This window comes from Natrix helvetica, assembly GCF_964273705.1.
Source record: "Natrix helvetica genome assembly, chromosome: W".
Taxonomy (NCBI): domain Eukaryota; kingdom Metazoa; phylum Chordata; class Lepidosauria; order Squamata; family Natricidae; genus Natrix; species Natrix helvetica.
In genome coordinates, this window is record NC_138555.1 from 82813130 (window position 1) to 82953146 (window position 140017).

At 46.7% G+C, this 140017-nt stretch overlaps 8 protein-coding genes across 10 annotated transcripts in view; 5 read left to right on the top strand and 3 right to left on the bottom strand.

Moving 5' to 3' along the window:
* The window catches only part of NRL (neural retina leucine zipper), a 12743-nt gene extending 12720 nt beyond the window's left edge, over window positions 1-23 (bottom strand). Inside the window, exon 1 of the mRNA XM_081968979.1 lies at window positions 1-23. This exon is cut by the window's left edge and continues 162 nt beyond it. The gene's annotated coding sequence lies outside the window, so the exon portion shown is untranslated.
* Window positions 24-31401: 31378 nt separating this feature from the next.
* PCK2 (phosphoenolpyruvate carboxykinase 2, mitochondrial) lies at window positions 31402-54173 on the top strand. Its single transcript, XM_081969496.1, has 10 exons — window positions 31402-31518; window positions 39981-40226; window positions 40377-40561; window positions 42109-42312; window positions 44744-44931; window positions 48430-48592; window positions 48894-49112; window positions 50868-51005; window positions 51117-51212; window positions 52860-54173. Exons 1-10 carry the CDS (start codon window positions 31490-31492, stop codon window positions 53312-53314), a joined length of 1923 nt encoding a protein of 640 aa, XP_081825622.1. The 5' UTR covers window positions 31402-31489; the 3' UTR covers window positions 53315-54173.
* A 6703-nt stretch (window positions 54174-60876) lies between these two features.
* On the top strand, window positions 60877-83853 carry DCAF11 (DDB1 and CUL4 associated factor 11). Its single transcript, XM_081969497.1, has 15 exons — window positions 60877-61011; window positions 61626-61820; window positions 66271-66398; window positions 67177-67298; window positions 69627-69691; window positions 69827-69927; window positions 71445-71591; window positions 71980-72034; window positions 72130-72198; window positions 73774-73831; window positions 74926-75111; window positions 76803-76956; window positions 78053-78205; window positions 79321-79427; window positions 82178-83853. The coding sequence occupies exons 2-15, from the start codon at window positions 61672-61674 to the stop codon at window positions 82304-82306; spliced, it is 1623 nt and encodes a 540-aa protein (XP_081825623.1). The 5' UTR covers window positions 60877-61011; window positions 61626-61671; the 3' UTR covers window positions 82307-83853.
* Window positions 83854-83993: 140 nt separating this feature from the next.
* On the top strand, window positions 83994-88031 carry LOC309400811 (fat storage-inducing transmembrane protein 1-like). The gene is made up of 2 exons (XM_081969498.1): window positions 83994-85714; window positions 87356-88031. Exons 1-2 carry the CDS (start codon window positions 85470-85472, stop codon window positions 87972-87974), a joined length of 864 nt encoding a protein of 287 aa, XP_081825624.1. The 5' UTR covers window positions 83994-85469; the 3' UTR covers window positions 87975-88031.
* A 2185-nt stretch (window positions 88032-90216) lies between these two features.
* Window positions 90217-111997, top strand: LOC309400412 (proteasome activator complex subunit 1-like). Its single transcript, XM_081968895.1, has 11 exons — window positions 90217-90574; window positions 92050-92082; window positions 94018-94080; window positions 95667-95768; window positions 98789-98873; window positions 103124-103221; window positions 103333-103401; window positions 105689-105756; window positions 110228-110282; window positions 110387-110473; window positions 111811-111997. Exons 1-11 carry the CDS (start codon window positions 90251-90253, stop codon window positions 111889-111891), a joined length of 1065 nt encoding a protein of 354 aa, XP_081825021.1. The 5' UTR covers window positions 90217-90250; the 3' UTR covers window positions 111892-111997.
* A 4-nt stretch (window positions 111998-112001) lies between these two features.
* LOC309400416 (ER membrane protein complex subunit 9-like) lies at window positions 112002-119823 on the bottom strand. Its single transcript, XM_081968899.1, has 7 exons — window positions 119754-119823; window positions 117795-117869; window positions 117135-117345; window positions 115217-115293; window positions 115044-115113; window positions 114148-114242; window positions 112002-112963 (listed from the first exon to the last, which is right to left on the bottom strand). Exons 3-7 carry the CDS (start codon window positions 117342-117344, stop codon window positions 112783-112785), a joined length of 633 nt encoding a protein of 210 aa, XP_081825025.1. The 5' UTR covers window position 117345; window positions 117795-117869; window positions 119754-119823; the 3' UTR covers window positions 112002-112782.
* Window positions 119824-119919: 96 nt separating this feature from the next.
* The window catches only part of LOC309400400 (E3 ubiquitin-protein ligase RNF31-like), a 56755-nt gene continuing 36657 nt past the window's right edge, over window positions 119920-140017 (top strand). For 2 of the 3 annotated variants that reach the window (XM_081968872.1, XM_081968873.1), the window contains exons 1-2: window positions 119920-120162; window positions 138574-138758. In XM_081968872.1, the coding sequence (XP_081824998.1) occupies window positions 120093-120162; window positions 138574-138758 (255 nt within the window). In that variant the 5' untranslated portion in view covers window positions 119920-120092. Of the gene's footprint in view, window positions 120163-133064; window positions 133349-138573; window positions 138759-140017 lie in introns of those variants that run through there. The other variant, XM_081968874.1, reaches the window with a different exon arrangement.
* LOC309400415 (proteasome activator complex subunit 2-like) lies at window positions 122654-131781 on the bottom strand. Its single transcript, XM_081968898.1, has 11 exons — window positions 131625-131781; window positions 129220-129252; window positions 128716-128778; window positions 128533-128619; window positions 128397-128424; window positions 127217-127314; window positions 126993-127061; window positions 126802-126869; window positions 125791-125845; window positions 123946-124032; window positions 122654-122974 (listed from the first exon to the last, which is right to left on the bottom strand). The coding sequence occupies exons 1-11, from the start codon at window positions 131676-131678 to the stop codon at window positions 122894-122896; spliced, it is 723 nt and encodes a 240-aa protein (XP_081825024.1). The 5' UTR covers window positions 131679-131781; the 3' UTR covers window positions 122654-122893.

Below are 140017 nucleotides of genomic sequence, written 5' to 3' on the forward strand. Positions count from 1 at the left end.
ACACCTGGGTCGTAAATCGAGGACTACCCTTGGGTCTGTAAAAAAATAATCATAATTCAAAAAAATCACTGGTTAAGCAAGAGTGCAAGAGCGCCGCGAATGCAACGCTCAACCTGTTGAATTTCAGCCTGATGCTCCTAAAGCCAGCAATGGGGGGGGGGGGGGGATACAATTGATTTGGTTGGATTTTAATCAGCAGAGGCCGAATAAATCCAATTTTCCAAGCTTTCTCCCCCTCCGTCCTGCCCCGGGTTGCAATTGGTAGGAGAGAGAGAGAGAGAGAGGGGCCAGGCTGAAATCCAATGTGGCAAGCGGATCGTTCAACAGGTCAAGCCAATGCCAACAACGCCGCTCCAAGGCTAATTAAATCCCAAAGAGTGTCTGAAATGATCATTTTAGCAGGAATTTTCCTATTAAGCCGCGAATTGGCCTGCCGGTACTTAAAAAAGCCCTCTGATTTAGCAGCTTTCAACCAGATGTCTTTATTAAATAAAATCCCGGCTCTATTAATCCCTTTAAATTATACTCTCCGCTTAATTGGCCCAGCTTTCTTTCCTCCCCCCCCCAACGCCTCCCGACCTCAATGACCCATATTTTAACTTCATTTTAATCCTAATCTGGAGGTCTAAAACTGCATTTAATGGATTCCCGGCTCAGCCGTGGCCTGGAGCGTTGCTAAATCTTGATCCCGGCAAATAAACAGACGGATTAGCGAGGTGGGGAAGACTTTTTAATGGGATCCGGGGAGAGTGGGGGGGCAGCAGACGTCCGGGGGGGGTGAGTGGGGGGGTTTCTCTCCCTCTGGATCCTTGGCAGGGGGAGTGGGCTGTGGGGGGGGGGCAAGACCTTTTAAAAGCCTGCTGGTCAGCCCCGCTTCGGGTTCAACGTTCCTCGCAGACGTTTCGGGACCCAGCTAGGGAATGTTATCAGGGCGTAGAAGAGAGGGGGGTTTGGGAGGGAGGAGGAGGAGGAGAGCTGTGGGGTCCTGGGTGCTCTTTGCGCTTGGTGGGTTTCTTGCAGACGTTTCGTGACCCAACTAGGTAGTATCATCAGTGCTAGAAGGGAGTGGGGTTTGTGGAGTAGAGGAGGAGGGGAGGAGGAGGAAGAGCAAAAGGTGGAGGAGAAGGGAAGGAGGAGGAGGGAGAGAGGAGGGGGAGGACTGCGGGGTCCTTGGTGCTCTCTCCGCTTGTTTCATGACCCAACTATGTTACATTATCTGTGTTAGAAGGGTGTGGAAGAGGAGGAGGAAGAGGAGGAGGAGGAGGAGGAGGGATGGAGAAGGAGAAGAAATTGAGGAGAAGAGATGGAGAAGGAGGAAGATTATGGGGTCCTTGGTGATCTCTGAACTGGGGGGTTTTCTTGCAGATGTTTAATGACCCAACTATGGAACATTATCAGTGTTATAAGGGGGAGGAGGAGGAGGAGGAGGAGGAGGAGGAGGAGGAGGAGGAGGAGGAGGAGGAGGAGGAGGAGGATGGAGAAGGAGAAGAGATGGAGAAGGAGGAAGATTATGGGGTCCTTGATGATCTCTGAACTTAGTGGTTTTCTTGCAGACGTTTCACGACCCAACTATGGAACATTATCAGTGTTAGAAAGGAGAGGAGGAGGAAGAGGAGGAGGAGGAAGAGGAGAACAATGACTGTGGGGCCCTTGGTCCTCTCTGTGCTTGGTTTTCTTGCAGACGTTTCATGACCCAACTATGGAACATTATCAGAAGAGAGGAGGAGGAGGAAGAGGACTGTGGGGCCCTTTCATTAGCCAACTAGGCAACATCCTCAACGAACTGATGACGTTACCTAGTTTGCTGACGAAACGTCTGCAAGAAAACCACCGAGCAGCACCAAGGGTTTCCCGTAGACGAGGATTCTCCAACTCGGAGCTGTTTAAGAACTTCAACCACCGAGGCTCGCGTGACACCCCGCGCCCCTAAAAACTATGATTTAAGCGAGGGGCCTAGCAAGAACTGAATGCCGGGCTTAATCACTGGATTTCCATCGTTTTTAACACGCACGCACACCCCGGGATCAAACTTTCTGCCCTGCAAAAGGGGTGGCAAAAGGAGAAACAGTCCAAATTTAGGCAAGGCTTCAATTTGGGCCTTGGGTTGAAAAACGGGGTGGGGGGGGTTGGCGCTCAGGGGTGGTATTCACTTACTTTCCCTACCAGTTCGCAAATGTGAGCGCACGGCCTTCCTCGTGCGCTTTGGCCGCGCGTGGGGCTTGCACGCATGCGCGCGACTCAGAGCTGGCATTCAGCCGGTTCGGATCAGTTTCTGGCCGAACCAGTAGCGGAAATCGCGGACTCAATTTCGTCCTGTTTTACAGACTGTTGGTTTTTCCCGAGCAAAGCGCAGGCGGCGAAGGCCATTTGCGTAGGGAACGTGAGTAAAAACTACGCCCGGTGCAGCTTGGAAACGTAGCTAAGTAGGACGTCACAGGGGCAGGTGGACACAGGTCACGATTTCGACTACCGGTTGAACTGATCCGAACCGATCCGAACCGGCTGAATACCAGCTGCACCGAAGGGGAACAAAATGGCTGTTTTTCAGCCTCAGTTTCCCCAAAGAGAAATGTGGGAGTTTGTATCCCGAGTGCCCACGATTGGGAGAATTCGAACGGGATTCCCCCATTACCGCCGTACGGGCGTTCCTTTGCTTACAAACCGTTTCACTGAGCGACCGTTACAACGGGCGGCCTAACATAATGTGCCTCGCAGGACCGTTTCCCCACAGTTACGACCGTCAAAAGTGACGGGATCGAAAATCCGGACGCTTGGCCACTGCCTCCTATTTACGACGGTGGGGGGGGGCTGGGGGGTCACGCGATCCCCCTTTTGCGACCGTCAGATCAGATCGGGCGGCTCACTTAACGACGGGAGGGATTCGCTCAACAGCCATGGCGAGGGAGGTGGCCAAATCGGGCGAAGCCGCATCGAACAACCGTCTCGCTTAGCAACGAGCGATGGGGTCGTAAATCGAGGAGTAGCTACATCACCCATCTGGATATTTAGTCGTTTATAAAGCAGGCGGCACTGTTCGTTGTTTGCTTTTCACCTGCCCCGGGGACTTTTGTCGGCTCGGATTCTCCCCGTAGAAGGCCTGTTGGGGGTAATCCGGGGGGGGGTGTGTGGCTGCTTGGGACCCCCACCCGCAGGGGCACAAAAGGAGGGCCCTGAATCCTTCTGGCATCCTTAACCGTTCGTTTGAACGGGACGATTGGGAGAACCATCCAGAAAGCCATGTTTCTGCCTGTCGGCGGCTGTCACTCACAACCCGTCACCATCCAGGGAAGTGCTGGAAACAGACCGGACCGCGTGAGAATTGAAAAGCTCGAAACAGAGCAAAGAGGGGAATTATCCAGAAAGCGACTGTACGGTGGTTGTTGTTGTTTTTTTTTTAAAGAGGATGGATGGATGGATGGAACTGGACTACAAAATCCAGCATCCCCCCCCCAAGGCAGCCAAGCCTCCAAGGGGTTTGGGATGGCTAGGAAAAAGTTACTTTGGGGGGGGGGGGGGAATAAAAGCCAGATTGCAATTGATTTAATCAGCCAGATTCTTAACAGAGGAATTCTATTTTCACAGTTTGCTTAGCGCTTCCGCGGAGGGCGAGGCGAACGCGACACTTTTCGGGTGTTAATGGACCCAAGTGCGCAACAACTTCGCAAAACGCTTCGTCAAAAAGCGAACTCGTGTTTTTATCTTTTTTTTTTTCTTCTTCTTCTTTTCCTCGGCAGATTGAAACCTGGAATGGTGGCGGATTTCAGCTCCAAAGGAGGTGAGATCGGAGCCTTTTGTTTTCCCTTCGGAGAATGATTTTTATTCACCCAAGTGAAATTTCTGAAATTTTTTTCAGGATTAATCAAAGAGAGAAGCAACCTGGAATTAGGGAGAAATTACCCGACAGTCAGAACAATGAACCAGTGGAACGACTTGCCACCAGAAATTGTGAAGGCTCCAACGCTGGAAGTTTTTAAGAAGATGCTGGATAACCATTGGTCGGTAGTATGAATAGTCCTCTACATATGATCACCATTGAGTCCAAAATATACGTCGCTAAGTGAGCTGCGCTTCCTTTTACAACCTTTCTGGCCACAAGGTGTTACGTGACATCCCCCCACATTGTCGTTAAGTGAATCTGGCTTCCCCACTGCTCAGAAGGGGCTCACATGACACACACAGACACCTGGGACACTGCAACCGTCATAAATGCGAGTCAGGAGCCAAGCGTCCGAATTTTCGTGACCACGGGGGATGCCAGGACAGTCGTCAGTGTGAAACAAACGGTCCTCGGTCCCTTTTCTCGGTGCCGTCGAAAACTTTGAACGGTCGCTAAATGAAGCTGTCGGAAGTTGAGGACTTCCCATGTAGGGTGTCCTGCTTCAGGAGCGGGTTGGCCTAGCGGATCTTCCCTGCGGCTACTTTTCACGGCTTAAGGTGAAGGTAAAAGTTTCCCCCGCGCGTATGTCCTAGTCGTTCCTGACTCTAGGAGGCGGTGCTCATCTCCGTTTCAAAGCCGAAGAGCCAGCGCTGCCTGAAGACGTCTCTGTGGCCATGTGGCCGGCGTGACTCAACGCCAAAGGTGCACGGAACGCTGTTCCCTTCCCACCAAAGGTGGTTCCTGTTTTTCTACTCGCATTTTTTACGTGCTTTCGAACTGCTAGGTTGGCAGAAGCTGGGACGAGTAACGGGAGCTCCCTCGGTTATGCGGCGCTAGGGATTCGAACCGCTGAACTGCCGACCTTTCTGATCGACAAGCTCAGCATCTTAGCCACTAAGCAGGAGGATAGAAGGATTTATATCCCTACAAGTCCTCTGGTCATTAGTCCTCTCTCTGAGAGTCATTGAGGCCACTCAGAGGTTGATCACTCCATTACGCGGCACTCGGGATTCGAACCACCAAACTGCCTGGAAACTGACCCCAAAACAGCCTGCAAAACAGCCTGGAAACAGCTCAAAAACAGCCTGAAACAGCCCATAAAAAAGCCAGAAAACAGCCCAAACAACAGCCCAAAAACATCCTGGAAATGCCCCCCCAAATCAGCTGGAAACCACCCAAAAAAATGGCCCCAAAAACAAGCCAAATATGGTCTGGAAACGGTGCAAAAACAGCCTGGAAACAACCCAAAAAAACAGCCAGAAAACGGACCAAAAACGGCCTGAAAACACCCCAAAAAACACCCCAAAAATGGCCTGGAAAATGGCCTCAAAACAGCCTGAAAACAGCTGGGAAACGGCCTGAAAACAGCCCAAAAAACAGCTGGAAAAAGACCCCAAAACGGCCTGGAAAATGGCATAAAACCGGCCTGTTTTTTTGCCGTTTTGTTTTGGTGGTTTTTTTTTTTTTTTTTTTTTTGCCATTTTCTGGAGCTCCGGTGCCAGCAAAGCCCAGCTTGCTGGCGCATAAAAACACCCCCAAATCGGCCTGTTTTTTACTGTTTTTCAGGCCGTTTTCAGGTTATTTTGTAGCCTTCCGGCACCCGCAAAGACCAGCTGGCCAGAAACCAGAAGAGCAGCTGGCCGATGGTGCATTTGCCCACCGAGAGGGTTCTGCATGCCACCTCTGGCACACCTACCCTTCTATATAGGGTCTCCTGTATAGGGTCTCCTGCGTGAGAGCGGGGTTGGACTAGAAGACCTCTGAGGCCCCTTCCAGCTCTGTTCTGATTGACTGAGTCTCAACATCCCTGTAGAATTTCCAATCTCTGTCCTGGAATCAATTAAAATTTGTCCAGGAGGAGGAGGAGGAGGGGAAAAACACAGAAAGAGAAAGAAGGGTAGGAGTGGAGGGAGAGAAGGAGATAAGAAAGCAATTAAAAGGAAGGACTCCTGATCTCTTAGGGCGAGGAGACTAATTTGATTATTTTTTTCCCCCCTTTTTATAAGGTCTCCGTGTTTACTCAGAAGTCCCAAAGAGTTGAACCAAGGCGCAAAGCTTTGGGTCAAAGTTTCTTCCAGCCGGGGTTTTTATTATTATTTTATTTTCCTTGTTTCAAGATCACGGCCAGCCAATCCTTGATCTCCACCCAGTGAAAGCTGGAAGGTGGTGGAGGAATCGAGCGAGGGGGTGGGTGGGTGTTTGTGCAAATGGACCTTACTATCCTGCTGGCAGCAAGAGATTTTTTTTTTAAATGCGGCGGGGGGGGGGGGGAATATCAATCAGAATAGAGCTGGAAGGGACCTTGGAGGTCATCTAGTCCAACCCCCTCCCAAGCAGGGGACCCTACACCGTTTATTAGCAGAGTAACAGAATAACGGAGTTGCAAAGGACCTCGTGGTCATCTAGACCAACCCCCCCCCCACCCAAGCAGGAGGCCCTACACCCGTGATGGCGTACCTATGGCATGGGTGCCAGAGGTGGCATGCAGAGCCCCCTCTGTGGGCACAGATGCTCCGTCGCCAACTGCTCTTCTGGTTTAAAAAACAGGCCGTTTTTCAGGCCGCTTTCAAGCCCTTTTTTGGGTCGTTTTCAGGTTGTTTTGGGGGCTGTTTTCAGCCCCCTGGAAAACTGCTGTGTCCTTGACTTGCTACCTGTCCTAAGTCCTTGATTTAAGACCGGCCGCAAGTCCTCGACTTACGATTGACAGCCGGCAACAGCTCAGCCGTGCCTGATTGGCTAAGGCGGGGCTGGCTAAGCACGGGCTGTTGCCATTGGTCGCCCTGCTTGACAGCTCCGGTAGACATAGCTGTCACGCAGGGCGAGGTGCTGAATCTTGTATATCTGTTGTCCGGTTCTGTTAAAATAAACGCTGTTCTAATTACTTCAGCCGTCCCGCGTCTAATCCATCAGTCCAGGATTTAATAAAAAAGGCCTGAAAAATGGCTTGAAAACAGCCCCAAAATGGCCTGAAAACAGCCCAAAAAAGGCCTGAAAAACAACCTGAAAATGGCCTGAAAAAGGTCTGAAAAACAGGCTGAAAGCCGCCTGAAAACCAGTCTGAAAACTGCCCCCAAAGCAGCCCAAAAATAGCCTGAAAACAGCCTGATAAAGGCCTGAAAAACAACATGAAAACAGCCCAAAAAACAGCCAGAAAACAGCCCAAACAATGGCCTGAAAAAGCTTCAAAATAAGGCCTGAAAAACAACCCGAAAACAGCCTGAAAAAGGTCTTAAAAACAGGCTGAAAACCGACCAAAAACAAGTCTGAAAACTGCCTCCAAAACAGGCCCAAAACAGCCTGAAAACAGCCCATAAACAGCCTGGAAACAGCCCCAAAATGACTTGAAAAACAACCTGAAAACAGCTCCAAAACCAGCCAGAAAACAGCCCCCCAAAAGGCCTGGAAAACAACCTGAAAATGGCCTGGAAAAGATCTGGAAAACAACTTGAAAACAGCTCAAAAACAGTCAGAAAACAGCCCAAAAATGGCATGAAAACAGCCCAAAAAACCATCTAAAAACAGCCTGAAAATGGCCTGAAAAGAGCCAGAAAATGGCCTGAAAAACAACCTGAAGACAGCTCAAAAACAGTCAGAAAACAGCCCAAAAATGGCCTGAAAATCTGAAAACAGCCCAAAAACCAGCCAGAAAACAGCCCCCAAAAGGCCTGGAAAAGGTCTGAAAAACAGCCTGAAAACAGCCCCAAAATGGCCTGAAAACAGCCTGACAAAGGCTTGAAAGCACCCCCAATATGGCCTGAAAACAGCCTGAAAAAGGCCTGGAAAACAACCTGAAAACAGCCCAGAAATGGCCTGGAAAACAACCTAAAAACGGCACGAAAAAAGTCTGAAAAACAGGCTGAAAACTGCCCCCCAAACAGGCCAAAAACAGCCTGAAAATGGCCCCAAAGGGCCTGAAAAACAACCTGAAAACAGCCCAAAAAACAGCCTGAAAACGCCCCCCGAAACAGCCAATAAACCACCATGCACGCACTGGCCAGACGGCCTTCCGGTTTCTGGCACTGCGGCCCGTGTGCATGCACACGCATGGACGCCCGTTCCAGTTTGGGCACTCGGTGCCAAAAAGGCTTGCCCTCACGGAACTACGGCTTTCCCATTTCACCTGCAAAGCTCCCAACCAACCACTAGATGGCTTGAGGAAAATGGAGGGAAACGCTCTTTGCCGACATCTAGTGGCCATCTCGAGGTCTGCAAGTCCCAGATCCGATGAAGTTATGCCCAGTTGGACTGGGGTGGCATGGCTTGGTTCCCAGGTCTCCTTCTTAGCTCCTGGTCCTTCTCCATTAGAAGGGAGTGGGGTTGGTGGAGTAGAGGAGAAGCAGAAGGGGAGGAGGAAGAAGAGGAGGAGGTAGGAGAAGGAGGAGGGTGCCAGTATGGTCCTTGGTGCTCTCTGAGCTCGGTTATTTTCTTCCAGACGTTTCATGACCGAAATAGGAACCATCATCAGTGCTAGAAGGGGGGAGGAGGAGGACTGTGGGATCCTTGGTGCTCTCTGAATCTGATTACTTTCTTGCAGACGTTTCGTGACCCAGCTAGGTAACATTATCAGTGCTCGAAAGGAGTGTGGGAGGAGGAGGAGGATTGTGGGGTCCTTGGTGCTCCCTGAGCTCGGTGGTTTCCTTGCAGATGTTTCGTGACCTAATGAGGGAAGATCATCAGTGCTCGTTAGGTTCCTCACTTTTTAGACCGCTTCAGGAGACTGGAGCATCCACACAAACTCCAGATCCCATGTCTCCCCCCCATCCCCCTCCTCCGCATCCCATCATCCTGGGCCCTGGGACACCCCTGATCTTGACACCTCTAAACCCCGCAAGACTCTTTTTTCGCAGATCCAGCCGTTAAATGACAAGAGTGAAATTGTTACCTCCGGGGATTTGGGCCCATCCCCCAAGGGAAATTGAATTCATCCTTCTGTTAGACACATGGATAGGATATAGAATATAGAATATAGAATATAGAACATAGAACATAGAACATAGAATATAGAATATAGAATATAGAATATAGACTATTGGAATGGAATGGAATGGAATGGAATGGAATGGAATAGAATAGAATAGAATAGAATAGAATAGAATAGAGTAGAGTAGAGTAGAGTAGAGTAGAATAGAATAGAAAAGAATATAGGAATATAGGAATATAGGAATATAGGAATATAGGAATATAGGAATAGAATAGAATATAGGAATAGAATATAGGAATAGAATAGAATAGAATATAGGAATATAGGAATAGAATAGAATATAGGAATAGAATAGAATAGAGGAATACAGGAATATAGGAATAGAATAGAATAAAATATAGGAATATAGGAATAGAATAGAATATAGGAATAGAATAGAATAGAATAGAATATAGGAATATAGGAATATAGGAATATAGGAATAGAATAGAATAGAATATAGGAATACAGGAATACAGGAATACAGGAATACAGGAATACAGGAATACAGGAATAGAATAGAATAGAATAGAATAGAATAGAATAGAATAGAATAGAATAGAGGAATATAGGAATAGAATTGAATATAGGAATACAGGAATACAGGAATACAGGAATAGAATAGAATAGAATAGAATAGAGGAATATAGGAATAGAATAGAATAGAATATAGGAACACAGGAATACAGGAATACAGGAATACAGGAATACAGGAATAGAATAGAATAGAATAGAATAGAATAGAATAGAATAGAATAGAATAAAATAGAATAGAATAGAATAGAATTCTTTATTGGCCAAGTGTGATTGGACACACAAGGAATTTGTCTTTGGTGCCTAAGCTCTTAGTGTGCATAAAAGGACAAGATACATTCGTCCATAATCATTAGGTACAACACTTAATGATAATCCTAGGATACAAATAAACAATCAATATCCATATCCATCGTAAGGATACAAGCAGCGAAGTCCCAGTGTGATGGGTGATGGGAACGATGAGAAGACTAGTAGTAATAGCAATGCAGCCTCAGTGAATGGTTTGACAGTGGGGAGGGGATTATTTGTTTAGCAGAGTGATGGCGCTCGGGGGGGGGGGGGAAACTGTCTTTGTGTCTCAGTTGTCTTGGTGTGCAGTGCTCTATAGCGTCGTTTTGAGGGTAGGAGTTGAAACAATTGATGTCCAGGGTTCGAGGGGTCTGTAAGTATTTTCACGGCCCTCTGTTTGACTTGTGCAGCGTCCAGGTCCTCGACGGAAGGCAGGTTGGCCGTAATTGTTTTTTCTTTCTTTCTGCAATTCTGATTCTCCTCTGAAGTCCCTGCCTGTCTTGTTGGATTGCAGAGCCAAACCAGACAGTTACGGAGGGGAAGATGAACAGACTCCATCGTTCCTCGGTAGAATCTCACTAAATGTCTCTCTCTTTTACCCCCCCCCTCTCTCCACACCCCTTAATCTGTTTGTTTGTGCCAGGGATCAGAAACGGGGTGGGGTGGGGCCGTCAGGAGAGAGAGAAGAGGGAGCAAATCGGCTTGGGTTCAAAGCTCATTAAAAGTGTCACTTGCCACAAGATTAGGCAGAAGACAGAATGGATTTAGGCACCTGGCGGCTGGGTGTTAATTTTGGGCGGGGTCCCGAGGAGCGGAGGGTGGGGTGGGGTGTCCCCAGTCCCAGAGACAGAGAGCTAGGATCTCTGCCCCTGGCCATCTGGTCAAGGATGGGGTGGGGGTGTCATTTCGCACCCCCCCTTTTTTTTCCCCTACCCCTGATGCTTTCTTCCAGGTGACCATTACGCTTTAATCGGCTTATAACCGGCTCAGATATTTTTATGGCCCATTTATCAGGTGTCGTTCCACCTCTGCTCCTTCTTGGCACCTGAAAAGCAGGCAGGGGGGGGAGCGGGGAGAGGGGCAGGGAGGGGGGAGGAGGAAGCCACGCGGATTTGCCGAGTTGCAGACTCTCCCAGCCGGGGTCTGTCTATCTCTCGATGGGTTAGGTGGCCTTAATTTGGGGGTAGGAATGCCAAAATGAAACGCTGCCTAGCCTGGTGAAATAAACAGGGAGATTGAAAAGATAGGGATTGAGAGAGCCCAAACAGGGCTGCGATATTCTCGATGGCCACTAGAGGGCAGCAAGGAGGCACAAAGGGGTATTGTTGCCCCCTACTGGACATGTAAGGGAATTGCAGGTCACTTGAGGAACGGAGGCCCAGATACGCTGCGGCAATGTTTCTTAGCCTGAGGCCCTTTAAGATGGGAGGACTTCAACTCCCAGAAGATGGGAGGACTTCGGCTCCACAGAAGATGGGAGGACTTCGGCTCCCGGAAGATGGGAGGACTTCGGCTCCCGGAAGATGGGAGGACTTCAGCTCCCGGAAGATGGGAGGACTTCGGCTCCCGGAAGATGGGAGGACTTCCCAGAATTCCCCAGCCAGCATGGGAGGTAGCGACCTCGGCCACTTAAGATGGTAGATGTCAACTCCCAGAATTCCTCAGCCAGCATTGCAGCCTGGTGGCTAAGAAACCTTCCCCATTGGCCAGATCAAGAGTAGAAGGTGGGATTTGACGCCCGTAGCCAATCAGCGTTTGAGAAAAACATTCTATATTGACAAGAATTGCTTGACCCGTCGAGGTCTGGAAGTTGTCTGGGTTTAAATATTTTCATGCCTAAGGCTTGATTAAGGGGAAAAAATTAATTATTATTATTAATTCATGATTAAGGGAAGCAAACCACAAGCAAGGTTTATGTTGGATGCATTCACACAACATCCTTAACCAGGTCTGTTAAAGAACTAGGGACCTACATTAACCTAACATAACAAAACGTAACGAAACGTAAAAAAAACATAACACAACACAACATAAAACAGGGGTCCCCAACTTTTCGGACCTCAGGGACCACTAAATTCATAATTTTAAATCCCGCAGGCCACTATACAATACAATACAATAGTAGAGTTGGAAGGGACCTTGGAGGTCTTCTAGTCCAACCCCCTGCCTAGGCAGGAAACCCTATACTAATATGAAACCCTCACTAATATGATCTGCCTAATGACTGGCTGGGTGGGCGTGGCTAGGTGGTCATGTGTGACTGGGTGGGTGTGGCCAATTTCATGTCACTCACGTCGAGGGGCACCTCACCGGTCTCTATTGGCCCCTCCACTCCGCTCCTCACCTGCCCGCCCGGGCTCCTTAGGTCCCCAACCGGAAGCCGTTACTGGAGCTAAGCAGCCCCCAGGAGAAAGAGTTGGCAAAACAGCTCAGTTCAAATTGGATCTGACCAAGAAGGAGGCTCAGCAGAAGCACCTCACTGAGGACTAGGAGCATGGGCTTTCCAAGCAGAAGGAAGACCTGCGGGAGTGCAAGGCCAGGTGCCGGCGCCTGGAGGCACAGCGGGCTGAGATGGTCAGCCAGTTCCAGGCCAGGATGCAGTCCCACTGGAACGAGGCCCTCCGGCTCTTCGCCATCAGCGGCTCTTCCCTCCAGCCTTTCCCCCACCAGAAGGCCGAAGCAGACCCCAAATTGGAATTGCTGCCCCTCTCCGACCCTCACAAAAAGACCCCGAAGGGGGAGACTCTCTGCAGCAACATTGCACGTATCCAGCCCAGGGGATGTAGTTTGAGGACTCTTGATTTAGTGCAATATTAAAAAATGCAAATAATTCTTCTGTGGATCACCAAAACTTTCCTTGCATCCATGGAGAATTCTAGTCCCACCTTAGGCAGGAAAGCTGGCTGGGTGACTTTGGGCCAATCACCAGGAGACGGTGAATTCTAGTCCCACTTTAGGCAGGAAAGCTGGCTGGGTGACTTTGGGCCAATCACCAGGAGACGGAGAATTCTAGTCCCACCTTAGGCAGGAAAGCTGGCTGGGTGACTTTGGGCCAATCACCAGGAGACGAGAATTCTAGTCCCACCTTAGGCAGGAAAGCTGATTGGGTGACTTTAGCCCAATCACCAGGAGACGGTGAATTCTAGTCCCCACCTTAGGCAGGAAAGCTGGCTGGGTGACTTTGGGCCAATCACCAAGAGACGGAGAATTCTAGTCCCACCTTAGGCAGGAAAGCTGGCTGGGTGACTTTGGGCCAATCACCAGGAGACGGAGAATTCTAGTCCCACCTTAGGCAGGAAAGCTGGCTGGGTGACTTTGGGCCAATCACCAGGAGACGCTGAATTCTAGTCCCACCTTAGGCAGGAAAGCTGGTTGGGTGACTTTGGGCCAATCACCAGGAGACGGAGAATTCTAGTCCCACCTTAGGCAGGAAAGCTGGCTGGGTGACTTTGGGCCAATCACCAGGCGACGGAGAATTCTAGTCCCACCTTAGGCAGGAAAGCTGGCTGGGTGACTTTGGGCCAATCACCAGGAGACGCTGAATTCTAGTCCCACCTTAGGCAGGAAAGCTGGTTGGGTGACTTTGGGCCAATCACCAGGAGACGGAGAATTCTAGTCCCACCTTAGGCAGGAAAGCTGGCTGGGTGACTTTGGGCCAATCACCAGGCGACGGAGAATTCTAGTCCCACCTTAGGCAGGAAAGCTAGTTGGGTGACTTTGGGCCAATCACCAGGAGACGGAGAATTCTAGTCCCACCTTAGGCAGGAAAGCTGGTTGGGTGACTTTGGGCCAATCACCAGGAGACGGTGAATTCTAATCCCACTTTAGGCAGGAAAGTTGGTTGGATGACTTTGGGCCAATCACCAGGAGAAGGTGAATTCTAGTCCCGCCTTAGGCAGGAAAGCTGGCTGGGTGACTTTGTGCCAATCACCAGGAGACGGAGAATTCTAGTCCCGCCTTAGGCAAGAAAGCCGACTGAGTGACTTTGTGCCAATCACCAGGAGACGGTGAGTTCTAGTCCCACCTTAGACATGAAAACTGGGTGACTTTGGACCAGTCCCTCTATCTCACAGGGTTGTTGTCATGGGGAAAATAGGAAAATGCATCGAATATATTCCCCGCCTTGTGTTCATATCAAAATTATTCGGGTGTGTTACAAATAAATAAAATAATTGAATCATTAAAGAGGCCCAGAAAATAAACGTTGAGGTTTTGTATTTGACGGGCTCAGGATTTTCCATCCAACAACTTCAATCCTCGGCACTGATTTCCATTGAAGTCATAAAAATAGAGTGGGGTCCCCACTCTAAGAGATTATTAAAAGGGTGAGATAATCTCAATTATTACATTTTTTTTCCAATGTTCTCAGTTGTTTCTATTTTAGTGTCCGGGCAGAGAAGCATGACACAGGCCCTAACCAAAATATATTTATATATTTTTTTTCCTGTTTGGTGAAGAAAGCAGTTTCAATTCTCCGAGAGAGGAACCAACGTGCCGAAAACAGCTTGCCTCCAGACCGAAAAGTGACTCAGCACCCTGTCAAATGCTTTCTTCTCTGACTCAGCATAAAGTGGCTTGGGACACATCGGCTGTGTCGCAACGCGGGTTTTAAACCGGAGGAACCATCCGGAGCTCTCCGTTGGTTTGGGGGTCATAGGGGAGGGCAATGTAGGGGTTCGATTCAACCGGTTAAAGGCGAACCAATTGTTCCGATTTTGCCCCGTTCGGAGAACCAGTAAATCGCACCACTGGCTGGCCCTGCCCCTTCCTGCAAGTTCCCGCCCAGTCCACTCCTTATCTCGCCCGCCACGCCATTGCTAACCTGATTTCGCCTGCCAAAACATTGCCGCCTGACTTCGCCCCCTATTGTTGCCTGATTTCGCCCACCAACGGACCGAGGAGAGGGGAACGTGCACCCTTGATCAACCCCAAAAGTTCCAGATGTTCCAGATATTCATTGGAAGCTGAAAGGGAAATAAGTGCAGCTATAATTCAAACGAAGTTCAGACTGTCTGTCAGGTTTCCTAAAAATCCCCTAATTGATTCATGAGTATCGAGCCAAGTTTCAATGCAAAACTAGTCATTTATCAGGAGCACCGTTAGGCAAGGCCTTTTTGCAGACAAATCTGAGTTTTGTTTGAATTATAGCTGAACTTTACCCCTGTTCCTTCCCTCCCCTCAGTCTGTGTCATAAATCACATTCCCCAATGAGGTGCACCCCTCCGGAGCCTACTGTAGTAATCTGAGATCTGACTCTAGCCGAGAGCATGCGAGAGTATGCGTGGAATGCGCTCTTCCGCCCCTTCCTTCACCATGACAATTTTAGGAGTGGAGATCCTGAGAATGAGAAAGCGTGTTGGTTTTTTTAGTCAATTTCAACAGGGGGGGGGGGAGGAATTGACAATTGCAATGTAATTGACCAACTAGGAATTGACACGCACAAACCTGTCTTTGCTTATTGAGATATTTTGCCCCTTGATAAAATGATTTAGCCTCTATCCAGGGGTAGGATCCTACCGGTTTAACAACCGGTTCAATGATCGTGCGTGTGATCAGTTTTGAGGAAAACCTACCTTCCGCATTACTGCTGAGGAGAAAAACAGCTGAGGCGCAGCAATCCGCTCTCCTGCGCGACTCAGCTGAGAGGGTATAGGTCAGTAAAACGTAAGGCGGGTGGGCGGGCCGAGCTGATCGTTGGAGCGAACCAGTTTGCTCCCAGCTGATCGTCGAAGCAACCAGTTCAGCCGAACTTGTCCGAACTGGTAGAATCCCACCCCTTCCCCTATCACAGCTAATATCTGCCCTGAATTTTCAATGTTAGCATCCTTGGAAGAAGTCGCCAATCGCTGTTGTGCGATTTCCCACCATTGAAATGGATCGAGCTGTGGTGGTGCAGTGGTCAGAGTGCAGTCCTGAAGGCTACTTCTGCTGACTGCCAGCTGACTGCAATTTGGCAGTTCGAATCTCACCAGGCTCAAAGTTGACTCAGCCTTCCATCCTTCCGAGGTGGGTAAAGCGAGGACCCCAAATTGTTGGGGGCAACAGGCTGACTCTATAAACCGCTTAGAGAGGGCTGTAAAGCACTGTGAAGCAGTATATATATGTCTGTGTGTGTGTGTGTGTGTGTGTGTGTGTGTGTGTGTGTGTGTTGTATTTGTGCTGATAAATAAATAAAGGGAGACTAGTATAGATCTATTTCAAGCTATTTAGCTCTCATCAGCTAGCCATACCCTTACTGGGATTTGAACCTGGACTGTGTTACATATTAGGCAGATTTGTTAGCCACTAAGCCACAGGCTCTCCTCCTTATCAGCTGAGCCAGGGAAATAGGTATGTATTTGTGTTACATATTTGGGCATACCAGGGGTTGTAACACAAATACATACATACATATGCATATGCATATGCATATGCATATACATATACATATACATATACATATACATATACATATACATATACATACATACATACATACATATACATACATGTGTGTGTATTTGTGTTACAACCCCTGGTATGCCCAAATACTCCTGGCTAATATGTAATACAGCCCAGGTTCAAATCCCAGTAATGGTATGGCTAGCTGATGAGAGCTAAATAGCTTGAAATAGATCTATACTAGTCTCCCTTTATTTATTTATCAGCACAAATACAACATATATATATATATATATATAGTTGGGATTCAGCTGGTTCGGACTGGATCAGTCCGACAGAGGCATAGAATCAAAATCGCGTGACATATTAGTAACTCTTTGTAAAGCCTTAGTAAAACCACACCCAGAATCCAGTTTTGGTCCCCACGTTACAAAAAAGATGTTGACACTTTGGAAAAAGTGCAAAGAAGAGCAACTAAGAGGATCAAAAGGCCTGGAGACTAAAAACGTATGAAGAACGGTGGCAAGATTTGGGGTTAGCCCATCTAGATAAAAGAAGAATTAGGGGGGACATGATAGCAGTCTTCTAGTTATTTGAGGGGCTGCCAGAAAGAGGAGGGGGGTGAACTTATTTTCCAAAGCCCCCTAAAGCAGTAACAAGAAGCAATGGATGGAAACTAATCAAAGAGCGTAGCAATGTGGAATTAAGGAGAAATTCCCTGACAGTGAGGGCAATTAACCTATGGAACAGCTTGCCACCAGAAGTTGTGAGAGCTCCATCACTGGAGGTTTTGAAGACGAGACCATTTGTCTGAAATGGTGTAGATTGATTGATTCCTTGGAGCAGTGCTCCTTAACCTTAGCAAACTTGAAGATGGGTGGACTTCAACTCCCAGAATTTCCAAACCAGTCATGCTAGCTGAGGAATTTTGGGAGTTGAAGTCCAGACATCTTAAAGCTACTAAAGTTGCTGACAGCCATGTTGGCTGGAGATTTCTGGGGGTTGAAGTCCACCCAGCTGAACATTTCTAAGATTGCTAACAGCTTGTTGGTTGAGGAATTCTGGGAATTGAAGTCCACCCGTCTTAACATTACTAAGGTTGCAAACCCCTATTTGGCTGAGGAATTCTGGGAGTTGAACTCCACCCATCTTCAATTTACTAACTCCCATTTTGGCTTAGGAATTCTGGGACTTGAAGTCCATCTATCTTCAAATTATTAAGGTTACTAGGAGCCATGTTGGCTGAGGAATTCTGGGAGCAGAAGTCCATCTTATTACAGTTACCAAGGTTGCTAAGAGCCATGTATGCTGAGGAATTCTGGGAGCTGAAGTCCATCTTATTACAGTTACCAAGGTTACTAGGAGCCATGTAGGCTGAGGAATTCTGGGAGCTGAAGTCCATCTTATTACAGTTACTAAGGTTGCTAATAGCCATGTTGGCTGAGGAATTCTGGGAGTTGAAGTCCACCCGTCTTAACATTACTAAAGTTTGAAAAGCGCCGGTCCAGCCAGTAACTCTTCTTCCCGCCTCCCAGGGTTATACGCTTCCTCAGGGGAAGCCCTTAGCCCATGCTCAGAGGCTCTGCGTACAATGGAGTTCACCCTACTCAAGACTCCACGCTGGACCTTGTTGATATATATTACATTTTTTTGCTGATGAATGAATGGGGGGAGACTAGCATAGATCTATTTCAAGCTATTTAGCTCTCATTAGCTAGCCATACCCTTACTGGGATTTGAACTTGGGCTATATATATATATATATTATATGTTGGGCAGCCCGGACGGGTGTTTGCCACCCGTAGGCACTTTTCAGAAGTCTGTGGTTCACCATCTGTTTTGCAGGAGGAGGCAGCTGGCCTTCGGAAGGGGGGGGGGGGAGTGAGGGTGTCCAGTCAGCTCAGCTGACCGACTCGTGATGTCTCCTCCAGAGACTCGGTTGACCTCACTGGATAAGGGAAGACATCGGAGGCTTGCACAACAACTCAGCAAGCCGAAATGAGGAACTTCCATAGCAGGGAGAAAGCAAATGCAAGGCCAGGGCTTGGGGAAGGGGGGGGGGGTTTGAGTAGGATTCGAACGGGTGGCCTCAAGGCCAAGGTCAATCCTCTCTACACACCTGTGTTGTTGTTTTTAAGAATCTGCATGGACAGATTCTTAAAAACAGAGGGTATACGTTCACTCTAACAAAGAGAAGGACTTAGGGGTGACATGATAGCAGTCTTCCAGAATGTGAGGAGCTGCCCCCCAAGAAGAGGTAGTCAAGCTATTCTTCCAAGGACAAGAAGCCACGGGTGGAAACTAATCAAGGAGAGAAGCAACCTAGAACGAAGGAGAAATTTCCTGACAGGGAGAAGGATTAACCAGTGGAACAACTTGCCACCAGAAGTTGTGGGTGCTTCATCATTGGAGACTTTTTAAGAAGAGACTGGACATAATAAAATACAATACAATAGTAGAGTCAGAAGGGACCTTGGAGGTCTTCTAGTCCAACCCCCTGCCTAGGCAGGAAACCATGCACCACTTCAGACAAATGGTTATCCAACATCTTCTTAAAGACTTCCAGTGTTGGAGCATTCACAACTTCTGGAGGCAAGTAGTTCCACTGATTCATTGTTCTGTCAGGAAATTTCTCCTCAGTTCTAAGTTGCTTCTCTCCTTGATTAGTTTCCACCCATTGCTTCTTGTTCTACCCACATGTGCCTTGGAGAATAGCTTGACTCCCTCTTCTTTGGGGCAACCCCTGAGATAAGGGAGTCAAACTATTTTCCAAACATCCATTGGTCTGAAATGATATAGGATCTTGTGAACAGGGGGTTGGACTAGAAGATCTCTGGAGTCCCTTCCAAATCTCTTTTTTTTCCCCTGTCAACTTCTCACTTCATTCTTTCCTCATTTAAAAAAAATAATCCACGAAATAAAGTTTTGAAAGGCCTGGAGACTCAATTTAAAGACAAGAGCTAATTTAAAGACCCCGGAGACTTAAACGGAGGAAGGAATTGGGGACGGCCAATCTAGAATAAAGAAGGACCAGTGGGGACATGATAGCAGCATTTGCAATATTTGAGGGGCTACCCCAAAGAAGGGGGGGGTTTCCATCTATTCTCCGAAGCAACTGAAGGTAGGACAAGAAGAAGCAACGGAGGGAAACTCATCAAGGAGTGAAGCAACCTAGAAAATTGCAAGACAGTCTATTTCTCTCAACTTTGGCCACTTTTAAGACGAGTGGACTTCAACTCCCAGAATTCCCCAGCCAAGCATGGGCCGGCTAGGGAATTCTGGGAGTTGAAGTCCACCCATCTTAATTGGCTGAGGTCGCTCTCTCCCATGCTGGCTGGGGAATTCTGGGAGTTTTAAGTCCACCCGCCTTAAAAGCGGCCACGGTTGAGGAAACACTGGATCAAATCCTCCATCACTCCAGATTTCAGACGACGCGAGGGGGGGGAGGAATAAGAATTAAATAATAGGCATATTTCATGGTATATTTTTAAATAAACGGAAAAGGCGAGAGCAGTTTGACCAACGAGGCTGAAATTGAAGGAGGAAGTTTGGTTTGGTATCCATGCCTTCTGGTCTTGGATAAATTGCATTTAGATGTCTCCTCTGAGCAGGGGTTGGGCTGGATGACCTCAAGGGTCCCTGCCCCTTTCAGTTTACCCTCTAACCAAAGATGTGTTGTTTTTTTTCCAGAGAGTCCTTTCACAGCCTTCTAGACTTCAGGGAGGTAAAGGAATACGTCTACGTCATTTAAAAAAAAAATCTAATTTTTTAAAAACCTGCTGCCTAGCAAATTTGCACCTGGTTGGATAAAGTCATGTTCTGCAGAAGAATTTTTTTTAAAAAATAAAATAAAATAAAGTAAAATAATTGCACAAAGACGCAGTTGGGATTTGGGGGTTACAGCTGAGCATTCAAATGGAGCCCGGTAACATTGGCACGAGCGAGGCCCGCTTTCTTGAGTGTGTTGACGTGCTCAAAAGGCGACGCAAAGCATCACATTCTCTCTCTATCATCTGTGGGTTGGGCTGGATGACCTCAAGGGGGAAGCCGGGACTTGTGAACTAAGGAACCTCGTCGGCGTGTGTTGTTGAGTCAGATGCAATTCTCAGGAAATCTCTCCCCCCACAACCACCACCACACACTGCATGGAATCAATGTCTCCTTGGAGAGCTCAGCCCTCTAAAGGAAATAAAAGAAAAAATACTTTATTTTATGTATTTATTTCATTTGTCAAACACCTACTGGATAAGAGGTACAAGTGGAAACGTGGGCAGGAAGAAGGAATGAGGACAAGCAAACCGAGGCAGCAGGGGGAGAAACTCAGAAGAATCAAAGCGATTGTGCAAAGTGCTTGAGGCCTTCCGTCAGGGGTTTTCACGCTCAGCAGCTTTCAGACGGGTGGACTTCAACTCCCAGAATTCCCCCCAGCTGGCATGGGGGTGGGGTGGGGCTTTTTTTAGCAACTTCGGCAACTTTTAAAACGTAGAATCGTTGGGTTAGAAGGGACCTTGGAGGTCTTCTAGTCCAACCCCCTGCCTAGGCAGGAAACCCTCTACCGTTCCAGACAAATAGCTATCCAACATCTTCTTAAAGACTTCCAGTGTTGGGGCATTCACAACTTCTGGAGGCAACTTCTGTTCCACTGATGAATTGTTCTCACTGTCAGGAAATTTCTCCTCAGTTCTAAGTTGCTTCTCTCCTTGATTAGTTTCCACCCATTGCTTCTTGTTCTACCCTCAGGTGCCTTGGAGAATAGTTTGACTCCCTCTTCTTTGTGGCAACCCCTGAGATATTGGAAGACTGCTATCATGTCTCCCCTAGTCCTTCTTTCTCTTAAGCTAAACATACCCAGTTCTTGCAACCGTTCTTTCTATGTTTTACCCTCCAGTCCCTTAATCCTCTTTGTTGCTCTTCTCTGCACTCTTTCTAGAGTCTCCACATCTTTTCTACATCGTGGCGACCAAAACTGGATGCAAATATTCCAAGTGTGGCCTTACCAAGGCATTATAAAGTGGTATTAACCCTTCACGTGATCTTGATTCTATCCCTCTGTTGATGCAGCCTAGAACAGTGTTGGCTTTTTTGGCAGCTGCTGCACACGCCTGGCTCCTATTTAAATGGTTGTCCATTAGGATTCCAAGATCCCTTTCACAGTTACTACTATTGAGCGAGGTTCACACCTTGTTGGAAGAAATCTCCATCTGGGCTCAGCTCCAAGTGGAGAGAAAGACACCGGAAACATGGAGGCTGATTGGAAAGATGGTTTAATTGAGGGGCAGGACCACATGGGTTTTGAGGTCCTGGTGCAGCTGACTACATGGAGTGGAGAGAGAGGGGGAGGTATTTATACCCTCTCTTGGAGCCTTGCCCTTGAGCCTCCTGTTCCTGTGGCAAGGACATGTATTCTATTGGTTGTTGGACTCCCGGGAGGCTATGTGTGGGTCATCGCTAATCTGAATTAAGTTTAATTGAAGGCAGGGCTCTCTGAGATGATGTCATGAGGAGGCTTGGCCATTTCCATTGTGTCTTAATTGGCTTTCCTGGTTTGGCTCTGGACTGAGGGCTGATCCTACCATTCTATCTAATTCTGCTTTTGTTCAAAATATCCTGTCTTGAATGGATGACCAGATCTGCATTTCTAAAAGCTGGCCTCAGCTACGTAGCTGCTCAGGGGCAGGAAGCTGAAGCTCTGGGTTTCTGTCTCCCTTTTATATTTCTCTTTTAGAATAGAATAAAATAGAAAATATGAATGGAATGGAATAGAATAGAATAGGATAGGATAGGATAGGATATATGAATGGAATAGAATGGAATAGAATAGAAAATATGAATGGAATAGAATGGAATAGAATAGAATAGTATATAAAATAGAATATAAAATATGAATGGAATGCAATGGAATAGAATAGAATAGAAAATATGAATGGAATTGAATAGAATAGTATAGAATAAAATAGAATATAAAATATGAATGGAATGCAATGGAACTGAATGGAATAGAATAGAAAATATTAATGGAATGGAATGGAATAGAATAGAATAGTATAGAATAAAATAGAATAGAAAATATGAATGGAATGGAATAGAATAGAAAATATGAATGGAATGGAATGGAATAGAATAGAATAGTATAGAATAAAATAGAATATAAAATATGAATGGAATGCAATGGAATTGAATGGAATAGAATAGAAAATATTAATGGAATGGAATGGAATGGAATGGAATAGAATAGAAAATATGAATGGAATGGAATAGGATAGAATAGTATAGAATAAAATAGAATATAAAATACGAATGGAATGCAATGGAATTGAATGGAATAGAATAGAATAGAAAACATGAATGGAATGGAATAGAATAGAAAATATGAATGGAATTGAATGGAATGGAATAGAATAGAATAGAGTAGAATAAAATAGAATAGAAAATATGAATGGAATGGAATGGAATAGAATAGAAATTATGAATGGAATGGAATAGAATAGAATAGTATAGAATAAAATAGAATATAAAATACGAATGGAATGCAATGGAATTGAATGGAATAGAATAGAATAGAAAATATGAATGGAATAGAATGGAATGGAATAGAATAGAATAGAAAATATGAATGGGATGGAATGGAATGGAATAGAATAGAAAATATGAATGGAATAGAATGGAATGGAATAGAATAGAATAGGGTAGAAAATATGAATGGAATAGAATAGAATAGAAAATATGAATGGAATAGAATGGAATGGAATAGAATAGAAAATATGAATGGAATGGAATAGAAAATATGAATAGAATGGAATGGAATGGAATGGAATGGAATAGAATATAGAGTACAGTAGAGTAGCTAGAGTAGAATAAATAGAGTAGAGTAGAGTAGAAGAGTAGAATAGAATAGAGTAGAGAGGAGCAGAGTACAGTAAATAGAATAGAGTAGAATGAGTAGAGTAGAGTAGAGCAGAGAAGAGCAGAGTAAATGGAATAGAATAGAATAGAACAGAATAGAATTCGTTATTGTCCAAGTGTGATTGGACACGCAAAGAATTTGTCTTTGATGCAGGTGCTCTCAGTATACATAAAAGAAAAACAATTACGTTCATCAAGAATCATAAGATACCACACTCAGTGATAGTCACAGCTTACTAAATCAGCAATCAAATCATACTAGGCAACTAAACAAAACCACATAAATCGTAAAGATACAAGCAAGAAAGCTATAGTCTGAAGCAGAAAAGGAAAGAGGTAATAATAGGGACGATGAGAAGAAGAATAGTAATACAGTCTAATAAGTAAATAGTTTAACAGTGTTATGGGGATTAGTTCTTTAGCAAAGGCATTGGGGGAAAAACTCTCCTTGTGTCTAGTTGTTCTGGTGTGCGTCCTTTTGAGAGCAGATGTTGAAACAATTTATGTCCAAGATGTGAGGGGTCTGTAGTTATTTTCACAGCTCTCTTTTTCACTCCCGCCATATGCAGGTTTGGCCGGTTTAAATACTTCTCAAGGTATTGCATACTTTGGGGGAGAGGGGGTGCTAAGTTTATGCAACCTGTTCTCTACCTGTGCGCTTGGTTTTCCTCCTTGCTTAAATGTAGAACCTGCCTTTTCTCACCGTTGCATCTCATTTGATTAGATACGGTCCCGTGTTCGAATCTCGGTGTTCGAGATTCTTCTGCCATCTTGAGCCTATCTTCCAGAGCGCTGGCTATATTCCCCACCCTCCCAGCTTGCAAATTGGATGAGTTTCCCCTTCTGTCCCCTGGTCTAGATCAGGCATCTCCAAGTTTGGGGGGCTTTGAAGACTGCTGGACTTCAACTCCCAGAATCCCCCTGGGTTGGGAGTTTTGTGAAGGATGGACACGGCCTTTCCCCGTCAAGGCAAGCCAAAGGAAGACACCAATGGAGGTGAACTGAGCCTTCTCCGGGTTGGAGGCTTTGTAGATGGGGTGGACTACAGATTCCATGATGCACAGGCAGCATGGCCACTGTAGTCCAGCATGGACAGCAATTGGATTGGCAGGTTTAAAAACATTAAAATCTGCGCCAAAATCAGCTTACTTCTATACTAGGCTGACATTGCCACCTAGTGGCCGGAAGTTGCACTGCACACAATCTATAAACTGGCAGAATAATCTGTTTTCCTAGTCCTAAATTATACTATCAGGCTTTGATTTACAACGATTCGTTTAGTGACCTTCGAAGTGACAACAGGAATGGGAAAAAAGGACTTATGAAGACTGTTTTTCACACTTACGACCGTTGCGGCATCCCTAGGATCACGTGATTAGAATTGGTATGCTTGGCCACTGACTCATATTTATGACGGTTGCAGTGCCCCGGGGGGGGGGGGAGGGGAGTCATATGATTACGTTTAGCAACCTTCCAGCAAGCCAAGTCAGCAGGGAAGCCAGATTCACTTAACAACCGTGTTACTAACTTAACAACAGCAACGATTTACTGATTCATTCAGGAAAGTTGTAAAACGGGGCAAAATCCACTTAACAATCATCTCGCTTAGCAAGTTAGAAATTCGGGGCTCAATTGTGGTCGTAAGTTGAGGATTACCTGTATTGCGTGAAACCCATCTAAAAGGCTGTGCCTAGCTTACCACTTCTCCAGAATTAGAATCTAAGAATCAAAATAGAGCTGGAAGGGACCTTGGAGGTCTTCTAGTCCAGCCCCCTGCTCAAGCAGGAGTTCGTATGTATGTATGTATGTATGTATGTGTGTTACAACCCCTGGTATGCCCAAATATGGGAGGGAGCTCACTACTCCCCCTTTCTGTCCTTCGGCTCATTACAGAGGACCATCCAGGCAGAAAACCATATTTTTATTTTTAATGTTGCCTTTTTATATTTGTGTTGTATTTGTGCTGATAAATAAATAAAGGAAGACTAGTATAGATCTATTTCAAGCTATTTAGCCCTGGTTTGATTCCCAGTAAGGGTACAGCTAGCTGATGAGAGCTAAATAGCTTGAAATAGATCTATACTAGTCTCCCTTTATTTTATTTATCAGCACAAATACAACATGTATGTATGTATGTATGTATGTATGTATGTATGTATGTATGTATGTATATACACATACCATTTCAAACAAGTGACTGTCTCTTCTTAAAGACATCCAGGAACGAAGTACCCACAACTTCTGAATTCAGAAGTTTAAGATTAAACAAGAAATCAGGGAGACGCAAAAGTGTCAAACAAATCAAAATGATTTTAACAGGCTTTTTTTTCCATTGAAAAACCTGTACGATCAAAAACTGAATTTCTAGAGTAGAAAATGCAGAGAAGGGTTTCTCAATTTTGGCTATCTTAAACTAGGTAGACTTCAACTCCCAGAATTCAACACTGCTGGCTAGGGAATTCTGGGCGTTGAAGTCCACCCATCTGAAGGGTACTGAGATGGAGAAACACGGGTGCAGGAGCTCAAATTGTCTGGAACTAACTTCTTCCAGCTTAGAAACTTGGGTGCGAAATGCCTGATTTCTTTTTCCACAACCAAAAACATTTGGCACATGTTCAGAGGCTCTCTTAGGACTTCCTTCCTGTATCTAAACCACGGAAATGTTCCCTTCTCGTTGTGTCTGTGTGAATCTAAAGGTAAGGTAAAGGTTCCCCTCGCACACCTGCGCTAGTCGTTCCCGACTCTAGGGGGCGGTGCTCATCTCCGTTTCAAAGCCGAAGAGCCGGCGCTGTCCGAAGACGTCTCCGTGGTCATGTGGCCGGCATGACTCAATGCCGAAGGCGCACGGAACGCCGTTCCCTTCCCACCAAAGGTGGTTCCTATTTTCCTACTTGCATTTTTCACGTGCTTTCAAACGGCTAGGTTGTCAGAAGCTGGGACAAGTCACGGGAGCTCACTCCGTTACGCGGCGCTAGGGATTCGAACCGCCGAACTGCCAATTTTTCTGATCGACAAGCTCGGTGACACCGCGTCTCATATCTGGCAACCGATGCGTTTATTTCTTTAAACACATTCTTATTTTTCACACACACCCCTTCGAAAGGACGATGAATTGCTTGGGAACAAACTTGCAAAGGATTGTTTGAACGTCCAAGCGGCGAAGCTGAAAAATAGATAATTCTAGATAATTTTTTTAAAATAGACAATAAAAATAGATTTCTGTAGGCATGTACGTATGTCCTGAGAGATGACCCACATAACTGAAGGGCAGCCAAGGCTAGCTACAACCGGTTTAAAAGAAAAAGTATCTAATGCAATTCTGGGAATTGAAGTCCATGGAGTTTTACCTCGCTCAAGTGACTAACTCTCATGAGGAAAGAAGGAAAAAATCTTTCCTTTCCTTTACGCTGCGGGAAATTGGGACCGTGCTTTCGTGGGTCGTCTCTTCCCAATGTCCCAAAAGTGCTATTTTCAAGAGGCAACTGGACTTTCTGGTTTTTTTTCTTTGAAGACGTTTCGCTTCTCCTCCGAGAAGCTTCTTCGGCTCTGCCTGGAGGGTGGGGAACGGAAGGATTTATCCTCCTTGCAGACAGTTGGTCATTTGCATCCTTTTTAGAGAGCCATTGAGGCCGCTTGGAGGTTTGTCCGTGTCCTCGAGGGTCACCCGAGTGATGAAAATAAATCTGGAGCCTTCTTGGAGCTGCTGAAAGGACTGTGTTGTAAACCGGAGATAGATGAGGTTGTTTCCTTCTCCCTCTGTTGAAAGAGGGGTGTTCAATTTTACACAGCTGGCCTCTTTGACCCCTCTTTCAAACCAGCGGTCCTCTTTGTCCAAAATATGGACTTTGCCGTCTTCCAAAGAGTGGCTTCTGTCTTTTAAACACAACTGGACTGCCGAATCTAGTCCCGATGGGTTTGTTCCGTGTCGGGCCGTGCGGTTGTGAAGTGGCTGTTTTGTTTCCCCAATCTCCAGATCTGCCCATGTCTCACGGCATTTGTACTGCATAGATCAGGGGGCCTCAACGGCTCAACGAAAAAGATGCAAATGACCAGCTTCTCTGCAAGGAGTAGAAATCCTTCTGTTCCCCTCCATCCAGTCAGAGCCGAAGAAGCTTCTCAGAGGAGAAGTGAGATGTCTTCGAAGGAAAAAAACAACAACAACCCGGAAAGTCCAGTTGCCTCTTGACAAAGCACACCGCGAATCTCCATAGACATCTTGGTCCCGGTTGTCCCAAAGGTGTTTTTTTCAAGAGGTCCCTAGACTTTTTTTGTGTTTTTCTTCAAAGACGTTTCGCTTCTCCTCCAAGAAGCTTCTTCAGCTCTGCCCGAATGATGGGGAATGGGAGGATTTACACTCCTTGCAGACAGCTGGTCATTTGCATCCTTTTTAGCGAGCCGTCGAGGCTCCCTGGTCTATGCAGTACGAATGCAGTGAGCCGTGGGCAGATCTGGAGATTGGGGAAACAAAACAGCCACTTCGCCACCGCGTGGCCCAACAAAGAAGAAACCCACCAGGACTAGATTCGGCAGTCCGGCTGCGTTTAAAAGACAAAGGACCCTCTTTTTGAACTGAAGAAGCTTCTCGGAGGAGGAGCGAAACGCCGTCAAGGAAAAATCAGAAAGTCCAAGTTGCCTCTGGAAAAAGCACCGTCTTTGCCATGTTTTTAAATTATTTTTTGAATTCAATTCGATTTCTTATCGCCGTCCCTTCTCAGCAAACCACTCGGGGGGTGGGTGGGGCTCCCAATTTCGCTCCCCCCTGAACCTAATCAACCATTAACGCTGGTCAACCCAAGGACATTTTGGATGTAAACACCCTGGGATTTACCGCCAGGCCCTGCGCCTCTTGTCTGCTTTGCAAAGCTCCATAAACAGGGCCCGAAAATGTCCTCTGGAGTTTGTAGACTTTGCCCATTTCCGTCACGTCGGCCGTCCGGGGGCCTCTAGCTGTGTTTTCTGGACCGAGTTTGTTTGGCACTGCCGAATCTCCCCGTAGGAAGACGGTTTGTTTGCTGTACTTTGCGATTGTTGAACCAGGAGATCAAAGGGGATCACGGTTATCTCTCCTCTCCTCTTGTTGTCACGGCAAACCCGGTCAATGGGACAGGGCTTTGTACGGGGGGAGGGCAAAAATCGGCCCCTGGAGTCTTGCCTTAGGTGACTTTAGAAATCCCGGAGCGGAGAATCAACATGTTCCAAGAACTGCAAACGACAACGACAAAAGATTTAGCATGGGAGGGCATTTCTGCACGTCGACCGGTGCTCAGCCGACGTAGAACTTCCAAGGACAGGGGCAGTCTACCACTACTTACTTCCTGGGAGAAAAAGAGAGAGGGTTCATGGTGGGGGGGGTAGTCGCTTACTTTTCCTACCACAGTGATGGCTAACGTTTTTGTTGTTACATGCCGAAAGGGCGTGTGACACCACCACCCCCGTGCGCCTGGCTGCCCTGCGCATGCGCATGTGACCCCCCCACGGCCCCCATGAATATGCGTCTGCACCCTCGCCCCCCAAGCGCGTCTCCTGCACGCAACCCGCATCCCCACGCGTGTGCGGCAGAGTCTAAAAAAACAGCGGGCCAGCGAGAGGCACACACGCAAGCGCCGTGAAGCTGGGGCAACGGCTTGCGTGCCCGCAGAGAAAGCTCTGCATGCCGCCTGTGTCACGTGTGCCATAGATCTGCCATCACGGCCCTACCGGTTTGCAAATGTGAGCGCGCGCATGCGCTTTGGCTTGAAAACGTGCCTAAATAGGACAGCATAGAGCCGGTGAGGATGGGCGATTTCCTCCACAATTTCTGCAACCGGTTAGGATAAACTGTTCCGAACCGGCTGAATACGATCTCTGGCAGTCTATCGCTACTTATTCCCAGGGAGGAAAAGGGTGAGGGTTGCTCACCCCTTCTCCTCTTCCTTGGGCAGCCAATGATCCTTTAGCAACGATCTAGAATTAGAATATTTGGGTGCTGATCCTAAGTACTCCTTATGTCAATTGAGACCGGACCGTCGATGGGGTCAGGAAGTGAACCCACCCACCCCCTCCCCGAAACAGCCACAATGTTTCCAGTCCAATGGGAATTACAGGCAGTCCTCGACTTACAAATATCCGTTGCTAAGTGAGACCGCCGTCCACTTTTTTTCAATACTTTGAACAGTCATTGGACGAATTGGTGGTAAATTAGGACTATCTTTCTTCCCTGAAGATCATCTATGGCAGGGATACAAATACAATAGCAGAGTTGAAAGGGACCTTGGAGGTCTTCCAGTCCAACCCCCTGCCTAGGCAGGAAACCCTGTACCGTTCCAGACAAATAGCTATCCAACATCTTCTGAAAGACTTCCAGTGTTGGGGCATTCACAACTTCTGGAGGCAACTTCTGTTCCACTGATGAATTGTCCTCACTGTCAGGAAATTCCTCCTCAGTTCTAAGTTGCTTCTCTCCTTGATTAGTTTCCACCCATTGCTTCTTGTCCTGCCCTCGGGGGCCTTGGAGAATAGTTTGACTCCCTCTTCTTTGTGGCAACCCCTGAGATATTGGAAGACTGCTATCATGTCTCCCCTAGTCCTTCTTTTCATCAAACTACACATACCCAGTTCCTGCAACCGTTCTTCCTATGTTTTAGCCTCCAGTCCCCTAATCCTCTTGGTTGCTCTTCTCTGCACTCTTTCTAGAGTCTGGGGTAACTATGGGGCCCTTTATGGCTTGTGGACTACAACTCCCAGAGTTCCTGAGCCCACCAAGTTCAGGAATTCTGGGAGTTGAAGTCCACAGGTCATAAAGTGATCTGTGCTTAATTTTCTACCAAACCACCCCCTCTCTTGTTCCTTCCTCATCCCCATTTTAATTTTCCAAGGAAGCTGCTGGGAATTATGGCTAGTCCTCGACTAACAACGGTTCATTTAGTGACCATTCAAAGTTATGACGGCATTGAGAAAAGTGACTTGTGACCATTTTTCACACTTACGAGCTTTGCAGTATCCCCATGGGTCCCAGGAACAAAATCCAGACATTTGGCCACTGGTTCATATTTACGACGGTTGTAGTGTCCCCGGGGACACGCGATTCCGCCCATTTGCGACCTTTTCCTAAGCAAACGCAACGGGGAATCAGATTCACTTAACAAGGGTGTTACTCGCCATATTTTGCATCCTTTCTTGCCACCGTTGTAAAGTGAATCACTGCCATGGTTAAATGAGCCAGACGGTTGTTAAGTGAATCTGGCTTCCCCTGTAGATGTTGCCGGTTGGGAAAAGTCGCCAAACGACACCTGAACCATGCAACCGTCATAATGGCGAGTCCAGGGGGGTCAAGCATCCCAACGTCAGTCATGTGAGCTCGGGGGTAGGGTGGTAGGAATGTTGCAACAATTGGTTGTAAGTGTGAAAAAATCCTGTATGCAGCAGAGGTCGGTCATAAGTGTGAAAAAAGGATCCTGGTTGTAAGTGTGAAAAAGATCCTGGTCGTGAGTGTGAAAAAAAGGATCCTAACCATGGTGCAACAATCAGTCATAAGTGTGAAAAAAGGATCCTGGTCACAAGTGTGAAAAAAATCCTAAGTATGCAGCAGAGGTCGGTCATAAGTGTGAAAAAAGGATCCTGGTTGTAAGTGTGAAAAAGATCCTGGTCGTGAGTGTGAAAAAAAGGATCCTAACCATGGTGCAACAATCGGTCATAAGTGTGAAAAAAGGAACTTGGTCGTAAGTGTGAAAAATGTCCTAAGTATGCTGCAATGGTCGGTCATAAGTGTGAAAAAAAGATCCTGGTCGTGAGTGTAAAAAAGGGATCCTAATCAAGGTGCAACAATCAGTCATAAGTGTGAAAAAGGGATCCTGGTCATAAGTGTGAAAAAAATCCTAAGTATGCTGCAAAGGTTGGTCATAAGTGTGTAAAAAGGAACTTGGGCCTAAGTGTGAAAAAAAAAGATCCTAAGTGTGCTGCAATGGTTGGTCGTAAGTGTGAAAAAGGATCCTGGTCGTAAGTGTGAAAAAGGATCCTGGTCATAAGTGTGAAAAAAATCCTATGCTGCAAAAGTTGGTCATAAGTGTGAAAAAGGATCCTGGTCATAAATGTGAAAAAAGGATCCTGGTCGTAAGTGTAAAAAAGGATCCTGGTCATAAATGTGAAAAAAGGATCCTGGTCGTAAGTGTGAAAAAGGATCCCAAGCCCCCCTTTTTTCCAGAGCCACTGTCCATTTGGAAAGGGTCGCTAAGCGAAGCCTCGTTCTTCCAGGACCGCGCTGCAGGGCGCGGAGGCCGGGGGGGGGGGCAGCTCCGCCCAGGCGAGGCCCCCGGGGCGCTTTGCACGTGGGCAGAGGTCCCCCTTGCCGGATCTCCGCGGCGGAGCAAGAACCGGGCGGGGTTACATCAGTGCCGACGCGGCGGGCGGGGCGGGGCGGGCGGGGGGCCTGGCCGGGCCAGCCTATGAGACGGGGGAGGCGGGCTCCTCTCCCCGGGCGGCCTCCGCGCCTCCCTCGCCCTTCTTAACCCGGAGCCCCCGCGGGCTGCTCCTGCCGCTGCCGCTCTGCCGATCGGAGGCTGGGAAGCATGCCGGCGCCCTACACGCGGATGGTGGGGTGAGCCTAACGCCCGCGGCCTCCCCTCCCCACCAACCCCTTCCCCTCCTTCTCTCCCTCCTTTCTTCCTTTCTTTCTTTCTTCCTTTCCTCCCTCCTCCCTTCGTCTCTCCCTCTTTTCCTTCTTTCACCCCTTCTCCCTCCCTCCTTTCTTTCCTCCCTTCCCTCTTTTCCTTCCTTTCATCCCTCCTCCCTTCTCTCCCTCTTTTCCTTCCTTCTTTCAGCCCTCCCTCCCTTCTTTCCTCCCTCTTTTCCTTCCTTCCCGCCAGCTCTCTCTCCCCCCCTTTCCTGCCTTCTTTCATGCCTCCCTCCCTTCTTCACTCCCTCTTTTCCTCCCTTCTCTCCAGCTCTCTCTCCCCCTCCCTCTTTTCCTTCCTTCTCTCCAGCTCTCTCTCCCCCTCCCTCTTTTCCTTCCTTCTTTCATCCCTCCCTCCCTTCTTCTCTCCCTCTTTTCCTTCCTTCCCGCCAGCTCTCTCTCTCTCCCTCCCTTGTCTTCTCCCTCCCCCTTCCTCTTTTCCTTCTCTCATCCCTTCTCTCCCTCCTTTCTTTCCTCGCTTCCCTCTTTTCCTTCTTTCTTTCATCTCTCCCTCCCTCCTTCCTTCCCTCTTCCTTCACCCCCTCTCTCCCTCCTTCCTTTCCTCCCTCTCTCCCTCTATTCCTTCCTTCTGTCCTTCCTTCATCCCTCTCCCTCCTTTCTTCTCTCCCTCTCTCCCTCCCCCTCTTTTACTTCCTTCACCCCCTCTCTCCCTCTATTCCTTCCTTCATCCCTCTCCCTCCTTTCTTCTCTCCCTCCCTCCTTTTCTCTTCCTTCCTCCCTCTTCCTCCCACCTTCCTTCTGTCCCTTCTTCTCTTTCCCCCCTCTCTTTTTTCCTTTCTTCACCCCCTCTCTATTTTCCCCCTCCCTCCTTTCCTTTCTTCCCTCCCTCTCGGTTTTCCCCCTCCCTCCCTCCTTTCCTTTCTTCCCTCCCTCCTTCCTTCCTCTTTATGGCAGCCTCAGTTTGCTGCCTGTGAAATGGGCCCAAGAGGATGCTGAGCAGGATCCAGAAGTCCTGATGTTCCCTTTCTCCCTGCTTGCCCCCAGCCTCATTTCAGGGGATTTAGTCCCCCCCCCCACTCCTCAGCCCTGAGTCTGGCCATCTCTCAAGCCTTCCCTTCTCCCCTGCCCCCCACCCCACTCCTTTTAGCACTGATGAGGTTACTTAGTTTGGCTGTGAAACGTCTGGAAGCCAACAACCAGGCTCAGAGAGCACCAAGGATCCCACACTCCTCCACCTCCTCCTCTTCCTCCTCTCTTTGCATGCTCCGCTTCCCTCCCTCCTTCCCTGCTGCAGGCAGGTCCCACAAAAGTTGTGGGTCCGGGGAGAAAAGTGTGATTGTGCGAACGGGAGATCGCCAAGAAAGCGGGGAAACTAGATTGCTTATTTTCCTGCCTTGCACATCTGTCTGGTTGGGTTGTTTTTTTTGTTGGGAGGGGGGAAAAAAAGAACCGTTGCTTCTCCTCCTCCACGTCATCCTCCTCACCAGGGACTAGCCCCCCTTCCTCCCTTCAAGTCACCTTTCACCCACAAATTCATTCCAAAAGTCATGTTAGCTTTCCTCCCCTCTCTCTCTCCCTCTTTGATTTAAATTTCTTTTGCAAGAACTGCAGTTCGGATACAGTTAATCCGAGTTGGATACAAAAATCAACAATAACACCCCGGAAGATACAGTGACTTCCTTCTTCTGCCTCTGGCGCTATTTACACACACACACACACACACAGAGGGGACTCCTCATCCCGCCCGCTTAAAACTTTGCAAATCCCTCTGCACCTAGTTTGAACCCGGCCAACTAATGACTTCGGGACACTCGCGCCTAAAAGTTAGCCTTTGACCCTCTCTCCCCCTCCTCCTCCCTCCCCCCCCCCGATTTGTGTAGCTTGCGCACAAACGACACAATGCCAGGATGACACAACTTGGACGTTGTCATCTGCAGCTGAAGTACCCTTCGGCTGCAAAATTCCTAGGAAAAACAGGGCTTGTGCAAACTTTGGGAAACTTTGTATTTGTTTTAAAAGAAAAAGGGAGGAAAAAAAATATATGCGCCCGGAGCCAACCAGGTTGAGCAACGGAGAATGGGGAGGGAGTGTGCGTGGGTTTGTGTGTCTCAGTTTCCCAGGCTGTAAAATGGGTTGAAGGAGGACCCAAGGTTGTGTTGGGAAGAGTGTAACACCCAGCAAATGGGATTTTTCTCCCTCCTGAGTCTTAAAATTCACTGTCTAATTCCTAATCGCCGTACAGAATTGGAACCGAAAATGTCTATTTCGGAGATCAGATGTAGACAGATGTGCCATCTTAATTAATTATTGGATTTCAATTATAATAATCTTCTTCGGGCCAAGGATGTGCCTCAGTCCTCTCCTGCAACGTTTTTCGAGCCTCAAGCAAAATGGACGGCCGTAAGATTTCCTGGGGGTCTCCTTTTCAGTTGCTAATTCAGTATTTCTTCAAATACTGGATCAACTTTAAAAGGAAAAGACTTCGACTCCCAGAATTCCCCAGCCGGCTATGCAATGCTGACTGGGGAATTCTGGGAGTTGAAGTCCATAAAGTTATCCAGATTTTTAATCTGCATGCTGGCCTGGGGAATTGTGGGAATTGAAGTCCACAAAGTTATTCAGACTTTTAATCTGCATGCTGGCCTGGGGAATTCTGGGAGTTGAAGTCCACAAAGTTACCCAGATTTCTAATCTGCATGCTGGCCTGGGGAATTCTGGGAGTTGAAGTCCACAAAGTTACCCAGATTTCTAATCTGCATGCTGGCCTGGGGAATTCTGGGAGTTGAAGTCCATAAAGTTACCCAGATTTTTAATCTGCATGCTGGCCTGGGGAATTCTGGGAGTTGAAGTCTGGAGGGCTTTCGGGAAGGCGGGGGAGGTGTTTTCGCCCTCCCCAGGCTCCTATAAAGCCTCTGGAGGGCGAAAAAATCATGCAAAAATGGAGGGGGTCGCGCCTGTAGTGCGCGCATGCGCACTGGGGGGTTGCGCATTGCATTATGGGTGCAGCACGCCTGAACACGACCCCCCTGCACTCCCCCCACTTATGGCACGCGAGCCCAAAAAGGTTCGCCATCGCTGTCCTAGGTCCTTGGTTAGGACGAGCTGTTGAGCTACCAACCAGCCCCAAAGGCTGTGAATCTCACTAAAGATTAACATCATCATCATCATCATCCACTACAGTCTACATCCACGTGGTGATATTGATAGACTATACCTACCCCGAAAATCAGGTGGCAGAGGATTATTACAAGTGAAGCAAATAGTTGAAGAAGAAAAACATGCACTGGCTGATTATTTAAAAGAAAGTCAAGAACATCTATTAATCGAAGTAAAGAACAAAAATCTATTGAAGGCCCAACAGACGAAACAAGAATACAGAAAAGATGTGATAAAATTAAGAATGGAGAGTTGGCAGAACAAAGCATTGCATGGCCAATTTCTGGAAAACATAAAAGATAAAGTGGACAGTAAAAAAACTTGGTTATGGTTAACAGCAGGTACATTAAAGAAAGAAACAGAGTCACTAATCCTGGCTGCGCAAGAACAAACTATCCGCACAAATGCCATTAAGACCAAAATCGAAAAATCCTCTGAGGATGCCAAATGTGGATTCTGCAAAGAAGTTGATGAAACTGTTGACCACATACTCAGCTGCTGTAAAAAAATCACGCAGACTGATTATAAATTGCGGCACAATTCAGTGGCACAAATGATCCACTGGAATTTGTGCAAAAACTATAATATTAAAACAACAACAAACTGGTGGGAACATAAGCCTGAAAAAGTCACCGAAAATCAGATGGTAAAAGATCCTGTGGGATTTTCGCATACAAACGGATAAAATACTGGCGCATAACACACCAGACATCACACTGGTTGAGAAAAAGAAGATTACAATCATAGACATTGCAATACCAGGTGATAGCAGGGTCGAGGAGAAGGAACATGAAAAAGTCGCGAAATACCAGGACTTAAAAATCGAAATCCAACGATTATGGCACAAACCAGCAGTGGTAATTCCAGTGGTAATCGGCACACTGGGTGCTATTCCAAAGGCACTGGAATTACATTTAAAACAGTTAAAACTTGACAAAATCACCATCAGTCAAATGCAAAAAGCCGCACTGCTTGGATCTGCACGTATATTACGAAAATACGTTACGACGTCCTAGGCCCCTGGGTGGGGCCCGACTAGTAATCAATGCCAAATCCGGCGAATCAACTGGCCGCTGTGATACAATCGTATAATAATAATAATAATAATAATAATAATAATAATAATAATAATAATAATAATAATAATAATAGAAGACACTGGTATTTGTAATGCGTTTTTGAATGTTCAGTTGGCTGAGTTTCATGTTTAATGAATAAGTGAATAATAATAATAATTTTTTTAAAAAATTAGTCCACCAAGATGCCAATGGATCTCTTCCCTCCCTTCAGCGTTGTGTGCGATTGATTGCCAAGGGTGGCAAGATGCCAACTTCCTTTTTCATGAGGTGGCATCTCTTTGGGCAACAGAGAAAGGGGGGGAGGTTGTGCAAAGGCGAGGGGGATGCCCGGGAATTCCGGTTAAACCGGGAACAACAGGTTCCTAGATCTCAAGAATCAGCCAGGTTCCCGGGCGCAATCGCGATTTGCTTTTGCAGAGAAGCTTTGTCCCGGGGTGAAGACCCACCCTTGCGCCATATGCCCCTTGATCCGCACTCGGTTTCTTGGCCCCTCGCCAAGCCTGATTCCCTCGCAGCCGGGCAGAAGGTGGAAGGACGCCAACCGCTGCTTTCTAATCCCAGATCCGGGGTTTGAGGAGTGGTTTGCAAGAAGGACGAGTGCCAGCAGCCCCGTCGTGGGGATTTCCCCTCACCCTTCGCCCGCCCCGAAGATCCTGGAGGGCGGGAAATGAGCGTCGTTGTTAAGTGAGTCACATGGATGTTAAGCGAATCGGGCTTTCCTAGTGACTTGGCTCATGAGAAGGTGCCCACAATTGAGTCCAGAATGTCTGTGGTTAAGTGAAACAGTCTTTCAGTGGGTTTTACTCTATTTTTTGCAACCGTTGTTAAATGAATCACTGCAGTGGTTAAGTGAGGCACATGGTTGTTAAGCGAATCAGGTTTTCCCAGTGGCTTTGCTTGTGACAAACTGAGCCTCGAATTTCTGTTGCTAAGTGAGACAGTCGTGAAGGGGTTTTTTACCCCATTTTGCAACCTTTCTGGGCACGGTTGTTAAGTGAATCGCATGTGTTAAGTGAGTTACATGATGTTAAGGTGAATCGGGCTTTTCCAGTGTCTTTCCTTGTGACAAACTGAGCCATGAATTTCTGTTGCTAAGTGAGACCGTCGTGAAGGGATTTTTTACCCCATTTTGCAACCTTTCCTGGCACAGTTGTTAAGTGAATCTCTGCACGTGTTAAGTGAGTCGCTCAGCCGTTAAGCGAATCCGGCTTCCCTCATTGACGTCGCTTGTCGGAAGGTCGCAAACGGGGAATCACGTGACCCCGGGACGCTGCAACCATCATAAGTACGAGCCAGGGGCCAAGCGTCCACATTTTGATGACGTGAGGGTCGCAAGTGTGAAAAACTGCCCTAAGTCCCTTTCCTCGGTGCCGTTGTAACTTGGAACGGTCGCTAAACAAACTGTTGTAAGTCGAGGACTACCTGGAGTAGAATTGAACAGCGTGGGCTTTTGCACACTTGCAGCCCCTTTGATGGGGGGGGGGGTCTCAAAAGAACTGGAGTTTCTCTACTTGGGCAAGTGAAAATAAGATTAAAAATTAAAATTAAAAACACAGATAGTCCTCAGCTTACAACAGTTCATTTAGTGTCCGTTCAAAAGTTACACCACCTCTGAAAAAAGGGGACTTGTGACTGTTTTTTCACACTTAACGCCCGTTGCACTGTCCCCGTGGTCACGGGATCCAAATTTGGCCGCTGGGCAAAACCAATTCATCTTTACGACGGCCGCAGGGTCTCGGCGGGAAAGGGGCTCACGCGATCCCCTTTTACGATGAGCAAAGTCAACGGAGGGGAAGGCAGATGCCTTTCGCGACTGTGTTCCTCACTTAAGGACGGGAAGCGGTTTCCTTCCCAACCGGGGGAGGGGGGCATGGAAAGGCGTACATTGGGGAGGGAGGGGCAAAACAATCACTTCGTGGTTTCCCTTAGCCACCAAGATTGGCCGAGGCGGGGCGGGATGGAATTGTGGTCATAAGTTGAGGACGCCCTAGGCGAGCAGGACGCCGGATTGGCGTGGGAATCGCACGCCCTCCTGGGGGAACGAGCCTGCCGGCGCAGCAAGTTTGGAGGCGTTGTGCGTTTGTGGTAACTGTGCGTAATTTGTGCACCTCGTCGGATTTGTCTTCCGATCTAAGATAACATTTCGGTAGGAAGGAAATATATATCCGTTTTTGACACTCGCAAGGCCCGTGGAAAAACTTTACACGAGCAAAGGGTGCCTTCCCTACACACACAGACACAAACACACACACACACACACGGTGTGAGAATTGTGCGTTGTGGGAAAATCAGCCACAGATTAAATCTGGTGCCGTGTATTTAATTAGTCTGATGCTTTTTTAGCTGGTTCCAACCTCCAGTTTCCTCAGGTGTTCCCTCCCCACCCCGATCCCCGCGCGCATTCCGGCTTGCTCGGGATGGGACGCGGCCCCCTAGGGGAGTGCTTACATGGGCCAGGCTGCTGAAACACGGTCGGGCACTTTTTAGAGAGCGCTGAATGGCGCATTTTGGGTGTGACCCATCCGCTTTTCAAAGTGAGCTTGGAAGCCGTTGCGCTTGGATTTGCAAGGGCTGACCTTTGTGAGCGCAAGAATAAGCGGCGTTTTTTTTTACCCGGGGCAATTTGAAGATTGGGTGGAGTGGACGTCAACTCCCAGAATTCCCCAGTCATCATGCTTTAAGATGGGTGGACTTCAACTCCCACAATTCCCCAGTCATCATGCTTTAAGATGGGTGGACTTCAACTCTCAGAATTCCCCAGTCATCATGCTTTAAGATGGGTGGACTTCAACTCCCAGAATTCCCCAGTCATCATGCTTTAAGATGGGTGGACTTCAACTCTCAGAATTCCCCAGTCATCATGCTTTAAGATGGGTGGACTTCAACTCCCAGAATTCCCCAGTCATCATGCTTTAAGATGGGTGGACTTCAACTCCCAGAATTCCCCAGTCATCATGCTTTAAGATGGGTGGACTTCAACTCCCAGAATTCCCCAGTCATCATGCTTTAAGATGGGTGGACTTCAACTCCCAGAATTCCCCAGCCGACATGCTTTAAGATGGGTGGACTTAAAACCCCCAGAATTCCCCAGTCATCATGCTTTAAGATGGGTGGACTTCAACTCCCAGAATTCCCCAGTCATCATGCTTTAAGATGGGTGGACTTCAACTCTCAGAATTCCCCAGTCATCATGCTTTAAGATGGGTGGACTTCAACTCCCAGAATTCCCCAGTCATCATGCTTTAAGATGGGTGGACTTCAACTCCCAGAATTCCCCAGTCATCATGCTTTAAGATGGGTGGACTTCAACTCCCAGAATTCCCCAGTCATCATGCTTTAAGATGGGTGGACTTCAACTCCCAGAATTCCCCAGTCATCATGCTTTAAGATGGGTGGACTTCAAGTCCCAGAATTCCCCAGTCATCATGCTTTAAGATGGGTGGACTTCAAGTCCCAGAATTCCCCAGTCATCATGCTTTAAGATGGGTGGACTTCAACTCCCAGAATTCCCCAGTCATCATGCTTTAAGATGGGTGGACTTCAACTCCCAGAATTCCCCAGTCATCATGCTTTAAGATGGGTGGACTTCAACTCCCAGAATTCCCCAGCCGACATGCTTTAAATGGGCGGACTTAAACTCCCAGAATTCCCCAGCCAGCATGTTTTCAGGTGGGTGGACTTCAACTCCCAGAATTCACAGCTGGCTACGGGATTCTGGGAGTTGTAGTCCACCCCTCTTCAAGTTGCTATATGCTGCAATAGTGTGTTTTTCTGAGGAAAAAAGGGTTCCCCTTACAGCAAAATTAGACCATTACAATACCGTGTTCCTATTTTGCGTGTGCGTGGAGTAAGAAGAACCCGCCTGAAGAAAAATGATTTCCAAATTGCATATTTGCCAAGATGGCTGCTATCTCTTGCGCTGACGTTTGCTGGCTGTCTTTGGTTCAGCCGGGTCAACGCAACCGTTTCGGAGAGGTTGCCTCACTCTCTGAGCTCGTACAGAGTTCACACACACACACACACACAGGCCTTTCCGAGTTGGTGCAACGTTGTGCCAAATCTATCCACGTCGGCGAAATCAGCACAGAGATTTCTTGGACGTTTGAGAGTCAGGGCGGGGGTTGGACTAGATGACCTACAAGGTCCCTTCCGACTCCGTTCCTCTCATTCTAATCCTCTTTTTTTTTCCAGCCGTGGAGCCTTCTCGCTTCGGAGATGGTCTGCCGTGCCGGTGCGTTGGGCCCACGCGCCCCGCGTGCTCCACGGCGACTTGGCCAAACTCTCCGGCCGGGCGCAGGAGTTTGTGGAGCAAGGTCTGCGACTCTGCCAGCCGGACAGCCTCCACATTTGCGACGGGACGGAAAAAGAGAACACCAAAATCTTGACTTTCCTCGAATCGGAAGGCGTCATCAAGCCGTTGACGAAATACGAGAACTGGTAAGCCGCCGTCCGGCTGTCCTCTCTTGCGGGGTGGGGTGCGGAGGGAGGAATGCCGGGTCTGGGGACGATGGGAGTTTGGAGTCCTGGATGGTCACGCCGGACTTTGCGTTTGCGGACGCCTGGAATTGGCTTTCCTTCCTTCCGCAGCTGGCTGGCGAAAACTGACCCCAAGGATGTGGCCAGGGTGGAGAGCCGGACGGTCATCGTTACGGATAACCAGAGGGACACGATTCCCGTCACGGCCCCGGGGGTCAAGGGTCAGCTGGGCAACTGGATGAACCCCCAAACGTTTCAAAAGGCAGTGGACGATCGGTTCCCGGGTTGCATGAAAGGTGAATGGGACCGGGAGTAGAGGGTGTTCGTGTGTGGCTTCCTCCCCGCCGGTTCAAATCCTTCTTCCTCCCGAAATCCTTTCTCTTCTGGAGAACGGAATCCGTTTCTCCATCCTTGCTAAATCTTTGCTGATGCTTTGGATTTACTGCTTTTTAGAGCTCTGTTTTTTTCCAAACACTGGAAGTTTGAGGGGTGTGGGCTCCCAACTCCGAGAGTTCTCCAGGAGTCCTGGGAGTTGGGATTCTGGGAGGGGAGGAGGGGTTAGAAGGAAAAAGAGGAGGAAGAGGGGAAGAGAAGTAGGGGAGGAGGAGAGGAAGGAGAGGAGGAGAAGAGGAGGAAGAGGGAGTAGAGGAGGAGGAGGAGTTAGAAGGAAGCGGAGGAAGAGGGAGTAGAGGAGGAGAGGAGGGAAAAGATGAAGGGGAGGAGAAGGAGGAGGAGGGGTTAGAAGGAAGAGGAAGAGGGAGAGAGGAGGAGGGGAGGAGGAGAGGAAGGAGAGGAGGAGGAAGAGGAGGAGGAGGGAAAAGGGAGGAGGAAGAGGGGTAGAGAAGTAGGGGAGGAGGAGAGGAAGAAAAGGAGGAGGGGGTAGAAGGAAGAGGAGGAGGAAGAGGGAGTAGAGGAGGAGGGGAGGGAAAAGATGAAGGAGAGGAGAAGGAGGAGGAGATGAAGAGGAGTAGAGGAGGAGGGGAGGAGGAGAGGGAGAAGAGGAGGAAGGGGAGGAGAGGAGGAGGGGAGAGAAGAGATAAAGAAGAGGAGAAGAAGAGGAGGAGGGGTTAAAAGGAAGAGGAAGAGGAAGAGGGATAGAGAAGTAGGGGAGGAGGAGAGGAAGAAGAGAAGAAGAAGAGGAGGTGTTAGAAGGAAGAGGAGGAGGAAGAGGGAGTAGAGGAGGAGGGGAGGGGAGGGAAGAGATGAATAAGAGGAGAAGAAGGAGGAGGGATTAGAAGGAAGAGGAAGAGGAAGAGGGGTAGAGAAGTAGGGGAGGAGGAAAGGAAGAGGAGGGGTTAGAAAGAAGAAGAGGAAGAGGGAGGGAAGAGATGAAGAACAGGAGGAGGAGGAGGAGGAGGGGTTAGAAGGAAGAGGAGGAGGAGGAAGAGAGGTAGAGAAGTAGGGGAGGTGAGGAGAAGGAGAGGAAGAGCAGAAGGAGAGAGGGAAGAGGAGGAAGAGGAGGAGGAGTAGAGAAAGAGGGGAGAGGAGGAGGGAGAAGGAGGGAGGAGAAAGAAGGGGAGAAGGAGGAAGAGAGGAGAGGAGGAGTGAAGGAAGAGAAGGAGAAGGAGGGGAGGGAGAAATCAGGGCAACTGAATGGAGTTGAGTATTTACTGGCCGGATGCCTTTCCCTGTTGCCAATGCGGAGTTTTGTTCAGCAGATATATTTCTCATGGTGCCCAGAAAGAGAAATATCAGCCTCTACCTAGGATTGAACTCACGGCCTCCTGATTCTGAGGCGAGAGCTCCGCCTCTACGCCACCACACCACTCTGTTACTAGTGTGTGTTTTTTTAAAATTATTCGCTCAATTTTTCTCCCTCTCTCGGCTCCGTCTCCTCTCGCAGGGCGCACCATGTACGTCATCCCCTACAGCATGGGCCCCCTCGGTTCGCCCCTGTCCAAAATCGGGATCCAGCTGACGGATTCGGCCTACGTGGTCGCCAGCATGCGAATCATGACGCGGATGGGCTCGGCGGCCCTCCGCGCGCTCGGGGACGGCGAGTTCGTCAAGTGCCTGCATTCGGTGGGGCGGCCTTTGCCCCTTAGCGGTAAGCCCCCACGTCCTACCCCGAATGAGGGGGAGTCTCTCTTTCTCGGGGTTTCATTACTTCTCTGTTTCTGCGACGCGGAAGCGACGCGTGAAAACGGGACAAAAAAGTCGGGTTGGTGCAAAAGAAGAGTAGCAAAGATGTTGCGTGGAAAACAAATTGGTCTCCATTTGGCACCCGCTAGCCTAGGCCAGGGTTTCTCAATCGTCTCCTCTTTTAAGGTGTGTGGACTTCAATTCCCAGAATACCTCACCCAGGGCTCTAGGAGTTGAAGTTCACCTCTCATCAAGCATGTTGGCTGAGGGATTCTGGGACTCCATGTATGTTAAAGCATGTGCGCTGAGGAATTCTGGGAGTTGAAGTCAATGTATATTAAAGCATGCTGGCTGAGGAATTCTGGGAGTTGAAGTCCAGGCATCTTAAAGCATGTGGGCTGAGGGATTCTGGGAATTGAAGTTCATCCATCTTAAGGCATGCTGGCTGAGGAATTCTGGGACTCCATGTATGTTAAAGCATGTGCGCTGAGGAATTCTGGGAGTTGAAGTCAATGTATATTAAAGCATGCTGGCTGAGGAATTCTGGGAGTTGAAGTCCAGGCATCTTAAAGCATGTGGGCTGAGGGATTCTGGGAATTGAAGTTCATCCATCTTAAGGCATGCTGGCTGAGGAATTCTGGGAGCTGAAGCCCAGGCATTTTAAAGCATGTGGGCTGAGGAATTCTGGGAGTTGAAGTCAATCTATGTTAAAGCATGCTGGCTGAGGAATTCTGGGAGTTGAAGTCCAGGCATCTTAAAGCATGTGGGCTGAGGGATTCTGGGAATTGAAGTTCATCCATCTTAAGGCATGCTGGCTGAGGAATTCTGGGAGCTGAAGCCCAGGCATTTTAAAGCATGTGGGCTGAGGAATTCTGGGAGTTGAAGTCAATGTATATTAAAGCATGTGGGCTGAAGAATTCTGGGAGTTGAAGTCAATGTATATTAAAGCATGCTGGCTGAGGAATTCTGGGAGTTGAAGTCCAGGCATCTTAAAGCATGTGGGCTGAGGGATTCTGGGAATTGAAGTTCATCCATCTTAAAGCATGCTAGCTGAGGAATTCTGGGAGTTGAAGTCCACGTATGTTAAAGCTTGCTAGCTGAGGAATTCTGGGAGTTGAAGTCAATGTATATTAAAGCATGTGGGCTGGGGAATTCTGGGAGTTGAAGTCAATGTATGTTAAAGCATGCTGGCTGAGGAATTCTGGGAGTTGAAGTCCACCCATCTTAAAGTTGATAAGCTTGGGAAACAATGGGATAGACCGTTTCCAATTCAATTACTAAGAATTCAGGCTATTGATGCCCATAATTGCCAGATGTGCGAAGCCAGAGGACATTATTCCAGAGGTTTTGGGAGTTCTGCTGCCCGAATTCCCTGTGTCTGGCTCCGGCAGATGTTCGAACCCTCAGTCTGCCAGTGATTCAAACAATGCTAGAAGGTCCTTTGTGTCCAAATCCTGACGTCCGGTCCCTAACATTTCTTCCTCCTCCTCCTCCTCCTCCTCCTCCTCCTCCTCCTCCTCCTCCTCCTCCTCCTCCTCCTCCTCCTCCTCCTCCTCCTCCTCCTCCTCCTCTTCTTCTTCTTCTTCTTCTTTGTTCATCTTCTTTCTCCTCCTCCTTGTTTTTCTTCTTCATCTTCTTTTTTCTTCCTCCTCCTCCTTCTTTCTTCTTCCTTCTTCGTCTTCTTCTTCCCCCTCTTTCTTCTTCTTCTTCCTCCTTTTCTTCTTCTTCATCGTCTTTTTCTTCCTTCTTCTTCCTTCTTCATCTTTTTCTTTCTTCTCCTCCTTATTCTTCTTCTTCCTCTTCTTTCTTCATCTCCTTCTTCTTCCTTCTTCCTCTTCTTCTTCCTCCTCCTCTTTCTTCTTCTTCTTTCTTCTCCTTTCTTTTTCTTCCTTCTTTCTCCTCCTCCTCCTTTCTTCTTCTTCCTTCGTCTTCTTCTTCCTCCTCTTCTTCTTCTTTCTTCGTCTTCTATCTTCTTTCTTTTTCTCCCTTCCTCCTCCTCCTCCTCCTCCTCCTCCTCCTTTCTTCTTCTTCCTTCTTCGTCTTCTATCTTCTCCTTTCTTTTTCTTCCTTCTTCCTCCTCCTCCTCCTTTCTTCTTCTTCTTCTTCTTCTTCTTCTTCTTCTTCTTCTTCTTCTTCTTCTTCCTTCTTCTTCCTCCTCTTTCTTCTTCTTTCTTCGTCTTCTTTCTTCTCCTTTTTCTTCCTTCTTCCTCCTCCTCCTCCTCCTTTCTTCTTCTTCCTTTGTCTTCTTCTTCCTCTTTCTTTCTTCTTCTTCCTTCTTCATCGTCTTCTTTTTCTTCTTTCTTCTTCTCCTTCCTCCTCCTTCACCTCTTTCTTCTTCTTCCTCCTCCTCCTTCTTTCTTCTTTTTTTTCTTCCCTTCCTCCTCCTCCTCCTGCAGAAGACCTCGTGAACAACTGGCCCTGCAATCCAGAGAAGACCTTAATTGCCCACGTGCCAAACCGCCGAGAGATCGTCTCTTTTGGCAGCGGCTACGGGGGCAATTCCTTGCTGGGGAAAAAATGCTTTGCCCTCCGGATCGCTTCCTGCATCGCCAAGGACGAAGGCTGGCTGGCCGAGCACATGCTGGTGAGTGGGGGGGGTATGTGTGAGATTGAAGGGGCAGGGGGTCTGCATGGGTCTTCATGGCAAGAGGGGGCAGACTCCACGATCTGAGCCGCTTGCAGAATTGCCCCGTTGCGACATCTGAAAAAGCGGGAAGGGGTGACTTTGATTGGCGCCGCTTCAGCGGCCATCTTGATTTCCCCCCATCCCCCTCTCCGTAAAACCCCTTGGAATTTACAAGCAGTCCTCAACTTACGACCCCAATGTCCGTTACGGAGACAGACGGGGTGGGGTGGGGTCAAGTGAGTTTTGCCCCACAACATTTCTTTGTCGCCGTGCTTAAAGCTGAATCGCGGCGGTTGCTAAGTGAGCGACGCGTTTGTTAAGCGAATCGGGCTTCCGCCGTCGATTTTGCTTGTCAGAAGGTCGCAAAAGGGGATTGCGTGACACACACACCCCGGGACGCTGCAACCGTCGTAAGTGTGAGCCAGTTGCCAAGCGCCTGAATTTTGACCACATGACCACAGAGATGCTGCAACGGTCGTAAGTGTGAAAACCGGTCGTCGGTCTCTTTTTTTTCAACACCATTGTAACTTTGAACTTCGATTGTAACTCTTTTTTGTTTTCGTTCTCATCTACGGCTTGGAGGGAGAAGTCCGTCACCCCCTTTGCACTTTCTGCATGTGCTCAGGGGTACTCTTTCCCTCAATCAGTGACTGATCTCCTGAGCTGAGGAGATTCTCCAAGGTCACGGTTGTCCCGAGGGTGCTTCTCCCCTCCAAAGGCAACTGGGCTTTTTTTTTTCCTTGAAGAGGTTTCACTTCTCATCCGAGAAGCTTCTTCAAGTTCTACTGAAGGAGAAACTTGAACTGAAGAAACCGAGGAAGCTTCTCGGATGGGAAGCGAAACCTCTTCAAGGAAAAAAAAACACGTAGAAAGTCCAGTTGTCTTTGGGGAAAAAAAGCACCATCGGGATCTAACTGGTTTATTTCTTCCCATCTGCCATCAAAGCCACCTAACCGCCCCGAGTCCCTTTTTGGGAGAGGGAGCGGTTTAGAAATCCAAAGAAATAAATAAATAAAATAAATAAACCATGAAACTCGTCAAGCGTGCAGCCCGTGTGCCCTGGGGCACGGCTGCCATGCCAGGCGTGGAGGATTGCAAAGTAGGACCGTGAAGTTTTGGGGGAAGAGGTGCCCAGTGCAGTGGCAGCGTGGGGGTGGGGGCAAGGGTCGATTGCTGGGATCGAGCTGGTGATGGTGGGGAGGGGGGGCGTGTGTGTGTGCGCAGAAAATTTGGTCCATCAGGCCAAAGGACAGCGGCTGTTTGCATTACCTGGGAGTGATATTTAACGAGCAAACATTAATTGGTTAATGAGTGACAGATGCCGGCTGAAACCTCAACTGGATCCGGAGATGTTTGACGCAAGAAAGGGACAGCTGGGGTTGTGGGGGGGGGGAGCATTGTCCTGAGACTGGGAGGACTGGGGTGGGTTGATGGGTAGGAATTGCTTTGTTTTGGAAAAAACAGCTTCCCAACTGACCGGGCAGCCATCTCTCTGGGCAGGAGTGCAATGCCCATTATACCCAGCCAGCATGGTGATGGGGGACGATGGGAGCCGTAGTCCGGGCTGCAGCAGGACGCCAGCTTCAGGAAAAACCTACTGGGGTGTGTGTGTGCAAAGACTGTGGGAGTGAGAAGGGAGATTTGAGAGTACAATTTGCTGTAGATTTCCCAGGATTCATACACATTTCCAAATTAAGTTTTCATGAATGAATGAATGAATTGGGTTTTTTTTATGACCAGGAGGTTGAATTTTTAGCAAACCATACAGATTGGGCTTGTGTGATGTGCTCTTATCACAGGAGAAGGGGAACAACAATCCAGATTAACTTGAATAATAAAATTATTTTTGATTCAATAATAAATAATGCAATGCTTTTAAATCATTTTTAAACATTATATTTGTAGAATAATTATTTTTAGTTCATCAAAATCATTTTGGTATTTATTATTTCCATAAATAAATATATTGTTTATTAAAAAATAATTTAAATTTTGACAACGGGGTCGGTTGTGAAGTCTTTGAAGGTGTTTTTTTCCCCCTTCCGTGCGTGTCGTACACAAGCAAGCACGGAGTTGGAATTTAAACGTATTTATTTTTTTCGAAACGTGCCACGGTGAAAGCATTTTCCCACCGATCCTCGTTCCAAGGAACAAACCTAAATACATTTCCTTGAACGGCAAAAGCCATGACCGTGAAAGGGAAAATTTGAGTAAAAGATTAATGTAAGATGAAAAGGCTGGAAATCGAAGAGAAACGAACAGCAATGTTTTAAAAAGGCCCAAATCTCAATTAAACGTGAATTTTCCAAGAAAAATAAATCGTATTGCATTGCCTTATAATTTCCTTTTAATCAAGGCAAATGAGAATATGCAGGGTAAAACTAAACTGTATTAAAAATCAGTATTATCTCAGGATTTGTCTTGCTTAAAGACACTTAAAGACACACAGACTTCAATTCCCAGAATTCCCCAGTCAGCTATGTTCTTCTCCTTACGCGGGCTGGGGGAATTCTGGGAGTCGAAGTCCACATGTTTTTAAACGGCCACACTTCCGAAAACCCACTTAACTCTACCCACTTAAATGACACAGGGAATCCTCGGACTTACGACCACAGTTGAACCTCAAATGTATGTTGCTAAGTGAGGCGTTTGTTCAGGGAGCTTTGATGACTTTTCTTGCCCCGGTTCTTAAGCGAATCGCTGCCGTTCTTAAATGAGTCACACGGTTGTTAAGGTGAATCTGACGTCCCCGTTGACTTTGCCGGTCAGAAGGTCGCAAAAGGGGATCGCGTAACCTCCGGGGGGGGGGTGTTCACTGCAGCCGTCATAAATGTGAGTCGTTCGTCAAGCGTTCGGAGGTAAATCCCGCGACTGCAGGGAGGCGGCGACGGTCTTAAGAGTGAAACGCTGTCGTAAGTCACTTTTTTCGTGCCGTCGTAACTTTGAACGGTGACTAAGTGAACTGTTGTAAGTCAAGGACTATCTGTAAAGGCAGCCAGCAGGGGTTTTTTGATGGGTGGATTTCATGCCGGCTGGGGAATTGTGGGAGTTGTACCCTTCCTCCTCCTCTTCCTAACCGAAGGCCCTATCAATTGTGCAGCTGATCGGAAAGCCCGCCCCTTGCCATAGAGTCTCCTCCTTGCACGCCCTGTTTTCCCCGCCCCCTAACCGGAAGCTCCTCTCCAAATTGTGGCGCTGACTGGAGACAGGGAGCTGCAGCAGGGGGGATGAAAGAGCCACATGCAGCTCTAGAGCCACAGGTTGCTGCCCCCTGGATTAGGCAACGGGGAGAATCCACAGTGATAACAGAGATGCAGAAGCCTCTAAACTATGATGGTTACCTGGATTTTTGTAATCTACGCCTGGCGGCCGAGGAAGAACAAACCTAGTTTATTGCAAAGACGAGTTTTGGCGTCCGCCAAATCGTGGCACGCTCCCCTCTACGGTTTCTTGCAGATCCTGGGACTCACCAACCCGGAGGGCAAGAAGAAATACGTGGCGGCCGCTTTCCCGAGCGCGTGCGGGAAGACCAACTTAGCCATGATGAATCCTACGTTGCCGGGCTGGCGGGTGGAATGCGTCGGGGACGATATCGCCTGGATGAAGTTCGACAGCGAAGGTGAGGCTGGGGCTGGCTGAGAGAGCGGCAGGGCGGTGTGCTTTAGGGGGGAAAGCAGGGTAGCCCTCGACCTTCGACCGCAGTGGGACATCCGTCACTAAGCGAAGCTGCAATACAGGAAACAGAACCAATTTCAGCCAAAGCTCAGTGCCCGGTCTGGGAACAACATCAATGGAGTCTCCAACACCCCAGGGGCTCTCGGGGCCCAAATTTAGTGTCCGAGTTTACGATGCTGTGAAGGAGGAGATCCGAAGACCGTCGCGGTGAGGAATAACTACCTGTTTTTTTTCCCCATCTGTAGGTCGTCTGCGTGCCATCAACCCCGAGAATGGCTTCTTCGGGGTGGCCCCGGGCACGTCCACGCGGACCAACCCCAACGCCATGCATACCATCCAGCGTAACACCATCTTCACCAACGTGGCCGAGACCAGCGAAGGCGGCGTCTATTGGGAGGGCATCGATCAGAGGATTCCGGAAGGGGTCACCATCAGCACCTGGCAAGGAAAACCTTGGAAACCAGGTGAGGTCAGCTGTTGGGGGCAAAGTCAGGGACCCACTCACTCGGGCACATTAGGAGAAGGAGCTCGGAGGCCAAAAAGAGCGTTCACCTCGATTGCGAAAGGCTTGGACTTCAACTCCCAGAATTCCCTCTGGCTGAGGGAATTCTGGGAGTTGAAGTCCAGGCATCTCAAAGCCACGCTGGCTGCAGAATTCTGGGAGTTGAAATCCATGTATGCTAAAGCTTGCTGGCTGAGGAATTCTGGGAGTTGAAGTCCATGTATGTTAAAGCTTGCTAGCAGAGGAATTCTGGGAGTTGAAGTCCATGTATGTTAAAGCTTACTAGCTGAGGAATTCTGGGAGTTGAAGTCCATGTATGTTAAAGCTTGCTAGCTGAGGAATTCTGGGAGTTGAAGTCCATGTATGTTAAACCTTGCTGGCTGAGGAATTCTGGGAGTTGAGGTCCAGGCATCTTAAAGCATACTGGCTGCAGAATTCTGGGAGTTGAAGTCCATGTGTGTTAAAGCTTGCTAGCTGAGGAATTCTGGGAGTTGAAGTCCACGTATGTTAAAGCTTGCTAGCTGAGGAATTCTGGGAGTTGAAGTCCATGTATGTTAAAGCTTGCTGGCTGAGGAATTCTGGGAGTTGAGGTCCAGGCATCTTAAAGCATGCTGGCTGGGGAATTCTGGGAGTTGAAGTCCATGTGTGTTAAAGTTTGCTAGCTGAGGAATTCTGGGAGTTGAAGTCCATGTATGTTAAAGCTTGCTGGCTGAGGAATTCTGGGAGTTGAGGTCCAGGTATCTTAAAGCATGCTGGCTGGGGAATTCTGGGAGTTGAAGTCCACGTATGTTAAAGCTTGCTAGCTGAGGAATTCTGGGAGTTGAAGTCCATGTGTGTTAAACCTTGCTAGCTGAGGAATTCTGGGAGTTGAAGTCCATGTATGTTAAAGCTTGCTAGCTGAGGAATTCTGGGAGTTGAAGTCCATGTATGTTAAAGCTTGCTAGCTGAGGAATTCTGGGAGCTGAAGTCCATGTATGTTAAAGCTTGCTAGCTGAGGAATTCTGGGAGTTGAAGTCCATGTGTGTTAAAGCTTGCTAGCTGAGGAATTCTGGGAGTTGAAGTCCACGTATGTTAAAGCTTGCTAGCTGAGGAATTCTGGGAGTTGAAGTCCAGGCATCTCCAAGCATGCTGGCTGAGGAATTCTGGGAGTTGAAGTCCATGTATGTTAAAGCTTGCTAGCTGAGGAATTCTGGGAGTTGAAGTCCACGTATGTTAAAGCTTGCTGGCTGAAGAATTCTGGGAGTTGAAGTCCACGTATGTTAAAGCTTGCTAGCTGAGGAATTCTGGGAGTTGAAGTCCAGGCATCTCCAAGCATGCTGGCTGAGGAATTCTGGGAGTTGAAGTCCATGTATGTTAAAGCTTGCTAGCTGAGGAATTCTGGGAGTTGAAGTCCAGGCATCTTAAAGCTTGCTGGCTGAGGAATTCTAAGAGTTGAAGGCAATGTTGTTATATCTCAGAGAAAAATACCCCGTCCCTTTAATAGTCCTCCTACCTTAATAACATAAAACAGAGAGAGAGGTAGAAATAATGACCAACAAATAAGTTGAATCTTAACAAACATGAGAAGAACAGACAAAAGAATTCTGATTGTCCATTAGGCTCAAAGCACGAGGTTGAAGAATGATCCTGTAGATCACCTTCGAATCCCATCCTCCGCAGTTGATCGTCGGAATCCGATCATTTCAATTCCTCCCTATTTTCTTCTTTTTTCCTCCAGGGGACCCACAACCTGCCGCTCATCCAAATTCTCGCTTCTGCGCCCCGGCTCGGCAGTGTCCCATTATGGATCCGGATTGGGAATCCCCCCAGGGGGTCCCCATCGACGCCATCATCTTTGGGGGCAGAAGGCCGGCAGGTAGGAGCTCTGCCCCCCCGTACCCCCTTCTCCTCCCCCAACCTTGTTTTCCTGGTCTGATGTTCTCGAGATCACCTCTTGGTGTCTTTTTTTTTTCCCTCTCTCTCCCAGGGGTGCCTTTGGTGTACGAGGCCTTCAACTGGCGCCATGGGGTCTTTGTCGGCAGCGCCATGCGGTCGGAGTCCACGGCGGCGGCTGAGCACAAAGGTGAGGGCTCCGGGTTCGAGATTGGGCGTGACTTCCCGCCATTTGGTGCGGGGGGGGGGGGTTGCTTTTTCCTCCGGCTTAAGTCGGAAGAGAGATTTTGCTGGGAGAGAAAAAGTGAATCCGATTAGGATGAACCGAAAAATTAATTGATACATATCACTCAAAAGGAAGATAAGCCGAGAAGCTTCAACATTCTAGCCAGCACCTCGCCTTTTCAATGCGGCGTGTGTGTGTATGTGTTTACACTCATTACACGCAAACATTTTATTCTGGGATAGTTTTTTTTAGGGGTAGTTTTTTAATGCATTTTTAAATTTTTAAATTTGAACTTTAACTATTATTGTACAGTAAATTATATGTTACCTCCTCCAGCCACATCTATATCTATATTTATATTTATGTATATTTATTGTGTTTTTAATATGACTGTACACCGCCCCGAGTCCCTTCTGGGAGAGGGCGCGGTTTATAAATTAAATAAAAGTTAAAGTTAAAGTTAAAGTTTACACTCAAAGGGACTGGAAACGTACCTACAGGTAGTCCTCAACTTATAGCCATTCGTTTAGTGACCGTCCGATCAAGGGTGGTATTCACTCACTACCAGTTCACAAATGCGAGTGCATATGTGCGTGCGGCTTGAAAACGTGCCGCCTACCGTATTTTTCAGAGTATAAGACGCAGCAAAATTTTGAAGAGGTACATTACCCAAAAAAAGGTTTTTGCACTCTGCAGGCCTCATTTTTTAGTGAAAAAATGGGGCATGCAGAGAGTTTGAGAGGCCTGCAAAGTGCTCCCGGGGGCAAAAATGAGCAAAAAACAGCCTGTTTTTAGCAAAAACGAGCCCGTTTTTCGCCAAAGGGCATGCATAGCCTTTAGGAGGCTTGTAGAATGCTCCTGGAGGCTGGGGGAGAGGGGGGGGCAAAAATGTCTGCGTGCCATCAACCCCGAGAACGGCTTCTTCGGGGTGGCCCCTGTCAAGGAATATAATTTAAACCTTTGTTATTGATGATGGATCGTGGCCTTTCCTGGCAGTATACTTCTGAAGAAGCAAAAATAAACCCGAAGCAAGATCTAATAAAAAAAACATTTTAATATCAAAGAAAATAAAAATACAAACTTGCTAACGGAATGGATTACATCGCGGCAGAGCTGCGTCCCTGCCTCCTCGGCAGGAGAACCGAAGATCGGAAGAGAAAGTGAAGAAGGAATGGGAAAGCATGCGCAGGAAATCATTTGCGGAGAAGAACTGTGACCTGCATCATCAATCTCAACACAGCTAAGAAACAGCTCAGTCTGCCCAGAAATATAGGCACAGCTGGCAAATCGAAATAAACGCAATGACAGCCCCAGGGCCATTTTTTGCTCGTTTTTGCCCTCCTCCGCCCCGCCAGGAGCACTCTACAAGCCTCCTAAAGGCTATGCATGTCCGTTTTTGCAAAGGAGGCAGGGTTTCAGAGGGCCAAAAATGCTGTACTCAGTGTATAAGATGCACCCAGATTTTCACCCCCCCTTTTTGGGAGGGAAAAAGGTGCGACTTATACACTGAAAAATACGGTAAATAGGACGGCATTTCCGTGTTTCGGGGGGGGAGGGTGCCAAATTGTTCACCTCTCTCCTTCCTTTTCTCTTCCCCTCTCCTTTCCCCAGGAAAGGTCATCATGCACGACCCGTTCGCCATGCGCCCCTTCTTCGGCTACAACTTCGGCCGCTACCTGGAGCACTGGCTGAGCATGGAAGGACGGAAGGGCGCGCGCCTTCCCAAAATTTTCCACGTCAACTGGTTCCGGAAAGATGCCTCCGGGAACTTCTTGTGGCCGGGTTTCGGGGAGAATTCCCGGGTCCTGGATTGGATCTTCCGCCGGGTGGACGGGGAAGAAAGCGCGAAGGAAACGCCCATCGGCTACGTCCCCAGAGAAGGCGCCTTAGACCTCTCCGGCCTCAGCCAGGTGAGCCACGCGGAGCTCTTCTCCCTGCCCAAGGAATTCTGGGAACAAGAGGTCCGCGAGGTGAGACAATACCTGACGGAACAAGTGCCGGAGGACTTGCCCAAGGAGGTCTTGAAAGAACTGGAAGCCTTGGAGACCCGGGTGAAGAAGATGTGAGGCACCTCAACCGTAGAAGATGTCCCACCAAAGACCAAAGATTCTTCCCCTGGTTTTTTTCAGAGGGAGGGGAAGAGGAGCTATCAGGGGCCTTGTTTACAGAAGTATCCATTCCTCTTTTCTTAACCAGCTATGTCGCCCTAGTCTCAGGGGTCCCATGTCACATTTCCGAGGTCAGCTGATGGCCATCCCAACGTTCTTCCTTCGTCCTTGCGTACCTTCCTCGAGCGGAGTCCCCTTGCTTTGAGACCTGTGTTTTCGCTTCCTTCCTTCGCGTCGGTCATTCTTTCAGCTCAGGGGAAACGGGAAAGGGGTTGGGGGGTGACCTTTCATTTTACGTGCCTTCCGAGAGGTTGATTCTTCTCCGCGCATCTTCTCCGTAGGATCTCCTGCGATTGTTTGGTCTTTGACCAGCTGTCTTTTTTATCTCTCTATCTATAAAAACAGCTGTGTGTTTGTGTGTGTGTGTGTGTGTGTGTTCCAGTATAACTCTGGAACGCCTGGGGCAATTTCAACCAAACTTCAGTTGACTTACTCTCTGGAGACAAATACTGTGGGGATAAGACACCCCTAACACCCCTCGGGGGTGTATGTGTGTTCTGTTAAGATACAGCCTGTTGTGCCTTCAAATGGCTTCTACTGTACTGCCGTGAAATGACTTCTACTGTACAGTACAGTGCAGTGGAGTTGACATGGTAACGGCTTCATGGTACTCCACAAGGGGGCTCCTTCTGGTAAAGAGAAAAAAATCCAACATTTAGAAATTATGTTTGGTTTGGACCAGTGACGTGCAGTGAGGTTTATGGCTGGTGAGGCTGGTGATGTCATCAGGAAGGCGGGGAATGGGACCACGTGTGCAGGAGGCTGAGGCAGCCTCAGCCTCCTGCACACGTGGTCCCATTCCCTGCCTTCCTGAGTCAACATGAAGGGGACCGCGGCTCACGCTCCGCCGTCCTGCGGCTCGCGCTCCGCCGTCCTGCGGCTCGCGCTCCGCCGTCCTGCGGCTCGCGCTCCGCCGTCCTGCGGCTCGCGCTCCGCCGTCCTGCGGCTCGCGCTCCGCCGTCCTGCGGCTCGCGCTTTGCGGTCCCCTTCATGTTGACTCAGGAAGGCGGGGAATGGGATCACGTGTGCCTTTTCCCTTTTCCCTTTTTTTTTCTTTTCATGATGAGAGCGGTGAGGCTCTGCCTCCCCTGACCGCACGTCTCTGGTTTGGACATTTTCCCCCTATAAATAAATCCCATAATCATTGAGAAAGTGGGAAGAAGGAAATATTGGGGGGTGGGGAGGCATTTAAAACGAACGAGGAAGGTAGTTGCAAGATTGATCTCCGATGCTTATATTCCTGGAGGCAAAAACCAGTTATCCACGAGACCTTCTCAGGCCTACCGTGATTAGGACATAGCACAAAATAACCGAGTTGCAAGGGGCCTTGGAGGTCTTCTAGTCCAACCCCTTTCCCAAAGCAGGAAATCTTTTACCATTTCAGACCAACGGTTCTCCCATCTCTTCTTTAAAAATCTCTTCTCTGTTGGAGCAGCGACAATTTCTGGAGGCAAGCAGTTCCACGGGTTAATTGCTCTCCCTGTTAGGAAGTTTGCTGCCCAATTCTAGGTTGCTTCTCTCCTTGATGAGTTTCCATCCATTGCTTCTTGTCCTGCCTTCAGGTGCTTTGGAGAATGACCCCCTCCTCTTTGTGGCAGCCCCTCAAATATCGAAATGATGCTATCACTTCACCTCTAGTCCGATCAACATTAACCCCAGATTGTCCAGCTCTTAATTAAACCAGAAATTTGTGGCTATGTGTCAAAAGGTTTCTTTAACAGAATAACAGAGTTGGAAGGGATCTTGGAGGTCTTCTAGTCCAACCCCCTGCCTAGGCAGGAAACCCTACACCACTGCAGACAAAAGGTTATCCAGCATCTTCTTAAAGACTTCCAGCGTTGGAGCATTCACAACTTCTGGAGGCAACTTCTGTTCCACTGATGAATTGTTCTCACTGTCAGGAAATTTCTCCTTCGTTTAGGTTGCTTCTCTATTCATTAAAAGGAAAACTAATTAAAAGTGTAGCTCCATCTGTATTTTCAATTCTGTCTCTTTCTACTGCACCTTTCCTACCGACGTTAGAAAGCTTGCCGGCGTTTCAATGGCGTGAGGGGCGTGAGTTTTGATTTTTATAAGACCGATAAAAGATTGCCGACAGGAAGAGTGAGGCCAAAGGCAAAAAGTCTAGAGAAATTGCACGCATGAACTAAGCCTAGCAAATTGGACGTAGAATCATCACAGTTGAATCATCGTTCGCTTCCAACGAGCGAAAGTCACGCTGGCTCGAGGAGAAACGAATAACGCCGTCGAAATGTTGCACGCTTCCGTTGATCAGCCGTTCGGATCGGGCTGAGGGATCGGTGCCTTTTCATATTGCATTGCTGTGTGGAAATCGTGGGAATTGTGTTTTAGATCGGCCTTTTCTCAAACATCGTTGCTTTAAGATATGTGGACTTCCAACGCCCAGAATTCCCCAGCCAGGAATTCCGGAAATCCACACATTTTAAAAGCTCCCCGTGTTGAAATGTTTTCATGACATCACAACAAGGCAACCAACAGCTAACGAAGAATCCACTTTTTAAAGCCTAATGAATATGTTAAATCCAGCGAGGGGAATAAATAATATTGTAATTTATTCCTTACATGCTAAAATGATGGGCCTGTTAGACTTAAAATCAGAATTTTAGTAGTTATTAGGTGGAATCTTTAATTGGTGCTCAAAGTCCATTTTTTTCCTTATTTGTCTGCATTCCTTACACAGCTAGATTCCCTATAACGGGTGTATATGTCTTGCCTTTTTTAAAAAAAATTGCCAATAATGTGCTGGGTTTTACCGTTGTGGCAAGAAGGAGATGTTGCGGAAGAGACCAGAAAAAGCCAAGAAAAAAATAAAATAAAACTGCTCAACGTTTTTGGGTAGAGTTGTTACGACGGCATTTGGACCCCAAAAAACAAGGCAGCATTTGCAAAACAAACAAACAAACGAGAAAAGCTACATGGCTGAAATTTAATTGGTCTACGTGGCAGGGAGAACTCTAAAACAAAGCGAAAAACACAAATCCATATTTTATTAATAATAAACACATGTAAGAATCATTGGTGGTGGTGTTTTTTTTTTTAAAGTTTTCTTCCAAGTTTGTGCGTACTCGCGAGTGTTTGTAAAGGAGCTATATACAAAAAATGGAGCAGAAATAAACACTTATGCCAACAGATGTGTAGACTTCAACTCCCAGAATTCCCGGCTAGTGGGTTGTCGCTGAGGAGTTCGTCGATGGTGTAAAACAGGGGTGTCCAAACTTGGGAACTTTAAGACTTGTGGACTTCAACTCCCAGAATAATAGATGGAAGTTGAACAAGGAGAGAGATTCAACCTGGAAATAAGGAGACATTTTCTAACAGTGAGAGCAATCAACCCAGTTGCCTTCGGAAGTTGTAGGAGCTTCGTCCCTGGAGGCTTTTAAGAAGAGACTGGGCTGTCATCGGTCAGAAACGGTGTAGGTAACTTAGGCAGGGGGGGCTGGACTAGATGACCTCCAAGGTCCCTTCCGACTCTGTTAATCTGTAATCATCTATTGACCCACGAAACACAGATCGTATCGTTTCCCAGCTCTCCAAATCGTGCGTACATACCCCCACACAACGTTTTACACCAGGGGTGTCCAAACTTGGGAACTTTAAGACTTGTGGACTTCAACTCCCAGAAGCAAGGCTGGCTGGGGAATTCTGGGAGTTGAAGTCCACAAGTCTTAAAGTTCCCAAGTTTGGACACCCCTGGTGTAAAACGTTGTGTGGGGGTATGTACGCGCGATTTGCAGAGCTGGGAAAGGATACGATCTGTGTGTGTGTGTCAATAGATGATTACAGATCAACGGAGTCGGAAGGGACCTTGGAGGTCATCTAGTCCAGCCCCCCCTGCCTAAGTTACCTACACCGTTTCTGACCGATGACAGCCCAGTCTCTTCTTAAAAGCCTCCAGGGACGAAGCTCCTACAACTTCCGAAGGCAACTGGGTTGATTGCTCTCACTGTTAGAAAATGTCTCCTTATTTCCAGGTTGAATCTCTCTCCTTGCTCAACTTCCATCCATTATTCCTCGTCTGGCCTTCGGGTGCTTTGGAAAATAGTTTGACACACACACACCCCTCAACTCTCTGGGGCAGCCCCTCAAATATTGGAAGGTGCTCTCATTTCTCCCCTGGTCCTTTTCTTCCCTAGACTAGCCAGGCCCAGTTCCTGCAACCGTTCGTCGTATGTTTGAGCCTCCAGTCCCCTCATCATCTCGGTTGCTCTTCTCTGCGCTCTTTGTAGAGTCTCGCCATCTTTTTTATAGTGTGATGACCAAAACTGGATGCAGTACTCTAGGTGTGATCTTACTAAGGCTTTGTAGAGTGCTATTAGTACCTCCCTTGATCTTGCTATAGATTCAGAGCCTTGAAACTGAAAGTGGTTGGGCTTTTCCTTGCAGACTTTAGGGCATGTTGTGAAGACGCTTATGAGGACATGCAAAGCAAAATAATTGTGATGTAGCCACAAAGGGGGAGAAAATAGAGGGGATCTGCATTATTTCAGTTGCACCTGAAACAGGTGTTCCCCAATACCCCAAAGCACCCCTAATCATCATCTTTTAATCCCTAGCAGCGTGGAATCTGGGCAACTGAATGGAGCTAGCAGAGGGTTTCCTGGCCAGATGCCCTTCCCTGTCGCCAATGAGGAGTTAGATATATTCTCATAGTGGCCAGAGAGAGAAGTATCTGCCTCTACCTAGAATCGAACTCACAGTTCTCCTGATTGTGAGGCGAGAGCTCCACCTCTAGGCCACCTACACCACTCCTCCAAAGCACCCCTAATCCACTAAAATTCATTTAGTGACTGTTGAAAGTCACGACGACGTTGAAAAAAGTGACTGATGATGACCATCGCAAGCGTCCCCATGGTCACATGATCAACATTCGGAAGGTTGGCAACTGGTCCATATTTATGAAGCATCCAAAGGTTGAAGTATGGAAAACGGTCCTAAGACACGTTTTTCAGTGCCGTCCTAACTTTCAACAGTCACTAAATGAACTGTTGTAAGTCGAGGATTTATTGTAGTTTACAAACCGAAGTTACGACGGCACTGAAAAAAGTATCTCATGGCCTTTTTTCACACATACGACCATTGCAAGATCCCTACGGTCCAGTGATTTTTTAAAATCGGATATTTCGCAACTGTCCTGCATTTGTGACGGTTGTAATATCCCGGGGTCATGTGATTGCCTTTCATGAGTCGTGCAGTGGCCTAGAGGTGGAGCCCTCTCGCCTCATAATCAGGAGGCTGTGAGTTCGATCCTAGTAGAGGCAGATATTTCTCTTCTCTGGGCACAATATCTGCTGAAAAAAACCTCCGCATCGGCAACAGGAATGGCATCTGGCCAGTAAACAGCTCCATTCAGTTTCCCAGACTCCACCTCGCAAGGGATTATGGCGGTCATTAAAAGAGAATGATGATGATGATGTGATAGTCTTTTACGACTTTCTGACAAGCAATGAGGTTCATTTAACAACTGCAGTGATTCATTTAACAACGGTGGCAAGAAAAATCACAAAAAGGGGCAGAACTACTTAACAACTGTCTTGTTCAGCAAGAGAAATGCTGGGCTCAATTGCGGCCATACGTTAAGGACTATTTTTAATATCCAGTCCCAAGTACTTAATCAGGGTAAGGGGGAAAAGATAATTATCTATAAAATCATAGTTTCAAATCACCATGATATACATAATGGTTAATCATAGTGGTGTGATTATCTTCTATTTCTTTTATCTCCTTCCATCTATCTATCTTCTTCTTCTTTTCTTCTTCTTTTCTTTCTTATATATATAAAAATGGCTGTGTGTATGTATGTTCCAGCATAACTCTGGAACGCCTAGAGCAATTTGAACCAAAGTTGGTACACAGATGACTTTCTCTCTGGAAAAAAATACTGTGGGCGTAAGACACCCCTCTGGGTGTGTGTTAAGATACAGCCTGTTGTGCCTTAAAATGGCTTCTACTGTACTGCCGTAAAATGGATTCTACTGTGCAGCGTAGTGGAATTGCCATGGTAACAGCTTCACAGTACTCCACAAGGGGACTCCCTCTGGTAAGGGGGAAAATCCAATATTAGAAATGACGTATGATCCGGACATTTTCCCTCTACACTTAAATACCTGGACAACGCCAGATTATCAGCTAGTTCTATATAAGAAGGTTAAGCATGTTGTGGGAACAGAAACAGTTAGCGTGGACAATTGCTTAGCAGGTTGCTTAAGCATCTCTTCCCAGAAGTTCTCCTGATGTCCTTCGGTTCTATTGGACTACAACACCCTAATCCACAGCCAAGGTGTCCAATATATTTGGAAGAATCCCAATAGGGCAAAATTTGACAGCAAAAATGTCCAAGCATCTGTTGGGCATGTATAACAACCTCGGGTGCCAACGGGGCATGAAGGAGTTAAATGTCTACGTCATGAGTGCACAATTTGCAAAGTTTCACAATTTTGTGGAGTTGCTCCTCTGTTGCAGTGTTTCTTCAACCTTGACTTCTTTAAGAGGTGTTAACTTCAAATCCCAGAATTCCTCAGTCAGAATGAGTGGTCTTCAATTCCCAGAATTCTCCAACCATCATAAGTGGACTTCAACTCCCAGAATTCCGCAGCCAGCATGGGTGGACTTCAATTCCCAGAATTCCTCAGCCAGCATGAGTGGACTTCAACTCCCAGAATTCTCCATCCAACATGAGTGGACTTCAACTCCCAGAATTCTCCATCCAGCGTGGACTTCAATTCCCAGATATCTCTAGCCACCATGCGTGGACTTCAACTCCCAGAATTCTCCATCCAGCGTGAGTGGATTTCAACTCCCAGAATTCCTCAGCCAGCATGAGTGGACTTCAACTCCCAGAATTCTCTATCCCGCATGAGTGGACTTCAACTCCCAGAATTCTCCATCCAGCACGAGTGGACTTCAACTCCCAGAATTCTCCATCCAGCTTGAGTGGACTTCAACTCCCAGAATTCCTTGGCAAGGCTGGCTGGCTGAGGAATTCTGGGAGTTGAAGTCTACTTATGATGGATGGAGAATTCTGGGTGTTGACGTTCACCCCTCTTAAAGTTGCCAAGGTTGAGAAATATTTATTGCAATTTAAAAAGATTTTTAAACACGTCAGCAGCTAATAATGGTAATGTTTCCCTGATATGAGCCATAACGTCAGGTGCCTCGCTATTGTCCAATCAAAAAGCGAGAAAGTTCCCTTAAAGCCCGCCTCCTACCTAAAGACCTTATCGCTCCGACCAGAGCGTTTGCAAGGAAGCTGTCGGTCAAACTAAAGGAAGCCAATCCGAGATCAATTACCCCGCCCATCGCCCGCCTTCCGCCCGTGTTTTGCACCCAAAGCGATGACGCGTTTTACCTTATCACCTAGTTTACAGAGGGGGGGCGGGACGAGGAAGGGTCGTAGCAACCAATCAAAGCAGGGCAGGGCCTTTTTAAGGCCTGACGTGTGGCCACGTGAATCGAGCGGTGGCCAATCGTCTTGTTCAGCCGGCTCGCCCCGCCCCCTCGGCCCCTGCCCCACTCGGGTTCAAGCGGCGGCCCCTCTTAAGATGTAAACAAGGCCTCGCGCTCCGACCGTTGAGAGGGTGAGGAGGGTCTCGCGCTCACCGCGGGGGGAGGGAAAAAGGAAAGAACAGCGAAAAGGAGAGCGGGAGGCATTTCATTGGCTGACTGACACCAATCCGAGGAGGGTGGATAGCCGCGGGGGGGGGCTCCCTAGCAATAAAAAAAAACCCCAACAACGTCAAGAACCCTCCTGATTGGTGGGCAAGAAAAGGGCAGCCGGGCAGCCAGAGTGTCCCCCCAGTATGGCGCGCGCTGATTGGAGGAGCGCGGCCCGTGGACGTCTCCCATTGGCCGCGGACGGGGGACACGTTCTAACAAGCTGGCTTTCCATTGGTGGAGGGGCCTGTTGAGCGGAGGTGAAAGGTTAGAGAGGGGGCAGTTGCCCCTGAAGCCCCTCAGGGATGGGTTGGTTTACTTAGGGGAGCCCTGAATGCTGGCCTTGGAAGGCCCCAAAATTGGGATATGGGGTTTGAGGAGGAAGGGTGGGAGGGGAGAGAACAGGGGACGCTCCTGAGGTGCCTCCAAGGCGCTAGTCCTCAGTAAGGAGGGGACTAATGAAAGGCTTGGAGGAAGGCCGCCATGTCCTCTCCTTCTCCTCCTCCTCTTTCACCACCGTCTCCTTTCTGAACCCCAGGAGGGGCAGTGCGAGTGTTGGGCCAAGCTGGAGAATGCCCTGAGCGATGGGCTCCCGCAGCAGTAGCAACGCTGGCTCGGGGGGCCGGGAGAACCACGGCAGCTGGTCTCGGAGGGACTCGGGCATCCTGCGCAGCGAAGAAGAGGACGACGAGGATGTGGATCTGGCCCAGGTACTGGCATATCTACTGCGCAGGTAACTCCACCTCCCCCCTGTCCTCCCCCCTCCTTCCCCCCCCCCGGCAGATCCCTGGGATCGACCCCCCTCCCCCCGGGTGAAGATCCCGAAAGGAAACTGGCTTTCCTTGCTTCCTTTCTTTGAACAAAGAATAAAGTCCAGGTAAAAGGTAACGCTTCCCATTGCACATGTGTGCTGGTCGTTCCCGACTGTAGGGGGCAGTGCTTATCTCTGTTTCAAAGCCGAAGAGCCAGCGCTGTCTGAAGACATCTCCGTGGTCATGTGGCTGGCATGACTCAACGCCGAAGGCGCACAGAACACTGTTCCCTTCCCACCAAAGGTTTAGGTTTAGGTTTAGGTTTATTAAATTTATAGACCGCCCCCTCTCCCCGTAGGGACTCGGGGCGGTGTACAGACCGTTCGTGTATAAAACAACAAAACATAACATAAAACATCAGACAAAACAACGCAAACATACCGTCTGTATATACAACCCAAACTAATTAAATAATTAAAAACAATTCTAAAACCAATTTAAAACCCCAATTTAAAATTTAAAAAGCCATCCATGAAGGTCAGTAGTGGGAGTTCCATGTAAGTACAATTACAGTTACAATTAGGCCAGGCCGGCTAATCGAAACAGGTGGGTCTTGAGTTTCTTGCGGAAGGAGCGGAGGTCCGAGGTGGTTCTAATATCGGGGGGGAGGTCGTTCCAGAGGGTTGGGCCCATCACAGAGAAGGCCCTATTCCTAGGCAACGCCCGCCCGCACTGCTTAGCGGAAGGTACCCGGAGGAGTCCCTCTCTGTGAGAGCGGATTGGTCGCAGGGATGTGTGGGGTAGAATGCGATCCCGCAGGTAACAAAGGTGGTCCCTGTTTTTTCTACTTGCCTTTTTGACCTGCTTCCGAACGGCTAGGTTGGCAGACGCTGGGAGAAGTCACGGGAGCTCGCTCCGTTACGCAGCGCTAGGGATTCAAACCGCTGAACTGCCGACCTTCTAATCCACGAGCTCAGCCGCTGAGCCACCATGCCCCTAAGATACAGGTAGTCCTCGACTTACGACTGCAACGCAGCCACCAAAATGCAGGAGGTTTCAGCGAGACCTTTAGGTAGTGCCTCGCTGGATGGCTTTTCTTGCTATGTTTGTTGTGTGAATCGCTGCATCTGCCGAATGAGTCACCCGGCGGTTAAGCTTGTGAGTCTGGAACACGACAACCGTCATAAGCGTGAATCGCTCGTTGAGCCTCCCAATCTAAGTCACGTGACGGGATGGTGCAGTGAGTCGTGATTGTGACAAGTGGTCACGAGTCTCTTTTTTCCAGCGATGTAACTTTGAACGGTCACTCAGTAGACAGTTGTAAGTTGAGAACTACCTTGATGTACAATCAGTCATTTGGTGATTGTTCGAAGTTACCACAGTGCTGAAAGCAGGGATGGATGTCTGTTTTCCACCCTTAACAACCATTGCAGCAGTGACGTGCGGTGAGGTTTATGGCTGGTGAGGCACTGACACAGTGGTGGGTTTCAAATATTTTTAGACTTGTGGACTGCAACTCCCAGAATTCCACAGCCAGGCATGCTCAGTTCCGATTTAAAACGACAGCATTTGTTTCTCTCTCCCTTCCTCCCCCTCTCTCAAACACACACACACCACACACACACACACACACAAGTTGGATTGGACTATCTCTCCTACCCCCTTCCCTCTCTCACTCACTCTCAAACAAACACACAAACACAAAAGTTGGATTGGATATCTTTTCCAGTGGCTTGAAAGCAGCTCCTCTGCCATCCCCCCCCCCCCCCCATTCCCCTGCTGCCTTCCTCAAACACCTCCACCATTGCAAATGCAGCCTGCTGTCTGGGTGGGAAATGCCTGGAACGCAATAAAGCCCACCCACTCACTTCCTCCTGGTAGGCCTGGGGTGAGAGGAGAGGCAGAGAAGCCGGAGGAGAGCCGATCCGAGCCTTCCAAAAGAAAGAGGCTGGGGGAAAGTGTGTGTGCTACAGCATGGCTCTTTGCCTGGCTTCCGTGGATGACTCTGCTTAACTGTTAAAAAAAGCCTCTAAAAAAAGCGCCCTCTACTATGAGGCAGGAGAACTGCGTGCCTCACCTACGTCAGGAATTTTTAGGCTTTTAACCCTTGCTTAACTCTGCTCGAGTGATCATAAAACGCCTAAAGTCAGACTAGATGAGGCACGCAGTTCTCCTGCCTCATAGTAGAGACAGCAACTAGTTCAGCTTTTTCCTTTTACATTTTTTTTTCTTTTCATGATGAGAGCGGTGAGGCTGTGCCTCACTTGCCTCATCTGACTGCACATGTGCTCACGGGATTTACATTCAGACGTTCAGCAAATGGTTTGTATTGATGATGGTTGCGGTATCCTTGGATCATGGGATCACTTTTTGTAACCACTTTGACAAGCGAAGTCAGTGGGGAAGCCAGATGTCAAGGTGAATCTGACCTGACTGAAGCCATCTGGGAGATTCAGTGCTGCCAAATAGGCAGGGGAGATTAGAAATAGCTGAGGTTGTCTAGTCAAAATGTAATTCTTTCTCTTAGGGAACCAAGGACGTTCTCACACCTGGTGGGAGGAAGGAGGAGGGATGTCCCCAGATCAGCGGACGTTGTGTTGTTTGGGCCATGTGACTGATTGTTTGGGATTGGGGGGGGAAATTTTTATTTTTAATTATGTGAAAACCATGGGCCCCCCTCAGAGTTGGTTTTCATCAGATATGTGCCAATTTGATGTTTCCAATAAAGCTACCGTGTTTCCCCGAAAATAAGACACGGTCTTATTTTCTTTTGACCCCCGAAATAAGCACTTGGCCTTATTTTCGGGGAGGTCTTCTTATTTTTAAGGTGCAGGAGGCGGCGAGCATGGTCACCCCATGGCTGCTGATGTGTTGCAATATTTTCGGGGAGGGATTATTTTTGGAGTAGGGATTATTTTAGTGCATGTGCTCAAAAGCCCGATTGGGCTTATTATCCAGGGAGGTCTTATTTTGAGGGAAACGGGATATTCTTTGAGGAATTCACCTGCATTGGAATTTTTGCTTGCGATGGATCTATTACTTGGAATCCTGACACCAAATTCACTTAACAACCGTGTGACTCACTCAACAATCACAGTGATCCTCTTAACAGTGGTGGCAAGAAAGGTCTTCAGATGGAGCAAAAACGTATTCCATCAATTTCCCACTTAGCAACATAAATTTTGGGCTCATTTGTGGTCGTAAGTTGAGGACTGCCTGGAGAATAGTACTCCGCATTGACCAAGTGTGATTGGATACACAAATAATTTTTCTTCAGTGAACAAGCTCTCCGTGTACGTCCCAAAGGGGCTTTTTTTTTTTTTTCAAGAGGCATCTGGACTGTCCAGAAATTCCAGTTGCCTCTTGAGAAAAAAAGACCTTTGGGACAACCATTCTCAACCTGAGTGATTGAGAATCTCCATAGACACTCTTAGTATACGTGCTATCAGTATACAGGCAAGCAACAAAGCGGTAACTCAGTATCACAATCATAAAATACAGTCATCATAAATCATAAGATACAAAATGGTAGTTGTAAAATCTTCTGTATATATAAAAATGGCTCTGTGTGTGTGTGTGTTCCATCATAACTCTGGAACGCCTCCAGCAATTCCAACCAAACTTGGTACGCAGATGACTTACTCTCTGGAAAAAAATACTGTGGGGGTAAGACACCCCCTGGGGGGGGTGTTCTGTTAAGATACAGCCTGTTGTGCCTTGAAATGGCTTCTGCCGTAAAATGACTTCTACTGTACAGCGCAGTGGCTTTACCATGGTAACGGCTTTACAGTACTCCACTAGGGGGCTCCCTCTGCTGAGGAGGAAAATCCAACATTCCAAATTACATTTGGTCTGGACATTTCCCCCCTATTAATAAATACCCGGGCAACGCCAGGTTATCGGCTAGTACTAGATAAAAACAACCTAAATCGTAAGATACAAACAATAAAATGGTAGTCATAAGAGAACAGGTAATAAGATGAGAAGGGCAATAGTTAGATTGTAATACAATATGGGTAGATATCCTAAGGGACAAGGCCATGTTGTGGGAATTAGGTGTTTAGCAGAGTGATGAAGAAGAAGCAGCTTTGATTCTTCTTGGATGAGAAAAAAAATGCTTTCAAAGGAAAAAAAAAAAGTCCAGTTGGAAAAAAAACCCTTTGAAGTCCACTCAGGCTGGACAGAAAATTCTGGGAGTTAAAAGTCCACACCTCTCAAAGTTGCCACGGTTGAAGAAATACTGCAGTAGAGGAGCAATTGTGAAACTTTTGAGCATTGCGAAGTGTTCCTTTTGTACCTGTGAATGTACTGTCGTCACACCCAAACTCTATCGTTTCGAAGGATTATTACTACAGTACGTGTTTGTGACGCAACGGGGTTCGTAATTGCTAATGCTCCTTTTTTTTTTAATCTCTTTCCTGCTTTCCCTAGGGGACAGTTTCACCTCATGCAGGGAGGGGGAACAGCCAGCGCCCGGGTGTTCCAGGCTGTTTCAGATTCCGACGACGATACTGACAGTGCTTGGGAAGGACGTTTAGGAGATCAGTACAAACCACCAGGTATTGCCAAGAAGTTCAGAGTTGTTTACTTAACGCGGATAATGTTGTTAGCTGCAAAGTTGTGTCTGACCCATCATGACCCCGTGGACCACGTTCCTCCAGGCCTTCCTGTCCTTACCATCCTCTGGAGTCCATTGAAGCTCACGCCGATTGCTTCGGTGACTCCATCCAGCCACCTCCTTCTCCGTCGTCCCCTTCTTCTTTTGCCCTCCATCTTTCCCAGCATTAGGCTCTTCTCCAGGGAGTCCTCCTTTCTCTTTACGTGGCCAAAGTCTTTGAGTTTCCTCTTCAGGATCTGGCCTTCTAAAGAGCAGTCCGGGTGGATCTCCTCTAGGACTAACCGGTTCGATCGCCTTGCAGTCCAAGGGACTCAATGCAGGAGTCTTCTCCAGCACCAGACTTCAAAGGCCTCCGTTCTTTGGCGGATAATAGCAATAAACAAAAGCTAACCAAGCTCCAGGCTTCGTATTGGAGGAAAGCTCGCTACACCAGATTACATCTCAGAATTCTGGCTGTTGCAATTGCTCTCCTTGCTCTGAAAAACTCTCGACTTTTAGCCTGTCGGGGCTGTTCGTGATCTAGAATTCTGTCAAAACGGTTAAATTTAGACCTCAGGCACAACACCCAACAATCAGACTGCCTCAGAGTTAAACTAAACTACGTAGATATGCATTAAAAAAAAAAAACCCACTGAGAGCTTGCATAGGGTTATTTTACAGCTCTATCTATCTATCTATCTATCTATCTATCTATCTATCCATCTATCTATCTTCTGCAGTGGATTTGACACCAGACACTCGGGATCTGGAGCACAACGAGATTAAAACACGCATCCAGTTAGCAACGGGCCGACTCACGCCAGGGCAACCTGACCGTAGCATCCCAAAGCTGCTGGGACAGGTATCCTGTTTTGCTGTTCTAAGTTGCTGGAGTTTGAGTTTGAGTTTTATTTAATTTATATACTGCCCCCTCTCCCCGCAGGGACTCGGGGCGGTGTACAGACAGTACATATAAAGACAACAAAGCAGAACACGAAACACTAGACAACCAACGTAAACATACAGTCTGTAAAATGCCCGAACTCATTTATAGTTAAAAACAGTCTAAAACCGAAGTAAAACCCCAAAATTTACAATATTAAAAAGCCAATATTAAAAAGCCATCCAGGAAGGTCAGTAATAGATTGTACTTGTGGTTACAATTAGGCCAGGCCGGCTAGTCGGAACAGGTGGGTCTTGAGTTTTTTACGGAAGGAGCGGAGATCAACAGTAGTTCTAATATCGGGGGAGTTCGTTCCAGAGGGTTGGGCCCATCACAGAGAAGGCCCTACTCATGGGCACCGCCCGCCCGCATTGCCTGGCGGAAGGTACCCGGAGGAGACCCTCCCTGTGAGAGCGGATTGGTCGTAGGGATGTATGGGGTAGAATGCGATCCCGCAAATACCTAGGTCCCGAGCCATGAAGCGCTTTAAAGATGACAATCAACACCTTGAAACGCACTCGAAAAGCCACAGGCAGCCAGTGCAGCTCGCGCAGAAGTGGTGTTACATGGGAGTACCTGGTACTCCCCAAGATTGTCCGCGCGGCTGCATTCTGAACCAACTGGAGCCTTCGGGTGCATCTCAAGGGGAGCCCCATGTAGAGAAACGAATGGGTGCGTTTTTGCCTTAAACGCTGAGGGTGGGAACAAGATTGAAACCGTCCCAAAGGTGCTTTCCCCCCCCCTGCCCCCCCCCCGAGAGGCAACTGGGTTTTTGAAGACGTTTCGCTTCTCATCCAAGAAACCTCTTCAGTTCTGATGGACGATGGGGGAATTGGAAGGATTTATCCTCCTTGCAGGCAGCTGGTCATTTGTGTCCGTTTTAGAGAGACGCTGAGGCTGCCTGCAGTATAAATGCAGTGAGACATGTGGAGATCTGGAGATTGGGGAAACGAAACAGCCACTTTACAACCGCGTGGCCCAATACAGAAGAAATCCATCAGGATCAGATTCAGCAGTCCACCTGCGCTTAAAAGACAAAGCCCGTTCTTTTCAAGGCAGCAAAGTCCACATTTTGGACAGAGGGGACCGCTGGTTTGAAAGAGGGGTCCAAGAGGCCATTTGGATCCAAATTGAACACCCCTCTTTCAACAGAGGGGGGAGGGATGTGACCTCATCTATCTCCGGTTTACAACACAGTCCTTTCAACAGTTCCAAGAAGGCTCCACACTTATTTTCACCACTCGGGTGACCCCAGAGGACACAGACAAACCTACAAGGGCCCTCAACAACTCTCAATGCAAATGACCAGCTGTCTGCAAGGAGGATAAATCCTTCCGTTCCCCACCATCCAGGCAGAGACGAAGAAGCTTCTCGGATGAGAAGTGAAACATCATTTAGGCAAGAAAAATGAAATGCACAGGTACAGTATAGGTGGTACCTTGCTCAACATGAGTAACTCTGAAAGGGATCTTGGAGTCCTAGTGGACAACCACTTAAATATGAGCCAGCCGTGTGCAGCAGCTGCCAAAAAAGCCAACACAGTTCTAGGCTGCATAAACAGAGGGATAGAATCAAGATCACATGAAGGGTTAATACCACTTTATAATCCCTTGGTAAGGCCACACTTGGAATACGGCATTCAGTTCTGGTCACCACGATGTAAAAAAGATGTGGAGACTCTAGAAAGAGTGCAGAGAAGAGCAACAAAGAGGATTAGAGGACTGGAGACTAAAACATAGGAAGAACGGTTGCAGGAACTGGGTATGTTTAGCTTAAGAGAAAGAAGGACTAGGGGAGACATGATAGCAGTCTTCCAATATCTCAGGGGTTGCCACAAAGAAGAGGGAGTCAAACTATTCTCCAAGGCACCTGAGGGTAGAACAAGAAGCAATGGGTGGAAACTAATCAAGGAGAGAAGCAACTTAGAACTGAGGAGGAATTTCCTGACAGTGAGAACAATTAATCAGTGGAACAGAAGTTGCCTCCAGAAGTTGTGAATGCCCCAACACTGGAAGTCTTGAAGAAGATGTTGGATAGCCATTTGTCTGGAACGGTATAGAGTTTCCTGCCTAGGCAGGGGGTTGGACTAGAAGACCTCCAAGGTCCCTTCCAATTCTGCTATTGTATTGTAAAACAAAGGAAGTCCAGTGGCCTCTTGAAAAAGGCACAACCTTTGGGGACAACCATGACTTGGATGAGTGACAATCTCCAGAGACCCATAATCCTCACTCTTTCCCTTGCTCGCAGAGAGAACGAGGCCTTTGCCATAACAGCAGTTTCTCAGCCGGGGAATGTTCGCAGATCGTGTCACAGTAAGTATCTGATGAGAAAGATGTGGATGTGTGTGAGTGTACATTCTCAGGCAAGAAACAGACAAAAGTGGCTTTAGAAGAGACTCCACGCCAGAGTTACCTGTATGTCTTACGGTTTTCCCCTTTTTTCCCCAGCTTCCTTCCCAATCACCTGACCGTCAAAGACACCTATTTGCAAAAAGCCTTCTGTGGCATCTATTCCCGCGATGGACAACTTTTTATGTCTGCTTGTCAAGGTAGGCTCGCAAACGGAGGTTTTTTTAAAAAAATAATAATCCTGTTTTAGATCGTCGTCTTCCTTCATGGCAGGGGTGTCAAACTCGATTTCATTGAGGGCCGACTCGGAGTTGTGTTTGACGTCGGGGGTGAGCGTGGCCAGATCGAAGTCACTTGATCCGTTTTTGGCTGCGGCGGCCTCCTGCAGCCCTCCGCCAGCAAAAATGGAGCCTGTTCTGACCTAAGCTTCCCCAGCAGAACGAAGCCAAATCCTCGTCCCGATGTACCCCTTTTATTTAATTGACAGTGAATTCCTCTCCAGCAAAGTCTTTCCTCTCCCACAGTCTTTCGAGAAAGTTGACCATTACTGACCTTGATGAGGCTTGGAGAGTGGCCAGGCCGATCTCTTTCAGACGCCGCAATACTTGGCAAGAATGCAGGAATGAACTAATGGCCTCCTGCAAGCTCCACTCCCCTGCTCCCTCTTTTATCCCTCTGGGAGGGGCCATTCACCGTCCAGCTGTGGCCTTACTCCCAAGTCGACCCCTGTTCCTTAGCTGTTCCCTTCGTCTGGCAACTACACTGGGAACAGGCTCCAGCTGTTCTTCTGCCTCACTGATGCCTGACTCCGAAGGCAGCTGATAACTGTCAGACGGCCCTGGTCCCCTCTCTGCCTCCGACACAGAGCCCTCATCAGAGCATTCCCCAGACTCCAGGACTGGCCCCCAACCTCCTCGCTGTCCTAATTTGCTGCCAGCTCCATTGGCCGTTGGCGGGCCACAACTGGTGAGTCACAACAGAGCCGGGGAGGGCCTCGCGTAGCTCTCCCGAACTCTTTTTTGGCTGGCAGAAGCACCGAGGGCCAGTCCTTGGCTCATTCCAGGGCAGCCCTGTGGACCAGATCTAAGCACACCGCGGGCGGGATGCGGGCCGTGGGACTTAAGTTTGACACCCCTGCTTTATGGGAAGAGAATGTTGGGGGATACAGATAGTCCTTCTCAGTGTTCCCAGTAAGGCAGCCATAGAAAGCCGAACTCTGGGGCAGGTAGATTCCTCAAAGAACAAATTTATTGGGTACATCATATTGGCACAACCGGTGAAAACCGACTCTGAAAGTTCCTGCGGTTATCACCTAATTTAAACAAGAATAGTTCCCCCTTTCCCCCGCAGGTCCTCGGTCCCACTGTCCAATGATGGTGCTAGCAGGTTGCTTGGTTACTCCACTCCTCTTCTCAGCCCCCTGTTGGAATGACCTTGGTTCCCCCGAGAAAACCTTTTGCTTTGACCACAAAGCCAAGCTAATCTCCATTTCCACCCTTCCTTTCTCCCCCTCCCTTTTGTGGCAACCGTGACGCCTCAAAAGATGGCCTCAGTCAGGTCCGCTTCCGGGGTGACTGCCCTCAACTTACAACCACTTGGAGCCTCAGGGCTTACGACGGATCGCTTAGCAACCATTCAGAGTTACGATGGGGCTACCTTGGGGCTGCTCGTGACCCAGAATTGAAATTTTCTGTTCCCTTTTCCCCTCTCCTTTCAGACCAGCGAATCCGCTTATACGACTGCACCTACGGAGCCTTCCGGAACTTCCGGAGTGTCAAAGCCCGAGACGTCGGCTGGAGCGTGCTGGATGTAGCCTTCACCCCTGACAGGACACACTTCCTCTACTCCAGCTGGTCGGACTACAGTGAGTTGATATGGCGCTAGGCACGCAGTGGCTCAGTGGCTAAGACGCGGAGCTTGTCGATCAGAAAGGTCGGCAGTCCGAATCCCTAGCTCCGCGTAACGGAATGAGCTCTCGTGACGTGTCCCAGCTTCTGCCGACCTAGCCGTTTGAAAACACGTTAAAAATGCAGGTAGAAAAATAGGAACCACCTTTGGTGGGAAGGGAACAGCGTTCCGTGCGCCTTCCGGAGACGTCTTCGGACAGCGCTGGCTCTTCGGCTTTGAAACGGAGATGAGCACCGCCCCCTAGAGTCGGGAACGACTAGCAGAAATGTGCGAGGGGAACCTTTAGGGGGGAAACTGGGTTGCCTCCAGGTAGTCTGTACTAGCCCTTGTCCCCTTCTCTTTAGTTCACATCTGCAACATCTACGGGGAGAGTGAGACCCAGACCGCCCTGGACTTGAGGTAAAGAGGACAAGACACACACACAGGCCGGCCCCCCTCGAACAACGGAGACCCCCCCCCCAGCACCTGGCATAACGACTTTCTCTTCCTCGCAGGCCCGACGAACGCCGTTTTGCGGTCTTTTCCCTGGCGGTCTCCTCGGATGGGAGGGAAGTGCTTGGCGGGTAAGCTGGCCGTTCGGGAAATAGTCTCTTCCCCCCCCCCCCCCCGTGCCTAAATTTTTTCTTTGGCGAGAAACAAAGTCTTCTAGCTCAACTCTGCTCAACTCTCTCTCTCTCTCTTTCTTATCTTTCTGTCTCCCTTCTGCTCTCTTCCTCCATCCCTCGCTCTCTCCCTCCTCCCTCCTTCCCTCCCCCACCTCTCTTCATACCTCTCTCCCTCCCATTCTCTTCCTCCCTTCCTCCCACTCTCTCCTCTCTCTTTCTCCCTCTCCACCCCTCCCTCCCTCTCTCTCTCTCTCTCTCTCCCTTCTGTCTCTCGCCATCCCTCTGTCCTTCTCGCCCTCTACCTACCCCCTCTCTCTGTCTACCGCCCTCTCGCCTTCCCACTCTCCATCCCTTCCTCTTTCTCCCCCTCCCTCCCCTCTTTCCCTCCATCCCTCCCCCCTCTTTTCATACCTCTCTCCCTTCTCCTCTTCCTCCTTCTCTCCCCCTCCCTCCCTCTCCCTCCCTGTCTCCATCCCTCTGTCCCCCTCTCTTCCTCTGTTCCTCCCTCTCCCTCCCTCTCTCCCTCCCTCCCCATCACTCTCTCTCTCCATCCCTCCTCCCTCTTTTCATACCTCTCCCTCTCCCCCTCCCTCTACCCCGTCTCCATCCCTCTGTCCATCTCGCTCTCTTCCTCTGTCCCTCTCTGTCTCTCCATCCCTCTCTTTGTCCTTCCCTCTCCTCTTTCTCTCCTCTTTCTTTCTCCCTCCCTCTCTCCCTCCCTCTCCATCACTCTCTCCATCCCTCCTCTCTCTTTTCATACCTCTCTCCCTCCCTCCCTCTCCTTCCCTGTCTCCGTCTCTCCCTCCATCCCTCTCTTTGTCCCTCCCTCCCCTCTTTCTCTCCTCTCTCTCTCCCTCCCCCTCCCTCCCTCGCTCTGTCTTCACCCCTCCTGTTTGGAGGCCAGCAAGTGATGCCCCTCTGCCTGCCAGCTCTTGGTGGAAGAGGAAGCTGCCAGAGGCCCATTTCTGCCCTTGGCTTTGAAGGCCCATGGGAAGCCCAAAGGCAGAACAGGCCCAGCCGTGGCTAACGTTTAAGTGCTTTGATTTTCGCTCCTCCCACTGACGCCCATTCATTTAGTGACCGTTTGAAGCGACCACGGCACTGACAAAAGTGGCTTAACGGCCGGTCACTCACACTTCAACACCGCCATATCATCAAATCCAGACGCTTGGCCACCGGTTCAGACTTACGACCGTTGCCGTGTTCCCAAAGTCACACGACCCTCCCCCCTTTTGGCGACCTCCTGGATGAGCAGACTCCATGGAGAAGCCCGACTCACTTAACAACCGCGTTACTAACGTAACACCCGTGGCAAGGGAGGCTGTCAACGGGGCAGAACTTGCTTTGAACAACTGCCTGCCTTAGCAGTAGAAATTCTGGGCTTCGACTGTGGTCGTAAGTCCAGGACTATTCTTCTCTCGTGCAAGGTTGTTACCGAAGGCCCTTTGCTGTGCCCACTCTGTGTGTGTGTGTGTCTGTCTGTCTGTCTGTCCCCACACACTGACCTTGTTATTCTTCATTCTCTGTCCACAGGGCCAACTATGGTTGTGTCTACGTGTTTGACATGGAACAGAATAAGCGGACGCTTAAGGTACTCGGAGGGGGGGGGGGGCTTGATGCCCAGGGCGATTCTCCGTCATCCAGGTCATTGTCCCAAAGTTGGCTTTTATTCAGGAGGCAACTGCTGGCATCCATAATGCAAAGGGCCCCCCCACCCCTACACATGTGCACACAACCCACACATATGCGCGCCCCCCAGCTCCAAGCTGAGCTTGGTATTTCCTCTGTGGAAATAGACTGGAAGACTTTCAAGGTCCCATCCAACCCTGTTATTTTACTCTAGTCTACTCTACTCTGCCTATTCTATTCTATTCTGTTCTAAATTCTGTTCTATTCTATATTCTATTCTATTCTAAATTCTATTCTATTCTAAATCCTATTCTATTCTATTCTAAATTCTATTCTATTCTAAATTCTATTCTAAATTCTATTCTATTCTAAATTCTATTCTATTCTAAATCCAATTCTACTCTAAATCCTATTCTATTCTAAATTCTATTCTATTCTAAATTCTATTCTATACAATACAATACAATAGTAGAGTTGGAAGGGACCTTGGAGGTCTTCTAGTCCAACCCCCTGCCTAGGCAGAAAACCCTATACAGTTTCAGACAAATGGGTATCCAACATCTTTAAAGACTTCCAGTGTTGGGGCATTCACAACTTCTGGAGGCAAGCAGTTACATTGATTAATTCTTCTAACTGTCAGGAAATTCCTCCTTAGCTCTAGGTTGCTTCTCTCCTTGATTAGTTTCCACCCATTGCTTCCTGTTCTACCCTCAGGTGCCTTGGAGAATAGTTTGACTCCCTCTTCTTTGGGGCAACCCCTGAGATATTGGAACACTATCTAAATTCTAAATTCTATTCTAATCTAAATTCTGTTCTATTCTAAATTCTATTCTATTCTAAATTCTGTTCTAAATTCTATTTATTCAATTCTATTCTAAATTCTACTCTACTCTACTCTATTCTATCCCTTCAGGATTGCCCAATGTGGCCTCTATAGAGTTTAACTGCCTTTCAGGTCAGTTAAAATCTGAAAAATACACCGCATACGTATGTTCTCCCATTGAAATCTCATTCCTTCCTTCCTCCCCTCCGTTTCCTTGGCTCCCTTCCCCGCAGATCGAGGCCCATGAAGATGACGTCAACGCCGTCGCTTTCGCGGACAACAGCTCCCACATTGTCTTCTCGGGAGGCGACGACGCCATCTGCAAAGTGTGGGACCGGCGCACCATGCGAGAGGATGACCCCCAGCCGGTGGGGATCTTGGCAGGGCACCAGGACGGTATCACTTTCATCGACAGTAAGGTGAGCTCAGCTCCTGCTTAGCCGACAGGAGAAATGTCCAACCCTGGCAACTTTTAAAAGACTTGCGGACTTCAACTCCCAGAATTCCCCAGCCAGCTCCCTCTTAGCCTAAAGCAGTGGGCTCCAGTCTTAGCAACTTTAAGACTTGGGGACTTCAACTCCCAGAATTCCCCAGCTTTAACCTAAAGCAGGAGGCTCCTGTCTGGCAACTTTTAAAAGACTTGGGGACTTCAACTCCCAGAATTCCCCAGCCTTAACCTAAAGCAGGAGGCTCCTGTCTGGCAATTTTTGAAAGACTTGGGGACTTCAACTCCCAGAATTCCCCAGCCTTAACCTAAAGCAGGAGGCTCCTGTCTGGCAACTTTTAAAAGACTTGGGGACTTCAACTCCCAGAATTCCCCAGCCTTAACCTAAAGCAGGAGGCTCCTGTCTGGCAACTTTTAAAAGACTTGGGGACTTCAACTCCCAGAATTCCCCAGCCTTAACCTAAAGCAGGAGGCTCCTGTCTGGCAATTTTTGAAAGACTTGGGGACTTCAGCTCCCAGAATTCCCCAGCCTTAACCTAAAGCAGGAGGCTCCTGTCTGGCAACTTTTAAAAGACTTGGGGACTTCAACTCCCAGAATTCCCCAGCCTTAACCTAAAGCAGGAGGCTCCTGTCTGGCAATTTTTAAAAGACTTGGGGACTTCAACTCCCAGAATTCCCCAGCCTTAACCTAAAGCAGGGGGCTCCTGTCTTGTCAACTTTTAAAAGACTTGGGGACTTCAACTCCCAGAATTCCCCAGCCTTAACCTAAAGCAGGGGGCTCCTGTCTGGCAATTTTTAAAAGACTTGTGGACTTCGACTCCCAGAATTCCCCAGCCTTAACCTAAAGCAGGGGGCTCCTGTCTGGCAACTTTTAAAAGACTTGGGGACTTCAACTCCCAGAATTCCCCAGCCTTAACCTAAAGCAGGAGGCTCCTGTCTGGCAATTTTTAAAAGACTTGTGGACTTCGACTCCCAGAATTCCCCAGCCGGCTCCCTCTTAGCCTAAAGCAGGGAGCTCCAGTCTTAGCAACTTTAAGACTTGGGGGCTTCAACTCCCACAATTCCCCAGCCAGCATGGCCAAGGTTCGACACCCTGGTCTAAAGCTTTTCTCAGAAACAGTTGGAGCCATATTTGGTGGTCACTAGAAAAACTGGTTGAAGGAAATCCTCAGGGGTCCTTTCCCTTTGAAAGATCTGCACAACCAGAATCTGTTTGTTTATTTTCCTTTTTTTTTTTTTTAATGGATGACTTGATTTAAACAGAAGAATTCATCAGCCTCACAACTTGCCTCCAGAGGTTGGGAATGCTCCAGTGTTGGAGGTTTTAAAGAAAAGATTGGAGAAATATTTGTCAGAAGGGGTCAATAGGGTTTCCTGCCTAAGGAGGGGGTTGGACTAGAAGACCTCCAAGGTCCCTTCCAACCTTACAATTCTATTCCAGACTCCCAGGGAAAACATAGCCGCTGTTGGAGATGAATATAAGACGCCTTCCAAAATGGAATGAATCATTCCAGGAAGCAGAGAAAATTCTGAGTTACGGTTCCTTTCGTCGTCCGTCCGTCCCCCAGATGTGGTTCTTTAGAGACGGCCTTTCAAGAAGTTTTGAACTTTTAGGATGGAGGCATCTAAAAGCTCTCCTGAGCTGCTGTTGTCTTCTTCCCTCAGGGAGACGCTCGGTACCTCATCTCCAACTCCAAGGACCAGACCATTAAGCTGTGGGACATGCGCAAATTCTCGAGCCAGGAGGGCCTCGAAGCATCCCGGCACGCTGTCACCCAGCAGATCTGGGATTATCGCTGGCAACAGGTACCCAAAAAAGGTATGCCCCCCCCCCCCAATTTCCCCTCTAACGGAAGAAGCTGCCAACTCATAAAGTCGCCACGGTGAGGAAAGCGGGGGAACGCATTCTACTCATACCTTCGGCTAGAGTCGGATCTCAGATTACTACAGCAGGCTTGTGAGGTGGGCACCTCATTGGAAAATGTGATTTACGACACAGACGGAGGGGAGGGGAGGAACCGGGAAGCTGCCAACTCATAAAGTTGCCATGGTGAAGAAAGCGGGGGAACGCATTCCACTCATACCTTCGGCTAGAGTCGGATCTCAGATTACTACAGCAGGCTTGGGAGGTGTGCACCTCATTGGAAAATGTGATTTACGACAGAGATGGAGGGGAGGGGAGGAACCGGGAAGCTGCCAACTCATAAAGTTGCCATGGTGAGGAAAGCGGGGGAACGCATTCCACTCATACCTTCGGCTAGAGTCGGATCTCAGATTACTACAGCAGGCTTGGGAGGGGTGCACCTCATTGGAAAATGTGATTTACGACACAGACGGAGAGGAGGGGAGGAACCGGGGTAGTAAAGTTCCGCTGTAATTCAAATGAGGTTTAGGTCTGACTGCCATAGGGTGTTGCTGAAATGTTGCTCCTAATAAATGACTGGTTTTCTTTTGAAACTTGGCTCGAGGCTCATGAATTAATTAGGGCATCTTTCGGAAACCTGACAGAAGCAGGAAGTGAAGGCAGTGTATACATGCGTTGTGGTCCGTCGGCTGCCGGCCCTTCCGGCAGCTGAATCGGATGAGGAGGAGGTGTGGGAGTCAGGGTCAGCAGCAAGGCAACCCTAGAGCTCTGAGGGGGAAGAAGGAGTGGAGCTGGCAGAGAGAGAGAGGCAGAGGCGGAGCCTGGGCCGTCCATCAGCCCCCAGATGGAGAGTCAACAGCCCCCAGGTCTGGAAGTGGCTGATGAGGAAGAGGAGGAACAGCTGGGTCCAGTGCCTGCTACGCAGAAAGCAGAGGAGAGGAGAACAGTGGAAATCTATGGGCCGGTCCTCGAGACGAAAGAGCCACCCTAAATCTGGGGATAAAAGGCAGGGGCGGAGACACCTAAACCTTCCTTTCCTTTCCTTCCCCAGCCCGACGTAAATCAAAACTTCCAGGTGACACTTCTCTCATGACCTACCGCGGCCACGGAGTCCTCCACACCCTGATCCGCTGCCGGTTCTCCCCTCCTCACAGCACGGGACAGCAGTACATTTACAGCGGCTGCTCCACGGGGCGGGTGGTGGGTAAGTGGCTCGGGAACCAGTACGCCCTCCAAGCTCAAGGAGGAGACTTAGAGCAATTCACTCGAGTGCTGCCATGGGATTGGGCAGGAGAGGAGATCCAAGGATCCACTTGGGATCTCTTGTCGCAGAGCTCCCAAGTTAAAGTCAAATGACATTTGAGAGCCAGTTTGGGCTAGTGGTTAAGGCCACAGGCTAAAAAGCAAAAGGTCATGAGTTCTAGTCCCGCTTTGGCCATGAAAGCCGCCTGGGTGAGTTTGGGCTAATCACCAGGTGCTGGTGAGTTCTAGTCCACCTTAGTTATGCAATCTGGCTGGGTGACTGAGCCAATCACCAGGTGCCGATGAGTTCTAGTCTCACCTTTGGCATGAACGCTGGCTGGGTGACTTTGGCCTGATCACCAGGTGCCGGTGAGTTCTAGTCCTACCCTTAAGTCATGAAAGCCACATGTGTGAATTTGGGCTAATCACCAGGTGCCCGCGAGTTCTAGTCCCACTTTAGGCATGAAAGCCGCTTGGGTGAATTTGGGCTAATCACTAGGTGCCGGTGAGTTCTAGTCCCCCTTTGCATGAAAGCCACCTCGGTGAATTTGGGCTAATCACCAGGTGCCGGTGAGTTCTAGTCCCACCTTAGGCATGAAAGCCGCCTGGGTAAATTTGGGCTAATCACCAGGTGCTTGCGAATTCTAGTCCCACTTTAGGCATGAAAGCTGCCTGGGTGAATTTGGGCTAATCACCAGGTGCCGGTGAAGTCTAGTCCTACCTTAGTTATGAAAACTGGCTGGGTGACTTTGAGCCGATCACCAGGTGCCTGTGAGTTCTAGTCCTACCTTAGTCACGAAAGCCCACATTTCCCAGATTTCAGGTCAACGTAAAGGGCAAGCAAGAATTTGGAAATACCCAATTTCATTTATGCCTGAAACATTTGACGAGAGAGACTTTTTAATTGGCCTGCCTGAAGTCCAATTCACCCGGAATCAAATCTCGGAGGCCCCATATCCTCCAGAACAGGGGTGCCCTCTCCTTCTCCCCCCCCCCCTCCCTCCTTGCTCTCTTAACCCTACATAGCTATTGATGCTCTTCCTCTCTCTTCCCTCCTTTTGCGCACCCCCACCCCAGTCTACGATCTCCTGAGCGGCCTCATCGTGAAGAAACTGATCAACCACCAAGCCTGCGTGCGGGATGTGAGTTGGCATCCGTACGAGGAGAAGATCGTTAGTAGCTCGGTGAGTTTGGGGGAACCCATGGCGGGGATGGAGGCGTTCACCTTTAGGAGGAGGAGGAGCACATGGTTGCCGGGTTGTGTCGGTTCGCTTTATGACCTGTCCAAAAGAGTGTAAGAAAGGTGCCTTTTTCTAGCCAGAGAGCGCCAAGTTGTTTAGAGTTGGTCTTTGACTTTACAACCGATCATTAAGTGACAACGGCACTGAGAAAAAGTGACAGGAGCATTCAGAGAATAGAATAGAGCAGAGCAGAGTAGAAAGGAAGGGAATATAGAATAGAATGGAGTAGAGTAGAGTAGAAGAGAATAGAATAGAATATATTTATTTATTTTATTTATTTATTCACATTTCTAAACCGCCCCCTCTCCCAAAAAGGGACTCGGGGCGGTGTACAGTCCACAATAAACAACAGATAGAATACAAATATAAATAGAACTATAAATATATGTATGTATGTGGAGGAGGTTAAAATTTAGAGTACTGTACAGAAGAATAAATATGAGGCTAAAAGCCCTAAAAACAATTAAAACTAAAACATTACCCTTAAAATAACCAGATGAGAATATACTACCAGGAGTTCATAGATGTAACATTTATAATCATGCCAGGCCAGCTAGTCGGAACAGGTGAGTCTTCAATTTTCGACGGAAGGAGCGGAAGTCCGAGGTGGTTCTAATGTCGGGGGGGAGGTCATTCCAGAGGGTTGGGCCCATCACAGAGAAGGCCCTACTCCTCGGTGTCGCCCGCTGGCATTGCCTAGTGGACGGCACCTGGAGAAGCCTCTCCCTGTGAGAGCGAATTGGCCGCAGGGATGTATGTGGGAGGATGCGATCCCGCAAGTAACTAGGTCCTGTGCCATGGAGCGCTTTAAAGATAGTAATCAGGACCTTGAAACGCACCCGAAAAACCACAGGTAGCCAGTGCAGCTCGCTCAGGAGCGGTGTTACGTGGGAGTATCTAGACCTCCCCATGATAACCCGCGCGGCCGCGTTCTGGACTAGCTGCAGTCTCCGGGCGCGTCCCAAGGGAAGCCCCATGTAGAGAGCATTACAGTAATCTAGGCGAGACGTCACCAGCGCATGAGTGACCGTGCGTAGGGCATCCCGGTCCAGTAGGGGGCGCAATTGGCGCACCAGGCGAACCTGGTGGAACGCCCCCCTTGCCACGGCTGCCACATGGTCATCCATGGACAGCCGGGCATCTAGGAGGACGCCCAAATATATAGAGTAGAGTAGAGTAGAATTGAGTAGAGTAGACTAGAGTAGAAGAGAATAGAGTAGAGAAGAGAACAGTGTAGAGTAGAGTTGAGTAGAGTAGAAGAGAAGAGAATATAGAATAGAATAGAATAGAATAGAATATAGAATAGAATAGAATAAAATATAGAATAGAATACAGAATAGAATAGTAGAATAGAGAATAGAAAATGGAATAGAGAATAGAATAACAAATATAATAGTATGGAATAGAATATAGAATAGAATAGAATAGCAAAGAATAGAGGATAGAATAGCAAATAGAATAGAAAATAGAGTAAAAAATAGAATAGTAGAATATGGAATAGAATATTATAGAATAGAATATAGAATAGAATAGAATAACTATTGTACTTTGAATGTACATTATTTGGCATACATTAAAAAGGAAATTTTATGGCATCCAGGTCTTAAAGTCCCTTTCGGGAGAGGGGCGGTCTAGAAATCTAAATAAAGTAAAATAAAGTAAAGTTAAAGGGTCTCCACCTCCAATTTTACACTACATAAACATGACAAGATGAATAAATAAATACAAAATCATGTGTATGTACCCACATATATTACACAACACGGAGAAACAACACAGTATAGCTCGAATGTATGCATGTTTATGGCGAGAAAAACAAATCTTGTGAGTTTACTCAAAAGGATGGCCTAGGGAACAAAGCCGTTACAGAATCTGGTACTCCTGCTAGCAATACTTCAAAACCTCCTCCCAGAGGGGAGCAACAGAAACAGACCGTGAAGTGGGTGTGTGGGGTCTCTTAACAATGCTTCTAGCTCTAAGCACACAGCGCTTATAAGCGGTTTTCTGAATAAAGGGAAGTGAGCTTCCTATAATCTTCTCCAGTGTCCTCATCACTCTCTGTAGGGACTTTCTATCTGAGGTACTGCTGCCACCAAACCAGACAGTCACGCAGTTTGTTCAAATGCTCTCCAACTTAACGACTGTTGCAGCATCCCCGTGATCCAAATTCAGGCCCTTGGCCCTTGACTCTTGACGGTTTCAGTATCCCCCGGGGTCACGCGATCCCCCCCCCAAGCGACCGTCTGACGAGCAAAGTCAGAATGGGGACACCAGATATCGCTTAACCGCCGTGTTACTAACTTACCAATAGCAGTGATTCGCTTAACGGTGGTTAAGAATGGCCTTAGAATGGTCATTCGAAACTCACTTAACAACTTAGAAATAGAAATTTGGGGCTCCACTCCGCGGTCGTAAGGCAAGGACTTACCTCTACTGTGTTCTATTAATGGCTGGCCTTTAGGTCATGGGGTCAGCAGGTCAAGTCACTTTCAATTCTAATAATCTCCATTAAAGTTGTAATTTGAGGACTACCTGTAATCCCTGAATAGAAACAATAACACTCACTCTCTATCACTGTCCTCTCTCCTCTCTTCTCTTCTCTTTCTCTCCTCTCTTCTCCCCTCTCTCTTCTTCTCTCTTCTCTCTCCTTATCTTCTTCTCTTCTCTTATTTCTCCCCTCCTCTCTCTTGCAGTGGGATGGAAACGTGTGTCTCTGGGAGTATCACCAAATGGAGTACGACGAAGATGATCTCGGCAACCCCCAGCAGCTCCTAACCGCCCGAGAAAGGAACCCCCCACTGGCTGTTCCCCCACACCAGTAGCCTTCCGCCTCACTTGTTCGCCACCTTCCTCCAATTTGGGACCCGCTCGGGGCCAAGAGCGAGGGGGGAAAACGACGTCTTGCGTTACCAATCGTTTCCGGGGGTGGGGGGAGTGTTTCGCCGGGTGGGGAGGGGAGGAAAGGCGCTTCGGATGAGCTCACCCCTCTCTAAAACTTCTGGCGGCGGCGACTTTGAGGATACAGATAACCATCCCGCGGAAGTCGGATCCTAAGGATAGCAGCAAAAAATCCAGACCGGGGGGGAAAAAACAGCAAAACCACCCGCTGAATGTCTTTGTGCCTGCTGGGCTGATTTCTGTATCCTAGATGAGCTGGACTCCGTCCCACGAATCCTGAGCGGAAGGGGGGGGAGAAACGGCTGGCCCAGGAATATGGGGCACCGAAATTCACATCTGGAGGGCTACAGCTGGAAAGCCAGATGGGCCCTTGGAAGAAAACCTCCTTCTGGTATAGAATCATGATGGGGAAATCGCCCCCAACAGCAACTCTGCAGATGGTCTCGCAACGCCAAGATTCGTTGGCCACCTTTACCCACACAACAAAGGTGTAACGCACCCACAATAATTTTCGGGGTGCCTTGTAAGACTTGACCTCGGTCTGCAGCTTATCAGGGGGGAAAAATTGGGGCAGGGGAAATATCCAGTTTTCTTCTGATCTGAGCCACGGAGAAGGGAACCCTGAACGACACGAGAGGTCCCAAAACGATCCAAAGATCCTTGAGGGGGATGTGTGTGATTGAGATGGCTCCCCCTCTTTTCTCAGAGGGATGATGGTGAGCGCTCGCTGAAGCCACCACCCCCCACTTTGGAGGCAGGGGAGGGGTCCTTGCACAATATTTGTCGGGCGACATGAAAATGTCCGCAACACATTTGTGGCCAGAGGGACAGTTGGTGCTTCCTTCCCAGCTGCCTATCTCTTCCCTCTTCTTCACAGATGCTGACGGTGTCTTCTTCGCGTCACCCTCAGTCACACACACCCAAAATTGGGGTGATCCCTTTCTGCCTCTTCTAGGAGGGGGGGGTGGCTCCTTGGAAGGGGCGGGGAGACAGGTTTTGCTGTCGTCCTTAGCCTTAAAAGACGTCCCCCAACTTGGCCCTTCCTCGGCTCTATTTCTGAAACGCTCACAGGTGGAGGGGTCTCACCTGCTCTGTAAATATTAACGGGGAGGGTCCTTGCAAAGAAGGGGCTTTTGGAGGTACCCAAAGAGTTGTTTTTTTTAAAAAAATAAATGGATGGGAGGGATGAGTGAAAAGAGCCGCGTGTTGTTTTAAAGCGTGTGAAAGCCAGGGGGGGGGGAATTCCTTGTTCGTTTCTTCTAGTTGGAAAAGGAGCCCACCCCCAACTCGCAATCCTTCCCCAGGGGTCCTGCCTTCTGGGAAGGGGGGGCAAAGGGGAGGGGTCCATGCTGGGGCTCCCTTCCAAATCTAGGTTTTGTAGAAAGGGGGAGGGTCTTCCCCTCCCTCCTCTCCCTTTCAGGGGTGATGCAATCTGCTGTCCATTGTCTTAAATAAAAGTGGTTGAAATTTGGTTTGTTTTGGGATTTCCGTGCCGCCATTCAAGGGGAGAGGTTCATCCTAGAACTTGAGACAATTGACCCATGGAACTGCTTGCCACCAGAATGTGGCGGGCGTGCCATCCCTGGAGGCTTTTAAGAAGAGATTGGAGAACCGTTTGTCTGGAATGGCGTAGGGCAGTGAGGCCTAACCTTTTTCGACACCGCGGGCCGGAAATAGCATGCAAAACCATCCCGCAAGGGAGCAGCGTTCTGTCATGCATGCACCTGCCGGCACCCCGACTTTTAATTTCTGGCGCCAGCGTAACGGCCGACAAACAGCTGGAGAACACCCAGATGTTTTGGTGCCAGCGCGCACGGAATGCTGCTCTTCCGGGGTTTGGCACCCCTGTGCGCACGAAGGCCAGCTGGCCAGCATGGGTATGTCCTGTGCGGGATGGCTCTGTGTGCCGTTTCTGGCATGCGTGCCATAGGTTCGGCACCCTGGGTAGAGGGACTCCTGCTTGGGCAGCAAGATTGAAAATCAGGCTTGTCGGATGTGGCATCTTTTCTACTTCTCTACAGAGGGGAGAAATGGGTCTATTGACAGAAAGCCACTGGAAGAGACCCTGGCGAACTTTTTCGGCACCAAGTCCCCAAACCAGAACGTGCGTGCATGCATCTAGTCCTCAACGTACAACAATTCATTCAAAGACCAGCTGGGCGGCGTGTATCGTTTGAAAATAGTCCAGAAAACGCCCACGAAGACCAGCTGGCGAGAAAGCAGCATTTGAAATGTGGATTGACGGGCGGCTGTTCTACATATAAGCCGGGTTGACAACATCGGAAAGGAGGAGGTGGCGAAGCCAAGGGAACTCCTCAAAACCGTAAAGCGAAAGTTTCGAATATTTCGGAACAGGCGATGCGACACCCGGGAAAAATACGACATCTTTCACTTAATCCTCCAAGGGAAAATCGAAGGCAGATGAGGTCCAGGCCGAAGAAGAACATCGCAGCTTCCAAAATCGAAGGGACCGAGTTTAGACAAAACTCAACCGCTCTTTTTTCGCGCGGTTGTTGATAAAAATGGGATCGACCACGAGCACGGCGCAAGAGGGACAGCGGGTTGGGCTAGATGACCTACAAGACCCCCTTCCAACTCTATTCTGATGGGTTTGAGTCTCAACTTCCAACCTCTTAAAATTTGGCCAGTGGGAGGAAAACGAGAAGGAAAGGAAAGGAATGGAGGGAGAGAAGGAGATAAGAAAGCAATGAAAGATCTCTTAGGGCGAGCAGAACAATTTGCGATTTTATTGTTGCTTCTTTTTACAAGCAAGTCCCAAAGAGTTCAAGCGAGGAGCAAAACTTTTTTCTTCTTTGAGATCCTTGCCAACCAATCCTTGATTTCCCCCCGCCGAAGGCTGCAAGGGACAGCCGGTCTCCTAATCCGTTGTGCCCTTCTGTCCTTCGCATCGGCTGGGCGACGTGCCCGCAGCTGTCGCCGGGCGTCACTTTTAACGCCATGGGTTCTTCCCCCCCACCCCCTCTTTCTCTCCCGTCGACTCTTTTCTCCTTCGGTTCCTCGCCCGCTTGCCAACCCGGGGCATCTCTGCCACTTCCTTCAGGTGGGTTGATCTGAGGAGGGGAGGGGATGGCAGAAAGACGAGCCCCTAAAAGGCCCTTCTCACTGCTGGCCACAGGCGCGGGGTGGGCCAAATCCCTGGGCCAGGCGCTGGTGGTTTTCTGGAGCAACCAGTACGCTTGGCTTCTCGGGGTGCCAGGCCTCCGTCGTGCTTACCACCTGTGGCTGGCATCGGTGGTCATTTTTGGACCCCTGCTTCAGTTTTACGTCAATCCCCGGGCCATCTTCGCCAATCATCACAACTTCTTTAACATGTGAGTAATTTGTGTGTGTGTGTGGGTCTTTTGGGGGAGGTGGGTTGGCAGTGATCAGCTTGGGGGGGGGGTTTAAAGCGATTCCATTTTATTTTATGCGATGAAACGTTATCGATTCAACTGCCTATCTCTGCGGCTCCCAATTCCCAAATATATCTTACAATGGAAAGCATGCCAACATCATTTTAACACCTAGATCTCCTTGGCACGAGGTCATCCAGGGTCACAGCTAGTCCTCGACTTACGACCATTCGCTCAGTGACCGTTCAAAGTGAGGAGATCGCGGGGGGGGGAAGGGGACTTGTTCACGCTTAATGACCGTTGCAGTGTTTTCCCCTGGTCATGTGATCAGAATTCAGAGGCTTGGCAACGGACTCGTGTTTATGACGGTTGAAGCATCCCCGGGGTCCCGCGATCCTCCCCCTCTCCCCCCCAAAGTCCATGGAGAAGTCAGATTCACTTAACCTGGGTGACTGACTGAACAACTGCAGTGTGTCACTTAACAACCGTGGCAAGACGGAACAAAATTCCCTTAACAATCGTTTCACAGCCACGGGAATTTAGGGCTCAATTGTGGTCGTAATTTGAGAACTACCTGGAGTCCATTCTTCCAGCTTTAACAGCTTCTTGTAACATACAAGTCGTCCTTGATTTATGACTGCAATTGAGCCCTGAAATATGGTTGTAAGTTGTGCCGGTTGTTAAGCAGATCACCGAATGACCATGACTGATTTTTTTTAAAAAAAATATTCATTCATTGAGCTTCCATGGCCACCCAACTCAACTAAGCGACTTTTGATTTTTCCACCTTTTCTTTTTAAGGCAGTCGTTAAACAAATCTATTGTTCACCAGGTTTTTTTTATGTTGGGACCACCAGTTTCCAGCAAATCGTCGTAAATCAGGCCGTAAAAGCAGCCCAGTTGCTGGGACGGGAGCGGCTTATAACCGGATCATAAGTAGATCTGAAACTTCAAATAATCGCGAAGTGATCCATCGTAAGTCGAGGACTAGGTGCTCTTGATTTCAACATTCGTATCTGCCCCGTTAATCCGTTTTCTGGCTGGTGTGAAGTCTTGCCATTCTTTCACCTGGCTGCATCATCATAAATCGAACCAAAAAAGAAAGAAAATCTATACAGGTAGTCCTCGACTTATAACCGTTCATGTAGTGACCGTTCAAAGTTACAACGGCACTGAACAAAGTGACGGTTTTTCACACTTAACCCAGATTCGCACTGACGATGGTCGCAGCGTTCCGGGCTCATGTGATTCTCGTTTTGCTACCATCTTTGACCCGCAAAAGTCCATGGGGGAAGCCAGATTTGCTTAACGACCGTGCTACTCACTTAACAACCGCAGTGATTCTCTTAAGCACTGCGGCAAGGAAGGTCGTAATGTGCGCCCGGCGTCCCCTTAACCTCCCTCTTGTTTAACGATGGAAATTGTGGACTTGATTGTGACTGTTTAAGTTCGGGACTACCTGTAATTTGCAGTGCTTTCCCTGGAACCAAGAATGAAGTATCCGGGTGAAACGTGGCCATCTTAGCTTGCACAGATCCTGGCTCGTTTCCCTCTTGATCGTCCTGGCTCTGTTTAGATCTCTGATTCTCATCCCCCCACCCTGTTCCCCCCCCCCCCTAGAAAATTTGTCAGATCTGCCTGGGGCTGGACCTGCATTTTCCTCGGCGGATTCATCCTTCCGGTGGTTTACCTGTCCACACACCAGATCCTGCTCACCTTACGACACCTGGCCCGCTTGGCGGTGGGCGCCGGCCTCTGGCTAGGCGCCACCGAAGCCTTTCTCCTGATCGAGAACCTGACCGGCTACTGCTTCGACCCCGTGCCGGAAGGGATCCTGGTGAACGGCCTGCCGGACAAGTGGACGTGCCTTTACAAAGGCCACAAATGGCACGGCTACGACGTCTCGGATCACACTTTCTTGCTCACCTTCTGTTGCCTGCTGATGGTGGAGGAGACGGCCATCTTCCGGCGCTACCTGGCCCAGGGCCACCCCGCCGGGGTGCCGCTGCGCCTCATTTTCCTGCTTAACGTCCTCCTCCTCCTGCTCTGGAACTTCCTGCTGGCGTGTACGGTGGTCTACCTGTACGACTACAGCCACAAAGTGGTGGGAGCCGCCATTGCTACGCTGTGTTGGTTCCTGACCTACCGGTGCTGGTACCGCTGTCCGTGTTCGCCAGGGAGACCCGGGGCCGGCCTCTTTTTCCGGGGAGCCACGAAAGAAGCCACGCGGCAGAACTGAACGTCTGCCCAAAAGACGGGGCACTCTATCAGTTGGCCCAAATAAAGAAAGGACTCTTTCCAAAATTCTCTTTGTGGTTTCTGGGGGGGGGGGGGTTGTCCGATAATTAGGGGTCTCGGTTGTGCCAGCTCACAAAAGAGGAGTCTGTCTTTCCCTATTTTTTGTATTTTTTTATTTATTATGTTTTAAGTAAGTGGGGAACTTTTTACAGCTGCCACGAATGCTTCTCAACTTGGACCGCTTTAAAACTTGTGGACTTCAACTCCCAGAATTCCAAAGTGGAAACGGGGTGGGGGTGTTGGAGGACTGGGGAATTCTGGGAGTTGAAGTCCACAAGTCTTAAAGGGGCCACAATTGAGAAACAGTCAGCTAGAACATAATGATCATGGGGGAGAGGACAGGTGAGGAATATTTTTTTTCATGCTCGGGCCGGAGCTGGCTAAGAAGTTGGGACAAAAGGCGCTGGGAACAAGTCCAGCCAAAGATGATTTTTCTGCATTTCCTTATGATATTGTTCATTTCTCTTGGCAGGGACAGGCAGACCGAAATATAATTCTGTTGGTCTGTCTCCATTTTCATCTATCTTATCTTTCATCTCTCTCATCTCTATTTATCTACATCTATCTACATTTATCTATCCATCCATCCATCCTCTCATCTGTATCTCTTATCTATTCTATCCAATCTATCTACACTTATCCATCCATCCATCATTCCTCTCATCTATCTATCTATCTATCTATCTATCTATCTATCTATCTATCTATCATCTATCATCTATCTATCTATCTATCTATCTATCTATCTATCTATCTATCTATCTATCTATCATATATCCAGTCTATCTACATTTATTTATCCATGCATCATCCTCTCATCCATCCATCCGTCATATCTATTCTATCCAATCTATCTATATCCATTCATCCAACCATCCTCCTCATCTATTTATTACCTAATCTATATATTTATCCATCCATCCCCTTATCCATCTATCCAATCTATCCATCCATCATCCTCTATCTATCAATCCAATCCAATCTACATTTATCTATCCATCCATCCACCCTTCATCCCCTCATCCATCCATCTATCTATCCAATCTATCCATCTACATCTATCTATCCATCCATCCATCCTCTCATCTCTCTCTCTCTCTCTCTCTCTCTCTATCTATCTATTCTATCCAATCTATGTACATTTATCCATCCATCCATCCTTTATCTCATCTATCTATCTAACTATCTATCATCTATCTATCTATCTATCTATCTATCTATCTATCTATCTATCTATCTATCTATTCTATTCTATTCTATCCAATCTATATCAACATTTATCCATCCATCCATCTCATCTCATCTATCTATCTATCTATCTATCTATCATCTATCTATCTATCTATCTATCTATCTATCTATCTATCTATCTATCATCTATCTATCTATCCATCTACATCTATCCATCCATCCATCCTCTCATATCTATCTATCTATCTATCATCTATCTATCTATCTATCTATCTATCTATCTATCTATTCTATCCAATCTATATCTACATTTATCCATCCATCCTTCATCTCATATCTATCTATCTATCTATCTATCTATCTATCATCTATCTATCTATCATCTATCTATCTATCCATCTACATCTATCTATCTATCCATCCATCATCCTCTCGTCTATATCTATCTATCTATCTATCTATCTATCTATCTATCTATCTATCTATCTATCTATCTATCTATCTATCTATCTATCTAATTATCCATCTACATCTATCTATCTACATTTACCCATCCATCCATCCATCCATCCATCCACTGTGTCTGTCTGTCTGTCTGTCTGTCTGTCTGTCTGTCTGTCTGTCTGTCTGTCTGTCTGTCTGTCTGTCTGTCTGTCTGTCTGTCTGTCTGTCTGTCTGTCTGTCTATCTATCTATCTATCTATCTATCTATCTATCTATCTATCTATCTATCTATCTATCTATCTATCTATCTATCATCTATCATGCATCCAATCCATTGATTCCTTTACCCATCCAGTATTTCTCCACTCTTGGCTGCTTTATTATCCGTGGACTTCAACGCCCAGAATTCCCTTAGCCGACCAGGCTACCCTGAGGAATTCTGGGCATTGAAGTCCACTGGGTCTTCCAAGTGACCCAAGAGTGGAGAGATTCCTCAGAGACCACCCATTCCCTTCTCTAACTGAAATAAAGCAATCGTGGTTGCTGGAGGGCTGGGGGAGGCTCCGGCGGCTGCACCGGTTGGATGGCGGCCTGCCGACTCCGCCCGTCCTTCTTTCCTTCCCTCCCCCAGCCTTTCCCCCCCGGACCCCGCCTCCCGGGAAGGAGGAAGCCCTGCCCGCTTGCTCTCTCCCTCTCCTCCCCGCTTCTCTTTCGTTTTCGCTTCTTGCCCAGCCGCCTGCTTGGTCTCCGCTCCGCCGCCTTTGCAAGCCGACCCCCCACCCCGACCCCCCGAAACAACCCGGGTCAGCCCTTTCGGACGTGCACCAAAGCCCGCTTGTTTCCACCACCAACCCCTCCCGCCCTCCCCATGGCCACCCTGGAGATCTCCCCCGTGTGCGAGGCGCAGGTAAGACCTGGGCAGGAAGCCTAAACCGTGTGGGAGCGGCCTGCCCTGTTGGACTTCCGCCTGCAGGCTGCCCGATAGGGGCTTTTTTTTGGGGGGGGGGGTGTAGGGGTTTGATGGGGTTTGGGGGGGGGGAAGAAGGCTTCACCTGTTGGGTTGCTGTCCCAGCAGGCACAGAGGGGCCCTAAAGTGGGGAGGGGGAAGAGAAAGCTTCACCTGTTGGATTGCTGCCAGAAATAGGGGGTGCTGGTAACATGGGGAAGGAGTGGGGGGGGGGCAAGAGAAAGTTTCACCTGTTGGATTGCTCCCAGCAAGGAGGGAGGGGCCACGCTAAAAGCCCAACAGGTGAAGCTGTCTCTTTCTCCCCACCCCCCCTCCCCATGTTAAAAGGGGAAGGGGGTGGGGAGAAAGAGAAAACTTCACCTGTTGAATTGTTCTCAGCAGGCTGCTAAAAGGGGGAAGGAAAGGGGTGGCGGAAGAAAGCTTTACCTGTTGGATTGTTCCTAGTAGGCAGGGAGGGGGCCTGCTAAAATGAGGAGGGGATGGAGGGGAGGGAAAGCTTTACCTATTGGATTGCTGCCAGAAGTAGCGGGGGTGGGGGCTGCTAAAATGGGGAAGGGGGTAGGGAGGAAAAAGAGAAAACTTCACCTGTTGAATTGTTCTTGGCAGGCAGGCAGGGGCCCTGCTAAAAGGGGGAAGGGGAGGGGGGGTGGGGAGAAAGAGACAGCTTTACCTGTTGGGCTGCTCCCAGCAGGCAGGGAGGGGCCCTGCTAAAATAGAAGAGGGAGTGGGATTGGGGACAAGAGAAAGCTTCACCTGTTGGATGGCTCCAAGTAGGGGGGGCTGCTACAATGGAGGGGTGGGTGGGGGGGACAAGAGAAAGCTTCACCTGTTGGATGGCTCCAAGTGGGGGGGGGCTGCTACAATGGAGGGGGGGCAAGACAAAGCTTCACCTGTTGGATGGCTCCAAGTAGGAGGGGGGGCTGCTACAATGGAGGAGGGGGTGGGGGAAAACAAAGCTTCACCTGTTGAATTATTCCAAGCAGCCTGCTAGAATGGAGAAAAGGGGGAGCCCCCCCGAAGAAGTTGGAGCAGGGTCCCCAGATGGGAGCAGACAATGAGGGGACTGTTTTGGGGGGTGGGGTGTAGGAGGGGGGGATTGGGGGAGGGGAGAAGAGCGGTAGAGAGAACGCTTCACCTGTTGGATTGCTGTGGGGAGGGGGTCAAAATGAAGAGGGGGCGGGGCCTTGAATGCTGGTTCAAAAGCATTCAGGCTGGCTGGGAGGGGCTGCCTTGGCACCCCATCCCGTCCCCTGTCAAACGGTTGGCCGAGCGAGAAGTCCAACAGGTGTAGCGGGCGATCGGGTGTCCCAGCGCCTGGCCGGGCGCCCGAGCTCCTCTTCTGCGCCAGCAGCTGCGGCGGCTTCCAAAGTTTCCCCTTTCATTCCTAACCCTTCTTTCTCTTCCTCGTTGATCAGGTGAATTCCTTCAAGGAGAAACTTTGCGTCCAGGTGAGAAATGTGGGGTACGCTTGTCACCCCCACCCCCCCTAAAAAAAATCTTGGGGGGGCGTGAATAATCGGTCTGTAATAACTCTGCCCTCCGCTTCGTCCCGTTCCCGACCCCAGCAAATGTAGAGGGCATACAAAAATCAAATAAAAAAGAAAATATAGAAATAAACAGCCCATGGTCCACAGCCCCCTTCAGATGACAAGGGCCAGAAATTAGGAAGATTGGCAATTCTATTTATAATAATAATAATAATAATAATAATAATAATAATAATAATAATAATAATAATAATAATAATAATAATATCGCCCAAGGTCCACAGCCCTATTCAGATGAAAAGGGCCAGAAATTAGGAAGATTGGCAATTGTATTTCACTAATAATAATAATAATAATAATAATAATAATAATAATAATAATAATAATAATAATAATAATAATAATAATAAAACAACAAACTGGTGGGAACATAAGCCTGAAAAAGTCACCGAAAATCAGATGGTCAAGATCCTGTGGGATTTTCGTATACAAACGGACAAAATACTAGCGCATAACACGCCAGACATCACACTGATTGAGAAAAAGAAGGTTACAATCATAGACATCGCAATACCAGGTGATAGCAGGGTCGAGGAGAAGGAACATGAAAAAGTCGCGAAATACCAGGACTTAAAAATTGAAATCCAACGATTATGGCACAAACCAGCAGTGGTAATTCCAGTGGTAATCGGCACACTGGGTGCTATTCCAAAAGCACTGGAATTACATTTAAAACAGTTAAAACTTGACAAAATCACCATCAGTCAAATGCCAAAAGCTGCACTGCTTGGATCTGCACGTATATTACGAAAATACGTTACGACGTACCAAGCCCCTGGGTGGGGCCCGACTAGTAATCAATGCCAAATCCGGCGAATCAACTGGCCGCTGTGATACAATCGTATAGTAGTAGTAGTAGTAGTAGTAGTAGTAATAATAATAATAATAATAATAATAATAATAATAATAATAATAATATCATCAACAACAATAATAATAATATAAAATAGCCCAAGGTCCACAGCCCCATTCAGATGACAAGGGCCAGAAATTAAGAAGATTGGCAATTCTATTTCACCAATAATAATAATAACAACAACAATAATAATTTCTGAACATCTGGCTGACTGATTTATAAATTATTCATTAATATTGTTATTCATATTTATTATTAACATTTAAAGATGGCTGCCGGTGTGGGTTAACAGCACCAAACTTTTTAGTCCTGTAAAAGATTGTCATTATAAAAAGTTTTACATTTCATTGAATGTGAAATGTTTCTGAATTTTCATTTACTGTGTAAAATGTTTTGAGTATCCTTTATTGGAAAATGTTGTTGCATTTCATGTGAAAAAAAAATTCATTTACTGTGAAATATTTTTCATTTGATGTAAAACATTTTTCATTTCGTTGAGTGTGAAATGTTTTTTTCCTTTCGTGTAAAATATTTTGAATTACTTTTCACCTCAAACGTTTTTTGTTTCATTTAGTATAAAATGTTTTTTGTTTTATTTCATGTGAAATATTTTTTCACTTTTCACGTGAAATCTTTTTCATTTCGTTTCATGTGAAAAGAAATTCGTTTGCCGTGAAGTGTTTTTCATTTCATTTCATCTGAAATGTTTTTTGTTTCATTTCACGTAAAATATTTTGAACGACTTTTTCATCTCAAACGTTTTACGTTTCTTGGAGCGCGAAATGATTTTCGTTTTGTTTCACGTGAAATATTTTGAATTTCTTTTCTTCTAAGACCTTTTTTTAAATTTGATTGAAAGACCTCATTGGGCGGTCCCGAAACTGAACCTTGTTCTTAGTTTTTCTTCTTCTTTTCATCGGCAAATCGTTTTAAATTCTTTCCAACTTTTAATATTTCCTTTTTTGTTCTTCTCTCTTGAGGCGGAAGAACTTGTCGCCAGAAGATTTCCTGAGAAAGTTGTCGAACTGAGTAATTTTCTGAAGGTAAGGCGGCCTTCGGGCGGATGTCAAATGAAAATTAAAAAGATAAAAAGATGGGAATAATTGGGGCGTTGGAAAGGATATAATTGTCTGCCAAAAAGACAGCAACACTCAAAATGTACAGCCGTGTAGTCCTCGAGTTACGACCAGCCCAGCCCAAAATGTCTGCTGCTAAGCGAGACATTTGTGAAGTGAGTTTTGCCCCGTTTTACAACCTTTCTTCCCACAGTTGTTAAGTGAATCAGTGCAGTTGTTAGCCACACGGTTGTTAAGTGAATCCGGCTTCAAGGACTGTGCTCGTCAGGCAGTCGCAAAAGGGGATTGCATGACCCAACCGTCGTAAGTGTGGAAAATGATTGTCAGTTGCTTTTTTTCAGTGGAGCTTTAATCGAACGGTCGCTAAAACGGACTGTCGTAAGTTAGGGATGGCCTGTTTTCCCATCAGGTCTGTCATTCATTGCACGATAAATAGCAAATTAAAGTTAAAATTTGTCTTAGCTCCCACAAAAAAGAGGAAACCCACAATCGTAACAAAATAAATGTAAATTTGTCATTTAAATCATTTAGTGACGGTTCAAAGTTACGACGGCACTGAAAAAAAGCGACTTATGACTGTTTTTCACACTTACGACCGTTGATGGATTCCCCCTGGTCACGTGATCAAAATTCAGACGCTTGGCAAGTGGCTCATATTTATGACGGTTTATATCCCGGGGTCATGGCATTCCCGTTTACGACCTTCCGACAAGCAAAGGGATTCACTTAATAACCGCGTCACTAACTTAACCACTGCAATGATTCACTTAAACGACCGGGGCCAGAAATGTTGTAAAATGAGGCAAAATTCACTGAACAAACGGTTCACTTAGCAACAGACATTGTAGTCATAACTCGAGGACTAGCTGTAAATGAAAACAGCAATTGTTAGCGTTGAACCAGCTAACAATCCCAAATTTTTAAGGTTAAATTCTAACATCTGTTCTGGATGAGAAATACAGACAGTTCTCAAGTTAGGACCATCCCTACAGTAATTCGTCCAAATTACAGCAGTGCTAAAAAAAGAAAGAAAGAAAGAAAGAAAGAAAGAAAGAAAGAAAGAAAGAAAGAAAGAAAGAAAGAAAGAAAGAAAGAAAGAAAGAAAGAAAGAAAGAAAGAAACTTACGGCCAGTCTTCAAACTTACGACCGTTGAAGGTTACGCGATTAAAATTCGGGCACTTGGCAACTGTTCGGTATTTGTGACGGCGGCAACGTTGCGGGGTTTTGCGACCTTCCCGGGGGCTGCAACGGGGGAAGCTGAATTCACTTAACAACGGTGCGATTCGCTTAACACCCAGGCCTAAAATTGGGCGTGACTCACAGAGCAGCCGCCTTCTTTAGGGACGGACGTCCTGCTCCCATTTGCGGTCGTAATTCGAGGACTGTGTGTATCGCACCTGGGCGTCTTCCTCCCTTCCTTTATTCTTCTGAAAGAGTCTTAAGGGCCGGGAAACCGAACGGGCTGCGAGTTCGAATCCCGTTTGCAGCCAAACGAGGAGGCGATGCTCAGAATGTCAAGCAGGAGCAAAATATCTCTCTTGTCTCTTTCTAGGCTCCTGAATTGAATGTGGCGGATCTGGTTTCGCTCCGCGCCGAATTAGATATTCCCGTACCGGATCCCAAAAAGGACGAGGAACGTCGCAAACAGCGGGAGGTAAGGATGGACCCCCCCGCCCCCGTTATGTGGAAGGCCACAAAAAAACCCTGTTTTGGCCAGATATATTTTTGGTTTGGTAAAAAACCGTGGCTTCTCTTTTACACGAATCCTCACTGGCAAACCTTGGTGACTGGAATTGCTCGCAAACCAGATGAGGGTTAGTTATTCGTCATCCTGGTTTGTTGGACGGTTAAATTGCCAAACGAGTCCTTTACGGGGAGGGCAGGATTTGAAATGGCTATTTTGACAAGCCTATGAGCATGCAGAGAGCTCGTATAGTGGTTTGTCTCCACTTGAAAAGGAGTGGACTTCAACTCCCAGAATTCCCCAGCCAGCATGGCTGACTGGAGCATTCTGGGAGTTGAAGTCCATGCATCTTAAAGCATGCTGGCTAGGGAATTCTGGGAGTTGAAATCTATGCGTCTTAAAACATGCTGACTGAGGAATTCTGGGAGTTGAAGTCCATGCATCTTAAAGCATGCTGGCTGGGGAATTCTGGGAGTTGAAATCTATGTGTCTTAAAGCATGCTGGCTGGGGAATTCTGGGAGTTGAAGTCCATGCATCTTAAAAGCATGTTGGCTGAGGAATTCTGGGAGTTGAAGTCCATGCATCTTAAAGCATGCTGGCTGGGGAATTCTGGGAGTTGAAATCTATGTGTCTTAAAGCATTTTGGCTGGGGAATTCTGGGAGTTGAAGTCCATGCATCTTAAAGCATGCTGGCTGGGGAATTCTGGGAGTTGAAGTCCATGCATCTTAAAGCATGCTGGCTGGGGAATTCTGGGAGTTGAAATCTATGTGTCTTAAAGCATTTTGGCTGGGGAATTCTGGGAGTTGAAGTCCATGCATCTTAAAGCATGCTGGCTGGGGAATTCTGGGAGTTGAAGTCCATGCATCTTAAAGCATGTTGGCTGAGGAATTCTGGGAGTTGAAGTTCATCCATCTTAAAACATGCTGGCTGGGGAATTCTGGGAGTTGAAGTCCATGCATCTTAAAACATGCTGGCTGGGGAATTCTGGGAGTTGAAGTCCATGCATCTTAAACCATGTTGGCTGAGGAATTCTGGGAGTTGAAGTCCATGCATCTTAAAACATGCTGGCTGGGGAATTCTGGGAGTTGAAGTCCATGCATCTTAAAACATGCTGGCTGAGGAATTCTGGGAGTTAAAGTCCACCCCTCTTAAAGTGACAAAACACTGTTTGAAAGTGTCTTCATCCTGGACAGATTCACATCCCGAAAAGCCAATGGATTCCTTGAATCGTTTGAGTCCTGGAACGAAAGGCTGATTCTTTTCCCACATCCCCCTCCAGAGAGATCCCCGCAGGGACGGGTGATTTAACTGCTTCTCCCCCTCCCCAAGGGACCCCAGGAGACCCTGCCAAAGTTTCAAAAACGGGCAAAACTTTTCTTTCTTTCTTTTTTTCTTTTTCCAACTGGGATTCAACCAAAGAAAAGAAGCTGAATCCTGGTACGATTTCGCCCTGATTTAATTTCTACCTTCTTCTTTGCCCAGAGGGATAAAGAGAAATTTCTTGGCACATTTTTATGGTTAAGTAACGCTTGGGATTTTTAAAAAATCCACCCTGCCCCATTGGGAAACGGCTGTGGGGCGTCCTAAATCTTCCACACCCTAATTTTGCCCCGCCAGTTTCTTTTGAGCGTGACAAAAAGGCATTTTAATTCTCTAGCAGGCCCTGTAAAATTTATTTTCCCAGGATTAAACACAGGTGGTCCTCGATTTACAACCAAATGTATGTCGCTAAATGAAACACCTGTTCAAGGAAGTTGTTCGCCTCATTTGAGGAACTTTGCTTGCCGCTGTGGTTCAGCGAACCGTTGCCATGGTTAAGTTTGGGCACACGGTCGTTAAGCGAGTCCTTGGTTTGTCCGAAGGTCACAGAAGGAGATCATGTGATCTGCAAAGGTCATAAGTGCACGCCAGTCGCCAAGCCTCCAACGTTTGATCGTGTTTGATGCTGCCCCGGTCATAAGTATGAGGACCGATTGAAGTGTCGCTTAATGAATGGGGTAGTAAATCGAGGAGAACCAGGATAAAAGGAGGAGGAAGGTGGTTATTTTAATCAGGGTTTACTACAAGCCAGGATGTTACTCCTGGGTCTTTTGATGTCATACTCCTGGCGGAGGGCTGGAGATCTTTCATTCGTCCGTTAGGTAAATCCTGCTTATTTTAGGTAGTCTCAATTGTTCTGCCTTTCCTTTTCTTTTCCCTCATTCTCCTTCCTTCCTTCTTCCCTTCCTTTTCTTCATTTCTTCCCTCCATTCTCTCTTCTCCCTTCCTTCATTTCTTCCCTCTCTTCTTCCTTCCTTCCCCCACCCTTCTTCCCTTCCCTTTCTTCATTTTTTCCTTCCCTCCTCTCTTCTTCCTTCATTTCTTCCCCCTCTCCTCTCTCTCCTTCCTTCCCCCTCTTCCTTCCTTCCCCCCTCTCGTCTTCCTTCATTTCTTCCCTTTCTCCTTTCTCTCCTTCCTTCCCCCACCCCATCCCTTCCTTCATTTTTTCTTTCCTTCCTTTCGTCCCTCCTTCCCTCCTCTCTTCTTCCTTTTTTCCCACCCTCTTTCTCCTTCCTTTCTTTCTTCCTTAATTCCCTCCCTCCGTCCCACTTTCCTTCCTTCTCTGCCTCCCTTCCTTCTTCCCTTCCCTTCCTCCATTTCTTCCTTCCCTCCTCTCTCCTTCCCTCCTTCATTTCTTCCTGCCCTCCTTTCTCTCTCTTTCCTTCCTCCCCTCCCTCACTTCCTTCTCTCTTCCTCCTTTCTTCCCTCTCCTTCCTTCCTTCCCCCATCATTCCCTTCCTTCCTTCTCTCCCTCCCTCCATTCATTTTTCCTTCCTTCCTTCCTTCCTTCCTTCCTTCCTTCCTTCCTTCCTTCCTTCCTTCCTTCCCACCTCCTCTCTTCTTCCTTCATTTCTTCCCTCCTTCCTCTCTCTCTCTCCTTTCTTCCTTCCCTCATCCCCTCCCTCCCTCTTCTCCATACTCTTTCCTTTCCTCCCTCCCTCTCTGCAGAAAGAAGAGAAGGAGAAGGAGAAGGAGAAGGAGGAGAAAAAAGAAGAGAAGACTGCTAAGAAGTCATCTGAGGATGAAGACAAAGGTACAAAGTAGTTGAGAGGCCTTTTGGGGGAAGGGAGACTGTTCGGTTGCTTCAGGTCGGAGAATTCATGGTGTCAAGCCTTGCGCAGCCCTTTTCAAGGTCAAAAAAGTCAAGATGGCAGCCGCGACGGATGCACCTCTGTTCCTTTTTAATGTGTATTAAAATTGAACTCCACCCATCCAGCATAGAATTCTGGGAGTTGAAGTCTGCCATCTTAAGTGGCTGAGGTTGCTATCTCCCATGCAGGCTGGGGAATTCTGGGAGTTGACGTCCACCATTTTAAGTGGATGAGGTTGTAATATCCCATGCTGAGTGAGGAATTCTGGGAGTTGATATCCACCATCTTAAGTGGCCGAGGTTGTGACCTCCCATGCTGGCTGGGGAATTCTGGGAGTTGACATCCACCATCTTAAGTGACTGAGGTCGCTATTTCCCATGCTGGCTGGGGAATTCTGGGAGTTGACATCCACCATCTTAAGTGGCCGAGGTCGTGACCTCCCATGCTGACTGAGGAATTCTGGGAGTTGAAGTCCACCCCTTAAACTTGCTGAAGTTGCTACCACCCATGCTGGCTGGGGAATTCTGGGAGTTGAAGTCCACCATTTTAAGTGGATGAGGTTATAATATTCCATGCTGGCTGGGGAATTCTGGGAGTTGAAGTCCACCATTTTAAGTGGATGTGGTTATAATATTCCATGCTGGCTGGGGAATTCTGGGAGTTGAAGTCCACCATTTTAAGTGGATGAGGTTATAATATTCCATGCTGGCTGAGGAATTCTGGGAGTTGAAGTCCACCCATCTTAAACTTGCTGAAGTTGCTACCTCCCATGCTGGCTGAGGAATTCTGGGAGTTGAAGTCCACCATCTTAAGTGGCCGAGGTCGCTACCTCCCTTGCTGGCTGGGGAATTCTGGGAGTTGAAGTCCACCCATCTTAAAGGGGCCAAGCTTAAAAAAGACTTCTTTTAATACACTTTTTAATCTTTTCTTTTTTGTTAACTAATACAATCCCATGAAATGATGGGATCCAGGCAGCCTCTAAGCAGCCCAGCTCCTTGGGTGAGCAGCTAAGCTGCGGAGGATTTAGGGAGGCGGGAAAGGGCCTCGGGGCCTGGGTGTGAAGGCAATTTAGCGTTGCGCCATGATCTTAAAAGTCCCTCCTTGATTAACAAGATCTCTCTGTGCAACTTTCCAAGGGCGAAACTGGTTTTCCCTTTTAATTTCTAGCTATGAATCCCAAACGTTTATTATCCGCTTTCTTAAAGCCAGTTTCAGCAAGTTTGCAGGCCGTCCTCCGCTTCACGGCCATTCATTTAGTGACCCAGATTACAGGCAGTCCTCGACCTACGACCGCAGTGGAGGCCCCGCGTTTAGGTTCTTTCAAAGCCCCCTTTTTCTGGGCCACCATCGTTAAGTGAACCGCTGCGGTTGTTAAGCGAAGCGCCCGGTGGCGAAGGGAATACGGGCCTCCTCGTTGTTTTTGTTTGACGGACGGTCGCCCAAAGGGGATCGCGTGACACACACACACACCCCAGGACGCTGCGACCGTCATAAAGGCGAGTCAGTTGCCAAGTATCTGAATTTAGATCGCATGACCACGGGGAGGCTGAATCGGTCGTAAGTATGAAAAATAGTCCTAAGTAACCTTTTGGGGGGCCACCGTAACCTCAAAAGGTCACTAAATGAACTGTCGTAAGTCGAGGACTACCTGTACTGGGGGAAAAGTGACTTATAACTGGTCCTCGCACTTACGACCGTTGCAGCACTTCCACGGTCATGTGATCCAAATTCCGGCATGTATTTTCCTTCCCCTGCCAGCTTCTCGCAAACCAAGTCTGGGGCGGGGAAACTGGATTCGCTTAATGACCATAGGCTTCACTTAATAACTGCAGTGATTCATTGAACAAGCTGTAACCGAAAGAAATGGTAAAATCAGGCATGGCTCCCTTAACAATCTGCCCTGGCATCGCCATGGAAATTCAGGGGCCAATTCTGGTCGTAAGTCGAGGACTCCCCATCGTTTCAATCCTTTGCATTCAGCCCAGCAATCTGGCTCTTAACTCCATTGAAATCTATACAGGTACCGTAGTCCTCGACTTATAGCTAAAGAGTTTGTTTGGTGACCATTCCAAGTTACAGTCACATTGAAAAAAGTGGCAGTTGACTCGTATTTATGATGGTTGCACGATCCTGGGTTCACGCGATCCCCTTTGGCGACCTTGTAGTGAGCCACGTCCATGAGAAGACTGATTCACTCAACGACCGTGTGATTCACTGAACAACCACAGTGATTCGCTTAACAACTGTAGCAAGAAAGGTCATAAAATGGGGCAATACTTTCTTAACAAATGTCTTGTTTGGCTCAACTGTGGTCATGTTGTGGATCAGATAGATAGATGATAGATAGATAGATGATAGATAGATAGATAGATAGATAGATAGATAGATAGATAGATAGATAGATAGATGATAGATAGATGATAGATAGATAGATAGATAGATAGATGATAGATAGATGATAGATGATAGATAGATAGATGATAGATAGATAGATAGATAGATAGATAGATAGATAGATAGATAGATAGATAGATAGATGATAGATAGATGATAGACAGACAGACAGACGATAAATGATACATGGATGGATGGATGGATGGATGGATGGATGGATGGATGGATGGATAGATGATAGATAGATAGATAGATAGATACGGATAGAGAGATAGATAGATAGATGATTGATAGATAGATAGATAGATAGATAGATAGATAGATAGATAGATAGATAGATAGATAGATAGATAGATAGATGATAGATAGATGATAGACAGACAGACAGACAGACAGACAGACGATAAATGATACATGGATGGATGGATGGATGGATGGATGGATGGATGGATGGATAGATAGATGAGATAGATAGATAGATAGATAGATAGATAGATAGATAGATAGATAGATAGGTGATAGATAGACAGACAGACAGACAGACGATAAATGATACATGGATGGATGGATGGATGGATAGATAGATAGATAGATAGATAGATAGAAGTAGATAGATAGATAGATGATAGATAGATAGATAGATATTTCAATAGATAGATAGATAGATAGATAGATAGATAGATAGATAGATAGATAGATAGATAGACAGATAGATAGATGATAGATAGATGATAGACAGACAGACAGACAGATGATAAATGATACATGGATGGATGGATGGATGGATGGATAGATAGATAGATAGATAGATGATAGATAGATAGATAGATAGATAGATGATAGACAGACAGACAGACAGACGATAAATGATACATGGATGGATGAATGGATGGATGGATGGATGGATAGATAGAGATAGATAGATAGATAGATAGATAGATAGATAGATAGATAGATAGAAGTAGATAGATAGATAGATAGATGATAGATAGATAGATAGATAGATAGATAGATAGATAGATAGATAGATAGATAGATGATAGATAGACAGACAGACAGACAGACAGACAGACAGATGATAAATGATAGATAGAATGCCTTGAGCAATTTCAACCAAACTTGGTACACAGATGACTTCCTCTCTGGAAACCAATACTGCGGGGGTAAGACGCCCCTAACACCTCTCGGGGTGTGTCTTCTGTTAAGATACAGCCTGTTGTGCCTTCAAATGGCTTCTACTGTACTGCTGTAAAATGGATTATACCGTACAGCGGCTTCACGGTACTCCACAAGGGGGCTCCTTCTGGTTAGGGGGGAAATCCAACATTAGAAATGATGTTTGGTCCGGACATTTCCCCCCTATAAAGAAATACCTGGGCAACGCCGGATAATCGGCTGGTATATTTTAAAAATAAGGAGACATTTCCTGACAAGGAGAGAACGATTGACCAGTGGAACAGCTCGCCACCAGAAGTTGTGGGTGCTCTTATCACTGGAAGTTTTTAAGAAGAGGCTGGGAAGCCGGTCTCTTGTCTGAAATAGGGTCTCCTGCCCGAACAAGGGGTTGGACTAGAAGACCTCCAAGGTCCCTTCCAACTCTGCCATTCTGTCTTCTAAGTCGGGGACTACCAGATAATAAAACCCAACTCTTCTTTGAGCTTCCCATCTGGGAGGTCGTCTTCCCGCTGCCGTTTTACACCTAGCGTGGAAGGGCAGCCATCTTTTTCCCAGGGGGGTCTTTGCTCTAAGCCTCCCCCCCAAATCTTGATCTCTCTCTCTCTCTCTCCTCCTTCCCCAGCTCCACCATGCGGCCCGGTTTGCCACAACGAGAAGATCACCGCTCTGCTGAACCGCGTCAAGCCGGAGATCCAGGGCGCCAAAGAGAAGCTGAACGTGGTGAGCTATCGCAAGGAATTGTCGTTTAATTGCCTGGGCGAGTTGGCCGGCGAAGGTTTCTTGGGCATTGAAAGGATGCTTAGCTGGGATCTCTTTTGTCTCTTTTTCCAGATTTGTCTCTGGCTGCAGCTCCTCGTACCCCGGATCGAAGACGGGAATAATTTTGGAGTGGCGGTGCAGGTGAGAGGTCTCTTGTCCCGAAACCCGGACACTTGCCTTTTCTTTGGGTATATATTCCGATGTATTGGGAATATGCAGAGCTCCTGATTCGGTTTGACGGAGGAAGGATTGAGTCTGTCATTTGCACCTCCATAAATGTCTGGTTTGGCTCTGCAACCCAACAAGACAGACAGGGACTTCGACGGAGAGTTAGGACTGAAAGGAAAAAACAACGGCGACCAACCTGCCTTCCGTCGAGGACCTGTATCCTGCACGAGTCAAAAAGGGGGCCGTGAAAATATCTACAGACTCCTCTCGCATCCTGGACATCAATTGCTTCAACTCCCACCCTCAAAACGACACTATAGGGCACTGCACACCAAGACAACTAGGCACAGGGACAGTTTTTTTCCCAAATGCCATCACTCTGCTAAACAAATAATCCCCACAACACTGTCAAACTATTTGCTAAGACTGTACTACTATTCTTCTTCTCATCCTTCCTGTTACTTTCCTCCTCCCACTTATGACTGTAACCTTGTTGCTTGTATCTTTACGATTTATAGTGTTTTATTTAATTGCCCAGTATTGATTTGATTATTTAGTATCCTGTGACTATCACTAAATGTTGAATCTGATGATTCTTGCTAATGTATTTTTTATGTGTACTGAGAGCTTATGCACCAAATTCTTTGTGTGTGCAATCACACTTGATCAATAAAAATTCTATTCTATTCTATTCTCTATTCTATTCTCTTTTCTTTTATATTTTCTATTCTATTTCTATATTCTAGTCTATTTTCTATTCTATTTCTATATTCTATTTTTATTCTATTCCTTTCCTTTCTATTCTATTCTATTGGGTTCTGTTCTATTCTATTCTACATTCTCTTCTATATTCTCTTTTATTCTCTTCTATTTTCTATATTCTATTCTCTGTTCTCTTCTATATTCTCTTCTCTTCTCTATTCTCTTCTCTATTCTATTTTCTCTTCTATTTCTATACTCTATTCTATTTTCTATTCTATTTTCTGTATTCTCTTCTCTTCTATATTCTCTTCTATATTCTATTTCTATATTCTATTCTATTTTCTATTCTTTTCTATTTCTATATTCAATTCTATTTTCTCTTCTATATTCTATTCTATTTTCTATATTCTCTTCTATATTCTCTTCTCTTCTATATTCTCTTCTATTTTCTATTCTCTTCTCTTCTGTTCTATTTTCTATTCTTTTTTTATTTCTAAATTCTATTCTATTCTCTTTTCTTTTATATTTTCTATTCTATTTCTATATTCTATTTTTATTCTATTCCATTCCTTTCCTTTCTAATCTATTGTGTTCTGTTTTATTCTATTCTACATTCTCTTCTATATTCTCTTTTATTCTCTATTTTCTATATTCTATTCTGTTCTCTTCTATATTCTCTTCTCTTCTATATTCTCTTCTATGTTCTATTTTCTCTTCTATTTCTATACTCTATTCTATTTTCTATTCTATTTTCTGTATTCTCTTCTCTTCTATATTCTCTTCTATATTCTATTTCTATATTCAATTCTATTCTATTTTCTATTCTATTTTGTTCTATTTTCTATTCTTTTCTATTTCTATATTCAATTCTATTTTCTCTTCTCTTCTATATTCTATTCTATTTTCTATATTCTCTTCTCTTCTTTGTTCTCTTCTATATTCTCTTCTATTTTCTATTTTTTTTCTTCAGAATTTTTTAAAAATTTTTGTTCTCTTACATAGCATTTTAAGTATACATTCCACATCATTCTTCTTCTTCTTTACATTTATCATTCTTATACATTTGTTATTTCCTTTAATAGTTTATAATGTACAGTTTTGGTTGCTTTATTTACCATCCCTTCCTCCTGTTGTAACACCACCTTGTTTTTATTCTATTCTATTCTATTCTATTCTATTCTATTCTATTCTATTTCTATATTCTACTCTATATTCTATTCTATTCTATACTGTTTTTCATTCTATACTATTGCATTCTATTCTGTATGGATTTGCTTTAAGTTGGCACTCGGCTTTTCAGAAACCGTCTTCAACCATTAGGTCAATATTTTCCAATCTCATTTGTGTTTATAACCTTATAAACAACTTTATTTATAATTGATTGACCTTCTACAAGCTATATATAAATTGACCCTACACAAACTATGCTAGCGGGGTAATTCTGGGAGTTGAAGCTCACCCATCTTAAAGCTTCTGAGCTCGAGAAACACAGCATTATCTTATTAATTATACAACTCTATTATTATTTTTCCCTTCTCTATTTGTCTCTCCATTCTAGGAAAAAGTGTATGAACTGTTGACCGCGGCTCGGACGAAGCTGGAAGGGTTTCAAACACACATCTCCAAGTAAGTCCGAAGGCCGATAAAAGAAGCAGGCAAAAGTCCTTGCTTTTTATTTCATGTTTGCTTCTTCGTTAAATGAATCCCACGGCCGTTAAGCCAATCGGAGCTTCCTTCATTGATTTTGCAAAAAAAATAAAAAATAAAGTTGCAAATACGGATCTGGGACGCTGCGTATACAGGCCAGTTGCCCAAAGCACCGGAATTTCGATCCCGTGACCCCGGGGGGATACTGCCAACGGTCGTAAGCGTGAAAAATGTCCGTAAATCCGTTTGGTGCAGCGTTTTGTAATCTTTGACGATCATTTAATTAATTTAATTTTAATTTTATTTTATTAAATTTATAGACCGCCCCCTCTCCCCAAAGGGACTCGGGGCGGTGTACAGACCACAATAAAACAATATAAGCATCACGAAATGATGCTTAAGTAAAGGGCTGCCTGTAATCCTTTCACACTCCCGAATAGTTTATTTCACTTTTGTTTCATCTTTATGTAAAGGTTTCTGCCTTCCTTCCTTCCTTCCTTCCTTCCTTCCTTCCTTCCTTCCTTCTTTTATTATTGCACATCTGCTTTTCTACTCGCCAGCTTCGGGCCGCGTGCAGAGTTCTCTCTATCTGCTTTGCAACAGCCCAGAAAAGAGTCTTGACTGCGCCCAAAACTCACCCCGACCGTGCGGCGGGAACGACAGTTTAAATCTGACCCTCGTTGCTCTTAACCTGGTTTGTGCAACTTTTGCGCAGCTTTTTCCGAATATCCGGTTAAAAGCAAAGAGGCCAGGCCAGATTACAGATAGTTACAGTTTAGCTACAACGCTTCGTTTAGTGACGGGAACCAAATCACGGCAGTGGTGGAGAAGAGGCTTAGGACCGCTTTTCCCACTTCACGACCTTTGCCGCATCTCCCGTGGTCACGGGACCAAAATCCAGAGCCTTGGCAACTGACTCATGTTTACGACGGTCGCGGCATTCCGGCGGTTGCGCGATCTTTTGGTTGAGCCAAAAGTTAATGGGGGAGCCAGATTCATTTAACAACCGTTGTCCCTACAGCGATGGATTTCACATTTTGTTACCGCCGGTATGCGGGTGCACGCACCCCTTCCACCCAGGCGCCCAGCTTTCGGCAAACGTGCTTTGCGCTCACATGCACGCCTTCCGCGCAAGCGCCCGGCCTCAAAAATGTGCCTAAATAGGATGGCATAGAGACGGGGGGGGGGAGGGGGGCTGAATACCACCTCTGTGTCCCTAAATCTTGCAGAGATTCCGAATAACAAAGAGTTGGAAGGGACCCTTTTAGGTCATCTAGTCCAACCTCCCTTCCCCAAACAGGGTTCAACCATTCGCTGAATCGCGATGGCGAGAAAGATGGTAAAATGAGGCCAAAAAAAAAACCCAAGGCAAAACCTTAAGGAATGTCTTCTTTAGCAATGGAAATCCGACGCTCGACTGCGGTTTTAAGTCGAGGACTTACCTGTGGAGCAGGTGGAGAATGTAGAACCCTTTTCAATAGGCTAAAAAAAAATCCTAAATCTGTTTTGTCCTGATTTAAAAGAACAGGACGTTTGGTCTCCAGGTGAGCTAAACGTTCAGGCCTCCAACTCCATTTTAATATTTGAAATTCAACCTTCCTTGGGCCTTTTATTTCTAAATTAGCTCTCAATCCGGCATTGCCCGGGCATTTATTTATCCCAATTTATTTATCCCAATTCACAACAGAGGGAGCCCACCTGTGGAGTACTGCGAAGCCGTTACCACGGCAACTCCACCGTGCTGTACAGTAGGAGCCATTTTACGGCAGTACGGTAGAAGCCATTTGAAGGCACAACAGGCTGTATCTTAACAGAACGCACACCCCCGAGGGGTGTTAGGGGCGTCTTACCCCCCACGGTATTTGTTTCCGGAGAGGAAGTCATCTGTGTACCAAGTTTGGTTGAAATTGCTCCAGGCGTTCCAGAGTTATGCTGGGACACACGCACACATTTTTAGATAGATAGAAAGATAGATAGAAAGATGATAGATAGATAGATAGATAGATAGATAGATCGATAGATAGATAGATAGATGATAGATAGATAGATAGATGATTGATAGATAGATAGATGGATGGATGGATGGATGGATAGATAGATAGATGATAGATAGAGGATAGATAGATGGATGGATAGATAGATGGATAGATAGATGATAGATAGATAGATAGATAGATAGATAGATAGATAGATAGATAGATAGATAGATAGATGATAGATAGATGGATAGATAGATAGATGATAGATAGAGGATAGAGGATAGATAGATGGATGGATAGATAGATGGATAGATAGATGATAGATAGATAGATAGATAGATAGATAGATAGATAGATAGATAGATGATAGATAGATGGATAGATAGATGGATAGATTGATAGATAGATAGATAGATAGATAGATAGATGATAGATAGATAGATGATAGATAGATAGATGATAGATAGATAGATGATAGATAGATGATTGATAGATAGATAGATAGATAGATAGATAGATAGATAGATAGATAGATAGATAGATGATAGATAGATTGCAAGTCACGCCGAAGGAAATCCCCCTCGTTGCGCCTGCTCTAAACTCCCTTGCCCTGAGATCCAGCGGTGTTAAACGGGGACTTGTCCCAGAACGATCAGATTATGGAACAATTAAGATCTGGCCCAAGAGAGACCGGTAGAACAATTAATTCTTGCCTTCAATTACATCAGGATCCCAAGAGAACAAAGGCCTCGATTTGCAATTGGCAAAAATGCAGATCTTTATTTTTTTAAAGATAGTTTTCCTGGCAGGGATGGGAAACACGCCTCCTCTTGGGTTTCAACCCCCCCCCCCCCAAATGCTAGAAACCGGGGTGAGGAAGATAGTCCTCGACTTACAACGGTTCCTTCAGTGACCGTCCGAAGTTACGGCGGCACAGAAAGGGAGGTATTTTGCGTAACCTCAACGATTCGCTTAAGGTCTGTAGCAAGGAAGGTTGTAAAATGGGGCAAACCTCACTTAAAACAACCTTTTCACTTAGCGACCTAAATGTGGGGCTCCCTGGTAGTCGTAAGTCGAGGCTGATCTGTATTGAGGGTGCTTTAGCTGTAAAACGCCTTGGGTATGAGGGAAAACTCCACATGTAGTGTCTAAGCTTTAATGTCAAGTTTCCTAATGATGCCGTAACTGATTCATAATCATCGAGCCAATAACCTATTTTATACCTATTTCTTTTATTCATTTTTGCTCGGTGTTTGAATATTATGCGCCTATCATTTGTAGGCGTTTCTGACCGAGCGTTTAAAGGCTTGGTAGCGTTAAGATGAGCGGACTTCAACTCCCAGAATGAGGAATTTGGGAAGTTGGAAGTCTGTAGCAGTTAAAATGGCGAAGGTTGAGAAACACTGAAGTGGCCTATTGTTAATCCTTCAATGAAAAACAGATTCTCCAGATCGTTTTCGTGCCTAAGGGAGAACTAGAATTCACCTTCTCCTGGTGATTGATCCAAAGTCACCCAGCTGGCTTTCCTGCCTAAAGTGGGACTAGAACTCCCAGTCCCCCGGAGATTGACCCAGGTAGCTTTCATGCCTAAGGTGGAACTAGAACTCCCAGTCTCCTGGAGATTGGCCCAAAGTCACCCAGGTAGCTTTTAAGCCTAAAGTGGGACTGGAACTCCCAGTCTCCCGGAGATTGGCCCAGGTAGCTTTCATGCCTAAGGAGGGACTAGAACTCACTGTCTCCTGGAGATTGGCCCAAAGTCACCCAGCTGCCTTTCATGCCTAAAACGGGACTAGAACTCACTGTCTCCTGGTGATTGGCCCAAAGTCACCCAGCCGGCTTTCCTGCCTAAGGTGGAACTAGAACTCCCAGTCTCCTGGAGATTGGCCCAAAGTCACCCAGCCGGCTTTCCTGCCTAAGGTGGAACTAGAACTCCCAGTCTCCTGGAGATTGGCCCAAAGTCACCCAGCTGCCTTTCATGCCTAAGGTGGAACTAGAACTCCCAGTCTCCTGGAGATTGGCCCAAAGTCACCCAGCTGCCTTTCATGCCTAAAACGGGACTAGAACTCACTGTCTCCTGGTGATTGGCCCAAAGTCACCCAGCTGGCTTTCATGCCTAAAGTGGGATTAGAACTCCCAGTCTCCTGGAGATTGGCCCAGTCACCCAGCTGGATTTCATGCCTAAAGTGGGACTAGAACTCCCAGTCTCCTGGTGATTGGCCCAAAGTCACCCAGCTGGATTTCGCGCCTAACTAGCGGGACTAGAGCTCACCAACTCTTGTTTTGTAGCCTGTTCCCCACAACAGCCCTGCAAGGTAGGTTGGGCTGACAGGAAGAGACCAGGTCAGACTCCTCCTAGAAAGCCTTCAAGATTGGGGGGAGGACTCGAACCCAGGACTCCACCCCGCTTCCTCTCACGGTGTTTGTGTGCTTAACCCCCCGAGATTAAAGTCGGTTTCTTGCCCGTTTCCTAGGTATTATTCTGAAAGGGGCGACGCCGTTTCCAAAGCAGCCAAAAGTCCCCATGTGGTAAGTTCCCCTCCTTTCTCGTTTAAATCTGGGCCGTCCAGGATCGGAATTCAAGCGAGATTACGGCTCAAACGTGGTTTGTTCCCTTCTCCGTCGCTTAACAGGGCGACTACCGCCAGCTGGTCCACGAGATCGACGAAGCGGAATATGCCGAAATCCGATTCATGGTCAATGAATTGAGGAACATTTATGTGAGTTCTCCCGGGGGATGGGAAGGAGGGTGGGCAAATCGGCGTCGATACCGTTTCCCAAATGTTTTTATTTTCCCTAAAAAAAACAAAACCAACCCTCCTGAAGGTCCCTCAAGCCTCCGGAGCACTCAAAACGGCCTTCCAAGCAAACCGGAAGTCCTGAAGGTCCCTTAAGCCTCCGGAGGGCTTCCGGGGGGGGGGGGGGTTGGGGGAGGCTGTTTTTGCCCTCGCCAAGCTCCTATAAAGCCTCTGAAGCCTGGGGAGGGCGAAAAAAGCATGCAAAAAAATGGGGGGGTCGCGCCTGTAGTGTGCGCATGCGCACTGGGGGGGGTGTCGCGCATTGCATTATGGGTACGGCACGCCCGCACACAACCCCCCTGCGCTCCCCCCATTTATGGCACGCGAGCCAAAAAAGGTTCATCGTCGCTGATCTATCTATATATATATCACCTATCTGTTTATCTACCATCAATCAATCTGTCATCTCTCTTTATCTCTATCTATCTATCTATCTATCTATCTATCTATCTATCTATCTATCTATCACCTTATCATCTCTCTGTATCATTATCTATCTCATCTATCAATCTCCATCACCTGTTTATCATCAATCGATCTATCATCTATCACCTCTATCATCTATCATTGTCTCATCTATCAACTATGTCCATCATCTATCTTTATCATCTATATCACCTATCTGTTTATCTATCATCAATCTGTCATCTCTTTATCTCTCTTTATCTCTCTATAGATCTCACCTCTTATCATCTCTCTATCATTATCTATCTCATGTATATCAATCTCTTATCATCTATCTGTTTATCATCAATCGATCTATATCATCTATATCATTTATCACCTCTATATCATCTTTATGTATGGATCTATCTATCTCTTCTTATCATCTCTATCAACTATATCATTAGCTCATCAATCTATGACAGCTACCTCTATTATCAATCTCTATCGAACTATAACTATCATCTATTTATCTCTATCATCTCTCTGTCTGTCTATCAATCATCTATCACCTCTCTATATCTCATCTATATCCATCTATCTTATCATCAGTCTCTATCATCTATATCTACTATCTACCTGTCTATCATCAATCGATCTCTCGTTTATCTCTAACATCTCTATTTATCATCTATATCAGCTATTTATGTTTATCTATCTACTTATTTAAATTTTTTATTTATTTGCCAGTTGCCTCTTGGGGAAAAAAAGCTCGTTATCCCTTCCTTTAGGTTTTTTTCTTAATTTTCGAACTCCCTTTGTGACTGGCGGCCCGAGACCCCCCCTCTAACCGCCCCCTGCTCTCTATTTCCTAGGCTGTAATCTACGACAGCGTCCTGAAGAATTTCGACAAGATTAAGAAACCCCGGGATGAAAACAAAGGGATGATCTATTGAACGGTTCAGCTAGCGATCAGCAGCAGAGCAAATGGGGTCTCCTCCCGGATCCTTTTTGCTTTCCTGATCCACTCGATCCTTTGGAAATAAACAGATCTCTTTCAAACACGCCGAGTGGAACGTTTAATTCGAGTCCTTAAACGAAGAAACGCGGTTGGGTTTTTCCCGCTCGCTGATATCTGACGGGGTTTTACAAATATAGAAATCTGAACGCCGTAAAGGGGAATCAATCTTCTCAAATCACAGGTAGTCCTCGACTTACGATGGTCTGTTTAGTGACGGTTCAGAGTTCCCGCAGCACCGAAAAAAGTAATTGATGACTTTTTTTTCACGCATCACCTTGGCCGCATGCCCAGGCTCATGCCCGATCAAAATGCAGATGCATGGCAACTGATTCATACTTATGACCGTTGCGGTGTTGCGGGGGATCCCCTTTTGCGACCTTCCGACGAGCAAAGTCAAACGGGGGGAGGGGAAGCCAGATTCGCTTAACGACCGGCCTACAAACTGACAAACCGCAATGATTCATTCGCGGAAAGATCGTAAAACGGGACAAAAGGCGAGAAACGTCAAACCGAAGAAGAGATTAGGGCTCGATTGCGGTCGTAAGTCGAGGACTATCAGTATCTGGATAAAATGGGGGGGGGGGGAGAAATCCCTGCTTTTTTAAACAAGAAAAAAACCCGCCAAATTTCAACGCAAATCCATCCTTTTAAAGAGAGGCATCTGTTGTGGCGGGAAGAGCTAGTCAAGATGGCTGACTTGCCATTAAAAGGAGTGGGGCCTCAAATCACGTGATCCCGGCTTCTATCCTGGCTAGTCTGGCATCCGGGATGCTCCAAAAGTTAGGGAACCAGAGTTCAGATCCTTTGGCAAGCGGGTTCGGCTCCTTCACGCGCTGCCATTGGCGACGGACACCAATTGGGCGATCTCCGTGTTGAGCTGCTGATTGGTCCAGTCTTGCCGGATGTCGTCCAGGTGGCTGTCGAAGTCGACCAATCGGGAGTAGACTTTGGCCTCCAGGAGAGACTGGCAAATGTGGCGGGAAGATTCCCAGTCCGTCCACATGACCCTGGAAAGATCACGAAAGGGGGGGTGAAACAGGAGATGGGGGAAGCCGTTGGCCTCGAATGGGATCGGAGCTCCTGTTTGAACAGGGGTGGGTGGGTGGGGTGGACTAGAAGACCTCCAGGGTCCCGTCCGACGCTTGTTATTTCTGTGGGTCCTTCTTCGACTGACATGGTAGCAGCCTTCCAATATTTGAGGGGCTGCCACAGAGAAGAGGGGGAGGCCCACCGGTTCGCCAAAGCATCGGAAGCGATGGTGAAATTCGTTGTTTTTTTTACTACCGGTTCTGTGGCCGCGACGGGCGTGGTGTGGCTTGGTGGGCGTGGCAGGGGAAGAATACTGCAAAATCCCCATTCCCTCCCCACTCTGGCACCAGCCAAAGGTGTCATTTGCCGGTTCTGCGAACTACTCAAAATTTCCGGTACCGGTTCTCCAGAACCTGCTGGATTTCACCCCCGACCTGAAGGCAGGACAAGAAACAATGGATGAAAACTCATCAAGGAGAGAAGCAACCTGGGATTAAGGAGAAACTTCCTAACGGCGAGGACAATTAACCAGTGGAACTGCTTGCCACCGGAATTTGTGGGTGCTCCCAACACTGGAGGTTTTTAAGAAGAGACTGGTAAGCCGTTTGTCTGGAATGGTGTAGGGTTTCCTGCTTGAACGGGGTTGGACTAGAAGACCTCCAAGGTCCCTTCCAACTCTGGGATTCTCTTATTTCTCCTCTTTCCCCCTCCTTCTCTCCTTTTTAAGAAGAGATTGGTCAGCCATTTGTCTGGAAGGGTGTAGGGTTTCCTGCTTGAGCAGGGGGTTGGACTAGAGGACCTCCAAGGTCCCTTTCAACGGTTATTTTGTGTGTTATGGGCATTCTTCTTCGAAGGACACAATAGCACCCATCCAATATTTGAGGAGCTGCCCCAAAGAAGAGGGAGTCAAGCTATTCTCCAAGGCCCCCCCCCAGGGCAGGACAAGAAGCAATGGGTGGAAACTAACCAAGGAGAGAAGCAACTTAGAACAGAGGAGGAATTTCCAGACACTGAGGGAAATTAGCCAGTGGAACAGCTTGCCACCAGAAGTTGTGAATGCTCCAACCCTGGAGGTTTTGAAGATGATGTTGGACAGCTATTTGTCTGGAACGGTGTAGGTCCGTGTAAAGGGTTGTGTAAACCGTGGGTAGCTGCAACTCACAAGTTCTTGTCTTTTGGAAGCCACTGACGATCCCTCTGCTCCAGGACAGTTAAAGGGGGAAGACGGGGGTTGATCCCAAATTTGCGATTATCCAGCTGAGGAAGGAAGGAAGAGAAGAAAAGAAAAAGGAAGTCAAGGCCCCGTTTTCTGTCAAAAAAAAGAGGCATGCGTAGCCTTTAGGAGACTTGTAGAGTGCTCCTGGGGGCTGGGGGGGGGACGAGCAAGAAAGGGCCCATTTTTCGTGAAAACGGGCCCATTTTTGATTTAAAAAAGGGCATGCATAGCCTTTAGGAGGCTTATAGCGCTCCTGTGGGCTGGGAGGGGGGGCAAAAACGAGCAAAAAATGGCCCATTTAGCTCATTTCTGCCCTCCCCAGCACCCAGGAGCACTCTGAAAGCCTCCTAAAGGCTGTGCGTGGCCATTTTGGTGAAGGGGGCAGAGTTTCGGGATGCCAAAAATGCCGTCTTCAGTGTAGAAGGTGCACCCAGATTTTCAGCCTCTTTTTTTTGAGGGGAAAAGGTGCGTCTTATACTCCGAAAAATACGGTAATTTGGGATGAACACCCTTCGAAAGGAGCAGGAGTAGGAATGGATTTTCAGAGGGGGAAAAATTGCAGACTACAGGAACCATTAAGGTGACCCTGAGGAGACAAATAAACCTCCAAGTGGCCTCAACGACCCTCTAAAAAAGGATGCAAATGACCAGCAGTCTCCGAGGAAGATCAATCCTTCCAGCAGTCGCCATTCCATCCGAGCCGAAGAAGCTTCTTGGAGGAAAAGCGAAACATCTTCAGGGAAAAACCTAGAAAGTCCTTCCACCTTTGGGACAAGCAAAGATTTGATGATGGAGAATCTCCAGAGCCGCCCGGACCTTCCCAAATCCAGGGAATTGCTCACCATAATCAGCACCGCCTCATCGTACAGTTCAGCAATGCGCCCGGCGGTCTTTTGCGCCAGGGGGTTAGGGCTGCAGGAAGGAAGGAAGGAAGGAAGGAGTAAGAGAAACTCTGGGAAGGAAAGAAGTCGGTCCCTTCTCCCTACCACCTCCAACCCCTCCTCTTCCAATTCACCTTTTGTCATCCATCCCAGAGTTGGCCTGGTAATAGCCAGCAAGGAGTAAATCGGACTCCGAGCTCCAGGAATCCACCTGGAAAGGACACAAATGCCGAAGTCAGCAATCGGTTAGATCTAGGATAAGCGTTTGCTCAACTCTGGCCCCTTTAAGATGGGTTGGACTTCGACTCCCAGAATTCTCCCAACGTGATATATATATATATATTCAAGAAACGGTGGTTATATATATATATATGTTGTGTTTGTGCTGATAAATAAATAAAGGGAGACTAGTATAGATCTATTTCAAGCTATTTAGCTCTCATCAGCTAGCCATACCCTTACTGGGAATCGAACCAGCTGATGAGAGCTAAATAGCTTGAAATAGATCTATACTAGTCTCCCTTTATTTATTTATCAGCACAAACACAACACAAATATAAAAAGGCAACATTAAAAATAAAAATATGGTTTTCTGCCTGGATGGTCCTCTGTGATGAGCCGAAGGACAGAAAGGGGGAGTAGTGAGCTCCCTCCCATATTTGGGCATACCAGGGGTTGTAACACAAATACATACATACATACATACATACATACATACATACATACATACATATAAACGTGTGTGTGTCCCAGCATAACTCTGGAACGCCTGGAGCAATTTCAACCAAACTTGGTACACAGATGACTTCCTCTCTGGAAACAAATACTGTGGGGGTAAGATGCCCCTAACGCCCCTCGGGGTGTGTGTTCTGTTAAGATACAGCCTGTTGTGCTTTAAAATGGCTTCTACTGTACTGCCGTTAAAATGGCTCCTACTGTGCAGCGCAGTGGAGTTGCCACGGTAACGGCTTCACAGTACTCCACCAGGGGGCTCCCTCTGGTAAGGGGGAAAATTCAACATTAGAAATTACGTTTGGTCCGGACATTTTCCACTCTATAAATAAATATCGGGCAATGTCGAGTTATCGGCTAGTAAGGAATGGCCCGATGTATGAATGCAGACTTTACTTTGGCTGCTCAGCATAGTCCTCGACGTACGACCCCAATTTGAGGCCAACAGTTCTGTCGCTAAGCAGGGTTTTGCCCTGTTTTTGCTAACTTTCTTGCCGCAGTTGTTATGTGAGTCCGTTAATGGCACAGTCGTGAAATGAACCTGGTTTGACTTTCCTTATGAGGCAGTCGCAAAAGGAGATCACCTAACCCCAGGATATTGTAACCGTCATAAATACGAATCGCTTGCCAAGCGTTCGAGTTTGGATCGTCTGACACCGCAACGGTCATTAAGTGTGAAAAACGGTTGTAGGTTACAAACTTGAAACTTTGAAGGGACACTAAACGAATTAAGTCAAAAACTATCCGTATTATATTTTGCCAAAAATATCCCAAACAAGCCACCACTCAATATCCCAGCTCTGCTTATAGGGGAGGATGGGAGCTGGAGTCCAACCTAAAAGAATAGGTGATGGGGAAGGTTCGCGTAAGAAGTTTAAAGGTAAAGGTTTGCCTCGCACAGATGTGCTAGTCGTTCCCGACTCTAGGGGGCAGTGCTCATCTCCGTTTCAAAGCCGAAGAGCCAGCGCTGTCCGAAGACGTCTCCGTGGTCAGGTGGCTGGCATGACTCAATGCCAAAGGCGCAAGGAACGCTGTTCCCTTCCCACCAAAGGTGGCGCCTATTTTTCTACTTGCATTTTTTTACGTGCTTTCGAACGGCTAGGTTGGCAGAATCTGGGACAAGTAATGGGAGCTCGCTCTGTTACGTGGTGCTGGGGATTCGAACCGCTGAACTGCCGACCTTTCTGATCGACAAGCTCAGCATCTTTGCCACTGGGGCACCGCGTCCCTATTAACGGAGATGTTTGGGGCAGGGCAAAGGGGGCGCTATGGCGGTTTGGTCCCATCCGACGGGACTCCACCAACGTTGAGAAGTCAAACCTGGTTAAGGGCCACCTCCAGCATCACGGTGAGCGACAGGTTGCTGTGGAAAAGGGGGACGCAGTCCGTGATGTAGAGGCATTCGGGGGGCCCAGCCGTCGGCCGGCGCTTTGGAGCCAGGAGAAGTCCATTCACCGCCACGTGGGGGTACCGAGCCGCATGGAGGCACATCTTGACGTACGCCCGAGGCGAGATCTCCACTTCACCCATCCTGCCGAGCAAAAACGACTTGCCGTGATGCTGCTTCGGCCAGAGACGAGGCCTCGGGAGGCCATCCTAATACCCCAACCTCTGACCTCCAAAAGTGCTGGTCTACCCGACCATTGACCCTATGGCTGTCGAGTAGGAGTCAGCAACCTGTGGCTCTGGAGCTGCATATGGCTATTTTATCTCCCCTGCTGCAGCTCCCTGTCACCAATCGGCTCCACAATTGATAGGGTTAGTGCTTTTGGTTAAGGCAGGTAGAGGGGAAAGGAAGCCGTGCTAGGAGGAGACATTATGGTGGGGGAAATGGACTTCCGGTCGGTTCCGGAATATGAAGAGGGGGCTTCCGGTTAGGACCTTTGTGGTCCTTTTGAGTGTTTCAGGTTGCTGACCCCTGCTGTAAATGATAGGAGCTGTAGTTGGCCCCAGCTGGATAGGACCCGGCAGCCGTCTCACCTGAATTCTTCAGAGGTTCCTCTCTTCTTCCAATTCCAAAGGTTCCTTGGGATGTCCAGATGGGGAAACCTGACTCTGGGGTTGCAAGGAGAATATCCAGTGTTATAAAATTAAAATGTAATACACTATAATATATATATATAACATATAACAAAAATGCAAAATCCAGTTCGAATATGTAACTGATTGTGTGATGAACATAATATATGATTACTATAGCATAGTAAGGTAAAGGTAAAGATTCCCCTCGCACATATGTGCTCGTCATTCCCGACTCTAGGGGGCAGAGCTCATCTCCGTTTCAAAGCTGAAGAGCCAGCGCTGTGCAGAGACGTCTCCATGGTCACGTGGCCGGCATGATTACCTTCCCACCAATGTTGGTTCCTATTTTTTTCTAATTGCATTTTTTACGTGCTTTCGAATTGCTAGGTTGGTAGAAGCTGGGACAAGTTATGGAAGCTCGCTCCGTTATGCGGTGCTAGGGATTCGAACCGCCGAACCGCCGACCTTTCTGATCGACAAGCTCAGCGTCTTAGCCACTGAGCCACTGTGTCTCTATAGTATGGTATAGCATATCATATCATATAGCGTATACAACGTATAACATATAGTGTATAGCGGATTGTATTAATATAGCATAGTATAGTTAGTCCTTGATTTACAGTAATGTTGTTCAAGTTACAACAGCACTGAAAAAAAAAGTCACTTGGGACTGTGTTGCACTCTTATGACCGCTGCAGCACTCCCACAGTCACACGATCCAAATTCAGACACTTGGGCAACTGGCTCATATTTATGACGGTCGCAGCGTTTGGCAAGAAAAGTCAACAGGGAAGCCAGTTGTTGTGAATTGGATTAAAATGGAAAAATGGATAAGGATTATTGAATCACTAAAGAGGAGATGCATAATATAATGAGAATTATATAAACTTGATCAATTTGAGATAAATTAACCACGTTAGCGTTAACTGGGTCAATGTAAAGGGAAACTTAGTTAAACTTGTTCATATGTAATAGAGAAATGTTTAGACAGAAAAAGAAAGAGAGAGATGGAGGTAGAGATAAAGATGAGGAGTGAGGCATTTTCTGAATATATATATATGTTTGAACAATATAATAAGGATTACTTATGTTTGAGAAATGTGATAGAGATTAATACTGTGTTTGTGAATTGGATTAATATGAACGATACCCAGAACCAACTGTTCACAACCAACATAAATGGATAATATAAAAAATAATAATAATATATATATATATTTAAAAACAACAACAACTGGGTTACTAACTTAAGAGCTGCAGTGATTCCTTTAACAATTGCAGCAAGAAAAGTTGTGAAATGGGGCCAAAACTCATTTAACAAATGTCTCCTTTAGCAACCTGAGTGTTGGGCTTAATGGTGGTCATAAATCAAGGACTAATATAATCATACAATATAATATGATACAATAGAATAAATATATTAATCATATAATATAAATATGATACAGTACAAAACATAATATAATAAATATTATATATATGTGTGCGTGTGTCTGTTGTATTTGTGCTGATAAGTAACACAAATATATATATATATATATATATATATATATATATATATATATATATATGATACGATATAATATAATATGATATAATGATATACGATGATATGATATGATATGATATAATAATAAATATAATATAATATAATATAATATAATAATATAATAATATAATAATTATATTATATTATATTATTTTATATTATATTATAATATAATATTATAATATAATATAATATAGTAATGTAATGTAATGTAATGTAATGTAATATAATATAATCCCCAGCAATCCACTGAAGTCCCCCGTCCGGATTTTCAAATTGCTCCAGTCACGCTGTAGTCACAGACTACAACGCCCATCACCCACAGCCCACCCGAGGATGATGGGTGCGGTAGTCCCGCGCACACTTACCCCCCTTTCGCCGTCCCTGCGCAGGTGCCGGGCAAGCTCCGCCCAGTGCCGAATGTCTCACTGAGCGCCTCCGGATTGGTCAAGCAAAGACCCAATCAGAGCCCAGCTTCCGCGACCGCCCGCTTCTCTTTCTCTCTCGCTCATTGGGCGCGCGCTCGGCCCCGCGCTCTGATTGGCCGGAAGTTTTTTCTTTCTTCTTTCAACCGACGCCCCCTAACGTTCTTTTGCCACATCACGTGACAAGCCACAACCTCGCCGCCCTTCGATCATTTCCGGCCTTCCGTTGACCTCTCCCTCTCCTTCCTCCTCTCCAAATGCCGACGAGAAAACGTCCGCTCTATGCGTCTATGGAGATTCTATGATTCTGGCGCTCGGGATTTCCCCTGCAGAAAGAGGCTCGATCATAGAGGTAAAATATCTAGAACGACTGTATTTGCCGGAAGTACTATCTGTACTGATGTTCCCTCTTCCTGTCTCTTCGCCGTTTCGGAACCATAGAGTAGCCTGCCAGAATGGCTTCCTTGGGCAAAAACCATAGAGTTTGATAGCCCCTAAACACCCCCCCCTCAAACCCATCAACCACTGCTCTGAAATGATGGGAGTTGTAGTCAACCCAGAGTCCTACGAAGTGTCAATTTGTGGTTATAAATGCCAACAGTGGAGCTTTCTAAAGCATATTGTCATAGCTAGAAAAGCTATGAGCTTTAGGCCAAGGCTAAACCCTGATGAAGTTTCCACAAAATAGGCTTAAATCCCTCTTTTTAGTTATTTAGACATTTAATGTATGTTTAGTGCATTCAACAAATGGCCCAAAGCTTAAAAATGGCTTAATCCAGTCACCTATGAACTAAAAAGGAGGCATTTTTTGCTTCTTGGCAGTTCTCAACTATTTCATTTAAATCGGTATTTTTTTCAACCTGGGTAACTTTTGAGACGGGTGGACTTCAACTCCCAGAATCCCCTGTCCAAGCATGGCTAGCTGGGGAATTCTGGGAGTTGCAGTCCCCCCATCTTCAGAGTTGACCAGGCTGAAAAACACTGCTTTAGAATGAGGGTTTTGGGTATGATTTCTAAGCACCGTTTCATTTTTCAAAGAACGGAAATGGAAGACGATTTCTATAACCTTAACGTCCTATTCCCATTTTGCTTTTGGCATCTTATTGGTCAAGAATGCACAGGTACAGTATAGGTGGTACCTTGCTCAGTAGTAGTAACTCTGAAAGGGATCTTGGAGTCCTAGTGGACAACCATTTAAATAGGAGCCAGCCGTGGGCAGCAGCTGCCAAAAAAGCCAACACAGTTCTAGGCTGCATCAACAGAGGGATAGAATCAAGATCACGTGAAGTGTTAATACCACTTTACAATCCCTTGGTAAGGCCACACTTGGAATACTGCATTCAGTTCTGGTCGCCACGATGTAAAAAAGATGTGGAGACTCTAGAAAGAGTGCAGAGAAGAGCAACAAAGAGGATTAGGGGACTGGAGGCTAAAACATATGAAGAACGGTTGCAGGAACTGGGTATGTTTAGCTTAAGAGAAAGAAGGACTAGGGGAGACATGATAGCATTGTTCCAATATCTCGGGGGTTGCCACAAAGAAGAGGGAGTCAAACTATTCTCCAAGGCACCTGAGGGTAGAACAAGAAGCAATGGGTGGAAACTAATCAAGGAGAGAAGCAACTTAGAACTGAGGATAAATTTCCTGACAGTGAGAACAATTAACCAGTGGAACAGAAGTTGCCTCCAGAAGTTATGAATGCCCCAACACTGGAAGTCTTTAAGATGTTGGATAGCTATTTGTCTGAAACGGTATAGGATTTCCTGCCTAGGCAGGGGGTTGGACTAGAAGACCTCCAAGGTCCCTTCCAACTCTACTATTGTATTGTAAAACTATTTCAGGGTGCAACCTTCTTTTTTTAAAGCACTTTTTAAGAATTGGAAATTGGGCTAGTCCAAAGCCAGGTGACCCTTTCAAGAAACTGACACTTTCACTTCCCAACAGATCCCAACAGCTCACTAATGTTTGAGAAAGGATTGTTGAATCCACCCACAAGCTACTTCCTCATTTTGCCATTTTCAAAACTACTCACAGACAGTTGCTTCCACTACGGTGGTTCTTAGTGGAAGGAAAATATAGAAGTATTTCTATTTTAATATTCATCGGGAAAGATCGAAGGCAAAAATAGCTTTGGCTGTATTAAAGAGAAAATCAATTAGAACATCTAGCTTTTTTTTTTTTTTGAGACAACACATTCATCAAACACCTTAATTCAGAGGGCAGTATATTTTAAAATAATCTTGTTTCAGGTTCCCCTCTTAGCTTTTTTTCCCCAACTGATTGTTATACTGAACACAGCCAAGGATAATCTACATTAACCTGATTAGAACAATCCCTTGATTGTAGCCTTGATAATTGATGTTGTGCATTCTTAGAATGAAAGCTCTTTTAAAGAAAGGGATTGGAGAAAAAATTCTGGTTGAGAAAGAGTTCCTTCTACCTTTGTCTACATCAGTGATGCAAAAATCAAAAGTCTTCATGTTTCTAGCACACGCATGTGCGCCAGCCAGCTGATCTTCACGCACGCCGGAGCATAAGAAAGCCAAAGACAGCTAGCCAGTGTGCATGTGCCTGTTTTTTGGCCATATTTCGAGCCGTTTTGAAATGTTTTCAGCTGTTTGAAAATGGCTCGGAAAACAGCCTGAAAAATGACCTGGTTTTGGGCTGTTTTCCGGGGCTCCGGCAAAGCACGCATCTGCATGCCAGAAACCCAAAGACCAGCTGGCCCACAACAGAGGGCTGTGCTTGCCACCTGTGGCACACATGCCATAGGTTTGCCATCAGGGGCCTAGATGATGTTTGACGGACCTCTAATAAAAGAAAACGCAGAACGGCAAAACCAAACGGATCGAGACATTTTATTCGGTTACCCTCTTTGCTTCTTTCCCAGAGATCGCCCTCCTTCTGGGTTCTAAACATCTCGGATCTCTTTGTGTTTTAATGTTTGCCCGACACCTTCCCCCAAAAAAGACAGAAAAAAGTTGCAATGAGCTCCCCCTGCAAGGAACGGTAGGGTCAGGGATTCTGGTAAATTGTGCTACCAGTTCCCTTGGCTGTTTGCCCTTCAATGTGTTTTTCCCCTGTTAGTACATGGACGGCTTCTCTTCGCCCTTCGGGTTGGTCAATTTTTCCAGGTTTTTGCTTAGGATGTGGTACAGCTCAGCCTGCGGCGAAGAGAAATGAGAAAGGATTAAGAACAGAACAGAATAGAATAGAATACAATACAATAACAGAGTTGGAAGGGACCTTAAAGGTCTTCTAATCCAACCCTCTGCTTAGGCAGGAAACCTTACACCACTTCAGACAAATGCCTGTCCAACCTCTTCTTAAAACATCCAGTGTTGGAGCATTCACAACTTCTGGAGTCAAGTTGTTCCACTGATTAATTAGAAATTTCTCCTTAGTTCTATGTTGCTTCTGTCCTTGATTAGTTTCCACCCATTGCTTCTTGTTCTGCCCTCAGGTGCCTTGGAGAATAGTTTGACTCCCTCTTCTTTGGGGCAACCCCTGAGATATTGGAAAGCTGCTATCATGTCTCCCCTAGTCCTTCTTTTCATCAAACTAGACATACCCAGTTCCTGCAACCGTTCTTCATATGTTTTAGTCTCCAGTCTCCTAATCCTCTTTGTTGCTCTTCTCTGCACTCTTTCTAGAGTCCCCACATCTTTTCTACATCGTGGCAACCAAAACTGGATGCCGTATTCCAAGTGTGGCCTTACCAAGGGATTGTAAAGTGGTATTAACCCTTCACGTGATCTTGATTCTATCCCTCTGTTGATGCAGCCTAGAACTGTGTTGGCTTTTTTGGCAGCTGCTGCACACGGCTGGCTCCTATTTAAATGGTTGTCCACTAGGACTCCAAGATCCTTTTCACAGTTACTACTACTGAGGAAGGTACCACCTATACTGTACCTGTGCATTTCGTTTTTGTTGCCTAAATGTAGAACCTGACTCTTTTCAACATTTAATTTCATTTTGTCAGATAGCGCCCAATGTTCAAGTTTGTCAAGATCCTTCTGTATCTTAAGCCTGTCTTCTCTATCTTCTCTGATTTTCTTCATTCCTTTATTCCTGCCCTCTCAATCTTCCCCTAGTAAAAAAAATATATCTACGATTGTCGTTTTGGCTCGCTTACATAAAATCCACAAATATCAAGCAACATGATCTGCATTTCTCGGTAAATGGCTTCGTCGCGTTCGTGAACCAAACATCGGTAATCCATCTGCAGGTAAGCAAATTGCAATTAGTTAGCACCGATCATGTGACCGACTTGAGTGCAGGTATTCCTCGACTTATGACAGCTCGTTTAGGGACTGCTCAGAAGGACAACACTGAAAAATAATATGAAACATTTTTCGCATTTACAATAATTGCGGCATTCCCATTGGTTGCCTAATCAAAGTTCAGACGCTTGGCAACCGACTCGTATTTATGACGAGTGCGGTTGTCCCCGGGGGGTCATGCGGTCACTTTTTAGGACCTCCTGACAAAGCCAGATTCACTTAACAACCGTGTAACCAACCGAACAATGAACAACTGTGGTTAAGAAAGATCGCCAATTGGGGAAAAAAATCAACACGTCTCACTTAGCAACAGAAAATCCTGGGCTCAATTGCGATCGTAAGTCAAGGACAATCTACAAACATCTACAAGCAAACAACGAAACAACGAAGCTCAAGAGGGCACACCAAGGACCCCAGAGTCTTCCTCTTCTTTGTCTTTCCCTTCCTCCACTCCTCCACTCCCACTCCTTCCTAGCACTGATGATGTTACCGAGTTGGGTCGTGAAATGTCTGCAAGAAAGCAACCCAAGTGTCCAGAGCGCTAAAGACCCCCACAAACGACAACCAAGTGAGATGTCCAGGACATTTTTAGACCCAACTTCATTTGCCTGGCTTTATGTAGTGTGTTGTGTGACTCCCTGGATTCGGAAATCAAGATTGACAGCTTAACCTTCCTCCCAGTTCCAAAGTCTTTTGATTTATTGAAAACATCACGGCGGAGGCAGTGAAGCAAGAACGCCGTTTCTGAAGAGAAGTCGTCGGCCTTATTCTTGGCGGCGTCGCGATTATTTAAGTGTGTACACTGCCTGACTCCAGTGAGTCTGGGCACTTCAAAATCTGTGTGAGGCAACAGGAATAATTATCGCAGGATTGGCATCTCTTCCGAGGATTACTGTGTCAATTTTGCAAGGAGCTGAATCGAGAACTTGACTCCATATGGAATTGTTTTTTTTTTGCCTTCTCCGTTTGCTTCGGGCTCACAGAAAGCTTGTTTGGCTCCAAGGAAGGTCTTGTTCTGACCGAGGCTTCCCAAGAGCCTGAGGCAAACTCCTAAAAAATCCCTTTGATTCATGGGCTGTGAATTCTGCTCCTTCCCATCCAGCAAAGTCTTTCGAGGGAGGATTTACAGTCACAGACCTTCTCTGGCTTGGAGAGCTGCCAGGCCGAGATCTGCAGAACTTGGCCAGGAGTCTCGGAGAATCACCAACCGATGAAGCGAACTCCTGCAAGCTCCACTCCCCTGTCGCTCCCCTTTTATTTCCTCTGGGAGGGGCCATTCATTGTCCACTTGTGGCCTTACTCCCAAGTTGACCCGTTATTTAGCCGTTCCCTTCTGGTCTGGTAACTCTGCGCATGCGCACACTGGGAACAGGCTCCAGCTGTTCTTCTGCCTCAATGATGTCTGACTCTGAAGGCAGCTCGTAACTGTCGGACGGCCCTGGCCCCCTCTCTGCCTCCGACGCAGAGCCCTCGTCTGAGCCTTCCCCAACCTCCAGGGCTGGCCCATCTTCCTCCCCAACCTCCTCACTCTCCGAATCGGCTGCCAGCTCTGTTGGCCGCTGGCGGCCCACCACAAGTCTTCTCCCTGCCTTTAGTTGGGGCGGGGGGAAGAGAAACAAGGACACCCCAAGTTTTCCTATCAGACCTGCCACCCAACAGACCTCAAATAATTGTAACCTTCTTTCTGCATCGCTTACCACATGAGTGTCTTTGGAGGCCTTGGCGACTGCATCTCCACGCTCCAGAAAATATCTACAAGGACGAGAAAGCAAGGCTAGAACTTACAATCACCCAGTTTCCCAACTACACACCAAACTAGCTTTCTCTGGACTCGTGCCTACAAAGAAAATAAAAATAGAAGGCCACGACCCTCCTAGTTGAAAGAAGGACAAAGGGATCATCCTCTTCTTTTAATGACCCCATAATCCCTTGCGGGGTGGCATTTGGGGGTAGTGAATGGAGCCGAGCATTTACTGGCCGGATGCCCGTCCTGTCGCCGAGGCGGAGTTATCTTCAGCAGATCAATTCTCATCCTGGCCAGAGAGAGAGAAATATCTGCCTCTACCTAGGATCGAACCCAGAGCCTCCTGATTGAGAGGTGAGAGCTCTACCTCTAGGCCACCGCACCATTCCATGTGTGCTAGAATTCCAGAATCACTTCCCTGTCACTGTTTCCAGATGGATTCAACCCTTCGGCCCATAGATTTCCACTGCTCTCCTCTCCTCTGCCTTCTGCGTATCTGTGCATTAGACACTGGACCCAGCTGTTCTTCCTCTTCCTCATCAGCCACCTCCAGACCTGGGAGCTGTTGACTCTCCATCAGAGGGCTGACGGATGGCCCAGGCTTCCCCCCACCCCACTCCCGCGCCCTCAGGTTGCTTTGATGCTGACCCTGACTCTCACGCCGCCTCCTCTGATTTGATTCTCCGGCGGCCAGCACCTTGGCTAAGGGAAAGATTACCCAGGATGCGCGCACAATTAATAAGGAAGCGCTGTCTACGATGTACCCCAAGAAGCACAGATTCTGACATGTTTGACGCTATGAGGGCGAGAAAGGACCCCATGAAGTTTGAACAAAGTTTTGGGGCGCAGAAACTCCCAACAGGAGCGAACAGCGAACAGCGAACAGCGCCCGAGTACAGCAGACAATTCCCACAGGGATCTCTGCTTTGCCTCCTTTCCGCGCCGGCCCCTCGTGACGACGTACTTAGCGATGGTGGTTTGGAAAGCTTCAGCCTTGGTCTTCAGCGCCGTGATACGTTCCAGCACTTTCTCCTGCACAGGAAGGAAACGGTTGAGGTGCGCCAGCCAGGAGATTCCCACGGCCAGGGAAATTAAAATGTGGCGGGGACGGAGAAAGTCCCCATTCCTCCCCCTCTCCCCCCGGATTCTGGTTACCTGAACCGCCACCCCGAAGTCGTTGCCATCCTCAATTTTGGGGATCATGAACTGGATCCAGGTCGTGACCTGACGGCGGGAATCAGGAAGAAGAGAAGACGGAAGTGATTTTGCGGGGGGGGGGGGGGCAAATCCCCTCGTTTTTCAGCCGATGCACCACCGCGAGGAAATTCCTAGCCAATCGGAACTGGGGGAGGGAGGAGACCCTCGTTTGGCCCACTTACCAAAATGCATTTTTCTTTAAACTCGCGAACTTCAGGTTTCACGCGATCCAGAAGTGAAATGAGAACTTCGTTTCCTTTAAGGTAACCACATTTCGGAGCTGGGAATGGGAGAAGAGAAATTAAATAAAATGCATAAAATGCTGGGAAATACCTTAAAATCCATTCCTCCTTTCTTTTTCTTTCTTTTTCTCTTTCCTTCCTCTCTCCCTCCCTTCTTTCCTTTCTTTCCTTCTTTCCTTTTCTTCCTTGATTTTTTTCTTTTTTCCTTCCTTCTTTCCTTCCACCCTTCTCCCTCCCTCCTTTTCTTCTTTTTTTGCTTCTTTCTTTCCTTCCTTCATCTCTCTTTCCTTCCACCCTTCCTCCTTTCCTTCTTCCCTCCCCCTTTCTCTTTCCTTCTTTCCTTCCTTTCTTTTTCTTCCCTCCTGTTCTCTTTCCTTCTTTCTTTCTCTTTCTCTTTCCTTCCTTTCTTTTTTCCTTCCTTCCTTCCTTCCTTTCCCCTTTCTCTTACCTTCTTTCCTTCCTATTTATTTCCTCCCTTTCTTCTTTCCTTCCATCCTTTCCTTCTTCCCTCCCCTTTCTCTTTCCTTCCTTCCCTTTCTCTTTCCTTCTTCTTTCTTTTTTCCTTCCTCCCTTTCTCTTTCCTTCCTCTCTCCCTCCCTTCTTTCTTTCCTTTCTTTCCTTTTCTTCCTTCATTTTTTCTTTTTTCCTTCCTTCTTTCCTTCCACCCTTCTCCCTCCCTCCTTTTCTTCTTCTTTTGCTTCTTTCTTTCCTTCCTTCATCTCTCTTTCCTTCCACCCTTTCTCCTTTCCTTCTTCCCTCCCCCTTTCTCTTTCCTTCTTTCCTTCCTTTCTTTTTCTTCCCTCCCGTTCTCTTTCCTTCTTTCTTTCTCTTTCTCTTTCCTTCCTTCCTTTATTTTTTCCTTCCACCCTTCCTTTCTTCCTTTCCCCTTTCTCTTACCTTATTTCCTTCCTATTTCTTTCCTCCCTTTCTTCTTTCCTTCCACCCTTTCCTTCTTCCCTCCCCCTTTCTCTTTCCTTCTTCTTTCTTTCTTTTTTCCTTCCTCCCATTCTCTTTCCTTCCTTCCCTCTTTCTCTTTCCTTCCTCTTTCTTTTTTAATTTTTTCCCCTTTCTTCTTTCCTTCCCCCTTTCCTTCCTGCCTCCCTCGTTTCCTCATCCTTACCTTCCTTTTCCTCTTTTTCTGTTTCCATCTGCAAGGAATAAAATATATCGATGCATAAATATCATTTTCCACCTCTTAAAAGTTACATTGAATTGGGGGGGGGGGAGCTAAGGAGAGAACTACCCCCATAACTCACCTCGTCTTCTTTGGGTGGGGGGTCTGGAATAGGGATCTCCAAAGGAGCTTTAAGAGTGGTCAAATCTTGCACGTTTAGTGAATTTTCCTAAATGGGTGGAGAAGGAGTTATGCTGTAAAAAAAAAAAAAAAAACACGCAGTGATGCCCTGCCAATACATCTTTGGTTTCAGACATTCACTTACCTTAAGAAACTTATCCAACTGAAATATTTTGGAAGGTAAAAATGTCAAAAGAAACTCTTCACCCTGCAGGGAAAGAAAAAGAGGAAAGAGAAGGAAAAAGAAAGGAAGGAAGGAAGGAAGGAAGGAAGGAAGAAAGAAAGAAAGAAAGAAAGAAAGAAAGAGAGAGAGAGAGAGAGAGAGAGAGAGAGAGAGAAAAGGAAGGAAACAGAAGAGGAAGAAAAAGGGAAGGAAAGAAAAAAAGGGAAGGAAAGAAGGAAGGGAACAGAAAAGGAAGGAAGGAAAGAAAAGAGGGAGGGAGGGAGGAAAGGAACAGAAGAGGAATGGAGAAGGGAAAGAAGGAAGGTAGGAAAGAAAGAAAAAAGAGAAGGAAGGAAAGGAACAGAAGAGGAAGGAAGGAAGAAAAAGGGAGGGAGGAAAAAAAGGAAGGAGGGAGAACGTTAGTTACCTGGGAAGGGGGAAAATATCCAATATTTAGTGAACATTTGTCGTGCAGTAGAGACTTACCTCTTTCAAAAGCGATTCTCTGAAAAGAGCCATCTAAAGAAAGAAAAGGAAATTATGAGACCCGTTGTAACTAGCGGATTAGAGCAGCACAGAAAGATTGCATGAGATCATGTGAAAAAAAATCTCCTTCATTCCCCAATACAGTAATGTAATGCTGTACTGCATTTTAAGGCAGTATGGTAGAAGCCATTTGAAGGCACAACAGGCTGTATCTTAACAGAACGCACACACCCAAGGGGAGTTAGGGTGTCTTACCCCCACAGTATTTTTCAAGAGAGAGTAAGTCATTTGTGTACCAAGTTTGGTTCAAATTGTTCAAACTGTTCCAGAATTATGCTGGAACACACACACACACACACACACACACACACAGAGAGAGAGAGCCATTAGGTAGGTAGGTAGGTAGGTAGGTAGGTAGATAGATAAATTGATAAATAGATAGATAGACAGACAAACAGATAGATGATAAATAGAAGATAGATAGATAGATAGATAGATAGATAGATAGATGATAGATGATCGATAGAAGATAAATAGCTAGAAGATAAATGATAGATAGATAGATAGATAGATAGATAGATAGATAGATAGATAGATAGATAGAAGATAGATAGATGGATGAAAGATAGAAGACAGACAGACAGATAGATAGATAGATAGATAGATGATAGAAGATAAATAGAAGATAGATAGGTAGATGATAGATAGAAGATAAATAGAAGATAGATAGATAGATAAAAGATAGATAGAAGATAGATAGATAGATAGATAGATAGAAGATAGATAGATGAAAGATAGAAGACAGACAGACAGATAGATAGATAGATAGATGATAGAAGATAAATAGAAGATAGATAGGTAGATGATAGATAGAAGATAAATAGAAGATAGATAGATAGATAAAAGATAGATAGAAGATAGATAGATAGAATATAAATAGATAGATAGATGAAAGATAGAAGATAGAAGATAGATAGAAGATAAATAGATAGAAGATAGAAGATAGATAGATAGATAGATAGATAGATAGATAGATAGAAGATAAATAGATAGGATAGATAGATATATAGATGGATGGTAGATAGAAGATAGACAGATAGACAGACAGACAGATAGATAATTAGCAGAAGTGAACAGACTTCTTGTACTGTAAAAATCTATTTTCTTCATAATGAGTTTTTTTTTTTTAAATTAAGAAAATCTCACACAGAAACAGAAAAATCCTCTTTAAAACCTCCCCAAAATGCCAACGCAACCCTGAACAGCTAATCTTCCCTCCTACGTTTGACTCTAGCAATAACCGCTTTCTGGGAAGAGACAGAATTTAAATCTCGAGATCAACTACGGAAATTCCCTTTTAAACAGTCTGGAAAGATTTGTTTTTTCGATCCTCCCCCCCAAAAAAACCACAGGATAAAAATTGCAAAGCCTTTTGTCCCTTTGCAAAACAGGTTTAAATTCAATGGATGGCACTTGGGGGAAATTGCTTGGCGTGACCGGGCATTTAAAAGAAAGAAAGATTTTATATAAGCAGCGTTTGGCCTGTCACCCTGACTTTGCAATTCTCAGATGGATTCAGATAACGTCCCAGTTGGTTTATTTTCAGAGAATGAAATCAGGGCGGAACGAATCGGTTCTGGCTAAAATCCAAGAATTTGGAAAGCGCTTTTTTTTTTTCTTCTCCCCAGCTAGGAAATTCGATTTAAACGTTTTCAATCGAATGCTTCTCCGATCCTTCGTTCCCAGGGAAGTCACGTTCAGCATTTTTTCAAACTTTGGCCTGTTTGAAAACCCTGTGGACTTCAAGTCCCAGAATTCCCTTTTGCTGGCTGGGGAGTTCTGGGAGTTGAAGTCCAAGTGGGAGAGAGGAGGGGGGGACGGATTTAAAGTTTCCTCCCATTGGTTGAACTATTCCTCCTCTTTTTTTCCCCCAACTTTTTAAAAAGTTGGCCAACTCCCTAGCCAATTCACACGTGAATCAACAAAACCAATCCCCTCTTTTTTTTTTGAAAACAAACACACAAACAAGTAACAAGTTTTGTTGCAATGCCAAAACCAAACCAAAATGTTATTTATTTTCTCCTCTTGGTCTTTTTTTTTTCTCCTCCAGGCGGGCCTCCCAGCGGAGAGGCCTCTGAGCCTGTGCAGAGTTCTTTTCCCACCGCGATTCGAACCCTTCCCCCCCCCTAAAAACCCCCACCTTTTTCGACCTTCCTGCTAGCAAACGGGGAAAGCGAGGGGCGCTCTGCCCATGCTCAGAGGCAGCCGAGGTTAAAAATAAAAGATGGGGGGGGGAGATCCACCCCCCACCGCCCAATTTTTTCCCTGATTTTTTTTTTTTTGCAACTCGTATCTCCCGCCCACCCACCCCATTCACACGTTCCGCGGATCTTTCCCCTCCCAACCTTCTCGCGCGTCTCTTTGCCGACACGGATGTTGGAGGTGCAGGATTTGGCCATGGTGTCCGGGGTGCAGCGCTGGAGAAGACGACTCGCTTTCGGCTCGCCCCGAAGTCGATTTCACTTTCACATTCCCACGTTCCGTTCAGGCCTCGCCCCTCCCCTTCCTCCCCTTCCCTCCTCTTTTCTTCCCTTTTTTCCCCCTCCCTCCCTTCTTCCTCCCTTTCTATGTTCTTTCCTTGCTTTCTATCTCATTTCTTTCCTTCTTTCATTCCTCCCTCCCTTTACTTCCCTCATCTTTTCTTCCTTCCTTCCCTCCCTCCCTTTCTTTGTTCTTTTATTTAATTTCTTTCCTTCCTTCCTATCTCCCTTTCCTTTCTTTGCCTTCCTTCATCTTTTCTTCCTTTTCCTTCATTCGTTCTTTCGTTCCTCTTTCCCTTCCTTTCCTTCTTTTCTTCCTCCCTTTCTTTGTTCTTTTCTTGCTTTCTATTTCATTTCTTTCATTCATTCATTCCTACCTTTCCTTTCCTGCCTCTTTTCTTCTTCCTTCCTATTTCCCTCCTTTCATTTCTTCCTTTTTTCTTCCTTCCTTCGTTCTTTACTTGCTCTCCATTTCCTTTCCTTTCTGTCTTCCTTTCCTTTTTCTATCTTCCTCTCCTTCTCTTTTTCTTCCTTCCTTCCCTTCCTTTTTTCTATCTTCCTTTCCAGTCTTTTTCTATGTTTCTTTCCTTCTCTTCCCTTTTCTATCTTCCTTTCCTTTTCCTATCTTCCTCTCATTTCCTTTTTTTATCTTCCTTTCCTGTCCTTTTCTATCTTCCTTCCCTTCCCTTTTTCTATCTTCCTTTCCTTCTCTTTTTCTTCCTTCCCTTCCTTTTTTCTCTTTGTTTCCTTTCCTTTTTTATCCTTTCCTGTCCTTTCCTATCTTCCTTTCCTTTTTCTATCTTCCTTTCCTGTCTTTTTCTATTTTTCTTTCCTTCTCTCCACCTTTCTATCTTCCTTTCCTTTCCTATCTTCCTCACCTTTCCTTTTTTTATCTTCCTTTCCTTCCCTTTTTCTATCTTCCTTTCCTGTCCTTTTCTATCTTCCTTTCTTTTCCTTTTTCTTCCCTTTTTTATCTTCCTTTCCTGTCTTTTTCTATCTTCCTTCCCTTCTCTTTGTCTATCTTCCTTTCCTTTCCTGTCCTTTTTTATCTTCTTTTCTTTTCCTTTTTCTTTCCTTTTTAAAAATCCTCCTTTCCTTCCCTTCCCTTTTTCTATCTTCCTTTCCTTTTCCTATCGTCCTTCTCCTCGGGCGGCCCTTTGGAAAGTGGCATTCCCACGCACGGGGCCCGCGTGTCCCCCCCCATTTACCCAGGAGACGCTTTTCCCACGCTCCCCTTTGCAAGCCTGGGGAGGGGAAGGTCAGGGGCTGACATGCGCCTCCTCCTCGCGCGTGGCTGCTATCCGTCCACCCATCCACGCCAACGGCCTTTCCCTGGCCATTGGGGCGGGCTGGGGAGGAGGAGGAGGACATCCTTGGGCGCTCTGCCCATGCTCAGAGGCCCCCTTCCCCGACTCCTCTTCGCCTCCCTACTCCTTGTAGTTCTTCCTCCGCGTCCCCGGAGGTCGCTTCTTGGTCTCTTTGTTTGACTCCGGTTTCGGTTTCCAGCGGGCGGCTCTTCCCCTCTTCCAGGCGGCGGCTTCTTCTTCGTGCAAAGCGGGGTTGGGGTGGGGAAAAACCCTGGTTGCAAGGTAGGCCGATCCCGTCCTTCCCCGTGGCAATCTTTCCCTGCCCTGGGTTCGAATCCGGGGCTTTGGGGGGAATGGGGAGGGGGCTGCCCGGAGGAAGCGGATCGTTGGGCTCTTCGGGGGGCTGCGGGGCTGCGACTGATCCTCTCGGTTGGCCGCCCCTCTCTTGGCCACGGCTCCTCCTCCTTAGGAGGGTTGGACTACAACTCCCATCGTTCCCCGACTCACGGTCTTAAAGGGGGGGAGCTGGGGGGGAGTAGGTCTTTGTAGTCCCTGCAACGCGCTCTCTCTTCTCCTTGATGGAGACTTCGGGGGTCCCCCAAACTCTTGGGTGGGTTTGACAGATCAAAGATCTTAGGACTTCCCAAAGTTTCCCCGGGTTGCCTTCCATCATCCTTAATAAGGATATTAATCCTTGGCTCATTAAACGGGAAACTCAAAGTCAACCTGAACGTTTTCAAAAGCATTGAAAATGGGACGGGAACATATTATTATTGCTGCTGTAGTCGTTATTATTATTGTTCTATACTTCATTCATTCAACAGGAAACAGTCAACTGAACATTTTAAAAAGTATCAAAAATGGGGGGTTAAAATAATATTATTAGTATTATTATATCCTTTATTCATTCAAGTCAACTGATCATTTTCAAAGGTATTGAAAATGGGGGGGGGTTAAAATATTGTTGTTGTTGTTGTTGTTATTATTATTATTATTATTATTATATACTTTATTTGTTAAACATGAAGCTCAGTCAACTGATCATTTTCAAAAGTATTAAAATGGGGGGTTAAAATTTTAGTAGTATTATTTATATTCATTAAACAGGAAACAGTCAACTGAACATTTTAAAAAGTATCAAAAATGGGGGGTTAAAATAATATTATTAGTATTATTATATCCTTTATTCATTCAAGTCAACTGATCATTTTCAAAGGTATTGAAAATGGGGGGGTTAAAATATTATTATTGTTATTATTATTATTATTATTATTATTATTATTATTATTATTATTATTATTATTATTATTATTATTATTATTATTATTATATACTTTATTTGTTAAACATGAAGCTCAGTCAACTGATCATTTTCAAAAGTATTAAAATGGGGGGTTAAAATATTAGTAGTATTATTTATATTCATTAAACAGGAAACAGTCAACTGAACATTTTAAAAAGTATTAAAAATGGGGTGTTTAAATATTATTATTATTATCATCATCATTATATATTTTATTCATTAAACAGAAAACTCAGTCAACTGAACATTTAAAAATATCACAAATACCGTTTTGACCGGCAGTTGATATGGTTGATACGGGTTGCTGCCAGCATTCTAGGTATCAACCAAGTACCTTTTTAAAATTATTATATTATATTATATTATATTATATTATATTATATTATATTATATTATATTATATTATATTATATTATACTATACTATACTATACTATACTATACTATACTATACTATACTATACTATACTATACTATTGTATTGTATTGTATTATTATATTATATTATATTATATTATATTATATTATATTATATTATATTATATTATCATCTTATATCATATTACATTACATTATAGTACATTATATTATATATATTATATGTTATAAAATTATTAAAATTATCTTTTATTCATTAAACATGAAACTAGTCAACTGCACATTTTAAAATGCATTACAAATATCATTATAATAATAAAATATAATAATAAACACAATTTATTATTTTATTAAATATTAAATCAATATTAAATCATAAAATCATAATAAAATTGTTAGTAGTGGTAGTGTCTTCATTCTTGTTGCTGTTGTCATCATCATCATCATCATTGTTCTTGTTAGTAGTAGTAGTAGTAGTAGTAGTAGTAGTAGTAGTAGTTGTTATTATTATTATTATTATTATACGATTGTATCACAGCGGCCAGTTGTTTCGCCGAATTTGGCGTTAATTACTAGTCGGGCCCCACCCAGGGGCCTAGGACGTCGTAACGTATTTTCGTAATATACGTGCAGATCCAAGCAGTGCAGCTTTTTGCATTTGACTGATGGTGATTTTGTCAAGTTTTAACTGTTTTAAATGTAATTCCAGTGATTTTGAAATAGCACCCAGTGTGCCGATTACTACTGGAATTACCACTGCTGGTTTGTGCCATAATCGTTGGATTTCAATTTTTAAGTCCTGGTATTTCGCAACTTTTTCATGTTCCTTCTTGTCGACCCTGCTGTCACCTGGTATTGCGATGTCTATGATTGTAACCTTATTTTTCTCAACCCGTGTGATGTCTGGCGTGTTATGCGCCAGTATTTTGTCCATTTGTATGCGAAAATCCCACAGGATCTTTTACCATCTGACCCTCGATGACTTTTTCAGGCTTATGTTCCCACTAGTTTGTTGCTGTTTTAATATTATAATTTTTGCATAAATTCCAGTGGATCATTTGTGCCACTGAATTGTGCCGCATTTTATAGTCCGTCTGCGTGTTTTTTTTACAGCAGCTGAGTATGTGGTCAACAGTTTCATCAACTTCTTTGCAGAGTCTGCATTTGGCATCATCAGAGGATTTTTCGATTTTGGCCTTAATGGCATTTGTTCGGATAGCTTGTTCTTGCGCAGCCAGGATTAGTGACTCTGTTTCTTTCTTTATTGTACCTGTTGTTAACCATAACCAAGTTTTTTCACTGTCCACTTTATCTTTTATTTTTTCCAGAAATTGACCATGTAAGGCTTTGTTCTGCCAACTCTCCATTCTTGATTTTATCACATCTTTTCTGTATTCTTGTTTCGTCTGTTGGGCCTTCAGTAGATTTTTGTTCTTTACTTCGATTAATAGATGTTCTTGACTTTCTTTTAAATAATCAGCTAGTGCGTGTTTTTCTTCTTCAACTATTTGCTTCACTTGTAATAATCCTCTGCCACCTGATTTTCGGGGCAGGTATAGTCTATCAGTGTCACCACGTGGATGTAAACTGTAGTGCATTGTCATTAGTTTCCTGGTTTTTCGGTCCAAAATGTCCAAATCAGCTTGTGTCCAGTTAACTATACCAGCTGTGTATCTTATAACTGGTATTGCCCAGGTATTTATGGCCTTGATTGTATTTCCACCATTTAATTTAGATTTCAAAATTTTCCTAACTCTGTTGGTGTACTCTCTCCTGACAATAGTTTTTACTTCTCCATGTTTGATGTTATCCAACTGCAAAATGCCTAAGTATTTGTAGGCTTCATTTTCGTTGCATTTAATTAGTTGGCCATTGGGCATTTCAATTCCCTCACATGTAGTGATTTTGCCCCTTTTTATGGATACAGTGGCACATTTTTCCATGCCAAACTGCATTGAAATATCGGTGCTGAATACTCGGACTGTGTTTGTCAGTGATTGGATTTCTATTTCTGACATTATTATTATTATTATTATTATTATTATTATTATTATTATTATTATTATTATTATTATTATTATTATTATTATTATTATTATTAGTCTATCCTGACCTTATTTCAGGTAGTCCTCAAGCCAGGACCAAAATTGAGTCCAACATTTATGTTGCTGAGTGATAAATTTATTGAGGTTTGCCCCACATTAGGACCTTTCTTGCCACCGTCATTAAAGGGAATCACTACAGCTGTTAAGTTAGGAACGTGATTGTTCAGTGAATCGGGCTTCCCCCGTTGACCCTGGGACACTGCAACCGTCATAAGTATCAGTCAGTTGCCAGGCGTCTGAATTTTGATCACATGACCATGGGGGTATGGTGCCGCGGTCGTAAGTGTGAAAAACGGCCCTAGGTCACTTTTTTTTTAGTGCTGGTGTATCTTCAAGCGGTCACTAAATGAACTGTTGTAAGTCGAGACTACCTGTACTTTGTAAGTAACTCAAGGGATTGGGGGGAAATGTCCCTAATCCTCCTTCCTCCTCCTGTTTTCGTCGCAACAATAACCCTGCGAGGTGGGCTGGGCTGAGAGAAAGAGCTGACTTGATCATTTACTAGCCGATAACTCGGCGTTGCCCGCGTATTTATTTATGGGGGGGGGGGAAATGTGTGGACCAAACGTAATTTCTAATGTTGGATTTTCCCCCTTACCAGAGGGAGCCCCCTTGTAGAGTACTGTGAAGCTGTTACCATGGCAACTCCACTACACGGTAGAAGCCATTTTAAGACACAACAAGCTGTATCTTAACAGAACACCCACCCGAGGGGTGTTAGGGGTATCTTAACCCCCACAATATTTTTCTCCAGAGAGTAAATTTGGTTGAAATTGCTCGAGGCATTCCACAGTTATGCTGGAAAACTTCGGCCGCGTGACGTTTATGCACAGAATCGTCCGGGCAGGTGGGCGGAGCCTCCCACCGCCACTACTACCGGTTCGCCCGATCTGAGCCGAACCGGGAGCAACCCACCTCTCCCCCCCCCCCCCCAGTATTTGTTTCCAGAGAGTAGGTTACCTGTGTACCAAGTTTGGTTGAAATAGCTCAAGGCGTTCCAGAGTTTTGCTGGGACACACACACACAGAAACACGTTTTATACATTATATGTAGAGAAGATCATATTTTCTGGGGTCTCTTGAGGTCAGGAGGAGTGGGCTTCAATTGCCAGAACTCCCCAGCCCATTGACAGAATTCAACTCTGATTCAGACTGTGGGGAGTCCTCAACGTACGACCGCAATTGAGCCCAGAATTACCGTTGCTAAGCGAGACCGCTGTTACGTGAGTTTTGCCCCAGTATTGGACTTTTCGTGCCACAGTTGTTAAGCGACTCACTGCAGTTCTTCGGTTAGTAACTTGGTTGTTAAGTGAATCTGGCTTCCCCGTTGACTGTGCCAGTCAGAAGGGCGGCAAAGGGGAATCAGGTGACCCCTCCCCCCGGACACTGCGACCGTCATAAATACGAGGCCACGGCCAAGACTCTCATGACCACAAAGGTTGTCTGTCTGACAAAGGGCCCTAAGTCCCTTTTTTTCCAGCGCTGCCATAACGTCAAATGGTCGCTAAGCAGAGTGCCATAAGGCGGGGTCTTTCTGCAGACAGACTTCCTCGGCATAAAACATCGCCTTTGGCCTACCTGGTAGGGCTGTTGTAACTCGAGTCCCTGCGCCTGGTTTCCAAAGGAATGTTGCTTTTTCTGCCCTGCAAAGGAATTTTCCAGTTTGCCGGCGATTGCCAAAGCAGCATCTCACGTTTGATTTTTGTGTGTTTGTGTGTGACAGCGATGGGGGACGCCGCGCATGCATTCGCGGCCCTTCGGAAGGAGCTGGTCACCGCCTTGATCCAGAATCCTTCCGAACAAAACGCCGAACTGTTGCAGAGCCTGGTGGAAGCGCCTTTGTCTCCGCCCCAGAAATACCTGAAAATCGACGCGAAGGGCATTTTGCGAGCCAACGTCAAGGAGCAGGTGAGGTGAGGGGGAGGGTGGACCCCACGCCGAATGCTTTACCTGTCAAATGTCTGCCTGTAATGCTCCGTTTACTCATTGCCGGGAGAGGAAAAATGCTCTCAAATGTCATGGAGTAGGCGAGGAGTGGATAAGAGCAGAAGTAGTATTCAGCCAGTTCGGCCGAACCGGTAATGGAGATGCCGTCCTATTTAGACATGTTTTTCTGGCCCGGTGCATGCGCGGAAGTGCATGTGTGAAGCAAGCATGCGCGCGTACAGCAAACCGGTGATAAAAATAAGTGAAGCCCACCGCTGGATAAGAGAGACGATAGATTCCCCACATGGGGTGCTTTACCTGTTGAACGTTTGCCCGTAATGCTCCATTTACTCCTTGCGGGGAGAGGAAAACTGCCCTCAAAACGTCCTGGAGTAGATGTGGAGTAGATGTGGAGTAGATAAGAGGGATGATAGATTTCCCCATGTGGGATGCTTTACCTGTTGAATGTCTGCCTTTAATGCTCTGTTTACTCCTTGTGGGGAGAGGAAAAATGCCCTCCTATGTAATGGAGTAGGTGAGATTTCCCCACGTGGGATGCTTTACCTGCTGAATGTCTGCCTGCAATGCTATTTTACTCACTGAAGGGGAGGAAACTGGGTTTCCAACACCAAGGGGCAGTTGAGGAGTGGGTAAGAGGGAGAGTAATTTTCACACTGGATGATTTACCTGTTGAATGCCTGCCCGTAATGCTCCATTTACTCCTTGCTGGGAGAGGAAAGCTGCCCTCAAAATGTCCTGGTGTAGATGTGGCGTGGATAAGAGGGACGATAGATTTCCCCATGTGGGATGCTTTACCTGTTGAATGTCTGCCTGTAGCGGTCTTTTTACCCATTGGAGGGGAGTTAAGTGGACTTCAACGTCAAGGATCAGGCGAGGAGTAGTTTAAAAGGGAGGGTAGATCCTATATTGGATGCTTTGCCTGTTGAATGTCTGCCTGTAATGCTCATTTTTCCCATGGTGGAGGGGGAGATCGCCCTCAGTGCCAAGGAGCAGGTGAGGGGTGGGGCAAGAGGAGAGGTGGATCCCATGTGGGATGCTTTACCTGTTGAGTGCCCACCTGAAATGCTACTTGAACCCATTGATGGAAGAAACCGACTTTGCAAAAGCTGAAAATTAAGCAGAAACATTTTTTTAAAATGTACTTATTGTTTTATATGATGTTTTTATATCGTCGCAGGCAACCCAGAGTCCCTTGACAGTGAGAGAGGCAGCATATAAAT

What these genes read in the sequence shown, in the direction of transcription:
- PCK2 (XM_081969496.1), top strand. Translation starts at nt 31,490, where the DNA reads ATGCCGGCGCCCTACACGCGGATGGTGGG. An exon ending in GCGGCCTTTGCCCCTTAGCG is followed by an intron (nt 42,313 to 44,743) that starts GTAAGCCCCCAC and finishes CTCCTCCTGCAG; the next exon opens with AAGACCTCGTGAACAACTGG. An exon ending in GGCGGCGGCTGAGCACAAAG is followed by an intron (nt 51,213 to 52,859) that starts GTGAGGGCTCCG and finishes TCCTTTCCCCAG; the next exon opens with GAAAGGTCATCATGCACGAC.
- DCAF11 (XM_081969497.1), top strand. Translation starts at nt 61,672, where the DNA reads ATGGGCTCCCGCAGCAGTAGCAACGCTGGCTCGGGGGGCCGGGAGAAC. An exon ending in CTCCAGCTGGTCGGACTACA is followed by an intron (nt 71,592 to 71,979) that starts GTGAGTTGATAT and finishes CCTTCTCTTTAG; the next exon opens with TTCACATCTGCAACATCTAC. An exon ending in GGGAGGGAAGTGCTTGGCGG is followed by an intron (nt 72,199 to 73,773) that starts GTAAGCTGGCCG and finishes CTCTGTCCACAG; the next exon opens with GGCCAACTATGGTTGTGTCT.
- LOC309400811 (XM_081969498.1), top strand. Translation starts at nt 85,470, where the DNA reads ATGGCAGAAAGACGAGCCCCTAAAAGGCCCTTCTCACTGCTGGCCACA. An exon ending in CATCACAACTTCTTTAACAT is followed by an intron (nt 85,715 to 87,355) that starts GTGAGTAATTTG and finishes CCCCCCCCCTAG; the next exon opens with AAAATTTGTCAGATCTGCCT.
- LOC309400412 (XM_081968895.1), top strand. Translation starts at nt 90,251, where the DNA reads ATGGCGGCCTGCCGACTCCGCCCGTCCTTCTTTCCTTCCCTCCCCCAG. An exon ending in AGGAGAAACTTTGCGTCCAG is followed by an intron (nt 92,083 to 94,017) that starts GTGAGAAATGTG and finishes TTCTCTCTTGAG; the next exon opens with GCGGAAGAACTTGTCGCCAG. An exon ending in ATTTTGGAGTGGCGGTGCAG is followed by an intron (nt 103,402 to 105,688) that starts GTGAGAGGTCTC and finishes TCTCCATTCTAG; the next exon opens with GAAAAAGTGTATGAACTGTT.
- LOC309400416 (XM_081968899.1), bottom strand. Translation starts at nt 117,344, where the DNA reads ATGGGTGAAGTGGAGATCTCGCCTCGGGCGTACGTCAAGATGTGCCTC. An exon ending in TGGAGGTGGCCCTTAACCAG is followed by an intron (nt 115,294 to 117,134) that starts GTTTGACTTCTC and finishes TGTCCTTTCCAG; the next exon opens with GTGGATTCCTGGAGCTCGGA. An exon ending in CTTCCAAAAGACAAGAACTT is followed by an intron (nt 112,964 to 114,147) that starts GTGAGTTGCAGC and finishes TGATCTTTCCAG; the next exon opens with GGTCATGTGGACGGACTGGG.
- LOC309400415 (XM_081968898.1), bottom strand. Translation starts at nt 131,678, where the DNA reads ATGGCCAAATCCTGCACCTCCAACATCCGTGTCGGCAAAGAGACGCGC. An exon ending in TTCCAAACCACCATCGCTAA is followed by an intron (nt 125,846 to 126,801) that starts GTACGTCGTCAC and finishes TCGTCCTTGTAG; the next exon opens with ATATTTTCTGGAGCGTGGAG. An exon ending in TTGATATTTGTGGATTTTAT is followed by an intron (nt 122,975 to 123,945) that starts GTAAGCGAGCCA and finishes TCTTCGCCGCAG; the next exon opens with GCTGAGCTGTACCACATCCT.